Here is a 144179-nt window from a genome sequence, read left to right on the forward strand (position 1 = left end):
ACCTCAGTGAGGAAATCTGGAGGAGACTCAAAGAGTAGTGAGTGGGCCCTCTGAGAGCCGTCTGGATTGGGGTGAACTGGGCTCGGGCTGGCCAGAGCTCTCTGGATGAGGATATGCAGGGGGATAGCTGGATGCTGGCCGGGAGGCTCGGTGGTCGGGCTGGGGGGATCGGTTTGCACAATGGGTACGGGAACAGAGGTGTTGGTGCTGGGTGGCTGGAGCGACTGAACCCTGGGAGGAGATGGAGGGATGTGTGACGGTGGTGAAGGCAGAGACTCGGTGGCGGTTTGTGGAGCAGCTGCATTTGTCTTGTCCTCATTGTTATCTCCTTTAAGGACAGCAGGGGGCATCGGTAGAGGGGCCAAAGCTGGGTCAGTGCTGGGAGACTCTGGGTCCCGACTGGGAGGTGAAGGGTCCACGGAATGGCGCTTGGTGACGGGGGTCATCCTCTTTGGTGGTGTCGGCGGTGAGCGCTTAGCAGGTGCTGGAACTATGATGACACCACTGCCGGGTTGTGAGAGCTCAGCTGTTGAAGAGACACAGCAGAAATCAGTACAATTTATACAGAATAATGCTAATAAACAAGCTGTAGTCAACAAATGAAGCTGCACATTCAGTCTGAAGCAGGGTGAAGTTGTAGCAGGGGGTATGTAAATATGTCAATAACAGCTTTAGTTGGGGTGAAAATATTATCCCGTTACTGCTGAGCTGGTTGTTGAGTCAGTGGAGGGTGACACACACACATTAAGAGAGAGTGTATCAACAGTTTGTAACAGCATCCGGGATCAAACGGGAACAAACGCATTCAATGCACTTCAGCACAATAGATGTCCATTCAATTGCCATGCAACATTTTCTTGGCAGCATTTAGAGTTGAGTTAGAACTGCAGTACACATGCATGCAGTATGGGTGTTAAAACTGAGGTGAGGTATTCCATATGCGATGAGGGGGTGAGTTGATGTGAGCAGTCTGCAGGCTCGTTTAAGATGGATTGAGATCCGGCGCCCCATTGGGTACCTGAGCAGGCCTGGACAGCTCTGTGCCGCAGGTATACAGGTAGAGAAAGGTACAAGCCAAGCTCACTTTGGCGTCTCCAGCTGGTCCAGTAACAGGGCTGCCTGACTTTAGAGCCCCTGTTCAATGAGGAAGCTGGCAAAAATGAGTGGAGATGTCAGGGATAGGGCTGGATTTACATTCCATGCTGGGAGAGAAATACAGGAGGGTGTTTTCGGATTATGTTTATCTTGGTTTGAGGCTGTCCAGAAGCAGAGTATGCATTCATCCCTAGATGTTAAAGAACCTCTGTGGAGAAATAACTCTGAGCACATGATAAGAAATACTTTTGTTCATTACCCTGGCTGCATAAAGTATCACTGCAGTGTCATCTTTCCCATTGATTGATTTTGTTTTAACAGTTTTCTGACATTCCTGATCATTCAAAACCTGTTTTCATCCCTATAGAGATAGACCGATTAATCAGTTGATATCTGCTTATTGCAGATATTTATTTTGGTGGATATGTCAATTGAAAGGTAACATGAAATCACAGTACAGTCTGGAGTAATTTTAATACAGTGTCACTTTTCCAGTGTTTCTTCACCAAGGCGCACTGACCAGCTGATTCTGAATGTCCCGCTCAGTATGTCAGTCGCAAATCCAAGGGATCCATATCAAGATCGTTGCTATTGATCGATACATCCTTATTGGGACATGCATGAGACGTGTGGGTGCCGATGCACATAATTCCAACAGTCCAGTACACTGAAACAGACACTCTTCAATGACAAAGACCAGCATTTGCTGTTCAATACAAAGATTTGACATTTGTTGTTGTTGTTTCGTATCTGGCATTCTAGCAATCCATTGGCATGAGTTTCAGGGATTATTTCAAAGACATTATACAGCCCACTCAGTTTCAAGATGAGCTGGAAATATTTTTCACTTCTAACCGGGTAGCATCCATGCAGTTTGTTCCCCCTCGACGTGGGAGGATCCCCCTGTGGGACCTCTTAACAGGATGCTGTATTTTAGCACTCACTGTACCCTCTCTCACAGGGGGGAAACGTGCTCAGTGCGTACCCTGCGTTGTGGATTTAACTTTTGTTGCCGTGACATCGCCGTTCACATCTGTACAACCAATGTGCTCATGACTAAATTGTTTAGAATAGCACACATTTCTTCCTAGATCTGGCCTCAACTGAAGGGTCACCGCTGGATGATCCGACTCACCAACTTTCAGGGGGCAGCCTTAGTAATATTAGACAGCCAATAAGGCAAGGTACTCTGTACTGACTGTGAATAACGGCGTGTGGAATGAAACGTAGTAGTAGTGGAGTGTCACTGCCACAGACGATGTTTCAAAAAGTCTCATAGGCTGTTACAAAAGCATCTGGAACAAAGAACACGAGACACTAAAAGCCATATCAGTGTCAGCCTCACCTCCAGGGAAGTGCCACTGGCATTGTATCTTAATGATGCAAGGATAAGCCAGTGTGTGTCCCCTCGTGAGAGACTGGTGGATGTAACACAAACAATAAAGTGCACGATAGCAACACACGGGAAAAACACCTAAAACTCCACGTGCTCCAGGCTCACTGTGAAACTGTGCTTGAGATAGATTGTGAAAGGACTCAAGGTAATTATAGTCAATATTGAAAGGCCCTTGAAAATGTTTTAGGCTGCGAGAAAATTCATTCTAGTCACCACAACTCCAAGACAACATCATGGGGTAAGTCAGTAGGATTGGCAGGAAAACAAAACCAACTGACAATTCCCATCTTTCTGCAATAAAAATGATTGAGTGAGATCAACTGAGTGAAAACTGTATGTTGTTAGGTAAAACAGATACCTAGGTAATACATAATTTGCAATTGGGACAAACTGTGATAATATATCGTGGGGCCCAGGAAAGATAATACAATTTGTCAATAATAACAGCCACAGCATAACAGACAAAAACATCTGCATCTTTGAAATAGGTGTGAGCACAGACCTTACACACCCAACATTCCACGTAAATCCCAGCATTAACTGACACCTCACAAATGTTTTTTTCTGTTTGAATGGGAGAGCCTTTGATCAACAAGAATAGTTCACGCTGAAAAAATGACTTCCCTAATCAACACTGCTGTCATACACATGCAGCAGATCGATGTTACGGTGGAGTGTAAAGTCAACTCGAACTTGAATACACAGTTTACCTTGGACATACTAAAACCCTAAAACTTTCATTTGGGAGGTTGTTTTACCGAAAGTATAAAGACAGATACACCACACGTTTCTTATAATACTATAGATGCTGACACACTCACCAAGCAGTGCAGGGTTGCTGAGGCGGTTGCTGGGTTTAGGTGGAGGGACAGGAGGTTGCTTGGCATGGGGAGGCACAGGGGGCGGAGTGTTAGAGTCAGCTGAGGAGGGAGCAGTGACGGAGGGTCGAGGTGGGTCCTCAACTATTAGGGAGACTGTCCTTGGGGGTTTGACCACAGCTACAGCAACAGAGGAGGAGGAGGAGGTGGAAGAGGTGGAGGAGGAAGAGGAGGAGGGGGTTGAACTCCTGCCAGACTCAGTAGAGGGTGCAGTGAGAAACTTAGGGGGAAGCAGAGCCTGCTTGAGTGAGGTAGGTTCCTGCTGAGAATCTTGTGGTGGACGAGGGTCAGGGGCGAAGCGGACAGCAGCGGACTCTACAGAGGGTGCATACAACCAAACATTAAAGGAAACATCAAAACAACACGGTTTATACTGTTGCTCTAATCTACGGAGCCCCAAGAACAAGGGAAACACAATGAGACTAAATCACATACAGCTCAACACTAGAGAAAAATCTATGGTGTTAGTGAACCTTAAGCAGATGTTAATGCAGGATGAGCCGTAACACAAATCAGACGATCGGAGAAAGACACACAGAGGGAACATAATGATAGTCCCCCCTTTCCGTATTCACCTAAATCCATGTATCAAAGGTTTCAGATTTTTGAGGTCAGAATGACAGTTCAATGATTTACCCGTAATGTCTTTACAGCACCATCAGGAGACTTTGGTTTGCACACGTGTCGTTATTTCATCATAGCAAAACGTTCACTGGCTATTTACTAGGAAAATGGTTTGCAGTACCCAAGTACCCTGCATGTTAGCTCAAACGACAACCCGACACAACAAAAGCTAGTGCAAACAAAACTCAAGGCTGGGGCTAATTCATACAAACAAGTATGAAGTATTTAAGGGAGGAGGCTACAGGCAAATACATAGTGTGTCATGCACTGGAACAGTGAGAACAATCTAGTAAGTTTAGAAAATTACAACACGTTACTGTAATACAGTCTTGAAAACCAGGAAAAAATAACATTGAGTCCATATTATGATATGACAAGACAATCTGTAGCCAGAGTCTAAACTTAACACGGAGCTAGCCAGCAGAAATAGCATCATCTGCATGATGAAATATGGAAAAACAATAGGGTTGAGTTTGTGTGCCTCATCCAGTTTAAAAAGTGGGCCGAGAGAATGTGCCTCAACATAACCTTCAACTTTTTTACCAGCAGTTTGTTAATTGTCATTGCACTGTTGAATGCTAGAAGCTGTCAGGCTGAAAAGTCTCAAACCGGTTAGGTAGTGCAATTCAACAACAGAGAAAACATTCTTACCTGAGCGTTCTCTGAACTCTGCAGCCGGGTTGTATCTGGGCAGTGTAGTCCTCTTGTCAGCCTCCGACGCTGGGCGAACCCTCTTGTTGTCCTCTGAGGAGCTCTTCTGTAGAGAAGGCCGCAAGTCCATTTCAGAGACAGGTCTGACGATAGGACGCTCATCCACAGACCGCTGAGGCTCTGGCTTCTCTCGCCTCTCCTTCTCCTCCCTCTTTTCCCGCTCATCCCGTCGCTCTCTTTCATTCCTCTTCTTTTCATCCCATCTGTCCCTATCCTCTCTCCTCTCTCTATCTTCTCGCCTGTCTCTGTCATCTCTCCTTTCCCTGTCATCTCTTTCTCCTCGCATGTCTTTCCTTTCCCTGTCTTCTCGTTCTCTGTCATCTCTGTTCTCTCTCCTTTCCCTCTCAAGCCGCCGATCCCTATCTTTGTCATCCCTCCTGTCTCTATCATCACGCTCCTTGCGTTCCTTCTCATCCCGTTCTCGCCACTCTCTCTCGTCACGATCTCTGCGTTCCCTCTCATCACGATCTTTCCTTTCTCTCTCATCACGATCCTTCCTTTCCTTCTCCTCGCGATCTCTCCTTTCCCTATTGTCTCTCTCTGTTCTTTCATCTCTCCTCTCTCTGTCATCCTTCCATTCACGCCTTTCTCTCCGGTCCACTCCCCCGTCCCTTTCCTTTTCCTCTCGCCAGTCCCTTCTTTCCATGTCTTCCCTGTTCTTCCTTCCTCTGTCATCCCTGTCGTCTTTGCCATCTCTCCTCTCCTCTCTGCGGTATCGATCCTCTTGTGGAGGTCCACGTGATAACGATCCTCCTCTCTTATCAACATCTGATGGTAGACGGCCTCGCTTGTCTAGATCCACAGAAAGCCGTACGTGAGAGTCCACATCCAGAGGTGCCCGGTTACTTCGGGAGGCATCGGACGCTGCTCTGCTTCGACGTTCATCTACTTGGGGCACTCTGAGGGCATTCCCCTTGATGTCAGATTCCCCACGAGACACTCGCACCCCTGTTTCAGACATCTTGTCAATGTCCATTGGCACAGGGTGCCCATTTTTCACTGGTGGAGCTTTTGAGTGGTTAACATCATTGCTCTCTGTCCCATAAATACAAAAGCAGTGAAATACAGTTAGTGTGATCAGAAATGGAGCAAATTCATCTATAGAATATTCTTTAACGAAAACAATTCTAGCTCAAACCTACCATTCTCTGGGATATCCTTTAAAACCCCTCTAGCAATCAGCTCTTGGCGACTTTTTCTAACAGAAATTCTTCTTTCTAAGGCTGAAAAAAAGAAACAAAATGGAGAAAGAAATCAGCATTAAGTAATGAACACCACAGGTAAAAATAAAAAGCACCTGTGCCCATCATACCTATCGATGTTTCGGCAAACTTTTCACTTGGCTTCTTCTTTCTCCATTTCCAGGGCTTGAAGATCCTTCCCATTTTGGAGAACTTGCCTTTGCGCTTGGTTGTAGGCGATCCCCCACCAGAGTTTCCTTCTTCACCGCCTGTTGTGCTGTGTTGCAGGTCAACCTCATCATCTGTGTGAACATGACAAACGACAGATGACTCAGAGTTTGACTGGTGGAAAATAACTACTAATTTGAGGTCTCTATGTTCCCAGGAGGCCAAAGCAATCAATGCTAACAATGTAACACTTAAAGAGATCGATACACACTCCAACAGTTGAAGGTCAGTCACACATTTAAAAGCTGTGACTGAACAACACTTCAGCCTCATATTCTACATTAACTGAACCGAACCCCATTGTATCTGAATGCTACTATGTTTAAGCTACGTTGATAGATCCAGGTATTATTTAAAGCGAGCCACAGAATTTTTGGCACACCTCTAATACAAACCGGGCACAACAGAATTTAATCTTCATCTCACTAAATGCCCACATCCTGATGACAAGTAACTGCTAGCGGCGTATGACTTGAGCAAACACTAAAAATTCAAGAATCTTCTGTTTCCGTGCTGGGTGAGAGACAATGTCGTCATACTGCCCAAAAAAATAAACTGAATGAGACGTACGTTTAAAATGGTTATGGCCATGTTATTTTAAGGACTTTGTTTAGACAACCAATTGAGGATGTTTTTTTTATTAAAAAAAACAAACGACAATATATCATCACATCAGTCAGATATGATGCCATCATGACTGGCTGATATACAGGCCAAACATGATGCATTTGACAACAGTCACATGTTTAGATTCCTGATCGTGCACGCATGTCCAGACACAGGGCTGGGCTCGGCTCGAAGCTGCTGCTTCAATCATCTGTCGTGATAGAAGGTCCAAACATCAAAAAGGGGCCGGTCCAAATCCCACTCCCAGTGCCTCAGCTGTTAGGCAGACAGTATGGGCACAGCTTCTTCTGGTATTATTTACAGGGTGGTGTGAATTAACGTGATATCTGCCATTGTAATGATGCATGTAGATAAGATTATGGATTATCTTCTGCATTTGTCAGGTTCACCATCAATACCAAAAGTTTTCATAGTATTGTTTTAAACCAGAGTAATTATGAAGCAAAGTAAAAACTAAATAACTCTACACACAGCTGTGACAGAAACTATGACTCAAAATTCAAGAGTTGGTCATAAGCTACTGAAAATCCTACAACAGCAATAACTGGGTTTGAAACCACTATTCTTCGGTGTAATAATTCTTAGGTGATGAGTCGCTGTGTAGCATTGCAGGATGCCCCAAAGAAGGCTTATGGTTTATGTGTGGGCTGAACTTAACCACAGGAAAAACGGTGAGCTCATTTCTCACATTAGAGAGAGTATTATATGACAGTATGAATGTGGCACGCATGTTTGGGAGACTCACATTCTGTTATGATGAAAACAGAATGTGTGGAATAGAGTGACAGGACGCTAATTGAATGATTTACTGAGGGGGGATAACTCAAATAATTTAGGGCAAAGTGAAAGTATAAATACACACAAGGTCCGTTGATGTTATGCCTCTTCTAATTGGCACACAGTCATTGACATATAATATAATAAGGACATAGACGCAGCAAAAGTTCCTTAGAAACTCTGACTGCACTAGTGTGCTGATATTAGGGTGTAACTACATTATTTAGTTTGAAATACAAACAATATAATTGCATTATATAATATGAGACATTGGCACTTGACATATTAAAAGTCATAAAAACATCAAACATTACTACCCTGATTACAGTCAGACAGTTGTGGTTAATAGGGTGTAAATTAGAGTGAAATGAACTTAATGGAGACATCTAACAAACAGTCGAGACAAATTGGGTTGGGAGAGGCGAGACATGAGACATAGTTTCTTTCATGTTTCTATTGCGCTGAACAACATCTGACAGAGGAGGGGGGACCTTTCTTACCAAACACCTTATATGCTACAGTACACGTTACATAGAGGGAGTAAAAGTGGATTGTTAGCTTTTACAATGGCTATAAAACTGTGAATGAGTTTTCCAAGGTCAGAGATAAATGTAGCCAGTATGATGAGTCAGAGAGGAAAGCTAGGGACATCAGGCTCCTTGGGAAAATAAACATTTTTATATATTGTACTGAGGTGACTAATGCATGATTCATTAATCAATTGGGAATACACGAGCTGAAAGCTCCTGTAATCATGTTTTATTTTGGGTAGCAGTGGCTCTGCAGCTCTTCATCTAACCAGCTTATTGTAGTAACTGTTTCTTTTACCATTTCTTCTTGTAATATTTCTGACAAAAACAACACTTTTAAATTAAAAACAATAAATACCCTATAATTGAGTTGGGTTCGGTTTAGTAGTGCCATCATGTTCAGTCTAATCTTATTATCCATACTGATTTATAACAACTTTGTTTAGTTATCTTGCTTTTAATTGCCGTTCCACTATTGCCTCTCTCTTCTTTTAGTAAACTCAAAACATTTGTATGCTTAAATTGCACTGGTTTATTTGCACCTGTTAACCTTAACACCTGAAACACGTGAAATTATTTTTCTCAGAAATCTAAAGAATTTTAGTTTGATGTGAACACAAGAAAATCTTGATATGGACCTCAGATTTTGTTTTCTTGATTGTGATAGATGCATGAGACATACTGCAGTAGTGCTGTTGATCTGTGCTATGATCTTTTGTTACTTATTCCCTGACCAGTCCTGAATTATCTACAACTAGGAGGGCAAGAGTGCAGACCTCCGTCAAGGCCATGCCCTATCTTGCCAAAGAAAAGTGAAAATGAATTTGTGACCGCTCCATGATTCGTGATTCGAAACTCCAAAATTGAAATCTTGGCCCATGCTACATCCTTCCACAGGTTTCATGAAAACCAGCCAGTAATTTCTCCACAATCCTGCTGACAAAAATGAAAAACAAACTGAAAACATATCCTCCTTGGCAGAGGAATGGGCCAGTATCTCCCAGGTTCTACAGATTTATCGGTCTTGCTCGATGTGACAACCAGTTTCCAACTAATATTCTGCAACTAAATAGTGTCCACATTCACATTGTATCCCTTCATCTTTAATAAGGCGGCAACTGCTGACCACAATCATCCAAAAAATCTGGATCTGTTTCAGTACCAGTGTAAACATGTTCAGTTCGACTTGCTCCCACTGCAAATGTGGCTAAAGAGCACAACACAATAATGAACTGGAAGATAAGTTACAACTTGTGGTACATTTCGAAACTTTGGCAATGCTTCATTGTGTCATATCACACGTCAGGACAGAAAGATGCGTGCTGTTCTTTGCAATCTTTTAATTGGCCATCTGTATTTACTCTACTGGTAGCTGATAAAAATGCCAAAGTTCAGGAGAGGCAGATCAGATTAGCTTGCATGTCAATGCAATATAGGTTTGATATTCTTTACTCTATGAACATCCATGTTCATCATCTTTAATTTTACCGTGTTGATTCCGTTTGTATGTTTATCTTTTGACCAGATACACCCACAGTTTCGTTATAGATAAAACACATATCGAAGTGCTGGTTATCTGGCATTCAACTGACTAAATGTTGCAACAATGTTTGTTTAAAAACTCCCTCTCTATAAAACTTTATTATATTGTATCTACCCACAGTATGAAGTAAAGCTGGCCATTGCACGTATATGTTAAATCCCACGCTGAAATGTTGGCATACAGAGTTCAGTGAACCCTGTGCAGTGCACGGGCCCTCACAGCTATTCCTGACACATAACTCAGACACCAGTGGGTGTTAAACTGGGAGGGTGGGGTGGCAGTGAACTGGGAGAACACTGCTTTAGTGCAACAGAAGCATTGTGTGATGTGCTGACCTTGTACAGCAGAGCATGCAGTCTGAGATGGCTGCTTTTCACAGAACGGCCAGAGAATTAAAAGGCAGTGACCCCTAACAATGGAGGTTAAACATAGTCAAGAGGAGAAACATCTTTGAAGCTTCAGGTATGCACCGATAAAGTCACAGAAAAGCTTGTTTCAACAAAACCTAAGAAGGTGGTAAGAACACATTGGCTTCTGAAAATGTTTAGTCATCCAAACGCAAAAGGACTACTAACTAAAAGCATGAAAGATGCAGTGACCACCGAGCACTGATGCAATACCATGCAGACCTCCAGTCAAGCTGTCCATATGACTCATGCCAATCACATGACATTTTGACACCAACGACACAGAATAGTACACCAAAGGCAAAAATACATTGTGCATCGACGGTGAATATCTAGTGAAGAGTGTTCTCATGTTACTTGTTTTAATTTAGGCAAGAGTGTTGAGACAAGTGTTTGAACAGAAGCCCTAAGGTAAGCAAATATTACTCCAATTAATTAAATGTCAACAGAATATTGGTTCCTTTTAACGAACAGCAGGCCATGATCACCGGCTTAGTGTCAGCAAATTAAAGGTTGTGATATTATGCAGAATAGAGGTGACAGACCGGAGGTAGCTTGTGTTACATAGCTGCTAGATTCCAATAGCTGTAAAGTGTATTATTAAGAGGACACGTGGGTGTGCAAATAGAAACAGCGAGGATCCTCCTTTAGACAGCAAAAACAGGTTCTGAACTGTTATTAGCATAACCATAGACAGGGGCTTTAGGGTTCCCATCTGATGATGTGTAGACAACAATATGTCTTCAGGAGACATTTCATTAATTTGAATTAAAAAAGAACCCAGCCCCATCCACATGGGGGAGAGCTGGTGTCTGGTCGTGCCTTGTACCCCCACTTCTTATTTTCAGAAACGCCTCCAGAGGAAGATGGAGCGCTGAGTGCAGACAGAGAGAAGTTTGTGTGGCCTCATACATTTCACAATCACCACATTCCATCTGCACACATTCTTCTCTACCTGTCCGTGCCTGCTGCTTTCCAGTTTCTCTGTGCTTTAAAAACACCTGCATACAGTATAATCCTTGTTGGCTTTCCACACACCGGGCTGGGTCTTTTCCCCCCCATCGAAAACCAGCCAACTTGTTCACAGCAGCCACTTAGTGCTGAGCCTCTGGTCTCAGACTCACCCGTGTTGTGTTGGGCTGGTTGCTGGGCCACTGTCTCGCTGCTAGCAGTGTGTCCCATGCTACAGCTCCTGTCCCAGCTGGCCAGCCGGGCCCTGCCTCTACTGAGGCCAGCAGCAGGAGAGGAAAACCTAACGCCACCTCGCTCTTCTCCAACCAGACATAGAGCTCTTGTAACCCAAGACTGTCTTGACTGTTCACTTGCGTCGTTGAGTCTCCCTCGTCTCTATAGACTTGCACTCCCCCTCCCTTCAGCCTGTGTGATTTGGTCTCTCCCTCTCTCCCTCCCTCCTTCTTTTGCTTTAAAACACAAACACTCGCCAATGTCTTAAGTCCCTCCCTTCTGGGAGCTCTGACTTCATAAATAAGGTACGCCAATAAGGTAATGCAGGAGATGCCTTTCATTCCTGAGAGCAGATTTTTCAGGGGCAAAGTTCACAGCAGGCGAGCTTTGAGGTTTGGCCTGTCCAGTCATCAAGCCTAGGGGGATTTGCGATGCAGTGGGCCCCCTGCAAGCACCATTTCACAGACTGACAAAACACTACTCCCTGAAGGGCAAAGGGGCGGGCTCTGCAGGCTGAGGTAATTTGAGAAGTGGAAGGTGAGCCGGGCCAAGGTGGAGCTCAAAGCTAGAGAAGAGGAAGTGACACAGCGGAGGTGTCTCGTGACACTCGAGGGTTTGTCCTTTTAAAACTATGAAACGCATGTGCCAACTGATGACACCTATATTACATATAAGCAACTCGATATGAATGTTTTTAGGATATAATTCACACTGGCTAAAGTAATACGAATTTGGAATTGAGTCTTTGATGGCAAATTCAGAAAATCTTCTCTGGAAACATCTGCTCTTTACTTTGACATACTGTACCTCCTTCTTTTGTGATATAAGTAAGTGTTTCTTCAAGTAAAGTGTCAAACACAAAACACCTGAGCAGACATAAGGCCGAAAGGTTCTCGATCTAGAAAAGAGGTTTGGTAAGTATTAATTCGAATTATCGTAAGAAGCTGACTTTATAACATGCTACATCACTGTTGCTCCCTCTGGAGCCTAATGAAAGCCATTGCATGTGAGCCGAGCCCCTGACACAGGAATGTGTGGAATGCAAAACAACATGCCAGCTTTTTGGTAAAATGACGGTAATTAAGACAATCATCCAGGAATTCATTGGTAAACAGAGAGGGATCACAACCTATGACGTATCCCACATTATGACTCATCATGACGCTGAAATCCTTTTCAGTCTTTCCAAAGAGCATCACCAGATGGAGACAAACACATTTTTTTCCGGTTTGTAAACAATCCATTCTTAACATAGGAACATGATGCTCGGGTGAACAAAACCCAATACTATCATACTGTATCATCAAGAAAACCCACAGCATTCAAATTTGAATAAACACAGGCTAACATGCTAGATGACGCTGGCGTGTTATTATTGCCTAACAGACATGTCTTGTTGTCCGAAAAACATTGCTTTTAAAAAAAAGGCCAAGGAGTATTTTTACTGCTTGGCCACAGGACCAGTCAAGGATGAGTAGATCAGGTTTCCTTAATCTGTTCCTGCCATGTACCAGTGGCCTATAAAACGATCATGGAGCTATGCCCTGTCCTGTCATTTCAACGGACCAAAACAATAACCAATAATTAGATTTAAATATAATCTCATTCTTTTTCTAAATATAATTTCAGCAAATGCTATATTGTTAGTCAAAAAAGAACAGTATGGTTTAAAGGAAACACATTTAACATCCAACAACAAATAAAATGCCGGTTTACTTACAAATATATTCAGACTGAACAGCCATCCTAGGTATTTTCCCGCAGATGTCACAAATAAACCTACTAGAGTTCAGCCTATAGGAACAAAGATCCTCTGGGCTACGGCAGTATGTTGAGGTCTATCAATGACCAAGGTGAAATAGACACACGGCCACGAGTGACAGCAAGAGAAACCGGCAGCTCTGGTAACCCACAGGTGTGTCCTCTGGATGAGAGCCAATCAGATAGCTGCAGTGTCAACAGGACAATGCGTCACAGGGCCAACCCCTTAATGGTCAGCTTCATAACGCTCTTTGTTGACTCACCACTTTCTGCCGTCATGATACTATGGTTCAGTATATTATACAATATATAATATATTATAATATTTGTATTTTTATTTATTTTTTTAATTTGTTGACATTTGCATGAGTTTTCTTACCAGGATTTTCCATCACAGTGTCCAAAACTCAGTAGTCAGCAACTTCTGAAAGAAATACAAGAATAGAAGAAACTGGATCATCATGAAATTCAAAAATAATTCAAACATTTTTGACACAGTATAAAAAAAAAAATGTCCTCTCACATTTCATCATTCTGAAAATGCACAACTAATACAAATCACTGAAAAAAAGATAATTTCATCAGATCTAAAAGTTGAGTGGTTCAGGGACTACGACATCCAAGGACAACCGATATGGAAATTGAACTTTATAAAAATTTACAAACGTTAATCCTATCACTGAAGAGTTTCAGATTTTCATTATTAATCCGTAAATTAATGAATGACTCTCAGGGCAATTCAATATTGGATTGGATTGGATTTTGGATCGGTTCTTCAAGTCACCCAGGACATTAATTATCCCAACTATTATCCCAATTATGAGAAATCTAAATTGACTAATTGTAAGTATATATCTATCTGCTATAAAATCCTATATCATCGCATCCCTAGTGCTTAAGGCATCTAACAGAACAGAAAACTTAAAAAACTAAAACAAAAAAATCAACTTCTAAAATACACAAACATTCTTATTGATTGCCAGGATGCTGTTGGAACATATAAATAAAGAAAATAACAGCATGCAAGAGCAAAGGTATATGAATCAACATAACTGCAAACTCAGCAGAGTAGTGTCCTTCAGCTACTTGAAACCCAAATGTAAACAAATACACTATCAACACATCTATCAACACACCTGAGAAATGACAAATGTCAAAACCAAAAATCCAATGAATAGCAAAAGAGCTCAGAATTGCACAGCGAGTGTGTTCGTTTGAAGCATGTCAGCTTTCAGTCAGAGCAGTTGGACGGGGGGAATGATCCCTGTGTCAAGATCAGGATCACATGCACGGAAAAGCAACAGACATTGACAGACAAAAAAAAATAAAAAAAATTTGCTTCGTCTCAACTTTTCAAAGATGGCACTGCCTGTAATTGGTCAAAGTCAGTAGGTGCGGCTAGATCACAACGCTAACAGGGGAGGGTCCAAACAGCAGTATCAGGCTGCACTTTGGAATGTAAAACGTCAGTTGACAACAAACTGGTAAAACCCAGCCTGTGTGACCGAATAGGCTGCACAGTGTGTACACTGCAGCATAGAAGGGTGAGTGTAGCCTGGTAGGCAAGTATTTGACCTTCTTATCATCACGACTAGGCCAAGTTCGGACTGATAAAGCACAGTTGTGAATGTAATGTCAGTACTGTAGTCATGTACAATAAGCCAAAATGAACTAGTTTAATTAGTTGAAAAAAAATGTTGTTTCGTCGCAACAACTTACTTCTACTGAAGATCATTGATCGTCGATAAAATCTTTCCCAGAAATGTTGCCGTTGAAATTTGGCTGTGACTTCTGGTTCCAGCAGAGGAAGCAACGTGATTATGGCACAACTGTAAAAACAGAGAAGAAAAACACACAGCAAGACTCAGAGTCAATGTCTGTCTTGGTATTGGGCTAAAAACAAAAACATTTAATAAAAAAACCTTAGCCTGAAAACATGTTCACATTATTAGGTAAGGTTTTACTGAGTGCCTTTTTATTTGATTTATGGGATTGTAGCACAGATTGTTTTCTCACCATTGCTAAAAAACATTAAAATATGAGTTCATAACCTCACATGAGAGTCAACTCTCCTTGAACTTTTAAAATCAGCTTGTTTCAGCTTTCTAAAGAGGATACAACCCTCTGCCTGGTCAGCATTGGTTCAGTCCAACTGGTTTGACAAGTCTTGTGCTACAATGTACACACAGCACATGCTCCAACAGCTGCAGGCAAGACTACATGTCTGTACAGTACACCACTTCAAATGATCCATTTAAAACTACGATCCGCTACTTTAGCGTGTGTGTGTGTTCGTATGCGTGTGCGTGTGTGTGTGTGTGTGTGTGTGTGTGTGTGTGCGTGTGTGTGTGCGTGTGTGTGCGTGTGTGCGTGTTGCTGTTAAATATACTTGACTGATCACAGCAGGAACTTTTTTTTTTTTTTTTTAATGTAGTAAATTTACTAGATGTTACAAGATAGCAGACTAGAATACAGAGCACTCTAACGCCAACAAATCATTCACGTACTGGTTTCGCCTGAGAATCAAAACATTAGCATTACTGACGTGATATTTGTCTCGAAATCTGTGGCATTAATTGCTCTAATACATAAAATGTCTGAGCTTTTTAAAAATGACAGACCCAATTGATTTAATTTATTCTACCATTTAAAAAAAACTCATCCATTTATTATTCATTGCTTCCACCCTGCCTGTTAAGATAGAGAAGTCGATACACACTTGAACCCACAAATAATTCACTAGATTAAATGCAGCACCGCTGCAAGGCACTCCTGTTCTCGAATGTCCCCCCAGTGCACTTGGCCGAGGCAACAACAAACTGGCGTAGGCTGGCAGCAAAGCAAATACAGAGGTGAGTTAATGTGCACTGCTTTGTGAGCATACAGGCCAGTAAACTAGAGCAGCTGAGCCAGGAGATGTAATGCTGAAGCCCGATACCACGTGAACATGTACAAACACACACAGATTCACAGCTTGTCTCTTGTCATTATCACTTTACAAAGCATCCAAAAGGGTTGAGGAGGAGAAAAGCGGTTACCTTATGTCGCGTTTCAAGTCATTGCTTCCATGTTGTCTTTATATGAATCAAACTGACGTGGAATATCTCAGCATAAGACAACACTGAGGACAAAAACGTAGGCAAAATGGCTGCCAGATTTTCTGGTTTGGTAACAGGATCTAATGACAGTATTTGAGTATTTTCACATGAGTAGAAGTCTACGCCTTTTTCAGGGATGTCCAAAGAGAACTGGAGACAAAAGCGGTTTCCTGTTTGTCCCCATGAAAGCTGCTCAGTATCACAGGAAGCAAAATTAAAGTTGTAATTACATGGTTTGAGCGTGACATGAATTCACTTCAAAGTCTGATGCTCTTCCTGTGAGCTTGGTTTTGATGCTTTTTATGGAAGTGAGCCCTCATACCTTTTTACACAATTAGATGCAATACCTTGAATCATGAATTAACTTTCATGGACAATTTTTGACTGGCATTTCAGTGTCATTATATTCTGCAGATCTATGTATAAACAGAACAACAACATCGTCCATGCTGATAATGAACAACAGTCTGACAATTACGCATATGATTATATGCATTGATTGTGCAGACAATGCAAATGTAGGCAAACAAATCTGTAAATATTTTCACATTCTGCTTTATATTAATGAATATTTAGGAATCAATGCAAAACAATCTAAATCAGAGCAGATGCTGCGTTTTCTACATTATGCCTCCCATATACCCTATATCCTAGCACCCACTTACAATACAATACAGTCTTTGACCATCATTTCATTTTCTAAATGCATTTGTATTTAACTTCCCCACCATTATTCTTACTTCCCACAGTAATGACTAATATTTTATTCATCAGCACAGAAAGGTTTGACCATCAATAAACTAACTGGCATCATTCTAATTCGATAAGCCCACTGCAAGGCTTGCTGCCATCAATAAAACAAATATAATGCACCTCACCAAGACTGCAACAGCTCACCACAGCCTCTGAACTTACAATGTTTTATTCACATCAATATAAAGCCCACGTCACTTTCCTTTGTTATAATACTAGCAATCCAAACAGTAAACAAACCTTGTTATAATGAAGCCAAAGTACTTTACTATGATAACTGATTACCGTATGTTGTCTAAGCAAAGCAATAAGTCGATTGCTGCATAATACACTTTAGAGGCATATCATTCTCTGGGTGACAATGTTAATGGACAATGATTATTTTGAAGAGTCAATGTTTAAAATCAGCTTGACTCTGTTTGCACTGCACTGGAACTTCATCATTTTTACACAATCCTGTTTGTTCACTGTAAGCTTCCAATTAGCTCATTCAGAACTCCGAGTTCACTGGATAAAAGGACGGAGCTCTGCGGAGCTGCGGGGAGTACAATCAGCCATTGGGCCAAGTCCATTCTGCAGACTTGGCATTCGCTGAATGAAGAACCAAGCTGCGGTGTTTGGGAGCGAGCTGCTTGGACCTCAATGAGCCACTGTTAGCAGCTTGTTGATGATGGCATCTGATTATACAAGTCCCACACAGACCCAGAATATTCAAATGCTCAAACAACTGAAACACATCACAACATCCGTTTTCTAAAGATTCCTATTCTACACACCATAGTAGCTTGTTTTACCAAATGCAGCTATTTCAGATTTTGTTCCCCAACTCAAAATTGCCTAGAAATCCTGGCATACCTCTTCCAAGGCTGCACAATACTGTAAGTTATAGCTTGTGTAAATGTAGAAGATTAAAGACATCATTCCCAGATATGGACTAAAAAGCATTTCCTCTGCAATAGGCCTACCTTTCCAAAACAACCACATTTATAAAAGGTTAAATTTTTTAGAAATTCTCTTCAGTATCAGATAAGGTTATCAGAAGCATTTACCTCTTCGGCAGTTGGAGAGCTGCCATAGAAGGTGTTACTGTGAACAAGATAACAGCTATGTGAGCCATGGTAGGCGTCCCATTTCCCACCATTTGAATCCTCTTAAAACCTATGCCAATCCCATGCAACCTGCCTCATCACCAATACCTCAACCTCAATCCAAAAACGCTACTCACCTTTATGCATCTAGATTGAGATGCAATCTACCAACATCTCTTCTGCTTTGTAAGCGAGGTGTTATGCCCGTCAGATGCAACAGTCCACTATCTGTATACAAAGCACAATGACACGACTGACCCAATTACGACTGTGTCTATCTAGAACAAATACAATAAGCTGCAGCTCCCTTTGTCTTTCCTTTCTTTAGAAGTCTGTGGTGTCCTGAAGGGCGTATTACTGCTTTCAGTCAGTAATGCTAAAAGTACTGGGTGCTTGTTGAAACAAGTAGACAGGCCTGTGAATGGAATGCAGCTGCTCACAGAGTTGTTTCCCTGGAAGCCAAATACTTTACACCTGGGGTGTCCCTCCATGCAAAGGATTGAGGGCTCATATGCAAAGGTAATCAGAAAGTTAGACGACTTACCAAACGGATTTTAAATATTTTAAATCTAGTTAACATGCACAGCGTTGTTTAGTATATTGGGAACAAGAGACAGCCAACCAACAGCCATGATGGTATTATAATTCAGCATCGTCCTGGCCAACGTAACACGTACACCAACAACCTAAGGTCAGACAGGTAACGTCCGTCGATAACACGGTAATAGGGGAACTACTGTAACAGTACGAACACAGTCGTTTACACTGATTTTCGGCCTCCCTGTGCATTTCCCTATCTAATTTGAACGACCAAAGCTAGGTTTGTGAGCTAAAAATAGAGACTAATTACAAAGAGGACTTCCATAATGCTAATCCTTGGCTGCTGCTGCTAGCTAAAGTTAGAGCCCAGCAACAGGTAGCTCCTGCCCCTGCGCTTTAGCATTAGCATTGTGAGCTAACGAACAGTAGCTCATACATGTCGTCTTAGGTCAAAAAGACCTACGTATTATCGCGCACATAGGCTACTCACCTTCTCGTTGTAAGCTGTTAACTTCCGTGGAAGTGTATCGAAAAGGGAGCAGACGCTTTGTTTCCCTGTATCTCGTTATATCCGTCCCTGATTACTTTTGACACTTGTCGCTGCTGTCCATCACAGGGAGTGAGCAAGGCGGAACTAAAGTTAGCTGCACTAACTACCTTTTGACCCAAATAAAGTCACAAAAGTAACTTTCCGGAGAGAGCGAAAAGATAAAGCATAAAAGCATCGCTCGATTTCACACCAAATGCCAAGAGATGTTGTATTCAAATATCCGTCAACACTTGACGCTGTCAAAAGGTGTTGCACGTTAACTCGGTAGGAAGATTAAGTACTGCTGCGCATGCGCACCACTTAGCCGCTGCTCCCCCACCTAGAGTAGGAATCACGTGACCAACTGAGCTCTGAATGCCTAACAAATTACATTTCTTTGTTGAGGCTTATATTGATTATATGTTTGTCAAGGCTTATATTAATTATATTTCCTTAAGGCGTTTATATGCATATATATAAAGAGAGAGAGAGAGATTTGTATGAAAAAGACAGTAGTCAGTTACAGTCAGGCAGTTCCATAAGGCGACAATAAGGTGAGACTCTCACCTGGTTGTGACAGTAGACCATTTAAAATGTTGTTACATTTGAGAGAGAGAGAGAGAGAGAGAGAGAGAATGTAAATAATTAAATTAATTAAAATAATCCAAATAATACAACAATACCACTGACATCTATATTTTGAGTAGTGTTCAACTAACTGAAATTGACCAACATGAAATCTGCTCTGGAGGTCCAGCAATCAAGAGTATGAATACTGTGATCTCTTGTGGTCTTTTGTTGAACTGCGTGGTATGAGTACAGTGCCTGTTTTTGTAAGCCATAATTCAGAGGCATAGATTTGTCTGCCATCTACTGGACAGGCAAAGACTCTGCTGCTAAGAGTCTGGACAAGTCTGTAAACAAACAGTCCAAGAATCATGCGAACAAAGCCACTTGCCTAACCCCACGACTATACAACCAGAGCTGTTGGATGTTTTTTTTTATCATGAGGCCTAGCTGTTGAATTGACATTTCTTCACATTGTCATCAAATCAAACAAAGACAAAATAAAAACATTTATTCAAATTCTTTTCCAGACACTCCTCTAATCCAAGATCAAGGCGCTGATGCCAGATCTGATACTGAAGCAGCATTCATGTAACCCTGCTAAAATGTATGTGCCCTTTGTTTGCCTGCTATTAGGAAGTAAACACACCATACAGCGCTGCCTGCTGTGAGAATAGCTGCCAGCCATTCACAGTCTGGAATTGTGTTTTTTCTACTGAACAGTTCTTCATGAGAGAGACTGTTGGGCATTAAGGAAAAGTTACACAAAAGCAAGCCTGCAGTGACCTTAAGGTGGACCCAGTCTAGTCCTTCTGCCCCACCCTCTTACTGCATTTAATTATAGTAACCCTTTTATTATTTGACCCAAAAGGGGTTTTTGCTGGGTCACTGGTCAAGGCTAGAGGTTTATAACATTGGCACAGATGTCTTTTTGTTAAAGCCCTTGGATATTAACATTCAAGAGAATGGGAATGAGATCCAGTTATCCATCAAATTTAATTAATTTATCATGTCCCAGCTATGCATTTAGTATCAAATATCAAATAACCTCTATTGAGCATTTCCAACATAGTTCATAATAGCTCATTTTAAGATTCTAATAATTTCTTATGAAGCCTTCAATGTTCCATCTGATCTGTTCAGCCTCATGTATGCCAGAGTTATCACGAACCATGATATTATATTCTGGGGAATATAAAAAATCTTCCTTGAGGCGGTGACATTATAAACTCACTGCTCTGCAGAAAGGCATATTACATTAATACTCTGAACACACTTGAGCCTAAATGAAGAACTATCTTTCATGTTTCCTCTAATTTATTATGGATGCAGTCCTTAGTCTTTGTACTTTAAAATATATCACTGTTGTTTTGTTTCCGATGTGATGTGGTTCACTGATGTGGACTGGCATATGAATTTAAGTGACATCCCATTCTTAATCCATAGGGTTTAATATGACGTCGGTCCAGCTATAACAGCTTCAACTCTTCTGGAAGGCTTTCCACAAGGTTTAGGAGTGTGTTTATGGGAATGTTTGACCATTCTTCCAGAAGTGTATTTGTGAGGTCACACACTGATGTTGGAGGGAAGGCCTGGCTCTCAGTCTCCACTCTAATTCATCCCATCAGCTCCTGAAAAACAACCCCACACCATAATCCCCCTCCATCAAACTTTACACGTGGCACAACAAGTACCGTTGTCCTGGCAACCACCAAACCGCGTGATTGGTCACTCCAGAGAACGTCTCCACTGCTCTAGAGTCCAGTGGTGGCGTGCTTTACACCACTACATCCGACACTTTGCATTGCACTTGCTGATGTATGGCTTGGATGCAGCTGATCGCCATGGAAACCCATTCCATGAAGCTCTCTACACTGTTCTTGAGCTAATCTGAAGGCGACATGAAGTTTGGAGGTCTTAGTGATTGACTGTAGAAAGTTGGTGACCTCTGCGCTCTATGTGCCTCAGCATCCGCTCCGTCATTTTACGTGGTCTACCACTTCTTGCCTGAGTTGCTGTCATTCCAATCACTTCCACTTTGTTATAATCCCACTGACAGTTCACTGGAATATTTAGGAGCGAAGAAATTTCACGACTGGACTTGTTGCACAGGTGGCATCCTATCACAGTACCACGCTGGAACTCACTGAGCTCCTGAGAGCGACCCATTCTTTCACAGATGTTTGTAGAAACAGTCTGCATGCCTAGGTGTTCGCTTTTATACACCTGTGGCCATGGAAGTGATTGGAACACCTGATTTCAATTATTTGGATGGGTGAGTGAATACTTCTGGCAATATAATGTGTGTACTGTGTGTGTGTGTATATATACATATATATATATAGCCCCCCCCCCCCCCCCCCCCCCCAACCCCCCGCGACCCCGAGTACAGGATAAGAGGTAGAAAATAGATGGACATTTCTGACCATTTGCACTGCCATTTCCACATCACCTTATATTCACATGTCAAAGAGAGAAATATTATCTTGTTTCTTTCCCCTCTTGTCAGTAAAAAAAACAGAATGCACACCAGCTTATCACATGAGATTCAATGTTATAAAGAGGCCACAATTATCAAAAAAATATGAACATTCAGGGTCCCTCATGTGGCTCAAAAGTGTACTGCAGATATAAATGGTAGATAAAAGACAAGGGAGGAAATCCTCCTCCTGCAACCCACCTGGATGCCATCTCAGTCTTTGGGAATAGCTGCTCAACGTTGACTAAAATTGAAGGAATCCACAGATCCATCCAACGTCTACGGCTTATCCTGTATTCGGGGGGGCTGGAGCCGATCCCTGGACAGGACGCTAGTCTATCTCAGGGCTGACATGTAAAGACACACAACCATTCACACTCACATTCACACCTACGGGACATTTAGAGTCATCAATGAACCTATCCCCATCCTGCATGTCTTTGGACTGTGGGAGGAAGCCGGAGAACCCGGAGAGAACCCACGCTTACACGGGGAGAACATGCAAACTCCACACAGAAGGAACCCAAACCCAAACCGGGAATTGAACCCAGGACCCTCTCGCTGGGAATCCACAGCTGCACATTTAAAAGTACACCAATAAAACCGTAAAAACACAGAGATTTACAGTATTTATAATCATTTTTGAAAATTATAATCACAACCCTACCTGCTATTGATTGACTTTACAGTATAACATCATGGGTACAGTATGTTTCCTCTTAGAAGAATTATTTGCCATTCAGCGTTGGGATCTCGCATCCTTATATTAAACATAGAAACAGTGAACAAACAGAGGAAACCTGAACCCTGAAAAGTCAAACTATAAATATGCTTGATAGTCTGACCATTTCATGGTGAATAGAATCTGCACAATACATGTGCCGTTTCATTAGCTACACCCACGTCTACAAATCTATAATTAGTCAGCAGAATTATATTTTCAGCTTTCGCCGCGTCTCTAGCTGCTCATTTCTCATCACAAAATTAGATCTGACCGTGTGACCTATGGATGAATAAGATGGAAAAGTTGCTGATTCATATCGGCTCTGCTCACTCAACTACTTGAGAGCATTTTACAGACCAAATATATTTGAGGAGTTTAATGCAGCTCTCCACAAAAGGTCATGAATCAGATATAGCTTTTGTAAATGTAATGTTTGCGATACAAAGGATAGTTTATATGTTCTCTCCGATGTCTTTCCGCATTCAAACGACATCAGCTCTGGTGAATCAAAGACTCGTAAACTCATGCATGCAAGCATTAATATGCTTTAATGTGCCCCTTGCCTCAGTATGAGTTAATAAGCTCCATAGTTTGCAGTTTGGACACTGATAATGGCAAGTAGGAAACTTAAAAATCGTATTTCCTCACTTCACTACTTCACTAAGGACCATTACAAATTTATGACTTTCAGACTTACTGGACTGTAAAGTGTTTTGTAGGAAAAGGTTTAAAAACAAAGGGTTCACAATTGACGTTCCTTATCTTGGAAAGAGAACAGGCTGACTAGTAACTAGCTGCAGCTGGCAATCGGCTATTTTGAAGGTCACTTAAGCTAGCAGCTAACCTTCAATAAATAGCACACTTTGGCTATTTTTTGATTACTTCTTCCTTTGTTAGCAACTGCCGTTTATTTCTCTGCAAAAATCTGTGTGTAACTTAAATACAAATCAACCAACATTGATAGTTTTTCAGTCCAACTACTCACATCCTGTACAAAAGTAAATCAACAATGGAAAAATATTCCATCATAAGTCTTGGACTGAGAATATGAAACATATTCTAGTCGTGGGGAGCTATGATTTATCTACTTAGTGTACTGTTGGATGATCAAAAGGCATTGTGTTTTATAAAATGATATTTGATGAAAAAGCTCAATCTGCAAAGCAGTCAGATCAATATAGTGTGATAAAAAAAAAAATACAGTGGCATGTGATACAAGAATAAGGCATGAGGCCCAAACACACAACTGCACAGACTGGAGAGTTAGTGAAGCTTATAATGATCGGAACACGGGAAGGCGGTCAGCGGAGTGGATCAGTCGAAAAAACAGAGGATAAACACTATGAAATACAAAGATACGCTGGAAAGCTTTCTCTCAAGGAACAAAGACAATGTGGCCATTTTTTATTATTATTATTATAGTAATAATAATAATAATAATAATAAGACAGGCACTTACTAGGAGGCGGGGAGACAACAGGTGAGACACATAAGGGTAGATAGGTAATCAACCAGGAGGGAACACCCACACACACACGCACACACACTGCACCCACACACAAGAGGGTGGGCAAGTCAAGACACCTGAAACGAGAGGAGAGGTGAGTACGGGGAACAGGAAGTTACAAGAATAAAACAGGAAATGAAACACAAGAACACAACAACCCAAAATAAGATGACAACGTTTAAGCAGACATGACACAGCAGAAGTATGAAGTACCACAACGTTGTACTAGAGCACACTGCTTGAGTAAATGCACTTGTAAATGTGTTTATTTTATTTTATTTGTGGTTTTGTTTAGTGACGCTCAGATGTCTCCTACAATCTTTGTTCTCTGTATACTGAAGTAGAAATGTAGTAGCAGCATGCCCTTAACTCAAGTAAAATTCTCAATTAATGATTTGACTTGCAGGACCATTCATGGAGTATAGGTATGTCCACCTATTCTGCAGAATGGTAAGATATGCATGTACTAAAATACCATCATGTAACAGATACATATGTTCCATTAGTACAGTGCATTATATAATAAATTAGATGCAACATGATTCAAGCCCAAATGATAGTAGACCAAGGATGGACATCCTTTAGTTGTATTCCTATTGTACCGGAGTCTCTCTCTCTCTCTGTCTCTCTCTCTCTCTCTCTCTCTCTCTCTCTCTCTCTCTCTCTCTCTCTCTCTCTCTCTCTCTCTCTCTCAAGCAACTACAATAGCAACTTACCACCTAAATATAATGGTGGCGGGGAAAAAATGAAACAGCAGAAACACAAATGTGAGTTATATTTGGCAGCAAAGGGTGAAACCACTGTCTCGATAATAGAGCCGCCTACACTTTCCTTTTGCCACCCCGCCGGAAACAGACAGGAAAACAAAACGCTCATCACTGTGGACTCAGGGGCTGATTATACACTACCGTATCATGGTTTCACTCAAACATGAGATAAGCCAATGCCAAACAATCCTGAAAAAATAGATTGTGGGTGACTCATGAATATATCCTTTTTAACAACCTGACAACTGGCACAACAGACACTTGAACACTACCACTTGAATATCAATCACCTACAGGTTCTTTACAAGTTTCACCAAACTAACTTATATTGTCATTATGTGATGAAGTGGAAACTAATGACATCAGAGAAAGCTTGGGTTGATCCTACAGCATATTTGGGTTGTTGCAGCAGAAATGCACATGATGATCTTATAAAATATGATGCATTTCTCAACAGACACAATTAGCTCTACCTGGATCAACTACACAAGTCTCTGGGTTCATCATTTTTGAAACAAGACTTGTTGCGTTTTTTTTACAGTATGACTAACCAAAAGGAGCTGAATACTTCCAACAACTTTGATATAATGAGGATTTCAGGCCACCAAGCAAAGACATAATATAATAAGTGTAATTGAAGGTGTGTTCAAACCAACAGCATGCTGAGGGAAAAGACTACGAAGGAAAATGTGTGTGTAAATAAAAAAAGGAGATAAAGATTAGCCACATGTATACTGTCAATATTGAAATATAAGCACAGCTCTTGTTCTTATCCAAGCCACTGAAGAAAGAAGTGGGGAACATGATGAGTTAAGATAAGGCCCTTAAAGTGATATTTTAATTGACAGGGTGACTGAAGAAACTGCCGAAGCTTGTGTGAGCTTGAAGGCTGGAGTTACAATCTTTGAGAGATCAAAACAATGAGCCAAATCTCACCCAAACTCTGACTTGTCCCACAGTTCTCTTGTCAGTTTGATCTATTGTCTTGTTAGAAGATAGGCTCGGATGTGTTTTAATGTTGCTTTCCAGCGATGTGTGATGATTGACAGGATGATTTGGAAACAAAAAGGAATGTCTGATGGAGCGCTCAGACTTCCAATCAGTTGAAGATGCATCACTTATGTAAAAAAGGCCTTTTTTTTAGGCTTTTTATTACCTGGCAGATCAAACAGATGATAATAAAGAAAGTTACAAAGATAACAGTACATTTTTTAGGAAAATCCCATAACATGTAGAAATTTGGTTAGGAAAAGTACAAAGTCCTTATCTGAAGAAATTTAACAGAAAGGTCACATTTCACAGACGAGGTCAGTGATGACACACCGTCTGCTGATGGACCCACGGACAGGAGAGGCTGAAATGTGACAGAACAAATACGGTTTTATGGGGATTTGTGTTTTACAGTAGTGACAGGGAGCATTACAGTGGCACACATAACACACATATAGGACAATAAAGATGTGGTGAAGTTACCAATTTAAATAAATTGAGCATCAATGATTGATTGAGTGATTGATTATGTCTCCTCTCCTTGTTCCTGTCTAGATTTATGAAAGAGAGTCAGGGACAGGCCCTGAACTTGTTTCCAGTCCAGCATGACATTGACTACAAATCCCCATGAATAATATTAGTGTCAAAAAGATTCATATCAGCATAACCAACTGAGTTGAGTTCCAGTTACCATCCACTATATTTCTGGTTGTCACCTCCATGCATCTCCATTCAGAGAGCATCATCCTTTGTAATACGGTGGCTTGCTTTTGCTAACAAATGTGGCAAAGCATTACAGATGACATCATATCACTATGGACTACTCTGACACACGATGACATAAATACCTGATTGCAACCATTGTGTCAGTCGCCAGCATTTGAAATGGTGTAATTTTGCAGCAATCTTGATTCATTCCAATTGAATAAGAGAAGTTACTGGATTCTCTTGCAGGTAAATCCCCAATATTTTTTATTGTTGAGTTCAATTGACCAATATGAAGCAGTGCTGACTTCTTTTTATGGCTTATTAGCTGTAAAAGTATTAACTTCTCCACAAAAGCGAAACAGTTTGTCTCACCAAGACTCCAAGCCTCATAATCGCACAAATTCATTTTGCTTCTCCACTTCCTGCTGTGACCAGGTCTCATGTGTGCCATTGTCATCCAAAGCTTGATCCACTGCCACCCGCCCTCTCCTGTCATCATGAATAAAGGCCATCATCCTGGGCGTCTTTGCTCGATAAAAAGAAAAAGGATGGGAGTGTACCCACGAGGAGCTGGAGCATCACGGAAACTTGATAAAAAAAGGTTGCTGGAGGGAAAGGTCTTTGTTTTGAAGGGAGATTCCTCAGACTATAATTAGTTACCCAAAGATCTGCAGAGTGTCAGATATATTTAGGCTAGAAAATTAAACAAAGGTGTCTGAAGTTATGGAATTTGCGAGAGAGTAGATTGATAAGATCGAGGTTTGAGCTGGCGTCTGCAATGTTTGTAAGAGAATAAACATTCCCAGCAGGGCATTAGATCAGTTTTCCCCCACATGTACAATAATGACATGTTAGTATCTAGGACTGAGATGGAATTTACCCATTGGATTCTACATTCCTTTGTGAACCGAGTAATTGTAATGGCTTTACCTCCCACATTTTTGGATCAACTACTTGTTAAAACCGAGAAAAATAATCAAACCACGAAGCTGAGAATAAAGGAAGAACCCCGGACAAATTAAACAAGATTAGATGGTAATGTGCTGAGGATCATAGTGCAAATACTACTTAAGATTAGCTGCTTAATTGTATTTACTGTGGTTTGAGCTTTAATCTTCAACAGAAACGTATGTAGTTAAATACATTATTTCTTATTTTTCTAACAACAACAGACTAAAGTTCTGCATGGATGGTCAATAAAGGTCAACCAGGAAGTGAGAGAACCCTTAAAATGCATTATAATAACACACAGAAATGTCAGGAAATGTCAGAGTATTATGGCTTCCTGCAAGGCTTTTTTGGGTTTCAAACTGATTTAAAAGAAATTGCAGTAACACCGATTTGTTTTACTCAGTTTACAACTGAAAGTAAAACTGAACACCTGTAGAAATGATGTCATGCCTCCATGTTTTGTCTCCGCTCTTGCCCGCTTCCCAGAAAACTAAATCTGTGACAAGAAGATCCTTGAAAATTGTGTTTATGTCTATTTTTCCAGTCGCAGTGATGATAGTGTTTGGATCCGGTTTTTACAAAAACTGTCTTCCTTATTCAGCTGTGATGAATTATAAGTTCTGATAAGGTCTTAGAAAATGCACTTTTCATTAATAAATGCTGATGTGTTTGACAAAAAACAACAATTAACTGTATGAAGCATATAACTGTTGTAATGATCATGAACAAATAGAAAATAGGGGGAAAAGAGAGAGAAAAACTGTAAATGTCTTTGTTGACTAAAATAGACCTTTTTGACATCAAACATTTTGACATGTCATAGCAGGGAAAGCACAGGTGTAACTGATATTACAACGATGGCTGCATTCCATTCAGATGAGCCAGTTCAAGGGAGCTGCTATTGTGTATACTCGCTCACTGTAATGCTTTACTAGACCTGCTGACACAGAGCCATAAGAAGAGGTGTATAATCTTCATAGACTATAAAATATATGTTCATCATTCCAGTCATAATTTAAATCTGGTGACTACCAATGTTTCCAAAGTATGATATATATTATTCCTCTGTGCAGTTAAGCCCCACAGTTGTCTATGGGGCTTAATGGTACATGACACACCACACCAATGAACCATTTGGGTGACATGTTCCTCCAAACAACATGTATTGGTCCACTTTTAGCTCCATATCCTAAACCAGTCCAGCATTTAATGAGCTAATCCTTCAGTTTTTGTTAAGCCCTTCTGCAGGATCAGCTCCGTCTCCCTCACTCCGGGGACATCGGCACAAATGTCCAGGTGGACATTGTTTGGATGGACCGATTGCATGTTGGCAGTCTGGCTGGTTTATTTCTTGGTAAAACAGCTGCGGGCTTCTGTAAACCCTGTTGTGTTGCTTTGGCTGCAACTTCCTGAAGAAATATGCATTGAAATTTAAACAATAACAGTGTAATTACAACCTATTTAATGAACGACATCACCAAGACATCCGGGTCCGTGGCCCTTTAAACAGCATTCCTCACAGATAGCAGCGATGAGTTGGTTAAAAGCAGGTTATGGCACATGCGGAAAATCCCATTCTTGCTTGATCACGTCTTAGGCGGCGCTGCCAGGAAGATATTTATTCATATGCGAAACAGAAAAAGTAAAAACAGTTCCCGTCAAACCATCAATGACCGTCGCTTCTGTTTTTGACAGTCACTTCTATTTGACCTTCCGAGAAGGCGAGGCTCTGTACTTGAGTATCAGATCTTCTGGGGAATGTTAATGAAGAAGGTTAATCTTGTTCACTGGGCAAACAAACGCAGCTCTGTTGGATGAGGTGTCAGGCGAAGTCTGCGGAGGTTTGGGTCTGCAGGAGTGTGAGCTTCTCCTGAAAATCAAACAAGCACTGCATGCCTGTTGCCCGTTTCAGCATGATTTATGGAAGGATACACTGCGTTACATTGATCCGCTGCCTATTCGCCCACTCTCTCTCCCTCTGGCTGGAAGCGGTGGGAGAAGGCAGAAGATTTATGGCCCTCATAATGTTAAATGAGGAAGCACTTAATAAACAACTGAGTGGATACCCCACCTGGAGAGGAATGAGGATAGAAATTCTTATCCTGTGACATCCGCCTGTTTGTCTGCGTGTTATTTCCTTTTTTAGAGATCGTCTGTGTAGACGACATTGCCAATACATGAGTCAAACTAAGTCCTATTGTTGTGAATACCAAAGAGCACAAATGCATGACATCGGTGGTGTGGAGTATTAAATATTAATCCACACTTTGCCTCTCCAGCTCCTGTCCTGCGTCCAGAGACGAGTTTGGCCCCCTCTGAACAGGAAGACAGTGTTTGAGTGCCACGCTCAACTCACCTTGGACTATCTAAAAGGGTTTCATAACAGACAGTTGGGGCTGTGCTTTGACTTTGAAAGTGTTCTTGGCCTGAATTTGAATGTTCTCTGATGTCTTCCAAAGCAAGCTGTCGCCGTTTCACAGTTTGTTCCTCACTGACTTCATCGTGAAGCTGCAAACCAGCGTGAGCTGTCACAGCTTTCCAAAGCGCGGATGCATTCAGGCGTGCGTGGAACGGGTGTTTCCTGAGGCCGTTGTTAGTCGTTACGCTCATCATGTTCATGGTGCTATGATCCACCATGACTGATGTGTCTACGCCTTTTCAGTATCGCTTTTCTGTCCTCTGCTGTCAACCGTTCAAGAAAAGTTGAAGTAAGGTATCGAAAACTTTTTAGCATTTAGCATTTTGTGTCTCCAGAGGGAGCTGTGTGATGCCTGATAAATGTCCTCAAGTGATGTCACTTGAGTCAGCCAGGGTTGAGACTGATTACTACAAGTTCGAAAATGAAAACAATCTGAAGTCGGAGAGAAGTGAGCTTATCAGATCTCTGTAACCCGCTCCTCCGCTGCAGACTAGAGGCTCCAGGCTACGTTAGCCACTATTATAATAACACACCCAAATCTCCAACCAAACTGTTGGCTGCCAAGTCTCGTTTTAGGTAACATAGGCGCCAGGTGTCGAAGCGGAATAAGATACAGATCTATCCGCTGCATCGATTTTGATAATTGTTCATCAAGAGCCTTAGCAATGCTAAATCGGTGGCGCAACCTTTTAAGGGTACAGTACCCTGCAGACTAGAGCATTGTGCATATAAATGAGGCCCAACAACTTTCTTTGATGCATCTCCTTCCTCATCAAACTTACACATAATCACAGTTCATCCAGTGGACGTGCATATTAACACTGTCCCTCTGCCCTCGTTGACACTGATCTGTCACAATCCATCACGTATACACCTTCCATACATTCTCAATGTCTGATAGCAGATGGACATCGCCAGGTCTCTGAATGGCGAATTAAGATTCCGATCGGCAGTGTCGCACAGAGGACGGTGGCTGTTTACAGAGTTGCATGCGTTGTTTATATGTTGCAAGGCGAGCCACAGATGCATTGTGGGCGGCTATCTGGCATGTACGTGTGCCCACATACAGATGATGCGATGACAATCTAGACCTTAATGTGAAGAATGCCGTCCAGTACAGGCATGCCGGTGAGTCGTATTAAGAAACACAGATGTCTGTTTCAAGCAGGAGAAGGAATGTCTGGCAGTCTGGGGCCATTTCTGCAAGAAACATTATGGACAGGCCATTTCACAGTCCTGTATACACTGTTCAACTGTTTATATACTGGAAACACTTTGGTCCTTGAATGATTAGGCTGCTGCTTCTTAATGAGGCTCACCTTTGAGCTTGGTGAGGAAGCATCCAGGAATGGCTGCTATTGGAACCTGCTATGTCACTGCTTAATCACTGGACTTTGAGCAAGTCCTTTGAAGTCACGTCACTGAAATGGCTGAAAAGTGACCCATTTATGCAGCCAAACGCCGTCTACTTCTCTATCTGACCGAGCCGGGTTCCTTCCTGCTGGGACGGCTGTTTGGTTATGACTAGACTTCGTGTTTTGGTATCAGCGGGCATGTTCGGACCAGCGGTGCTGATAGGCCGGTCTGTCCCCCGTCTGTCCCCAAGCCATGCCGGGCCCAGCAAACAAAACCAGGAAGAGGAGGAATGTACCGACGCCGGTTTTACTGTAATCGCAACCAGTTTGGACTGGAACTGTACAACATCAATTGAAAAACACAAAAACACTTGATGTGTTACAAAGTTTTACCATGCACATAATGCTATAATCCATATCTTAATATATACTTCTAACACCTAATCTGAGTGATGATGCCAGTGATCCCCTTAAGTCTGAGGGAAGGGTTGTCTTTTTTGGGAGAGAAGGGAAAGCTCCTCAAACGTGTATGTCAGGTGGGTTGTAAAGGTATCTTCTACTATGCAGAGGACTGTCACAGTTTCAGGATTTGTTTTTCCCAGGTGTTATCTCCACCAAAAGTTGTTTTTTCCTACCTTTACTCCCTGCTTTATCACAAAAAGTCATTTAAAGTTGATCTATTATTATTAAAGTGCATTTTGGCATGTTTGCCATGTATTTGGATAATTGGAAATGTCATGTATATTTTGCACTTGTTTAAAATGATTAAGGAAATGTGTATCACTTCGTTGGGGTTGCCACTGTGGTTCAAATATGTCCTCACTTATTGAATGGATTGCAATGGAATTTCCTTTACAGTCATTCATGGTCCCCAGACAATAACCCCTTTTCCACAGGTGCCATGTGACATGTCATAGCAGGTGTAAATACAGGTGTAATTGATCAAATTAATTATGGTCCAATTAGTGTGTTATAGCCATTCCAGTGAACAAGCGTGCATATTATAAGGGCCTCAACTATTATTTACACCTATGTTGACCTACTTGTTTTCTAGTGCCACCAGCAAGTTGACATCTTTGGCTTGAACTATTTGGTGGATTACCCTTAGTTTATCACAACGTGACATCATCAATCTTTCTGACCAAAAATCTGCCTTACTAATGACATTCCCCTCAGCCTCAGTTGCACTGAGTAAACGTCTTAGCATTTAGCTCAAAGCACCACTGTTCCACGCTAAATCTAGCAAAACTCTTCTTTTCTTCTTTTGATGGTGTAATGAGTAGAAAAAAAGTTTATAAAATACATACATTTAATCCCCCCTCTCTGCGCCATTCTTTCTGCAGGCCACAGTTCCTGTGTCAAGTTACTTCATAGCTAAATGTATAGCCAGTTCAATGCCCTGACCCAACACGTGTCTATGCAAAAAACCCAGGCAGGATCACAGTGCGACTTTCACAAACAATTATAATCACACAATCATGATTTACTATCAGCCGGCATGTCGGGGAGCAAAACAATGAGGGCAGCAAAATGGTATAAGGACTAAAACAAGGGCAAACAATGCAACTGCTGTTATGACAACAGCGTGATTAAGGTTGCAATCTCAATCCCCCATCCAGCCCATATCAGTTCCCTGTGCAAACAGTAGACGTGCTCCTGTTTTTCCTTTGTTTTTGTTCCTCTCCCGGTTCTCTCCTGTGCTCAAGGAATTTGGGAGGAATGCAGAAAAAGCATCCTGTTTTCATACTTAGTCAGCTATTCACTCCGCCGTGGCCGCTGGGGTTCTGAGAGTTCTTACTGACGTCAGGGTGAATAACTAGGATGTCACAGCGTGGAGTCATGGACACACAGGTGCATATTGTCACTTCATGGATGAGTCTGTTGTTACATCCTACAGGAGCTCCGCTTCTAGTCTTTTACACACACATGGCAACTGCAAAGTGCATGCAATTTTTAAAATTCATATTAACTTGTGATTGACTTTGAATGGTGCTGAGGTCTCATTTATTGTCCCTATCTGTCATTCCTTAAGCACTTGACCTGTAACCTAGGATGTCCTGCAGATGTTGGGAAGTCTCCGACATCCTCTATAGTAAACACTCTGAGCTCACGTCCCTCTTGCAGGACAGCCTATCTAGAGTAAACATCAGTGCACGAGCAGCATGGGGAGAGACTCAACACCAGGAGGAGATAACCGCTGCAGGTGACATTAAGGACAAAGACATGCTATGTGCAGCGACCACATACTTCAGCGTGTTCACCGCGTGCCTGTTCTAGTTAAGTGTTAAGAGACGACTTCAAAGACGCACCTTTTTTTCTGCACAGTCAGACTGAAGTGAAGGCTTTAGCAGGGTCGAGACTTTCATTGATGGCAACATGCAAGGAGAGCCTATGAACATTTCATCTTTTATTCCAATTTGAATCTTAATTCATTTTAATACTGGCAAATTTACTGGCAAATGTAACTATGTTAAAGTTAGACTTTTATGGCACATTTTTCTCAAATTCACTGAAATCCACGGGCTTTTCTTCGTCAAGTCAATATCAATTTCTTTGTGGATATTTTTACATTATAAACTTCAACCAATGACTAAAGTGTAGAGGAAGCAGATGAATAGAGCGATGCTCTGTTCACACTTCAAACAGAATCACAACAATCTACAAGTCATTTTCAATGGAAGCCAGTGACAAGCTAGCAACAAATTAACACCTGACACATCTGACACATCGTGACACACTTCCAATGAATCTGGTGAATTGAACCAAGCGTGTGTTTTTGTTTCGCCCTGTCATCTTCCATCAAACAAAACTGCTATCTAACAACAAAGGTCAACAAGCGTTTGAGCAACACTTATCGGTGACTCGCCGACACTGAGCTGGCAACACTTGGGCATTTTGAGTATGTTGGCTCATTTGGACCAGCTGTAAACCTGAACCTACAAAGACCAGACAGTTTGGACTACTATCATCATCCTGTATCATCATCACCACCCACATGGGAGGCATTAAAGGAGGTGCGTTCAGTAGTGGTGTCAACAAAAATCGATTTGGCGATGCATCGCAATGCGGGGCATGCACCATTCAGCATCGATGCGGCAACGTGCCATACTCAATTATGTTACTGTTTATTTTCTGGCCTCAAGTGGACAATAAAGTTGTGAAGTTTCAATTACTTCCAGGGGCGGGGAGATGACCGCAATAGAAGGGTAATTAAAGTCGCAGTTGGCAAGTCTGGCAGATCGACTCAGATTTCGAATGTTTACAACTCTCACGCGGAGGAGGGACCTGTGGCATGTGCACAAACGGTGAACTGCGCTGAGTGGACAGGATGATACTCTAGGTGTACGTAGAGGCGTGTTTTTTCTTTCTAAAACCAGATGATTTATGTTGTTCTATCGGAGCATAGTGTCGGCATCAATGAATATGATCAAAAGCAGGGAGAAGAGAAACATTTCTCATTCAAAGCAATGAAAGCAGTGATTTATGTTTTATTTTTCAGGTTTGAAAATGCCATATCCATTAACCTGTACCATTCAATTTTATTTTATTTAATGACATTTATGTTATGAGAGTGATAATACACACATAGCAGCCAATAACATCTGTTGTTCAATATCTGACTGCTTGTTTTGCCTCATGACTGATGAAAAATTTGCCTTGTTGTGTGCAGTAGAATTTTGATGCATCGCAATGCATCGTAGAATCGAATTGAATCGAACCGTTACCTCGTGAATCGAATCGAAGTGTGAGGGCAGTGCCAATGCACACCCCTAGCATTCAGACAGAAAGCAAATTCGCATTATTTCTGTTATTTTCATTCATTCTCTTCTTTTCTCTCACACATCTGTATGCTAATGAATCAGAATCAAGTTGGGAGACTTTCAATCAAATCGATTTGTCACAATTTCCGTTGCCCTGGATCCACAAATAAATGATTATGATTATTGATATTATCAGAATGCAGCTCAACCCCATGCTATGCTATCAAACAGGTAGCGGTGTATTGTGAGATGTCACTCTCATTTTAATGGGATTTAAGGTGTAACTTTTCCTCTGAGTAGTGGAGGCAACATGTTTTTAAATTGGTCCATTACTGAGTGAGAATGGTGCAGTCAGCAGATGCTAAACTAAACTTTGCCACTGACATATTAACTATTATTTAATATTACTACTACTCTTTTTATTACTACTGACAGTAAATGCAGATGGAACCCAAGAGCCTGGTCTGCTCCAGATTTCTGCCAAAAAGAAAATTGACTCATGAGCGTGTTCTAGTCCTGCTCTGTGTAAAGTGTCCTGAGATAACTATTGTTGTGATATGACACTAAAATTGAAATGTATTTGAAAATGTAATATTGGAAAGGACCCTTCAGAGAAATGAAAAAAAAAATCTTTACCTTTCGCTTATCCCACCACTTTTAGTGGAAGTAAAATGACGGTGCAGACGTGCATTCAAGAACATGCTAAAATAGGGTCCAGGTTGAAATACACCATAGTTGCCCTTTATAATGAACTGTGAGAGTAGGATACAACATCCCTACTTCACCTTTAGGTCATTGGATTGTTGGTTTTACTGGCCTTGCTGAAATAATCTGATGTTTGGTATTGTGGAAACAATTGGTCTTCAGTGGAGCTCATTTGCTATATTTTAAAATTTGTACGAGCTGAAAGTAGAAGGAAAGGTACAATATGTGTCGTGTGCACTGGCAAAGAAAAGTAAATATGAACCAGTGGTGAACCCTCTAGCAATATTGCCATCATGTTAGTGCAAAGTTCAAACAATAATTCAGATAATTCAAAGTGTTTGCTGGAATAGCAGCTCAAGATCCAGTGGACGATATAGAAATTAGATATCAAAGTCAAAGAATGTTTAATACAAAATATGCTTTTTATTTTGTCATAAACAATTCAGTGCATCATTCATACAAATATAAATACATCTATGAATAAGTTAGAGAATAAATAAATTGCAAAAAGCCTAAGTGACAGTGAAGGTGTCTGTGAGTTGACGACAACCAAACAGGGCAGATGGAGTGAATGGATTCATGGCAAAGAAAAGATCACGGATGAAGAGCTTTCATAACACACAAATCAAGAGTCATGGTTTCCCAGCAGCTAATTACAGAGGAATTAAGTGAACATTTGTCAGGGGAAAATAACAATTGTTTCACTTTTTTTTGGCACGCCGTGTGCCATTGAAACCTTCTGGCTTATCTTAAATCAAAACATTAAACTGGAGCTATGCAATAAACACTCGAGCCAACACAATAGACCTACTGTTGTTGTTATGCTCGCAGAAATGTGTGTGCAGAGGAGCCGACAATGGACCTTGTATAAAGCTGTTTGTGAGATGAATCCCAAAGAGATGACCTTCATTTTCAGAGGCCGCGTGTGCCAAGAGTGAACAAGCTGCCATTTTCAAGTACTGCCTCATAATTAAAAAGCAATTTGCTCATTTGCCTTAAACACTAGGCAGAACGGCAGATTCCAGCTCTGATACAGAGGAATATTAAGGATTAAGATCAAGGATGATTTAAGTAAACATTGACAAACAATTCCCAACTAAATGCAGAGATGATCCCTGGAATATGTCATGATTGTAATAATCCGCGGTGTAGATGAGTTGTGGATTTAAGACTGTCCATTCAGATGAGTCAAAAGAACCACAGATCAATAGCTGATTGGTTTTTGTAAACTTCCGTGATGCAGTTCTCCCAAAAGGACATTTATTGGATCCTTCCTTGGCATCTGTTGCTAAGTTCAAACAAGTTGAAAGGGAGTTAAATAAAATCACTAAGCGTCTCCACCCAGCATTGTTCCTGCTGTCGGGCTTCTGTCTGGGTGAGCTGGCACTCCTCCGAAGCTGCCTCTTTTGCCATCATTCCACCTTCGCATTCCCAGAGGTTGTAACACTCCTGGCATGTTTTCAAAACCCTGGCGCTGGCACTGAGGTTAGCTGCCCATGGAGGATGAATCCATGGAGGGTTGAACCTTTTCTGGTATTCACTCAGTCCTCTACCTCCTTGTTCTGGTCCTCAGCCTGTTTACTCCACCCGGGTTCTCATTTGATGACCTTTTCACCGTTGCAGTGTTGGACTTGACCACAGATCTGCAGGAGAGGATAAAAAGAAAACAGGTAAGCTTCAAATGTAAAAAAAATCACCATGAAACACAGCACAAAGTGGATTTTAAGGCCGAGCCTTAAATTCATCATCACGTACCTGAAAAGTTCGAGCAATTTGTTGCTGTTCGTGCTGGCAGACCCCGACAGGCTCATGACATTAGTCCTTGGATTCTCTGAGCTGTGGACAGATACAATAACGGCATTAAAACAAGGGCATACAACCCACTCAATGCATCAAGGGATTAAACAGAGGATTTGTCAGGGATTATAACATTAAGTGGTTCAAAGTCAAGTCAGCAATTTCCTTGGAACTCCAAACTAATATATCTAGATGCCTCATGGGCAGGAATGCAAGGTGCGGCTTCTAACTGTTATTCCACCTCGGATAACATCTGGAGACAGCGAAGCCAGAGTGGCCGTTTCATGAACGCTATGACTCAAAGACGGGACAAACATTTCCTTGAGCATATAACCTTTCCAAAAATAGCAGCATTTCTAATAATCCTTTGTGATTTCTGTCAAGGCCTCAAAGGAAATGCGGGCCCGTACGTCTGCTGCCCCTATACTGTAGCAACACTATCACACTCTGAATACTTTTGCCTCAACATACTTCAGGCTCGTCACACATGGATGGCAATCGAAGAAGACACAGAAGCTTATTTGATACTATCGAGGAGGGTGTACGTGATGGGACGGTTTGTATGGAATGAAGTAGGATGGGAAGGGAGGTCACCTTTTATTGCAGAAGCCAGAGCAGGTTTTATCGGCCAGGTTGAGGCATTCGCATCTCTCAGCTGAGCGGCGTCGGCGACGAGACGGGGGACTCCCCAGGCCATAAGGAAGGAGCTTACTGTGAAGGAAAAGAAAAGTGATTAGGACAGTTTTGGTGAAAGCATGTGACAATGCTATTGGGGTTAGAGGGGTTTTCTCCAGCTCCCGGTCTAGTAACAAAGGCAGATCCTTGAGTGCATGTCGGAAGTGTTCGGCAGCCTCACCTTGGCGTGTTGACCCAGATAATATCCAGGTGGCAGAAGTAGATGCATTCTTTATCATCCCAGCTGTTACAGGAGCAGCGCTTGGTCCTGACGCGGTGTTGATGTGGAGCCTGAGCCGGCGGCTCTGCCCGGTCTGATAAGGGGAGTCCACAACCTAGGAAAACACAAAGGATGCCGAGATTAAAAAGCGTCAACTAATCCCTTGCAGCGTGACTGTGCAGTTAGTGGCTATCGCGTGCAAACACAAAGAAATCCACTTGGCGGGTTAACACCCACCCGTGTGGTTTAAAAAATGAGGTTTTGATTAATGGCGGAACCTATTTATTATGTTAAAAAATCAAATTGCCTGATCCAAGTCAAACAACTACGCAAGAAGTGGGTGTATAATAATTGTGTGATAAAAAGTGAGTTAATTATTGAAGTTATTGACCCAGCTCTTGTATTGTACTTTCTGTGGTGACTGGCAAAGAGTCAAAGGCTGCTGTTTGTGTCATACCAGCATCTTCTCCTTTTGCACAACTCATTTTAGATTATTTAACGTTGCTTATTTGTATTATTATGGCACGCTAAAAACCTTTATCTATATAAGCCAAGAAATATCTGGCAAAATAAATTGCATGAACAGCCAAAATGGATGTATAATCAAATAAAAAATATTCATGAAATACTTTTTTTTACTGGATTTCAGCCACAACAATCTACAAAAGTATTTAACAGAAAAAGCTAAAATTCCAAGAAACCAAAGAGAAGATACTCACTCTCTTGCAGAGCCATGCAGACGATGAATAGCGTCAGCATCTTGCACATGAAGGAAGCCATCATCATCACCATCATTCCTGTGTCTGAAGTTCTGGCGTGTAAAAGCAGCAGCAGTCAGTTGACCCACTCCGAGAGGTGGAGACGGTTGTGTGTGTTGAGGCTGGAGAGCAGCAACAGGTGCTTTGTGTTCTCGTTGCTGCCAGGACATCTACTTATACCCCCCTCCGTGGGTGATATCAAGATGGTCCCTCCCACCTCTGTGTGCTCGTCACTCGGAACAGTGTTGTTACACAACACACTCACACTCCACCTGCCCTCCTCACATTCCAGCAGTGACCTCAACCCACAGTCTTGTCAGCGCCCCCAACAGGCCAAGAGGAGCAAGGACAACATGTGAGGGATTTACAAATAGAGCTTAGATTAAACAGCCCAAATACATAATTAGAAGAATTATTAAAACCCAAAAACTTTTTAACCCTCAAAAAAGTGAGTCACTTTGATCATCATTGCACATAAAACATAAAACGAGAATGCCCTTGACAACGAATGAGACTGAGAGATAACTTGAAGTCATCTGTGGTGCATGAGGGTTGGACCAGTGGAGGAACTCAAATGCTTTTACTTAAAAATGCAGAGCGACATATTTGGCGGCGTCTAGTGGTAAGGTGGCAGATTGCAGCCAATTGAACCCAACCCCCCGAAACTCCCTTCTGGGCTACCGTAGAAACTTGGTAGTCCATAAAGAGGACCTGCAATGACTAATATGTCACTAACACATTACTATGTAAAAGATGTCTGGATTCCACTAGATATGGAAACTTCAGGAGATGACTACCTAGAACTACGAGGTATAAACAGCTTGTGAAATCTAAAGTGGAAATCAAGAAATCCCAATCTGTTTGTTCAAACAGCAGCCTGAAGTTTGTCATGCAAAATAATGAGGATACTTTTATTAAGCAGCCAGGATTGAGGGGCAGCAGATGATTATCACAAAGACAGGAGGTTAAATGAGGCCATGACGTGCCTTGTGTTTTAATTTCTTTTTGTGGGGGGGGGGGGGGGGGGGGGACACAGGATGAGGCTGGAGGCAGCAAAGGAAGAGATGAGCTGTGGCAATAGAAACAGTCAGACGGCTTGTATGTGCCACACGGCTGATATGAGGATGATGAAGTCAAGGAGAGCTGTCAGCATCCCCCTCCTCCCGCTGCAGGAAAGGAAGGTGAGGTCATGGCACAATCGTCCCACACGCCCCTATACTGTCACACAAACAATATCTAAGCGTGTAACATGCTTTGACCTTCGCAAAGAGATACGCAGCCGCCTGCCACATCAGCTTTCTATAACCCACACACAAACCGCCATGGCTACACACACACACACACACACACACACCATCTCCCTGTCAGTTTATACTGCATATCTCTTGCCGGGGACAAAAACAGACATCATGAATTTGACCACTGCCAGGTCACCCACGCAGTCTAAACCATTACAGTATGTCATGCAAACACTCTCAGGTTTTCCTTGCATTATTCCGGTTTACAACATTGGAGCAAAATGCCCTGAAATGTCATATATCAAATCAGATATTTGCAGAGCCCCATGCTTTTGAATGAATTGCCATATTATTGGGCATCTAATGGCTCTTTACCAAAATATATGTGGAACCCTTTTTTTGTAAGAGAGATTTTAAAAGAAAAAGTCAGGACAAGCCAGCCAACTCTATTTATTTCCAGAGCTGTTATATTCCCATAAATCCAGCTGACTCACACCATGTTCGGAACTTAATATTATTATTGCAATTGGTGACATGAAAATGAAAATAATGCATCATTTACTGTAATCGTGGTTTCTTGAAAACACTTTGGGGAGTAAGTAAAGAAACTGAAACGGCACCATTTGTTTTCAATGTAGAATTTGTTTCGGATCTCCACTTTGAAACTTGCTTATATAGAAATGCTTATATCATATTTACGTTTATCCTCTTAGTTATTGACCACTACACTGTTTGGCAGCTGTCGTTTTCACAATGTGTCACATTTTATATTTTATTCTACAGACACTCAGGAGGTTATAGTAAACAAAGGATTTCATACATTTCATACAGTCTATGGGGCTCTATATTGTAATTTACCCATATTACCTACATTCCTCTTGTCATTTAAACATCTTATCTCAATATACTACACAATTCCTTATTCGTTATTGTTTCATTATTTGTTGATTGTTAAACATGTCATTTTTGTAAATATATTTGAATTAAATATCATTTTTAACATAATGGTTTCCAAAGAGGACCCATTTTTAAACTTCTACTTTATTTTCATGAAACTGTTGTTACCCTTGTGATCTATATAATAATAATAATAATCATAATCATAATAATAATAACATGCACAGTTGCTTGTGAGAGCAAACCTTCCTGTTGTACATGTTTTAATTATCTAAATATTTTATAATTATGTATTTTTCTGGTATATAAAATAAGGATTGTTTTTTTTTACCATACATGGTTTTATGTCAAACGAAAGGAGAAGCCAGACCTAAAGGGGGAAATTAGAAACAGGAAGCACAGTTGTTCAAGGCCATTCAACTCAAAGATGGAAAATCTTGTAAATGTTGAGGAATTTTTACATCAGAGCTCCAGCAGGAATGCAGAAGTTGGAAAGAGACAACTACAGAAACAGGAAAAAACACCGCTGCAATCTGTGAGTGGTCATGGTTTACGGGGTTAAGTGGCGCGGGGAAATGCCAAAAGGATGTTACAATGGAGAAGGACTGGCATTTCACCAACTATTTGTTACAGTGAAGAAGAACAATACTCATCTAGAGCAAATATTTGTCCAGCGGTGCAGACTGGAATGGGCTCAATCTAAAGGAACCCCCGTGTTCCCTTCCCCTGCTGCTGTCTCCAGACAAGGCAGCAAAGGGACATTTCTCTGCACTCGCAGTGTAAAAGAAAAAAAAGGGCCCTTATCTATTTCCGACTTCCGGCCGCTGCTGTGGAATGTGAGGCAGCGCAATGATACACAAATAGCGGAACCATGATTGCAGAATCCTTTGAAATTCCTCGAGGATGAGGTTAAACATATGAGCTGCGTGACACAATAACACACAAACAAGTCCTCACATTCAGGATGTCGACGAAAACGGTCATTGTGTGGAAATGATGGCATGAAACGGCAAAATATCAGCCCTCTGTTCAAGCAAAGAATAGTGTGTTTATGTGTTCTAACGTCAGCTGCATAGCACGTCTAGCTTCTACCTTCAGACGTAACAAGAGTTAGCATGTCATTAGCTAGCGTGGCTACATTTTGGGGTTCACAATGAGCTTAATTAGCTATCTTGCTAGTTAAGGCTGATAATATACAACAAATTCTTGCCATACAAGAATGAAAAACTTGATTTGAGATGGCCTTGATCCATTTGGGTGGGCCAGGGCCCCGGTGTAGTGCATGCTGTTTCGATGGCTGTGACACACTAAATATAATGTGACTAATTCATTTGATCACCCTGCCGTGACATGACAAAGTGTCCAACCCTGCAAGCCTGCTAGTTTTTTCTGTTATTTCTATAAGAGGGACAGACAATTTAACTTCAACACATTTTCTAAATGAGATCAGCAGGACTCACTCACTCATTTCATATACATTTTTACCAACGAAGAGGAAAATGGCAGACACGTCATTCTTCCTTGCGTAAAAAAACAGGAAGCAAATGAGGCAACTGCAGCTGAAGTCTGAGTTAAGAGACGAGCACGGGACAGTGACTCACGACCCTCATGGGACTGAGGTGAAGAATATGTACCCATATATGAGTGCATGGGGGCCTTCATAGCAGCAATACTACAAAGACCGAAACTAGAAAATGAAATACACGACGGTTTCAGTGTATTTGACATGAGGGATGAGGATGCCTGCAACGACTAGTCATCTGTCAGTACTGATACCAGTGTGACCAATTAAAATAAGAACACAGCGGACAGAAACTCTGAGCCATGTGACATGTTTCAGATAATTAATTGTACCAATACTGTACCATTCATATTCATCCATGTAACACAAACATATTCAGTTTAAATTAAACAATGGAAATGAGCACATTCTCAAATCAAATCTCCATCTCTCTCTCTCTCTATATATATAGTGATAGACTGGTTACCTGTCTGTCTCTACATGTCAGCCCTGTGATAGACTGGTTACCTGTCTGTCTCTACATGTCAGCCCTGTGATAGACTGGTTACCTGTCTGTCTCTACATGTTTCCCTGTGATAGACTGGTTACCTGTCTGTCTCTACATGTCGGCCCTGTGATAGACTGGTTACCTGTCTGTCTCTACATGTCAGCCCTGTGATAGACTGGTTACCTGTCTGTCTCTACATGTTTCCCTGTGATAGACTGGTTACCTGTCTGTCTCTACATGTCGGCCCTGTGATAGACTGGTTACCTGTCTGTCTCTACATGTCAGCCCTGTGATAGACTGGTTACCTGTCTGTCTCTACATGTCGGCCCTGTGATAGACTGGTTACCTGTCTGTCTCTACATGTCAGCCCTGGTTACCTGTCTGTCTCTACATGTCAGCCCTGTGATAGACTGGTTACCTGTCTGTCTCTACATGTCAGCCCTGTGATAGACTGGTTACCTGTCTGTCTCTACATGTCGGCCCTGTGATAGACTGGTTACCTGTCTGTCTCTACATGTCGGCCCTGTGATAGACTGGTTACCTGTCTGTCTCTACATGTCAGCCCTGGTTACCTGTCTGTCTCTACATGTCAGCCCTGTGATAGACTGGTTACCTGTCTGTCTCTCCATGTCGGCCCTGTGATAGACTGGTTACCTGTCTGTCTGTCAGCCCTGTGATAGACTGGCGTCCTGTCCAGGGTGTACCCTGCCTTCACCCAATGATAGCTGGGATCGGCTCCAGCCCCCCCGTGACCCTGAATACAGGATAAGCGGTTGATGATGGATGGATGGACAATTTAATACATTTAAAGTTTTATCAGCAGCACAACTTGAATCCTTGGTTATGTACTTATTTTAAGTTTAAATGTCCACTCAGGACTTAATGTTATTATTGCCACTGTAACATGAAAATGAAAATAATGCATAATTTACTGTAATCATGTTTTCTTGAAAACACTTTTGGGGGTATAGAGAAACCTTCCCATTTCAGGGAACTACCGCAGGTGTGGAGATCAGAAACGGGTGTGGTCCTAACAAGGGTACCAGAACAATCCCCCTACTTTACCCTCCACGCCCGGTTTGTCATTGCTTGTGGTGTGATCCCATCGCAAGGTTGTCTTGAGTTGTTTTTTTTGTCTTTTTACCGTATTTGTTTTTTGAAAATATCATCTTTTGTAATGTTTCATTAAAAAGATGACAATAAGGTTCAAGAATAATTTACTGTCACTACAACACAAAAGGCAGTTGTTGTCCCTTAAGGCTTTTGCGTTAACACAAGTAAAACACAAAAGCTTGAATTCAGAGGCTGTAGATGAGTGTCCAAAATCCTTCTATCAGAGTCAACGAGCAAGGGCCACAAACACCAGGCAGGCAGAAGAAAACTGAATTGATATAGAAAATCTTTAAAACAATAGGCTTATCAGAATTAAGCCAGTAGAGGAACCGTGGATGGCTGGTTCTACTTTAACCAATCTGGCAGAGGGTAAATGAACCTGGGCTGGGATAAGAAAGAGTGGCTGATGAGATCCAGGTGTGGACACTCAGGGGAATGGAATGAGGTGAACTCAAGCAAAAGGCATTATCCAATTGTTTCAATCTCCTCTTCTGGTGAACCTTATCGCACTCCTCCTTCATAGTCATAATCTTCAGTTAATAAGTTATAAGTAATATCTGTAATTATATTATCACTGTGTAAATGACGCCCAATTTCAAGGGCACCTTTGGCTCTTGTTTCTGTTGATGTCGAGCTCCTGGCATCCGACACAGACCGTAGTCTGTCTCGTGCTGCAGGAATAATCATAAAGCAATAAATGCATCATAAAGAAATATCTGTCCGACCCCGATTACTGACTGGGAGGCATGAGAGGTGGATAGTCCAGGTGATTACTTATATGAACAGACTTTTTTTTTTGTATTACAAATGTTCTGAAAGTTATGTTTAAATATGCAAATTAACGATGTGCTAAATGTCATACATATCCAAAAGAGGAATCTGAAGCCATATTCTAAATTCTTGTTTCATTTTGTTGATGTATTAGAGTAAAGGGTTTATGCAGACCTCTTTTATCACAGCCACGAAACCATTTTATTTGCCATGTATTTATAAATAAATTAAATATATTTTCAGAAAATGGCGTTTAAAGACATGTATTGTAAAATCTGAGTCTGGGGAATGCTGGTTGCAGCAAAGAAGAGGCAACAAGGCAGGGAACATGTGCAACAGTGATATAATGAGACGTAATCCAAAGCTAACTAACAGATGCATGTAAATCAAAACACCTATATATATATATATATATATATATATATATATATATATATATATATATATATATATATATATATATATTGATTTTTTTTGGTGATGTCCTTCCTTTCAGGAGCCAAGATGGACTTAAAGTTGCCTTCTCCTGCCACCCAGTGGTTACATGGGACATCTTCACTTCTGGGAAACAAAGACGAGCTGCCTTCACAAAGCACATGAGCACAGAACGGAAAAGGGAAGATCAATGTCAAGCACGACACAATGAAAATAAATCAATCAAGACAGGCTATGACGCTAATTTTTTAGTAAAACTAGTGTTTACATATTGGGAGGTGGAATTTCCACATCAACTACAATCTAACCACAGCCACAGGGTGGAGCCACATTCATCACCACAGGCTCCGGGGAAACTAAATTAGGCCTTTTCAGTGCTTTCTTTTTCAGGAACTGAATTGAATGATAAAGAACAGCAAACACAAAGAAAGGTAACTGGACATTATGAAAGAAAACACTTTATAGCAAGAAAAAAATACAATTCAGTAAAGAGCCCTATAACAGGGAGTGATAACTGTTATTGCAGTGGACGAGCACTGATAAGTAAGCTGTTATCACTTGCTAAAAATCTATTTAAAGCTCTGTATAAGTGTGTTCCACCTGAAAAGACGGTATTGAACAGGCGTTTACTTTGGGTGTTATTCACCCAACAACTAGTACTTTGTGGTGCTGGCAACATTGAAAATCACATTGAAAAAAGGGGTCAAATTAAGTATCATCATTTTTCGACAGAGCATTTCTTAACGTTAGAAACATCCAGTCATGTGAAAGATCAACAGAGCCTGGCGAGTGTTCTTGTCTAGGTACAAAAAAAGGAATGACCTCTGCTGGGATATTCATTCATTGTGCGGTTACACACACAAATCACAGCACTGTTACATAAAGAGGAGCGAGGTAAATAGCTGAACATTTTACAGTTATTTAGTGACATTTAAAGAGAAAAACAAGTGGGGAAAATGTTTCGAACTATGTGGATATGGGTCAGTTATTAGCTTTGTTGAAGAACTTTGTGTTTCAGATTGGTAGATTGATTGAAGGAGGTGTTTAACTACAAATTACATTTTCAGATTCATATTTCTAAATGTGGGCTGCACGGTGGTGTAGTGGGTAGCACTCTCGCCTCACAGCAAGAGGGTCCCGGGTTCGATTCCCGGGTCGGCCCGGGCTCCTTCTGTGTGGAGTTTGCATGTTCTCCCCGTGTAAGCGTGGGTTCTCTCCGGGTTCTCCGGCTTCCTCCCACAGTCCAAAAGACATGCAGGATGGGGATAGGTTCATTGGTGACTCTAAATTGCCCGTAGGTGTGAATGTGAGCGTGAATGGTTGTTTGTCTCTACATGTCGGCCCTGTGATAGACTGGCGTCCTGTCCAGGGTGTACCCTGCCTTCGCCCAATGACAGCTGGGATCGGCTCCAGCCCCCCCGTGACCCTGAATACAGGATAAGCGGTAGACAATGGATGGATGGATATTTCTAAATGTGCCTTTCCTACCTTCCAAGCAGCCATTGATGTCCATTCATTTCTATCGATCAATGAGAATTTTGGAGGGTAAATGTCAGAAAAAAAAGCACACACGGGACACGGTTTTAATATAAATCTGTAAAAATGAGAAGTTTAATGGTAAACGTGAAAATGACAGTGTGATTGTATCATTTATAAAAGCAAAAACACAAAAATACATGTATCTGTTTATGAAAAAAACGGTACCGTAGCTACCATGTACGTGAAACAGGTTTCCTCTGGATATCAAATTATCAATTATTATTGTCAGTGCACACCAAATGTCTTCATCCGAAACTTCTTTTCCCCGAAGACGTTAGAAAAAGGAGGTAACCCTGCTTCTTTGAACACAAACAAAGACGACAACGACAACAAAAAGAAAAACAACAAACAAATCAGAATAATCACAGCCTTTAAGAATGACATTTTCAAACCACAATCTCGACATAAAATTGCACTTCAAAATACTGGTCGGGGTGAATAAATATTTGTGGTACCTTTGTATATCCATTTTGGTAATACAGTACATTAACACAGCAACAGCATATTCGAGCTGTCAAAGGGGTTAATAGGGAAACTGTTTAAAACTTTGTCTATTTTCATTCCAGCTGCTTTTGCATATAGTACAGAATTTGCATAATAGCACATAAATAAATTAACACCGATGACATCAAACGAGAGGGTAAAAAAAGATTTACAAAACATACTGCATATCTAACATAGTGTCTGTATATATATGATTCATATAATTACATATTAGCGTCATTCAGAAGCGGTGCTGAAGTGCTCTTGCCTTTCGCCCTCATCTCCGAACCAGTGCTGTGTTTTTACAACAGACTCTGGTTTTTCAGTCTTTTGCACTGTCCCATCAGACTCTCCCTCCTATCAGAGTTGTGTCTGGGAGGAAGGAGCCTTTTTTTGGCCTTGGGTGGACTCGGGGTAAACACACCTCTCTGTAACATGTGTGTCTGTGTCGACCTCCGGATGCCTCGTCTCTGTCCGGGGACTCGACGGCTGCTGGACGCTGACGCATCCTTGTCTGTTTCTCTGTAATAAAGTGTCCGATCGGCTGCTCCTGGAGATTCCCCCTGATGCCTTGGGGGGCTTCGGGTTGGCTCGGCTGCCGTGCGACGTCTCTTTGAGAGTATCCTGGCGCTGCAGCAGAGGAAACCTCCCCTTGGGAGCGTCGCCTAGTCTCCAGGATGTCCCCGCGGGGCTAGCTGTGGCTGCTATGGGGCTGCTCACCAGGGTGTACAGAGGTAGGGTGGACCTGGGCTGAATCATATGAATCCCCCCGATGGGAATCAGGTGGTTCGGGGCCCTGCTCGGCTGCTGGGAGTGTAGAGGGAGGTGGCTCAGGAGGTTGTTGGCTCCGCGAGGCCGCGTAGGATGTGGGCTGATGTGGGTCTGACCGACCTCGTCCACAGACTACAATAGAACAAGAAGAAATGAAACTTGACTTAAAGATTGGTTATCGAAAAGGAAGGAGCAAAGAAGAGACATAATGTCTATGAGGCAGATTCAAAGGGGCGATAATGTGATCAAAAGCAATGACTCAGCGACTATTTGGGTTTGGGGCTGAGAATACAACTTCTTAAAACAGGGTTGAGGTGCTGCGAGTTAGCGACCAGCAGTGATTCATTTTTAAGCAACACAAGCACATGCTGATTAATTAATAATATCAATACATTTAGCGAGTTAATGTGTTGAATTTGACTTGAGTTCGAACTATATATATATATATATATATATATATATATATATATATAGTAATTAGTTAGAAGGTGCCTCTGTCAGTGTGTATTTAGGATGTATTTCACCGTTTGATTTGAGAATTACACAGTTTCTTTTTGTCTTATACGTGGAGGTTTATTGGCCACAAAAGCCATGCAATCTTTTTGTGAATCACCCCTGAGTGTAATATATTGAACAATGCAGTGTTTTACTGCTTATGAATTTAATTATTTTTGTCTGTAAAAGAAAGAAAGTGTTGTTTCTTCTTTCAAAAGTCTCGCTTTAAAAATAACAAACAGCAATTTTAACATGGCTTGAATATTTTCAGCAGACAGGTATAAGTTAGAGTCCTGATACTGGATTTTTGAGGGCGATAAAGATATGTAGTGTTTAGACATACTAGTAGATGACTATCCATAATGTCACTTAAGTAGCTCAAACACATCTTTGGACTGTTTTTTTATATATACGACAATAAAATTATATCACTAAAGTGTACATTACAGTATTAGAATGGTGTCTAAAATAATATATATTCAATTAATAAAATCTGTAAAAACATGTGTTAAGAAAATCTATACAATAAAAATGATAAAGAATTTGTGGTGTGCCTTTAAGAATATATTCACATATATGTATCCCTCTCATATTTAGGTATATAAAATGGCTCCTCAGGTGTAGATAACATGAACAGAAAGTCTATGTGTTCAGATGTGGAAAAAAAACACACCAAAAAAAAAAAGCCTGCAGAGAATGTGAATTAGTATCTCCTCCCACAAGACCAATATGAGTGTTTGGAGGAAGTGGTGAGGTTACACCACAACATAACCGCAAGTTTGGACTCGACATGTTTTTTTCTTTTATTTCGCTTCGATTTGATATTCACCCACGTTTGTTCCGTCGTCGACATGTGGTTCCAATCTTTGGTATTCAACTTCTCGTTTTATCAGCGGCTGCCCAGGGAAAACATGTTGCGTCTATTTGGGAGCTCTCCTGCATTATTTTAAGGTCTGGAGCTGCAGGCTTGGTTTGAGCGATATAAAACAAGAGAGTTGCCTTTCCTTCCTTTTCCAATAAATGTGTGCGACTTTAAAATAACCCCGTATGTACCAGCCTATCTATATTTGTTCTCCATGTTGACTTACTGGGATTCAACTGAGCCACACAAGATTAGCTTTGTGAGCCAAAAGCTGATGTATTTAAAACTGTCGGCTAAACTAACAGAGATGGATCAGGTCACAGGTGAGTGAAGACCGCGGTTTGAACAAAAGCCACGATTTGACCAGCATTAATTATACACACAAAAACAGAGCATCGTGACAGATTCAGAATAAGAATAAACAATGTCTGAATTAGGTGATACAGTATGTCGAAAAGTATGTCGCCATGTTTTGGATGCAAAAGCTGAATTGGCTCACCAGTCTTGCCGTAGGTCGGTCTCTTGGGGGAAGACAGGCTTGACAGGGAGTAAAAGTGTCTGCCAGGGAGCCTGGAGGCCCAGAGGACTCCAATCCATGGGACTGGACAATAATAGGGGAAAGACCTCTAACTGGGGAGACTGGTCTCAGGGTGGAGTTGGTGCCATGACAACTGGATGGGGAGGGGGAGGAAGGTGAAGTGGGGAACTGGCGCGGTCCAGGCGACGGGCTGTGAGGTGGAGACGGCTCTTTCCGTGGAGTCAGCGGTTGAGCGATCGGAGAATGGGAGCCTCTGGAGGACGCCGATGCTGAGGTGTCAAAGCTTCTGCGGGCAAACAGGGCTCTCCTGGCGCTGGCCGAGCTCTTCTTCGGGGAAAGCGGAACGGATCGGCTGGGTTCGGGCTCCATCGGCCGGCCTCCTGGATGAGGTTTCTCACTATCAGGCGAGGCCGCGTGAGAGCTGTCAGCCACCTTGGACCTGTTGTCTTCATCACATCTGTCATCTTTGTCCCTTGAATCATCCTCTTCAACATGTGGACTTTCCCCCCGATCAGAGCTCTGAGGATCTTTAGGTGTATCCGGGGGAAGTGTACGTTCTTCGCAGGCTCCTAGGACAGAAATCAAAAATCCACATCAAGTGTACCAGGCTGATATTGGTCAGTCATCTAATTAACATATATACAAGACATTTCTTCCAAATATGGAGGATTATCTGGTCAATCACAAAATGATGTTTTAAAAAAAAAAAATTGCTATTTTCTAACTGCACTAATGTGTAGACTTGCTCAGAAAATGGAAGTGTAAAAGTATAAGTGTGCTGTGTTGTGGCCAGTTAGAAACAGCCTCTCTCATGTTCTTCCATCATCCCAAGATCTTGATATCCTGCTAACCAATGTTTACACTTCTCCTCAAACAAATGTGAAATGTTGAAGCTCTATCAAAGTGACAAAGTGCAACAGCCAACATAATTGGTTTCACTATTATAAATAAATACATTCAAACCAATGGCGTGTGGCTCAGGTTAGAGCAGCCATCCTTGTGGGTAGTCACAAATCAAAGGAATGCTTGTGATATTGAATTAAATAAAGCAAATAACTCCATGAGTTTTTCTTATTGCCTGTCATTCCCAACAAAAATCAGCCGGAAATGATTCATGGTTTGCAAAATGCTAAACATTCCCAGCATATTTAAGGCTCAACTAGTCTCACGAGTTCTCTCTTTTTGTGAAGTGAATTTCAGACTTACTTTTTATTAGAAAGGAGGAATAAAATAGGGTTCTTTAGCTTTGCTGAGCTATAAAGGGCATGTATTATCACACGTCCACACTCTAACTTCTGTTATGATATAATATTGATATCAACACATAACAATAACCAACAGTCTGATCAGCACCATGATCACAACAGTAGCATGGCCGCTGACAGCTGATCCTGGTGCTCTGTGGGCAACTGATCTAATTAGTGCTGCTTTGTAAATAGTGGTCAGTGTTTTTCAGACTGCTGTAGAGTCTCTTATGTCTTATGTTCGTCCGTCAGTCAGTCTGAACATTCGATTATAAAACGGCTCAGATGTTTGATCATGTGTCGGTGCAAGGTGAGAACAAAATGACACCGAATTTCTTCCAGTGTTGACGGGGAGTTAAAAGACCAATCAATCGCATCCGTATTGCTAAAACACACAGCGTCAATAAGCTGTTCAGTGTGCTGAAACATTTAACAATTGGCTCATTTGTGTGGTTGCTTCATCCACATAGCAAGATGTAACACAAGACGTGTCCATGCTCATAGATATTAGCCAGAAAGCTATTGTGCTATAAAGCTTATAGGGTTGCTGGTAAACTAACTTATATGGATGATGGGAAACTAATATAGAAAAATCAGCACAAAAAAATAAATAAAAAAATAACAGACCTTGTCATTTCCAAGGAGGCATTGAATCACAAACAAACACATCCAGTTTAATTTCAGTTGGACTTAAAGGTGCGAGATACGAGGACTGCCTTTAAATGGCTCTGAACATAGTGAATAAAGGTTTAAGCATTATTTTATTGTTGTTTTAAGTGTAACATGCTGCCTTTTAAATGACTTTGTTACTATTTAACTGTTTTTATACTGAGATTTTACAGTTTGGCATTCTGTGGACAGCAAACGAAGAACTTCATTGTACAAGGAAAGACGTTTCTTTACTGTGCATACGACAATAAACTCTTTGAATCGAATTGACAAGAACATGACATACCTTTACCTGTGCCATCTGGGTAACAACAGGTTTCTTTTCCGTGCGACTCGGATCTCCTCAGGTGTTCGATGAGGCTTCCTGCAACAGACAAAAGCCAAGCTGAGCTAATAAAGGACGCACAGTGAACACATACTGTACACCGCTAGTAATTTCCTTTACCTTTGGCGTTGGGAGAAGGGTTACAGTGTTCGCAGTTATATGGTGGGGATTCTGTGATGCGATGGGTACACTTTGGCAGCACACTGGTGGCATTCTTAAGGTGGAATCCACAGTCCTCACATTGGCCCTTCCCTGCTCCTCCAGCATGCATGAGCGCATGCTTCTCATTTGATCTGTGAGTGAGAAGACAGCAGGAGGTTTCAGTTTCATCCTCAGAGCTTTTCCCTGTCTGTTGTCTATTGATGCCGCTCCTCTCGGGATGACAGTCACAATCAATATGAGTGTAACTGGAGCCGACACACAGGCTGCAGGCCCTTTAGCACCTGTAAGCAGCCTTTTAGTGGCTGCATTTATCCGGTGTAACTACGCTATCTGTTTGGCCTTTACTACACTGTGAGCTCACACTGTGGCAGCTGGGCCCGGGGTCCACCCCTCCATTTACACTGAGGGTCCCTCAGCGAGGCACCCACTTCAGCTTCAACAGAGCAGCTTTCATAAGCCAAAACCAGACCCCCGCCCCCACCGCCTCCCACTGCCTTATAACCCCATCACAGCTCGCACCACCACCGAGTCCAAACAAGGGGGAGCCTGCGATGTGGCCCAAGGTCCAGGGTTTGCTGCAGCCAGCCAATAAAAACAGGTCAGTGAGGGAGGGAAACCCTGGCCCAGACCAGCTGCTGCTCCAAATAAGCATGAAAAAACACCAAAAATGAAAACACATTCCGACAACAAACAATCGTTCTGATTATAATCGGCTGTTTTTTCTTCTATTTTCACTACAGGCTTCACGGCTGGATAAACTTGACATGTATCATAAATGCTGGGCTTTTACAGTCTTGAAAAAGTTCATGAAAGAGAAACACTTTTCCGTCATGCCGGGCCACTATACTCCTACACTGTAAAGCATCTATATTCATTGGCTTTTCGTGCAACACCTATTCACACCCCAGGTTTCAGCCACGGTGCCTTTGCCTTCCCCCTTTCCCAAAAACAGAAAACGGCAATGGACTACCTTCCTGCCTCGGTTTGGTATTTTTTATCTCTCAGACAGACTGAACAGACAGATGAGGAGAAAGCGAGCAGGCGCGAGGATGACTCACTCTTTTAGGAAGGCTGCGAGGAGCGTCAACATGAGTCACAACAGGGATTTGTTCACAGACACGCTCCCAAACCAAAAAGAGACACACAGATGGCACCTCTCTGCACTCGCCTGCATCACGGCAGCGCTCATTTTTGATGAGTATCAGAAGTACGGAGCTCTCTGGTTTAACATCGCATCGCAAATTCATTTGAAAAGCATCTCTGTGCTGCATTGAAGACAAGTAACAGAACTGTGTCAAAATGAATTCACACTTTACATGTTTGCATACTGCTTTTCACTTTACAAGTTTTAGAGTCAGTCACTGCTTTTCATGTTATCTTTTTGAACAGGAATTAAATTCACTGACCCTGACTATAACCATTTACAATTCAATAACATCAAAAAGAATCACATTATATGCAGCATGTGTATAATGTAACTATGAGCCTGTCTTCTTATACCTCGAGAGGCGATAGTGAGTCACTGTAGTGTCCAGTCAGCCCTCAGTCCAGCATGAGAGGATGTAGAAGCAGAGCTGCCCAGATGGCTTGTCAATCATGCTGACATGTTTTTTTTTTTTTAACTGATGTCTTTTTTCCATCATGTCCTTAGACCCTGGCACTTTAACAGTTTGTCTGTTTTTCCACTCAATCCCATTTGCTATGTATGTACACGTACACACTGTATATTTTCGACTCGGGGTAAGACAATAAAACATACTGCAGCTCCGTGTGAGTGGCTGTGATGGTCGGTGTAAATTAATCTCCGCAGGCGCAAAGGAAGCTAGGTAGTTTCCTGGCTTTGGCCCCTCAACAGACGGGCTCTGTTGGTGCAGACAGCCAACCCTTGGCCTCTCCAACATGGTGGACAGACAACGGTTTCCACAACATACCACAATACGTGACGCAAGCAGCAATGTGGGATTAAACACTGTAAATACAGACAGTATGTCACAAGTAAACCGGACGTTTATTAGCTAATGCTCTTTTGCATCTTACACAGTGCTGAGCTCAGACTCACCCTCTCTCAGAGGTCCGCACTTCAGGTGGTTGTTTATTTCTGGAGCATGACTGCACTTCCTCCCCCTCGTTCTTCTTCTCTTCCTCCCTCGCCTCTTCTCTGTTTGACCTGTCGTCATCCGCCGACTGCTGTGCCTTCCTCGTTCCCTCGCGCTCTCTGCAGTGTGACTGGCTGTTGTAGACCTACACCCGAAAGAGACATGGGCAAATTCACCAACTCTGCTCCAGCATGCCCAGGGAGACAAAAATTGGGAAGTCTCATTGAAAGTTGAAGTTAATAGCATTTGTTAAAACATATTTTTCCCTTTTGGTTGCCATTGTAAAGATTTTTATACACTACAATACGAATTACAGAGATATAAACCACTGGGGCCCCACACTTTGCTGCACCTTTTATACACTGTCCTTGCGAGGATGTAAACCATGCCAAGGAAATCCCTGGACAGTTTAACCTGGATTTAAGGCCTAAAGCTTTGGACACCAATCATCTAAATGTGATATATGGGTTTCAAATGTGCCTCACATATTTTGTTGTTATGTGTTCTGCACTCTGATCAGCCTGACAAATGTGAAATTCACAGATTGTTTACACACAGTGCTATTTGTAATCAGTTTGTAATTACCTCAGCGGAGCATGATCTTTTGTTGTCCTCTTGCTCCATTGACTCAGCTGTCCTGACTGACATGGGGGATATAGTGTAGATGGAGGGACTGAGCCTCTGCTTGCAGTGCAGCAGGGAGAGAGCCGTCTTGCTTGAGAGGCCAGGTGGGTTAGGGTCGTAGCCGCTCGTGGACCACGATGAATACACTGAGGGCTTCTGTTCGTCCAGAGCGGAAGGGTTTGGTTTAATGTAGTTCAAATAGCACCAGCTATTACAGGTGCTGGACAACAGACTGGGGTAGGATGGTCCAGAATGTGCAATGGGAGAACAAACACTTGGTAGACATGTCTGATTTTCCCTTTTGAGTACCTGATTGCATGTGTCCACTGACGCCTTGTTAACACATCCCATTTCCCCCTCCCCTTCTTCCTTTACTCGTTTCTGCTGCTGCTGTGACTCAGGAGAGAACTCTATACTGCTTGAAGGGGAAAGCATGCGCTTGTTGCCCCCTGGGCCTGATATCCTAAGGCCATCGTCCGGCCACAATTGAAGATCTGCGCTTAAGTTCCTATGGTTTCTGTGTTCGGCGGTTGGGGTGCCAATATTGTGTGAGACGGCATCCACCACCTCCTGGGGCCTGGGGGAGGTGGACTGAGAAAACGTGGTGTATATGGCACATGCTAGGGTGAGGGTGTCTGTCTGGAGACGCACCGCCACTGCTGGGGATGTGACTGGCCTCAGTTGTTCCAGACTGGAAGTGATGTGCGGTGCGTGCTGGAGGGCACTTACTCGAACCTCTGAATAATCATCATGTAGTAAGGGAATCTCTAGCTTCAGTCCTGTAGACATGGGGAGGTAGCGAGCTCTGGCTGCCCCTGATGGTGTAGGGTAGGGCTGTGGTGCTTGAGGAGGAGGCTGCTCTGTATGGACGTGTGGAGCCTCTTCCTTTACAGGATCTACAGAAGTGAGCTCTGTGCTGCCTGTCAGCTGAATGTTTTGACTGAGTTTCCACTGAGAGAAGATCTCATTGCTTTGTAGTCTTACAGGATTACGCAAGACTGCGTCCCCCGATAAAGTAGGGGATCTGCTGCAGGACACGGCACTTGGGCTTGCTTGAGAAGATGTGGTGGAGCTGACACGTTCGGGACTATGGCTCGGTTTGGCACACTGCTCCTCCTCCTCCTCATCCGGATCTCTGATAGCGGTGTGTCTCATGAGTAGACATTTTCTCCTTTCCCTCCAGCCGACGGCAGAGCGTTCAGGGGACAGACAGCTGTAGTCAAAAGACTTACTGCGGGTCTCAGCCATGAGGACACTTGGCAGTGGGTCATGAGGCGCCTGCTCAGATGCTGAGCGCCTCATCTCTCGGTGCTGATGCACCCCAGGGACTGTTAGCATGTGTGGAGCTCTTGATCTCCTCAGTGGTGCTGACCCTGGTATCTCCATGTCTGGTCTATTTGACTCTTCAAAGGATGTGGAACGACTGGATGCATAAGATGCACTACTGTCCTGACTGGGGCTGCGGGGCAGGGATATAGAGTCAAAGCTGGATTCCCCAGAGGATTGGGCGGCCTCAGCTAGGCGCAATCGCTTTTTCTTGGGAGGAAGCTTTTCAATGGGCAGCTGGGCCAGAGAAGGGCTTCTCTGTGGCCACTGAAATTCATCATGTTTCTCTGTATGTTTTGCTGTGGTGCTCGGCTCTACTGTTTTCGCCGTGCTCATGTTGGAATCTTCTGTGACCAGTATTTCTGGAACCTGCACATTGTGTTGGCGGACCAGCTTCCGAGCTGGTATTTTTGTCGATGGTTGGGATTGTATCTGAGGCACCAGTTGATGTTCTTCGTGAGGTGGGGAGTTTTTTGCGGCCTCACCGCCTTGACTCTCATTGCACAAAGATTCTTGTTTTTCAAATGACCGAGTGTGTTGAATCACTGAACAGGTTTGTAGCGTAGGTCTTCTGGGCCCCTCGTAAGCCATATTGCTTTCATCTTTACACTGTCCTGACAAGAGGGCAGGTGAGGGTAACGAAGGAGAAGAGGGATCATCAAATTCAAAACTCTCTTCTTTCCTTCTCTTGCGTATTGCTGAAGCTCCCGCTCTAACTGTGTGGTTAATTAGCTGTGAGCACCCCGTTTGACTAATTACCACCTCGTTTCTGGGATGATGTGCTAAGCACAGGCTTTGCTTGTGTTTCTTATAACCTTCCCAATCTTTGCATCCAGTGCCACAGGCCTCACACTCATACGGCTGCGGTTGGCTTTGCTTGTGGTCAGGCACAGTGGTCACGCTGTCGGGGTAAAGTGATTGAGGACCCTCATGTTCCTCTTTCGTCAGTTCAGCACCAAGTGGGATTTCAATAGCAGGCTGCCGTCTTAGCATCCCGTAACGACGGGGTGCTTTTGTTTCTGAACGCTGTCGTTCATCAAAGGACTGACTGAGGCGGAACTTACTGAGGCCACCACTGGAGGCATCGAATGAACTTGCCGCAGATGGCATTGAGTGACTTCTCACCAAAGGGGCGGTGGATGTTTGGCCAGCTGGCTGCTCCACATTAGCTGATGGGTGATGAAATTTTTCACATGGAACTCCCATGGTGATGGAGCCACTGTTTTTATAGCACAGATCTGCCGCTTTAGGGCTGTGAATTAATGTATCTTTCACACACAAACTCTTTTGCGACTCCGAGCTATTCTTTCTGGACAACGAGAATCTCCTCGGTTTCACACTGTCAATTTTACTGGTGTCGACCACCGCCTCATTGATAGTGATGAGTTTGGTGATATGGTCAATGACCTGTTTTTTGGGGACTGTGAATGGGATATTTTTGTCCTCCTGACCAGAGGGCTGCTGGTTGTGCTGCCGAGACATCCTCTGGAGGTGTCCGAGACGTCCATATTTGCCCAGGATGATCTCTGCATAGCTTTTGGCACTTGTGTTCGGGGGGCTGTCCTGTGTCTGCTCAGTGCTTTCAGAGCGAGAGAAATAGCCTGATTCTGTGCTGCCTTTACTCCCTAAAATTAGAGATGAGCTCTTTTCATCAGATGAGTCTCGAGGACCAAGTTTTCCTCTGCTGAGACGCAGGGCCAGCCTCTTCTTCACTGCGTGGGAGTCATCATTTCCTCCAGTGCAATCTTTGGCCATGTCCGTTTCATGACTCTTGATTGAGGCTACACTGCTTTGTCCTTCTGTCACGGAAGATGCTGATACTAGCTGTCTGGTTTCATCTTCGGACTCAGTGACTTGCTCCTCTAAAGATCTCGGCTCCCCAAGTGCCAGACCTGCCTTCACCCTGTGGGTGTGCGATTTGCGGTGTTTGTACAAGTTACTCTTGGTCTTAAAAGAGAAGCCACATGGGGCACAAGGATAGGGTCTTTCACCTGTGTGGGAGCGTATGTGTTTCTGTAGGACACTGGGCTTTGCACATGCACGGCCACAGTAAGTGCAGACATATTTTCCTGGTCTCTGAGGCTTGCGCTCACGTTTCTGTTTTGGGGTGCCCTCCTTGGTTTCCGGTTTAGACTGGGTGGGGCCACCTGCTGAGGAAGGGGAGCCCGGGGACAAATGAGAATCCGTGGTCGCTTTCGTTGCCTCATCCTTGTCTTCAAGCGCTGCATCTGAGTCAACGCTCTGCCGCTGGTGCCGGAGACGTTTGCGTTCAGGATGCTGTCTTCTGGACTGTTTTGGTTGCTGTAGTGTGCCATGGGGTTTCGGGGAGCCGGTTTGTTGTTGCCGCCGGGGCTGGGAGGGAGACTTGGACTGCGGGCCTCGGTGGGGAGACTCTGGTTCACAATGTTCTTGACCTCCGGACTGCTCCCCAGTCGTCAGGCGACTGTGCAAGGCCTCCATAAAATGGAAGGACAGCCTCAGGTAGTCACGTGGGATGCGTCTGCCTGAGCCAGGCTACAGAGTTCGAACCAAATCATTAACTGGATAGTGTGTTTAATGTGAGTGAGAGGCCTATCAAATTGCGTCCACTTTAGTTGCCTTCATAACTCTCACTTGATTTGCTTAAACTTTATTGCTTGGCAGCAGAATGATGCCATCAAATGTAAAACGGCGGCATCAAGGAATGCAGCTGTGATGTTTCATGTGCTGTGGAGGAAGTCCTCTGCCATGCTGACCTCAAGTATCCCATTGTGAAGCACTCAGCCAGTCACACAGTCTGATGCTCGGTTGACTCAGCCAAGTATATGATTCTTCGGTCTTGGCAATATAGAGATCTGTGAAGATAAACAACTTGTTATATAAAATGGTGCGTTCGGTTCTACTTCGAGACACAGACAACCCTCTGACCCTCCACTCGCCAAATATAGATAGTTATGTTTCATGTGATACATTATCACTGTGTCATAACAGTCAGATTTCACTTTCTGGCGGCTGCTGAATACTGTCAAAATTAGAATGGTTTATGTAATGTTGTTTTTTTTTTAATAAAAATATATCAGCAAGCAGCACACAAAAACGAGGATTCTGCTAACAGAGAGCACCGTGTCCAATGACTGTAACAGGAACATTTCAACAACAGCATCATCAGAAATTGTCATGGTCTTCAATGATTTCTAATCAAGCATGCTTATATCAAAAAAATAGACCACAATATGTTTCTGGACAGCTTTGCATATTTCACCCACTCCCATGAAATGGGTTGATGCTGAAAGAGGAAGCAAGGCTTTTTATAAAAAAAAAAAAACATGCCCAATGAAGAGTTTGTCATTTTCAGAAGGGAATTATACAAGATCCTTACTAAGATTACTCTCATTAAAATGTGTTTAATTAATGCTGCATGTGTGACATGCTGCATCATCTACTATCACACCATAGAGTGCTCCCATACAACGCTGCCACATGTGGACACCTTCATCATTTCTTTATGGTTTATTGATCGTTGTATCTGTGATTTCAAATACTAAAAAAAAGTCAAGCCAAATGAAGGTGAGCGATGGCTGTTAGCCCTGAGTTGCATGCACAAGGTGATTCAGTGGAGATACTAAAGAGAACTCCTTAAGTTTGTGCCAGTATACTGAAACAGTAAACAAGGCATCCCACGCACTGACCAGCTGGTTTCTACACCCACGTTCTGGTGGAAGACGGCAAAACTGCTGGATTGGATCCAAATGACTGATAACAGGTTGATAACCAGCGTTGGTTTAACTTGTGGGAAGAGTGTGCACGCCAGTATTGGATGAATATTAAACCTATGTAGATTTTCTCTTTAACAAAATTCCATTCAGATGTCATAGGCCTCCATCTCTTGCAGTGAGACTATAAGTGCTAAATGTAGGTCAGACAGGTAGTGTAACTGGACTAAGAGCTTTTGGAGGAGAGTCAGAAACTCAGCCGTCTTACTGAAAATAACGGCTGTGAGATTCTGCAGGGGGGTGATAATGACTGGAGTGAAATACATTTCAAAGAGAGCACTTGCAGTAAAGCACCTAAAACCAAGTGACATTTATTTATTTTTTTAAACATGCAATGCATTTGCTCATGTATGCCTGCATGTGCCACACTTGTTCTGGAGTTAACTATAGACTGTTCATTTGCACCTCTAAAAAGGTGCAAATGAACCTAGCAGGCAGTTTTTTTTTTCTTCAACCCTTCTCTCCACACGGATCCTGTTTTCTTCCTGTCCTTGGCTCTCAGCCTCGATGATTCTCTCTCGATGAAGGCTCTGCTAGAAAACACACGTCTGCATGTAATGTCCTCAGTGTTAAAAGCCACACACACACGTCCGCTGGGGCAAATAAATACACTTTTAATAAGAACTGAATACCAACATCCTTCTATAGGAACAATCCATAGAAAATAAATACATCTCAACCGATTTGTACGCATCAAAGTTTGCCTGTAAGAGTACTACTGCATAGATGGAACGAGTTGTGTTAAGCCTTCTGTGGCTCTACAACGAGTTGCGTGAAATATGATACTCAAATGACATCACTTGAGTGAGCATTGGTTGGGGATCAAGACTGCAAGGTTGAAAATGAAAAAAACAAATCTGGAGGTGTGAAGTGAGCTCAGACCTCCTCACTTCTGGTTGAGGCTAGCAGCTGGAGGCTACATCAGCTGCTGCTAACACAGCCACATCTTTAACCCAACTGTTGGCACTCAAGTTCCACTCTGGGTTATGTAGGTTTGGGCAAGGAAGATGAATGCATGGAATCAAAAAATACTTTTTTCATGACCGTCCGCCGTGAGTCTGACAATATAAGTGCTCTTTTAATCACTGTCGGACATAGTTTCCAGAGAAACAGCCGGCCTTTTGCTCAGCAGACATTGTGACACATACAGTCCATGGCTTTGTTCCATTTATGGCATCCCAGTAAGGCATACCAGTGAGTCAGGGTGAGTAATTCCAGGTTAATGGAACTGGCGCACCTTGATGCAACACAGCCGTCATTAATGTAACTAATTACTGATGAGAAAAACGCTTCCCGGTTCTCAGAAGGCATGAGGCAGTGTTATGAGCAATGTGCAAAATGAGAAATCCCCCAAATGTGTATGGTCTACTACAGTATACAATGACACATTTCTGATGTATTTGCACTGTGGGGATACAATCTGCAGACTGAGCTCAAAATCTGTACTGAACCAACCAGGTCACCTCGAGTTGAGTTAATAAAAAACAAAAAAGAAATCTTATATAAATGTGTCCTAATGCTGCATCCATTCACACCGCACAGAAAGAGAATATTGTATAAATGGCTTTTTAAAAATCTTGTCAATTTCCTCCTCTCACACTAATGGGCACCCAGCGGTGGTTCCTATGGTAACGGCCCTAAACCATGTGGTAGCAGATGGAAGGAGAGCTGGAGGGCTAAATTTATCTTCCAGCATCCTCACCGACGAGAGAGAGGGAGAGAGCGAGGCAGGCGAAGGTGCCTCCCTCCTCGAAGCTACGGCTTTTTGGAGAGAAAATCAATACTTTGGGAGTCTTGAATTCGTAGTACACTGATACTCCCATTTTTTTAGGAGCAACCAGATAACCGGAAAATGCATGACGGTCTCCATGAAACACTAAACTATAGTATTCTCCACAATTCAACCAAATGAACAATTTTAAACCCTTCTTTTTTCCTATTAAGCTTGACTAAACAGTCAACATTTTAAGAGAATAATGCAGTATTTCAAAAGGTAAATACAACAGATGTATGTGTTAAGATATAGAAATCGACAGCAAAAAAGTAGGCATTTCATTGACAATTTCACGGCAAAACACAATGACAACGGCAAGTTAATTTTAAATTGTTCCACCGTCATGCTTCACCTCGCAGACTCGACGGAACCGAGCAACAAATGCCTTCATCTGCTGTTCCGTTTCCACTACGATGTCAGCTCAGCGTTAGCAACGCCGTCAAATCAAAAAAAGAAATCGCACATTTCCTCAGCAGCCTGCCAGCGGTGCTCTCCAGGGACAGAGGAGATCCCTCGGGGAGAGGATGTGTGTGTGTCTGTGTGTGTGTGTGTGTGTGTGTGTGTGTGTGTGTGCACCTCGGGAGTGCTCCCCAGTCCCCAGGGAGAGGGTGCCGAACATAGGAGGCTGGATGCACAACACAGGGAGCTCATTCACTCCCAGTCTGAGCTGTGAGCTTTAATACATACACAGCCCACGAGCCACTCACTATTATGCACTCTCCCTCTCCTTCATTCACACTCACACACACACACGAGCACAAACACACACACACACGAGCACAAACACCTCACTGCGCTGCCTGCATGTGTTTAAAACAGCAGAAAATATTCAGATCATTTCAAATGTCTGAGTGTGATTCCACACTTTTCACTCGCTGGCTCATTGATGGTGCAGCCTTTTGCAAATAACAAAGACCTGAAAGGATAACACCCACATTACGTCGATCAACATCACCTCACGCACATCACAATCCATGCAGATGACAGAAAGGATGTCATGGCTTTCTTTCTTTTTTTTTACCTGGTAGCAGGTGGTGTTGTCCTCCGCTTGTGAATGACTGGAAACGGAGAGAGCGAGAGCCAGAGGGAGGTGAAGGGAATGGGAGAGAGAGAGGGAGTGAAAAAGGATGAATGAGAGTGACGGTGAAGAGAGAGGGGTAATCGAGTCTCCGCTCTACGTGCACTGGGCTGACAAACAGGTAGCTGAGTATATTATGCGTATGAATGAGGAGGAGGGGACACTCTCTCGCTGTCTATCTCCACCTCTTCCATACCCCCCCACCCCCCCATTAGTGTCTCTCTTTCAGGTCAAAGTGAAGTAGCAGCTCCTTATTTGGAAGTTGACGTAAGCTTGTGTTTCTTTTGGCAGCCGTCTCCGGCTGCACAGCTGGCAAACCGGTGAGAGGTAGAGGGGGGCAGGGTGAGTGGTTGGTGTTTTAATTTGATCGGAAAAGGGGGTGGAGAGGGTTACTTCATATTTTTAAAACACAGTTTCCCCATTCAGGTCTCAATTTCCAGCATAGGTGGAGCGCTATTGGTGCTGCATTCTGAGAAAACCCTGGAAAATTTGAAAACATATAAGGACCCGCATGGAAAAGAAAAAAGGGCACAGGGATCCAGTTTTTTAAGAGCAGCTCTGGAGAATGTCCACACACCACAGCATGGCGTTCATGCTCCTGCCAGGGGTCCGGCTGAAACGAGTCCAGGCAGCTCTGACATCACTCCCCGCTCTTTTATGCCATGGGTTTTCCCCCCTGCTCCAACTGACTTCTTTCAGTGGGCTGAAAGCTTGCAGACATGTGGAGCATTGAGGGAATACCAGCCGGCGGGATGAAGGCAGGCGGTCAGCCGCTCATCTGGAAAAGGGGAAGCTGAGAGGGGAATGGAAGAGAGCCCAGGGTGTCCATCCTCCACCGGCCAACAGAGAGTCCTTGTGAGTGGGGCTCCAAATTTGTATGCAAAGGCCTTGATACTGACATTTCTGGATTAAGGCTGCCTATAGACAATTTTATTGAATTATTATAGACTATTACCTGTCCCTAAAAGTCAAATATTGCCAACATCATATTAATCTACTGGAAATCTACTTCCATCCACCTGTTTTTACATGCAACAAAAACAATGGGGCTGGTACATGTACTGCAGTGCTGAGTGAAAGAGGAGACAGGTGAGCAGGTGTGTGTGTGGGGGGGGGGTTCAAGTGATGGGACAGGTTGAAAATGTCTGAGGGCTTCTGGTGGACAGGTAGTCAATGGCAAATAAAAGGAAGTAGGAATGTGGCTAGAGGGCAGGACAGACGTTTCCCACATTGGGATCAAGTGTCTGAAGAACAGAAATAGATAAACTGAGACTAGAAGAGACAACTAGCATATTGGAGGATGCAATCCCCAACATATTGGTTGGGGATTGCATTTTTAGCTGCTTCTTAATAGGGGTACACCAATCTGACCTTTTCAGTCCAGATATAGAGACCTGGGTTTGGGGTATCGAGTAACAATACCAGTGTATGCCTCTCTGTGTGTAAACATTGCTTTGCTAACTTTGTAAAACCAAATGTAACACCAAATATATATATATATATATATATATATATATATATATATATATATATATATATACACATATATATATATATATGGACTGCATTGTTATTTATTAAAATAATGGTATCCAAAACCGTAACCGATTCCCGATCCAGCGATATGAGTCAGACCAATATGCGATATGAATTATTTGTGCATCTCTAGTTCTTGCTGACGAGCAACATTCTTATTCCACTTACAGAAACCTGAAAATCACTTTTAAATGTTGAATTTGCAATTTTCAGTGAAATGTGCACATATATAAACTTTTACCTGCATATCTATCTATATATTCATAGAGGGTATTTTCGTCTTTGTTTTTTGTTTTTTTCAAATAACATCCTAAACACCTTGCCATTTATGATAAATGACTGTTTGGTCAGGCTTAAATCTGCTGAAAATAAAGGTGTTTTTTGCTTTCAACATATTTTGGTTTGTCATATTATTTGAGCATGACATGAAAACTAATATTGGCTCAGTAAATCGGTCTTACTCCACTTGTCAGCCTTTCTGGAGGTGACAGAGCTGCCAGTGTTGAGCTCTTTCACAGGGGAGGTTTGCCTCCATGCAGCTGGAGCTTGTCTGGATAACCTTGTCACAGTGTGAACATCATACCAAACACATTCCTAACGGGAATATTTATTGTTGTTAGGAATGTAGGGCAACGATGGGATGGAAACAAAAAGATAAGGTCTCATAATGCTGTCCTCTTCTTGCTAATCCGAAGACTTTGAATTTGCACCTCAAGCTGCAGCCAACAATAAATTAACATTTAGCAGTGGAGAGAAATGATGGGCTATTTTTAAAGATGCAGATGTAGATGGTAAACCTGCCTAATTTCAGTTAATCCGCCATTTTATGCTTCTAGAGCTGACATTAACCTGTGGTGGAGGAAAAACTGGTCTTTTAAAAAAAAGGGAAAAAGTACACACAAATAATTTGCTGCAATTTAAAAGTTATGCAACTGTAAAAAGAACCCCTCAATACAATGCTTTAAAGTGAAGCCTTGTGTTTTCATTTTGTCACATCTCATCAATGGTATAAACTCTCACTGGGATCTACATTAGAACAGACTTTAGCAGGACATGGTTACCTTCAGCCTAAAAGAGCGCATGATTCAAGTAAGAGCCTGGAGGTAAATCAGGCTGTCACTGCCTCTGGCTGGATGAAGAAACTAAGGGTGCACTCACACCTGGGCCGCGCTATTTTGAAACGTAACATATGGTCGTAATTCGGTGCTTGACACACGACCTATGTGGTCGTTTTCTCGAGGAGGACAGTCTGGAAACTTACTGACAAGTCCGTCTGCACATATTTCTAGTAAACACTCGGCCTGCATCAGCGCAGGTGAGCCGGAGCGGATTTTGGATGGAGACATACAGCTGCATTTTTATTATAAAAGTACCGGTCCGAATCTGCTCCGGTACCGCTCACACCATGAGTTTGAAGCCCAAGCCCCACCCAGAATCCATCTGTGTCATACAGTCATCAACAGTGTTTTCAGTCATAAATCGGCTCGTTAGCGGGGGGAGATCCAAGTAGAGCACTGAGAGATAATGAGAGGGACGGCCTATAGATTGAAGCCGACATCATGTCCACATTGCTTACCCGTGCATGAATCGTACCGTACTCAAATCCACCTCTTTCAAGCATGCCGGGGCCGAGAAAGCGTGCTGATGGAGAGCACACACTAGTCGAACAATCCCGACTTTAGGCTCAATCGTGCCTAGACGAGGTACGGTTGGTGTAGTGTGAGTAGGGTTGCAAAGGGGCGGAAAATTTAAGGAAAAACTTAAGCTTGGGAATTTTGGAAATATTCCATATTTGGAAATTCTCCATGGGAATAATGGGAATTATGGGAATTAATGAGAATTTAGGGGAGCTAACTGGGAATATATTATATCCAAGCATAAATATGAACAGAAGTCATAAGAAAACATCCATACAAAATGTTTTCAACAGATATTTCAACAGATTTATTTGAAAGTAGAACAGAACATGTTTTAATTAGTTGTTTCATGGGTGAAGTCAAAAACAGGAATGTTAGGTTCAATACTTCCAACCCCACTCATTCAAAAATGGAATGGAATGTTCCCATTCATGTCTATGTAAGAAGCCGTGCAATGCCGTTGCGGAGCGGCGAATTTCGAGAGACGGAGGGCCGCCGCCCGCAAGCTCTCGAAAATCTTTCAAACTGACTGTTGTTGATCTAAAATAAAGACAGATTCAGCAACTGCATAGCTTATTTCTCGCCTAAAATGTTTTCAGAAACACATTTCGTTTAATTATTTTCATAAAATAAGAGGGAGGGGAGAACGATACGAGCTCAGAGGAGCACAGAGGGGAGGGGTGTGTGTGTGTGTGTGGGGGGGGGATCTTTTTTCAAACCTTTGAAATCATAGACTAGAGCTTTAATAAATATATTTCCCCATAATAGCATCAAAACTTACTTCACTTTGTTTAGTCCAGAAGCTTAAATGTGTGCCTTCAATAGTCTTTGTGCTTCAGGCTCAAAAGTGTGGTCCAGTCTTCTAGTGATCTTCTGTACATGTGATGGAGGCATGCACAGAGCCAGTAGGGGGCGTGGTCTCAATAGCCATGCACTAAGCAGTGCTCTGTGCATGTGGTTGAGGAATGGCATGGATATTCAAGTGTATTTGAATGGCATCTGTTTGTTTTAGTCAAGATTATGCTACAAAATAACTTTCCTCAGCTTTATTTAAGTCCCCTTTGAAGAGCCAACCATCAATTTAAAAAAATTCCCTGTTTATTCCTGTTTATTCCCATAAATTCCCATGGAAGGTTTCCACTTTTGAAAATTCCCGGAATTTTGCAACCCTAAGTGTGAGTACGCCCTAAATGCTTATGTATTATTTGTCCTACGACTCATATGTGGCTGCTATATGCTCAAGAAGGCCATCCAGGTTATCATGTTTTAATGGATGACATCACTCGGCTTAGAGACAGCAAATAAAAAAAAGCCGGGGTTACACACTTCACCACACAGATACATTCATGAGAATGGGACAGACATCACAGTGACCTTGCCCTTTGACAACCAAAATCTAATCTGTTCATCTAAGAGTCCAAGTGGATATTTGAGCCAAACTGGAAGAACTTTGCTCAAGGCGTTCTCGAGATATCATGAGAGTTGTATGGATGTGAAGTCACAGTGACCTCCACCTGGTCTAATCAGTTCATCCTTGTGACCAGGTTAGGTCCACCTGAGATGTCACAAGAAAGGGCCAGATGGATGAACGGACACCCTGAAAACAAACTGCCGGTAACGGTAGGTTAGCAGATCTGTTTGGAAGAAGTTTCACTGAGTAAAGTCTCTGCTTGAATGTCTGATTCACGTCTGAGGGGGGCAAACCTCCATCAGATCGGAGGAGGATGACTGGTCAAAATTTGATTTTATCTAAAAGGCCAATATTGGCAAATGCATATACCGGCCCGACCCTGGTTGGTTTGCGGTGGAGCGTCAGCATCCAGGCAGAGGACAGCGCTGGCTCCGTCCTGCGGTGCCACAGAGGGAGTTTCTGGGCCTTGTGCCACCTGTCAGAGGAGAGAAAACACAGGCAGTGTCCTCCTCAGCATCCCGGCTGTCCAGGACTTCACGTATGGCCATTAAACACCACCGAGGCAGCGCCGCTCCCTCCAGCGTGGTCTTTCAGTCTGTCGTGCTTAATGACCTCTAAATGCATTATCACCGTCTGGTGAAAATGTAGGACTGCATGTTTGGTGTAGAATACTGTGGGAATGCATATTGTAGGTTCAGAGTGGAGAAAGCAAAGAAGATGGCCTTCCGCGTTGCACTCTGAGTACCCGGCTATAAAAATAAGAGTGTGTCTGGATCTAGCTGGTATACCTTTTTGAGTGTGTGCATGTGTGTGTGTGTAAACCAATTCAATAACTCCCAACAAATAATCAGAACCACAGGTCCCCTTGCCTCCCTCCAGACGCCCAGCCACAGACAGACCAGAGACCCCCCTCACCCTCCCTCCACCTTACCACCAACCAGAAGGGAACAGATGCCCCTCTCAACCTCAACCTGCCCTGACAGCCACAGAAAACAGCAGAGTGACCAACACACGGCAGGCTGCGCTGCCGCAATTTAAAGAGTCCATGGAGAGAAATAGCCATCTGAGCTCTAAAAAGTATCTGAACAAAAAAAAAGTCTCCGCTTGCTAGACGACCTGACTTCCCAACAGTAGACCACGTTGACAGATGTTGTGCAGAGCTCAGCTGTGGTGGGAGGTGCTGCTTCAAACCCTACTACCAAATGTTCCAATAACATACTTATTCCACGTATGTACAAGTGTACCTTTATGGACCAAAGAGGGCTGTGTGTGTACTCAAGGTGCAATAATTCAGATTTTTTTTTCTGTGCACCATCCCACTGCCTTTACGAGGCACACCCAATCATACCAGGCTTCAAAATACATTTTCACTTGTCAGTTACTAATTATTACTTTTTTTTAATGCTCTTACTTATAGTCACAGCCAGGACATTTAAACCCTTGAGTGTAACCATTGAGACAATGAGTCGAGGCACTTTGGGATGCCACAGCTCTCGTCGAGAAATAGTCTGGCACATAACCCCACAACATTCGTTTTTTGGCTAAACTTGAATAAATAAAGTTCTTTCAAGGAGATGTTTTCAAAGCAATACAAATGAGGTATTAGAGAGGGAATTAATTCACTAACACTAACATTGGCTCTAAGACATAATACATTACTAACACCACTAATGATTAGATTGTTTTTAATCAAAACAAGAATTTGACTTTGCGGCTGACAAGCAGGACACGGGAGCTTAGCTTGCGTCTCCTCACGGGTCTTTAATCGTATTCGCCGACGATTAACTGAACACACACTGCAATGCTGCATTCACAGCTACAACGTTACTGCTGACTTCATATTCACCGTCTCTATCTCTCTCTCTCTCTCTCTCTCTCTCTCTCTCTCGCTGACATTACGCCAGGCTTCCAATACATTTGTGGAAACCCCGACATTTGACGTTGCTGTCGTGGTATCGGTGTGGTTGTATCTGTAGTAGTTATGAGTACGAATATGGTTTCTGTTTCAGTCAATCGTGGCGGGCATACTGATCTGCATTGGGTGGTCCACCCTCGTTTGAGCCCGGAACAACCCTTCTTACAGGCCGCTGGCAGCTGTGCCAGACACTGGCTGATGTTTCTGCAGCTTCTTCGTCAGCATCACAGGCTGATAGAAGCCAATACTTCCTGGCATTCAATTATAAAAAAGGATAGGATAACAAATACTTCTAAATAGTGAGTTCACAATAATCACTGTGAGCAATATTGCAATTAAAGCCAGAGTATAAGAGATTCCTGTTTCTGCTCCGTGTACTTCACCAAACCCAATGTATATTCTAAAAGGGCAAACCCAGGGTAATGACTCTATGTATAAAAAGTGTTATATTGATATTTACGAACTCGCTGACAACAGATTCATTGACGGAAAAGTGTGGGGCGCATATATTTAGAGAGGCAGCAAACCAAATCAGGAACAAGGAGAGAGGCACAAAGACCCATAGAATGGCAGGCATTGTGCAAGCGATGAGAAAACAAGTTGGAAATATCTAGAGGAAATGCTAAATATAGGACAAATGACCAGCACCCGGCTATATTTGTCCCCACATCTAAGTTAAGCTGTGCCTGCGAGCGTTTGTGGTTTCAGGGCGCGAGCCTGGGTTTCGGTAAGGCCGCCGGCCGAAACCGTGACACTGTTTGCATACACTCATCACCGTCATGATGACAAAGGCATACGGCTAAAGGCGACACCTGTAGCCAAATGAATAGCAAACACCCTCCGTAGGACTGTGTGAATCAAGATTTCTGGACTCGATCTACAATTTTCTCCTTAAATGTGATTCATTCAATGACGTGACATTCTTCCCGAGAACCTGACGTGATATCAAAGCAGTTATTGCCTGCTCTAGTTCCTGGCTCCATCGTATCAAACACAATCTGCTTGGATATCTACTTCACCGCCATATCAGAAAACATGTTGCACGTTAATCCACTTTAAAAAAAGGAAATATAGGAACAACAATCAAATAGTTATGATCGAGCTGCAACGATTAATCAGTGAGTCTATCCATAGAAAATGTGTCTACAACTATTTTCTCATCACTTTAGTCATTTTTCAAGAAGTGCCAAACATTTAGTAGTTCCAATTCTTCAAACGTATGTATTTGCTTTTCATAAAACAGTTGTTAATGCATCTCTGTGGGAAATTACAAGAAGAAGCTTTTCATTTATTCAGACATTTTATAGACCCATAAGCAGCAGCGCTAAACCATGATACTGAAAGTCTAACAAAAGTGGTTCCTGCAGGATGTGACCCAAGGGGATACTGGGAGATTATAAAAGTTGTGATACCTATGGCTATGAATAAATCACATTTATTTTATACTAGAGAATACCATTTCTCTGTCTTGGTTCTGATTTGATTCCTTATTTCACAAAAAGACAAACATGGACGGTATCTCTACAAAACCCTTTTTAATTTAATGTTCATCTTTTCGCCTGAGCATTCGACTGCACCTCATACTCATAAGCTATCATAAAGATGGTGGGGATAAAAACCCCAAGATGAAGCGGTGGTGGTACCATCCGGATCATACGTGCAAGTTTGCATGCAGTGTTTCCTGTAATCACCTGCAAGTTTAGTTTGTCCCGCATGCATTGATGTGTTCCCCCTACTGGGGGGTCAATGGGAGCCAAAATCCTCTAGGAAACACTGCAACAGATCCAAGAACAAGAACTGAGCAAACTGCATCTGCTGATGAAGACCAGGTAATGCTGGATGAGAGCTTGGTGTGGGATTTTTTTCCTCAAACAAAAGTTCAAAATTGTACTTTCATTCTCAAAAGTTGCTGTTTTAAATCAGGAACTATATGATTCGAGAATAAAGATTTTGTGACTTACCATTCAGTTCTATAATTCAGAACGACAGTGGTTTGACCTCAGTAAGAAGAGACGGCGGCTGAGGTTAAGAGGCCATCGAGATGTTTCAAACCAAATCACTACCGATATGGCAGCGGTGAGAGAGCAGCGGTTCATGAAAGGAGCCGGGAGAGATGGGAAATGAGGACGCTAATGGAAACCAGTGAATAGCTGATAACAACCACATGCAAACTCTCCACAGGAGCATCAACAACTCTGCATGATAACTTTGACGGATCGATACTAACACTGTTGGGCCTGATGCATCTGGCTGTGTGCTGTGTTAAGCAGGTTACAGAGTAAAAAAAAATGCTACATCCCAACATGCAACTTTCATTTTCATTTTTAAAAAAGGCATGCCGATTTCTGTGGAAAACACAGCTTGGATAAGAGCCATCCAAATACAATGGGCGTTTTTTTTCTCCCCCTCTTGAGCGGGGCTGTACATGCAAACCAATCTGCTTGGATATGAAGGTGATGTAATGCAGGGAGAGAGCAGCCATATGCTTTCTCATTTCAACAGTGAATCAACAGACAGGGAAGGAGGCAGCGTGCCAAAGAGGACGTGTGTCCGAGGAATCTATACCCTCCACACAGAGAGACAGGGAGAAGCTGTAGGCAGCGGCAATATTTTGACACACACTCCCGATGCGAAGCAGTAATTGGGGATGTGGCTGCCAATGATCCCGAGGTCTACCTGTAGGTGCCAGCTGAGTCAGCGGCTATGCAAGAAGCCGGGCTACCTAGCGGTGCTGCGGTCTCTATCTCAGGGGGATCATGGACAGCAGACCCACTTTGGGACAAATCCAGAAAAATAGACACAGCCGCGGTTACATAACACAATAAAAAAGGGAAAAAAAGCCTGCGGTCTCGCACCACATAGCCCTCTGTGCTCGGAGAGAAGCCAACCTTGATCGACGATGACATTGTCCACGGAAGTATAAGCAGAGGACAGGACAGAGGATGGGAGGGGACACGCAGTGTGATGTGGAGGTCAGTGTGTTGCTTCTCTGCACTCTAAAACACTTTCTCTGTAAATGCGTTGTTGAATGCGCCCCCACTACATTAAAGCTGATGTAATCAATATTTCTATTCAATTATGTCATACCCCGAAGCTTTACGGAGCTTTTACGAGCATATTTCCCATAGATGCAGCCTGTGGTCGCCATGGTTCAGGCCTAACAGATTTGAAAAAAATATCGAATTGCGATTATTTTTGCCGGTTTTGCAATGCGATATGGGAATTATTATTTTGGCATCAATTGACAAACATATTGAAATGAATCTAGTCCAGGTTGTGTAGTGCAGGACAGCTCTGCAGCAGGACAATATTTAATTTAAAATAGTATTTTGAAACCCATTTCTCCTTTAACCATATTAATAGCTATAAGAAGAATACGTAGGAACAATAACAACACATTTGAGTACAATCTCACTATAGAATGGAGCTTGACCGATATATCGGCAGGCCGATATTATCGGCCAATATTAGGCATTTTCCAAACTATCAGTATCTGCATTTATAATGGCTGATAAATGAATATTTTAAAAATAAAATAAAAACGGACGAAACACCCTTATAGAACTTAACAGAATTTGTCTCCAGTCTTGTTGGAAGTTATATTTATGAAGCTTACCAAGTCTTTTAATACTGGTAACTTTGTGTTTGGTTGTTGTTGTTATTGTGTTTTTGTTCAAAAGGACTTTAAGTTGTATATCTTAAGTTTGTATTTTTATACATGTTATTTATCAGAACTTTAATATATTTTGATGTTCCTCTGTTCCGTTGTGACAATAAAATAAACAAGCTTATTTTTAAACTGCATTATCATATTATTTTAGTGAAGACTCATAAATAACTACAAATAACTAATGTTATGGAAATCTGTTAATGTTTTGTTACGCGTTTCTGAAAAAAAAATATCGGCCGATATATCGGAATATCGGATTTTTAAATCACAAACATTTGTATCGGTATCGGCCTTCAAAATCCTTTATCGGTCGGGCTCTACTATAGAACGCTGGCTTTGTAATAATTATTCAAATACTATGTTTTGGGGGAGCAAGGGGCCATGTTGGACATGCATGTGGGTACATTTTGAGAGTTTATAAGTGCGTGTGTGTGTGTGTGTGTGTGTCCACTAGGTGATTTGTGAATGAGAACTGCAGCTGACAGGCCTTCTGCCTGACAGCCTGCTCTCTCCACGGGGGTCGCAGAAACCAGAGGACCTTCCACCTCGCGGTGCAACCCAAGCTGGGTCCATACGCTCGCCTCCAGGGTCACTGACGGCATCCAAGCCCTTCCAGCAGAGGGCTGCAGCTCAGCCACGGGCCAAACAACCCGCAGCGAGTGAAACACATGCTCTGATTCCCATGCACCTCCACACACACACACACACACACACACACTGCATGTTAACGTGACGCTTAACACCCGAGCATACGCCGTCCACAAAGCACACATGCACGCTTTACTGCCAAACACGTGTGCCTGTGCACGGGCACATGGGCAAGCGAACGCGTAGTCAAGGATGTAAACACACACGCAGGCGAGAGTATCTGTTCATTAACAAGGACGAGAGTCAGTTTCCGCTCCCGCCGTCTTCAGTCGCCGGCGGAGGAAGAAATCTGCTCACCTACAGCAGTTTTGACATTAAAGCTTGTGTCTCTGCTGCCGGGGGAAGTCCTAGTGATTGATGACCAGAGCCACCCAAGGGTCCACCGCTGCATCACTAGCTGGGATGTTGTCACCCTTATCTACAAGTGGAAGAGCGTACGTGTGTGTGTGTGTGTGTGTGTACTACACATCCTTACTTTCATGCGAGTGCCGGTTACATGAGGCATCTTATATCATGGACACACGGTTCTGGGCATGTGATTTATCACCGCTGGAGTCGCTTACAGTTTTTTTTTAAAAATGGTATTTTCCAGGTTGGAAGGAGTTTGATGATATATTGCATGGGGGAGAGATTTGTTCCAATCAGAGTAATGCAAGTTCAGCACTATGTACAGTAACAGCTGTAGGAAATGGTGAATGGTCATTTCCTACTTCCTATTTAAACTGTGGTGGATGGTCAGAACGGGCCGGCTTCTTAAAAGGCACCTTTGGTAATTTTCACCCCCTTTCCCCCATGTATTTGTGTCTAAGTGACTGATGGGATAAATACCTTTTGAAATTGGTCCAGTATTGAGTGAGAGCGCTGCAGCCATCAGCCGCTAAACAGGCTGTGATGTAATCGCTCTGAGTCTCCTCACTGAGTTGCCCTATGAGGGACACAGATTTGATTTGTTTACCGATATCAATATTGGAACACATTAGAGTTTTCAGTATACGTTAACAAATGCTGTATTGAACTCCAATAATTATTTAGTGCCGACCAACCATATTTGTCCAAGAAGAGCTGAAGTAGATAAAATATAACCTGCAACATATTTGATAATCGATTAATTTCATTAAGGCAAAATGTTATCCAGATTAGTATTTTCAGATTTATCATTAATAGTAAAATGTATTTGAGTTTTTTGATTAAAAAAAAAGAAAAGAAAAACAAAGTTAAATATTTGAATCTGGACTCCTAATGAAATCCTAACGGCCATTTGTCATTTGAATTCAAGTTTTACTCAGCAAAGTATTCAAGACAACGAAGGAAAACCTGCTTCTTTGAACGGGTCCCTGGCCAGACTATTCATGTTTACTTATTCTGTGATCACATAGTTTGCCTTTAATTAAAATGTTTTACCAATTTCAGACTTTTCTATTTAGACACAGTGCTGTATAGCTGTGAGTCTTTAGACCAACTTTTAGCATTTGAGAACTTTGGCTTCTTTTTTTGAATGAAAGAAAAAAAACATGCCCAAAATAAAGGCCATGGTTTGCTTCAAACGAAGCGGCTCGTTCAACATGTCGACCGACCACATCTGAAGGCAAAGTGTCCTCAGCGGCCACACCGAGCCGGGCTGAAAAGCTTGTTGACATATGTGATATTTATATATGCGTTTAAATATCTTAAACTTTCTGACGGCCTCGTCTTAGACAAGGCATTCGCACACATGCCTGCCGACTCTATAAAGCCATCATCAATGGAGCTCCGATACTACGATTCACCATGGCAACGGGGAGAGCGTCATTAGATATTACTGAGTGTTTATGTAGAAAATAAGCTCATCCTGAGAAAGCGGAGCAACTTAACTGCAGCAAAGTAGCGATAGTTAGCGTGGCAGACAATTACTGCCCGATCTAATGTGTATAACTGAATGAAACAGTCGATTGATCTAAAGGTAATAACTCTTTATTTTCAGCCTTGAACAGCGACACTGTGGTGTAATGGTTAGCAATGCCGCCCACGGTGCAGGCAACAGGGGTTCAACTCCCATAGTTCACAAAGTAGCGCATCAAACAAATTATCATTTTCATTGGGTGTAATCCCAATCCCAGTTGAAAATTAAGCATAAGAATATTGCGCAAATACGTTGACTAAGGCATATGATTTTAATCATATTTCACATATTAAACAGTAAACATAAGCAGGTATGTCAACACAGAAATGTACTTAAACATTTCATAAATCTCCCGTTTGCAAAAACGCTAGCTCCGCAAAGAATCTGGTTGCGGATTATGTCCGCGATATGAAATGTTGAAAATGTCGGAGAATATTGTTTAGATAATATCTAATGTGATTGGAAGGAAAGGTAATCAAAATTGTCTCCCAACCCAAAGCTGCTAGAATCACTTTTATTTCCATATCGATTAGGTTGACGATGAAAGGACGGCACATTTTTTCTGAGTTGGTTCAGATTCCGGAAAAAGGCGGAGACATGTAGGGAGAAACTCAGGGTTTGTTGAAGCAAACCTGCTAGCGAGCAGGTTAGGTTCACGGAGTATGTTACCCGGGTAACTGACTCAGATTTATGCTGAACTGGCTTTATGAAACCGAAAAACCAGAGTTTCCCTCATCTCAGGGTTAACTAACTCAAGGTTTTCACTAAACCAGCTTTGTGAAACGGACCCCTGCACTTCATTTAAAACGGAACGACTCCTTAAAGTATTGCAACATATGCAATGTTTGGTGTCGCACTGAAGCTAAAATATTGTAACACAAAACGTAGAACGGAGGAAACCCGGCCATACAAATGTATAATAAAGTGGAACCACGTTTTTCTTACGTATCTCCTGTCATCAGTACATCCACTTTGGCACAGATGAAGGATGACTCCACAGTTTCTCCTCCTCTAATCTGGAAGCCTGAATAAAAAGGCATGTTGTCCCTCCACCGAGCCTGGATCAGTGCTATGGACGACATCATCAAAGCTGTAGAAGGACCACATCTCACCTGCTACCAAGGACACCGCCATGACATTTGAGGGATGAGGCGCCCGCTGTGACTCCATGAGAACGAGCTGCATGAATATCAATGTTGTCCTCTCTGCTGCCCTTGGCCGAACAGAGGGACCTTTGACAGGGCCGTAGCGAAAAACCCAGACTGTACGCCATTTCATAATGCAACGGCACGCCGTGGGACGTTCGGACACGCTCCGAGACTCCGCACACCGCATGAATGTTTACCGTACCACCGCTGTATGTGTTGCCGGGCAGGGTTAACTCAGAGCCGTGCTGCTCCGGTCCCGTGTCAAGAAACCACACGCACCATTCTGGCTCCGGGGGAAAACACCGTGAAAGCTGTTGGGCTCCGGGCCTATCGGTGCCACAAGAAGCCCCCTATGTTCCCACTTTACACCCATGAAACGTCAGGCTCGATAGAGACAACGCCAACCTACGGTGATCCATAAGAAACCAACAGGAACGTCAATAACGATGACTCTTTTTCTTACGTTTGAAACACTGAAGATGTTCTGGATGGGTAAACACGTTACAGCCGACGGCGACAATATATCTATATTTTTTTGCAAATTAAATTGTCCCTTTTCTACTTTTCATCACTAATTGATGGAAAACACTAATGATGCAACCTGTATACAGAGGGATAGTGTGATGGCCATTTTTCACTGTTTTTCTGTTATTATTAATGTATATTATAGTTATGCAATAATAGCACATTATTCCATTCCATCACTCATTGATATAAAACAATAATGATGTAACTTATATCCAGTTCCTAATGGCTGTGATAAACGCTTGTATGGGAAAACACCTACCAACATGGCTGTACAGAGACAAATACACACCATCAGACAGAGAGGAACTTCAGCGACATAAAATCCAGGTGGTCTCTGGGAAATAGGTGAAAAACTAAAGAGTGATTATGGGGTGGGGGAATTAATGAGAATAATACCTTCTACTATAAAACTAAGAGGCACTGGGATGGATCGGAGCACCCTCGGTTAAAATCAGCGCAGCATTTGTTGAAATACGCTGACCTCTCCCTAGGGGTCAAGCAGAGAGTTACTTAGATCTAGTGATGCACCTGAACACATCTTCAGCGACAGTACCTGGGGTCAACTTCCTACAGCCACACCCAGACGACCCGCCCACGAGTCATCAGTTCCTGGCTGTGTCCGAGAGGATTCATGCATGGGCTTGTCCTGATCCAAAGCTAAAAAAGCAGACAAAGTATTGGATTCTACAATTCCCACAATGCAGCTAAATGGCATCCTTTGTCAGACCCTCCCTGATGACATCAGTGTTGTTTTTTTTCCCAGACATTGAAAAGCTTCCTTTGGAGCCACAGAAGACATTATACAAGAGAGTTTTTTTTTTCAGGTCAAGACTTAACTCTCACTGATCGGAATGTGTAAAAATGGGTGGAGTTTAAATATGTGCAAGGTAAACATGAATGGCACAAAGAATATATTCCGTCATTTGAAAAGACGCATGAGGTCAACGTCGCCCTGCCACCAGCCCACAACAACAGACGAGAGGCGGCGCCCCCTGTTCATCATCTGGGTGAATGATTGATGCAGGTGCACGGCATCCAACCTGAACGCCGTAACGTAAGAGTCGTGGATTGTTATGTCCCCTGTGCATCCTTACTGAGGTGAAGGACAACTCCGGGTTACAAAAAAATGATAATAAACAACTGCAGTCGCCGCCGCCGGCTTTTCTATGGAGCCTTTGAGGAAAGAAAACTCCCAGTCTGACAAAAGAATGTCAAAAATCTAAGCCATTCACTATGGAGTCAGACAGGACGAGACTGAGAGGAAGCCTTGGGTTCTAGTTAAAGGAGGGGGTGGGGTGGGGTGATCAATAGATTAATCTAACTACAATAATCATAATTTGCAGACCAATGTCCCCTCCCTCCTAAGCCGCCGTTATAATAGACAATTTATCATACGGGTATAACCGCAAAGATGTTTCTCTGCTTTGTGCCCAGAAATGTGAGCCTTTGGGGAATTAGCTTATTCTAAATCTTGTGATAAACCAATCGCAATCACATGGAGGAAATGAAAGGGAGAAAAGCCTCGTAGTATCAAGTGTTTTTTGCAGCAGAGCAATGTTGGAAACCACAGCTGTCCTCAGATGCCCTCTAATCCAAGCAGGCGTCATCGCAACGAGGAGTATTTTAGGGCTGCAGGCTTGATCCTGTACAGTAGGTCACTTTCTTGCTCTCTGCAGCCACACAGTCGTATTTGTTCTTTTTTATTATTATTTCACAAAAAAATAAAATAAAATAAAAAAAATACCTTAAGCGCTGCCGAAATCCGCTGTAACATGGGACGTTTAAAACTAATCCACTTGGCAACCAAATCAGCCCACCAATTTAAGCTCAGTTGTGATTATATAATGTTATCGGCGATGTGATCCCGCAGCCACACACACACACACACACACACACACACACACACACACACACAAACAACAAGCAAATAAATAAATAAATACGGGCACTGTCTCTCACGCATGATGATGTCATGTTGGATTCTTTGCAAGCAGGTTATGCAGAAACGTCCGAGCGGCAGGAAGGCATTACGCAGCCGATGCTGGAGCCGATAGGTTTCGTTTTCTGTTGCATGTGGGGGGGGGGGGGGGGGGGGGACGGCGAGGCCAAGTTGCGTTCAATAAATCACGCGTTTAAGACTAAACGCCAGTTTCGACAAGATGCATACATATTAAAATAACACGGATGATTGTTATACATCCTGAGGGTCTGTTTGATCATTCGGCAGTCATAACAACAATGAATGTGGACATTTGCCACTGGTTCTCACTCTTTATGAAAATGATCTTATACCAAAGAAACTGGAGCATGGGGATGAAATAGGTTGAGTTGGTTGATGGTAGATGTGCCTTTAGTTTATCAAATCGCCATGTTCTGAATGGGCATGCGCGTTTACAGGCGAATTAATTAAATATATTAAAGTGCCAGATATTTTTGAATGGAGGTTGATTTGCTACAAACGGGTGTTGTAGCCCGATGCAACACAACACGCTGCCGATTCAAATAGCCAATAACCAAAAGCCGTGCCCAAACACGACACACCTGTGTAAACCAGTATGGTTTGGGGGGTTAGAATGGTGTAATCGGATAACGGGCGGTAGCTGCAATTATTCGAGACACAAAATACCTGCGCCCGTGTGTTAAAGGCAGTGGCGGTGCCACTTGCACAACGTAGAGGGAGGCGTTGCTCCAGTTTCCCCCTAACATAGTAGACCACCTCAGACTGAACCATGCAGTTCTGTCACTACAATCAACGTCAAGCTAACGAGAATAACTAAGCCTTCGATTCAAGTATTTTCAAAATGAAACTGCATCACAATCCGAGCAATTCTACCCACGCCAGCGTTTTCTCACCAGGTCCGCTCGGTGGTGTAACACGACTATTTTAACGTCGACTCGTCTAGTTTTAAGCGAACGACCGCACGCTGTGCGGGTTTAAATGCGCGAGGCACATTCGAGACGTTTATTTTGAACGTGAAATCGCTCCACTTCCGGTCTCGTTATGTCCCATTCGAGCGGACTTGCCGCAGCTCCCCACCTCCTCCTCCCTCTCCCAGACAATGAATGAAGAGGTTTGGGGGGTAACGGGCAAGCCCAGGACCAGTTCAGGTAGCTTTAACGCCCTAACGTGTCAGCCAAAAAAACATAACAGAAAGAGGACATCACTCTCTCTTAGCTCTGGTTGCGCTGCCCATATCAACGTTAGCTACCATTATTCTACCATTCCGAAGAAATCGCGACAAGAAAACACGCTGAATAATAATGCCCGTCCTGACACACACCACGTTAAACGTTACAATAATACAAAGAGACAAAACACATGGTAACATCTCCAACAACGCCCCACTGACACCACGTATGAGCTTACATTACCTGCAGGATGCTCAACTTCACTTCTCTGCGGTGCGACCACGGCTTCGCAAGCTGCGTCAAGTCAGACGAGGTTTCGTCAAGAAGAGACAGGAAATCTATTGTTGTGCCTTTCAAAGTAAAAGCGGAAAAATACGAGTCTTGGGGCGTTGACAACAAAAAGCGCAAAGCTAAGTGGAGCTCAGTGTTGAAGCAGTGAATGCCTGTAATTCAAGCTATATGCAAACGTGTACGTACCTATGAATTATATTGTATTTACAACCACATTCAACTGTTGTCGGTCAGCGCTTCACTCGGTGCGTTGTGTTTCGAAAGCTATAGGTTACAGTTCACACCGGAAGTAACATTTCCTTTAGCTAGCTTGATAGTACAACGCTACCGACATCTTCAGCAACACCTCATTCAGTGCCACAGACCAAATTATGCAAATTTACCATAACGCATGCGGCTGCTGATATCTGGCTCCATAACCTGTCAACGCATCTGTCTCACGCTTTAGTTTTACGCTTCGTGTGTCTGGTTTAGCCTAGGTGTTCCCGGCTAACGTCAGCGGTCCAGTCCAGATGATGGATGTGCAAGGAGAACATGGTCCAGATGCTGGACTGGTGGTAGCGGGACGGAAAGTTGATGCTGCAATTTACCACCGCGCCAGCATCATCATCGTCAATGGAAGGTAAACAGAAAGCATTTCCGGGCACAACTTTTCAACCAAAAGCAGTTTGCGTCGCTACGTATTTCTGTTCAATAAAACAATGTCATTCACTGCCATTATTCTGAAAGTGAAATCGCCTAAATTCCGGTTTGTACGTGTCTTATTAAGAATAGCTCGACACTGGCCAACATCCCGCCACAGCTGGAGCGCAAGACAGACACGCTGCTGCCTGAACCCACGCGCACCACCGCGATGCCCCGCCCCCTTATATTAACATTAGAAATAAAAGGAAAAACTTAAGATATTTGCGCAAATGTAATAATTTATAATCGTATTTGCTTATGTCACTCCAATGTATCACCATGACTATAATTAATATTAGTCTTTCACACATAAGTACATTTTTTAATTACTTATATTTTAAAATGGAAAACCTTAGATAGTACCTTCTCATGCCTAATCACATCCACATCATATTCCAGGATAATATGATGTACTCACATTATTTGTCCTCACAAAACCTGTAATAACAAGTGTGAGAAGAACACCAGCCGTCTAATGAAGACTGTCGGGGCTACCGATAAACAAAGCTCCGTGTGTCAGGGCTCCATTTAGCTTGTTTTTCTACCTGGTTGCCAGGTGCTTCGAACACTCCAAGGAGAAGTGGTACAGTCACTGGTAATGATGGTGAAGGGCCCCCGGGGCAGGGCCCAGAATACCTAACAACAACAGGCTGAGGAGCGTGGTGAGCCCCCCAATGAGAGCAGCATCCTATAACTGGCTTATGCAAGCCATATCAGCGCCTCACTCAACATTATGTAACAGCATTAGGTCAGCCTGCTGCTCACAGCTGGGCCAGGGACTACCGCTGCCACCCATAACAATGTGGGCCAAATCACAAATGCATCACACGCACTGCATCTTGTTTATGTCGTCTTAGTGTTCGAAGAGAGTGTCAGGGTGTCTTTCCACACTAAATGTCATATTCGCGAGCAGCCTGGAATTCCGGAGATAAATTGGAGATTTTGAGATTACTGATTTAACAGGTCAGTGTGCTGAAGTAGCCAGCTTAATGTCCTGTATGCCAACATTCAGCTTAGGGGGAACACTAGCTCTGATTGGTTCATGATGTCACCTTTTTGCTTCATCTCTCCACTACGATACAACAACAGAAACAGAAAGCCAATGTTTCTGCTTTAAATTGTTTTCTATTTCAATCTCTCTCGTGAGTCTCCTAACTGGAACGCATCACTGTGGTTTATGGAGTGCATTCAAAAGGACTGCAAACGCATTGTATTCATCAGACCACGGCCACGCCAATCACTGCAAAAACATATCTGCTGCATGTGCTGTCAGGTGATCAGTGCTTCTTAGAGGACTTTAATCTGACTGTCCTCTAACAGTTCATAATATGCTAATGTAATATTGTATCATGCAAATAAGAAAATGGAAAAACAAGCATGGCGAGTCATAGAGGGAGTCCAGAGTCTATGAGCATCATATTAGGACTGTGTGGGCAGACATGTTGCAGGTATTACACCGGAGATTTGTTACCAGATGTCCAAGCACCACGTCAGAGGCCGGCCTTTTGTTGTCCTCTCCCAACACGAGTCTCTATCAGTATAAAGAAGAGCTCAGCACCCCCCCCCCCCCCCCCTGCTCATGCTAATCTTGTGATAGAGAAGAAACACTCCCTCTACATTACTTGCCAGAAGTGAGTGTGTGTGTGTGTGTGTGTGTGTGTGTGTGTGTGTGTGTGTGTGTGTGTGTGTGTGTGTGTGTGTGTGTATATGGCATTGGGGAATCGTGCATCCAAGGAACACAATAAATCACATTTTAGCAGGATCATATGATTAATGGCAGCAGGGCAGTGAGGCACTTGGAATTCCCTGCAGCGGACTTGATGACATTGTGTTTGCCATTTCTGAACAGAACACGGACCAACTCAAGAAGCAGAATGTGTAAATCTTACAAAAGCTACGTCAAAACAGATTCTACATAGAGAAATCTGGCTGACATAGAAAGTGTAGTTCGATGGACAACAGCCCCACCTACAGGACAGAAATGCTGCGTACACTCTGATTAAACACGAACAGAATGTCAACTTTATTGATTATAATGAAAAGTGAAGATACAGTATATTGAGCAAATTAGTTTACATCTAAGACTGACTTTCCTAAAACATCTGGAGATATCAAAAATGGTCCCTCTGTTTAACTTGTGTGCAACATATAATAAGGCACTCTTCTTATAAAATTGGGCAATAGCACAAAGCTGTTTCATTAAATAAAAAAGTATAACTAACATGTAAACCCCTTTCCATGAAACCAATCCAATTTAAACAGAATGATGGAAAAAAGGTTCAAACAACAAACAAAAGTCGTGAAAGAAAGCGGAAACATGAATTTCATTTGGTGGTGTCCTATATTAAAGGCATTGTGCTCCGACTGAATATTTGTAACAAATAACCTGAGATGATTAAAGCTGAACTCTTATGATCCTATAAAACTGAGATTTAAACTCCTGCCACAAAATGCAACATTTAGGTAACGCATGCGGTGGCTTCAGGTCAGAGCTTATAACCATGTTCATTCTCAATGTGGAGTTGCGAGCCAATCAAACAATCAATGTGTAGCTAAAGCTATATTTCTTTAAAGAGGTGCAAATAGCCACAGGCTGCCAGTCTCATGCTGACGGAGTTCACCGTTTTAGCTGAAGTCTCTGTTGGAGAGCACCAGCGGGGCCACCAGGGTCCAGAGGAAGATCGCCAAGCCGAGCCAGCTGGAGCTGATCTTCACCCACACGGCCGGCATGGTGCTCTGCATGGCCTGGTAGTCGGCGTCGGGCCTGACGAGGCCGGAACAACATCGGAGAGAAGTCAGTGTTGCAACAAGTCAACCTCTCTGATGGAGGAGGAGGAAGAAAAACGGATACTTACATGTACCAGTTGGTGAGAGTCATCATGATGTAGAGGGAGGCCAGACAGAGGCTGAAGTGGAAGAAGGAGTAGCTGTAGGTGACTGCCTCCTCTTCGTTGTCCACGGCCCGTCGGGCTCCGTCGTCTGACGTGGACTCATAGTGGGTCAGACCCTGGCCCTCTTCAGTCTGCATCAGCTTGTTAACCTGCGTGTTGTTGGAGGAGCGGATGCTGCAACGGGCGAGAGAGCACAAGATGTCAGCTTTTGCTTCTGCAGGCTGATAATTGCGTCTTAATGAAAAACACTATTTCCATGTTGAACTTGATCTATTCATGGACCTTCTTTATGATGTAGGAGGATTGATTTGATGCATTTATGTGTACCCCTGAATTCTTGTGCTAAAAACAGGTGTGTATCATTTTAGACAAAGTCATGACATGAATTAAAGGATAAATTTGGCACCTTCTTGTGGACCTTCAATCAGTGTTGAAAATGTAGTCTGTCTTATTCACTCGTGTTACAAACCGCCGAAAAGGTATCCCATAATATGAGTGCAGAGGATGTTATGGGCGATTATACATCCATTTGAGATATTGATCATATCGAGGCGACGTTGGACAGAAGCTTGCGTGCAATGCATACTGGTACGTAACCACTAGCAACACGGCTATATATGTGTATAACTTTAGAGATTTCAGTTATTTTTAAAACTGTCCTTTTGCAAAAGCAAACATGTGAAAACATGAAACCTAAAACAGGAGCAGTTTCAGTGAAATACCTGGCGTAAAGAGTGCAGAACAAGAAAATTATCAATCCCACGATGCCCTGAGCATCCCACCACTGGACGTTCCCAGGGCCCCGGGTAGGAGCAGGTCCTGGTGCTGGAGTTGGACTGCTGGGCTGAACCAAACTCAACAGACTGGGGTTACACTGACGGTCTGAGGGGGGAAAACAAGAAAACAACAGCTACAGGGGCGTTTTTGTTCTTTTCTCCTTCCCAAAGTCAGTTATCTTGGTTTTTAAGTTGTGACTTACTGGGGTTGTTGCTCATGGCTGACCAGGTCACATACATAGTGTACAGGGAGATGAAGGAGGCCTGGAGCAGGCCTGAGCTGGGCTGAGCGTCCTGTGGCAACATAGCATAGGATGAGTCAGAAAATTAATCATTACGCCAGTGAAACATAATAACGGCCGTCTTCCTTACCTGAACTTTGGGCAGAATGGCAACAATGGACACAATGATGCAGAATATGAAGTTGAGGCTGATGAAGACCTTGTGCTCGGTGCAGTCGTCAGGTTTGGTATAAAACACATAGAAAAGCACGACGGCAGTGAAAGCCAACACGTAGAATGTGATGGTGAAGGTCAGCAAAGCTGTGAGAAAAACATGAGCGAAGAATAACTTTATTAGCACTCTCTTTGAAGAATTAGATCCATGAGTTACATTCATTCAAGAAAGGTGGCTTAATTAGGAAAATACTAATATTTTTCATCTGATTAATCATTTTATTCAAATAGAGGATTTTGTTCCAAGTCTTTTGTTGAATTAAAAACACGACAGGCATTCAAAACCATAATAGAAGCTTTGAATGTAAATAAATGAGTCGCTACAGCCCTGCTACTACTTGACTTGACTTGTTTCAATTCTGACCTTTCCACCCTGCAGTCCGTGAGATGTTGTATGGAATTAACTTTTTAATAAACAGTCAGAAAAAAGAATCACAAATGAATACATGAAATCCTAATATGCAGGTATTGCTCTTGATAATCCTATTGGTGACATGTAAATATGTAACTTAGCAAGTAACGGTTTATTGGGATGAATGGAGGATGTGTTGCCTTTCTACCTGCAAACCAGCCCTTGGCGTTTCCGTTTTCTGCCCTCTCCAGCCAGGACTGGCTCCAGGAGTGGGCAAAGTCCACTAGCAGGATGAGCTGGATGATGATGAAGAAGAAAGAGCCCACCACGCCAAAGTAATACCACACTGAGACCAGACAGGAAAGAAGACATTTGTTAGAATGTTATTAGCTGTGCAATGACAGACGTATTCGTTTACAGTATTAAACCAGAAAGCAGAAGTAGCAGAACAGAATGTGACATTGTAGGTCAACATTTATCAGTTCTGGTTGTTATATAAACTGATGTTTAAGCAGTGTAGTATCTTATTAGTCAGAAGGTGTGTGAGCTGCTGGACGCTTCATACCTGTATTAAAGATGCCATCAGGAATGAAGAAGGCTCCCACGGTTATGCCAACCAACGCCAGGAACTTGAAGAACCAGAAACTGAGGAGAAAGTAAGGAAACAGAAGACCTGTGGTATTACAATCCGAGAGTTGCAGTCTCCATGTTTGGCCAGCAGAGTGCAGCATGCCTTCATCATGCGGGACTGTGGAAATGAGGCTGCAGTGCACAGTACCAACCCATTTTGGATGGCGGCTCTGGGGTCCTTGCTGCTGCGCACTCGGATCATGATGATGGAGAAGAGGAAGAAGAAGCAGGCCATGGCGAAGCACATGCGATACACCGACTTGTAGCCGACGATGATGTCACAGTTCACCTTGTTTTCTATGCCAGGTATGGATGTGCCACCGAGACAGAAACCTGGAATCTGACAGTTTTCAAAGAAAAGAACGTGTGGTTTAATGTGAGGATTAATCTGGGTCAACTGGGATGCTTTTTGATATCGGACGGTCTTTAAAAAATGTCACTTCTTCTGAGACAACAGAAAAAAAATATTACAAACACATACTCCAAGCATCCTGTCCAGCTGCTCTACACAGTACCACTGTTGCTGGGTGACAGTCTTATGAAAGACATTTTCATTTTTTTCTTTAATTGGAAATGACATGTGGGTTGAGAAAATTCAAAGATACCTGGGCCTTATGTAATTATTAAAAGGTCCATTATGCCGCAGCCAAGTGTGGACCATTACATTTGATATAGTCGTATATAATGTACCTTTTTAAGATGTTCCTCCATTCCTGGGAGAATCATGATGACAGACACCAGAGTCCCGAGCAGCAGCAAGAAGGAGAAGGCCAGTCGGCTCACGGTGGAGTTGACCGCTGACGGGCAGCATGATGACAGGAGGCAGGAGGCTGAGCCACACAAACAAGACGCCTGGAGAAGAGACAAAGTAGCTGGGCATTCATGTAGAGTCATATTTTATGAAAATCAGGAACAGGGCTCTGGGGTGTGGGATAATCAGGGTAATGCATGTACTGCAACAACGGCGGTTGGGAGAAGAAGAAACAAAACAAATGACACTGTGTCTGCAGTCAGAGCCACCGTCTTTCTCCTTCTACTGCCCACAGGAGCAGAGACAGAGGATGATTTACAGAGGCAGTAATCAGGCCTGTGATTAGAGCTGCCAACAAATCAATAACAAATCTCTCCGATTGTCATCCAGCGCTATGAATGGGATCACTGAGGATTCCTGCATGATTCAGATGCAGACTGCTGAGAGGTGTGATAAGCACTGAGGCGGAGACTGTAGCCGAGATCAGCCATCCTTCACTAAATATGAGTATGCACCAGAGTACACAGGCATTTTGTAAACATTGCAGCCGTGACAAGAAGAACCCAGTTTCCACGGTTCGGGCTGGCCGTGCTGCATTGGCAACAAACAACATACAAATAACTCTAAAACCAGAGAGTGAATACATAAATCCCAAAACAAAATGACTTCCCTAAGATTCAATCACAGCATATGTGAAGGGGATAAACAGAAAAAAGTCCAAATGAAAACAAACCTCTAGAAATTGCTCTAAAATAGCTCAGCCTGCTTTGGGCAAATTAATAACTGTGCCAATTTGATTAGTGACCTTAATTAACTGAGTAGTGGTTAGTGTCTTCCCCTGTTCGGTACCATGTTGTGGATTTGTGTGGAATGGGCCTTGAAGTTGACTCAGTAGATATAGGATGTTCCAGATGTGAGTGTATTTGACTGAAAATTACTTGTCACACAACATATGCAAAAAGATGATCTCCATTAAAATGATTTCCAAACTTTAAACAATAACCTGCTTACAGCCTGTAAATATTTGTCATTCCACAAAACGTGAAAAGCCCCATGCAATGTTCAACAGAGAATTAAAAACAAATCAAAGCAGGAACAAGGAAACGCAAGGAAGCCAAAACAGTGACGCCCTCTTCCACTGGGGATGGCATGAGAGCCTGAGAAAAACCCGGAAATTGCGCATTTCCAGAAAACCCATTGCAGACAGCGTATATTTGTTCATATTACTCATTGAATACAGCCATTCGGACACATTAACATACATTAGGCTACACTATGAGGTTAACGGTGAATAAAGTCAAAGGGGCAACAAAGATGAACCTGCTCTCAAACAACCCCCCCCCCCCCCCCCCCCCACGATTAAAAACAAGTCTGTCTTGAAGTTAGCGTTACTTTAAATAGGGTATAATGTTCTACTTTACAAAGACACACACGTTTACAACTTTTAATATTTTGGTCGCTCATTTTCACGACTCCACCAATGGAGGACACATAAAAAACCTAACTAAATATCTTAGGTTACCTGTTTTGTTTGTAAATCTAATTTCCTCAAACAGTTAACTCGTATTCAACAATTCAGAACCAATTTCACGTTACATGATACCTATCTGGTGACCGGCAGCAGTTGATAACACATTTAATAGCTAACGTTAGTGGGCGACGACGTTGTGTCGATGCCATAACGTAACGTTTTCTTGGCTAAACAACAGCTTAATTAATCAAGATATTGTATGAAATACATATCATGTCACAACTTTACAACCAATTGTTGTTTACTTACACAACTGGCAAGGGAGCCCACTGCCAAACAAGCACCCATGTTGGTTTAGTTCACAATATTCCGACGAAAGTAGTAAAATCTTGAAAAGTTCAGGAAGAAACTGGGACAAAATGGCGTCATCAAGTACTTTGAAAACAACAGAAGGAAATCCGTTATTCCCTTCAAAATAAAAGCATGATGTCATTTACATTTAGGGCATATACGTAAGTTAATGTGTACATTAACGGGATATTATACGATTTATTTTTTTGAATGAATTTCGAGGGCAACTATCCACGTGGAACACAGTGAATCCACAGAGTGCGATGAAATGTAGTATTGCTGTAGCATGATGGCGTTCTCGGTTTTATTTTTAACGGCATACGCTCTCCCTTCTTGTACTTCCGTCGTTGTTTTTCAGGAGTTTAAAAAAAATTATTTACTTTGCAAAGGGCGTTGTAAACATGTTTTTTTTCTTGTTAATCCAACACCCAGTCTGTGAGTGACCTCGTGAGTCGTCGCTCCAAAGATTTGACCAAATGGTTGGAGGTTAAAGGTAAAATCATGCCTTTATTATTATTATTATTATTTTATTATTATTATTATTATTATTATTATTATTATTATTATTATTATTATTACTATTACTATTACTATTATTATTATTATTATTATTATTATTATTATTATTATTATTATTGTTGTTGTTGTTGTTGTTATTATTATCCTATCTATCCAGAATGACAATGTCAGGTTGACAATATATACAGGAGTTGCTCTACGATTTTTTTCTTCACTTTAACTACTTTAACTATTATATTATTCCATGAAAGAAAGTTTATAGATAATTATATTGTTGTATTTATGAAGATATTCACATTGAACTTTATACATCAGCACATTATTGCATCTATTGTAAAGTCACACATTTTCACTGCACACACATGTGAAGAGAGTGAAGTAAACTTATATAAGAGTAGCTCGCACACGTCTGAGAGACTAAAGAAATATGTTCAATGCATTATAACTGTTTATATTTTTCATACTAAAAGGGAAATCATAGGGGAAATAACTAGCCCACATGTACAATAAGGCCATTGCAAAGGCACTGGAATTATATGGCCTTATCTTAAAATGGATCACCAGAAGTAGCACACAGTGAGGTAATCACAATGAGTTTAAAGCAAGATACAGTGAAGGTGTTCACCTGTGAATAATCTTAAACCTTAACACTTCACCACTCCTTTTTTTCAGTCGAAATATTAACAGCCTTAATATCAAAAGAATCATAGTTTACATCAACCCGCATGGTAAGTGAGCAATTCATTTGATGTTAATCTGATCATCTTTATTAGGCTCTAACAACCCTCCTCGCCACTGTTGACTTCCTTATCGTTGATATTTTCATATTAATCCCAGGACCTTATGTGTCTGATTATGATGTTTACCATCACTACTGTGTTCCATTTTCACTGCCCTGCTTTGTCTCATTGAACTTTGTGACATTTTTTACAGGTTTATTGGGTTAATGATACACTGAATTGTGATCCTCATTTCAGATAAACGAAACAAAATACTGAGAATGTAAAAAAGAAACCTGTTGACTGAAACCATAACAGCCTTTGGGGACAAAACAGTTGTCTTTGCATTCACTGGACCACTGTTTTTCTGTTTCTGATTATTAAGGTGGTCGTATCTGATATACAAGTGCATAAGTTTCATTATCTCTGCAATAAGAATGAAATGATGAAAGATTCAATAAACTATCCACGGGCCAATAATTTGGGACTGAGGACAAATTACTGGATTCTATTAAAAAACAAAATTCCATTTCTTAATATTAGAATGTTTAGATACGGCGCACCCCTTACTAAAAAGACAATGGTACAAACCTTTGAGCAGCAGCGACAAGACAAGTCCTCGACAAAACAGCACGAGTTACACCGGAAACTGTACTACTGTGACTTCAAAATAAAACAAAATATTTGATAACGTAGCCATATCACGCACACTCACTACAACAATTTATACTACTAATAACAATGCTAATAATAAAACATACAAATTGTAAGCCGGCCATTCAATGGACTACAGAAATTATATTTTGAATAACTGTATTGGTGAAACTAAAATAAGTAATTGTTTATTGTAGGCCTATACCATTTTCTGAAATGTGGATATCGTTCAAGTAGCCTAGTGCTTTTACTTTGAAGGCCAAATCCTTTCACTTCCTGTATCCTCCGGGCTAAGTGCGAACAACACGGCGAAGTGCTCGGCTGTGTCCATCCTTGTGCTGCTGCTGTCAGCGCCGTGTATAATCCACTCGTACGCCGGTGTGGACCCGCCGTGTGAGCTGTGATGAAGCCGTTTGATGTGTCGCCCCGGACGGACACCCTGACACTGCGCACGTACTCCTCTTCGTCCCTCCAGAAGATGGTGGCCGGCGGCTAGTCACAACTTCGGACTGCGTGGTTTTGTTCCTCGGCGACGCGCGCTGAAATCAGTCGGTGAGTGACCCGTCGATGCGCACATAACGCTCCAGTCACCTGTTCTGCTCCACAGGTAGGACAACGGACCGGCTTCTGCTTCTTCATAATAAAAACATCTGCGCTCCTGCAAAAACACATCGGCACAAACCTGCAGAAGAGACTCAGGGAATGAATGACTGCTGGGGAAGAAGCTGCTGGTTACAGTAGAATATAGGCGTGCATGGGTGGGGGAGTTTCACCGGGGCTGGAGCCATTACCTGGCCCGAAACCGGCACATAAAAGCTCCAACAACACCAGCCGAGACGACAAATCCTAATGTGGCCAATTTATCTGCCAGCAGCAATCATCTGGTGACATTTAAACACAATAGCAAAACAGGCCGCCAATCAACTCCAACAGCTACCTGTCACCTCCATATGGCCTCAAAGCGTCGTGAGCATCAGCTGTTCAAATGAAAAGGCCACTGGCTCCCAACAGAGATCGGATTATCTTTTGGTTTATTGAAAAGGCGCAGGTGATGTGAAGTGAAATAATGGGAAGGATTCTTTAAAAACCAGAAAAGCATGCTTTTTTGGGGGTTATGAACCCACTCAGCCCCCATATGACTTGTCAGTCTGCATCAGTTGTTGAAGGCCACATCTAATTTCCAGTGGACAGTAAGTGACCATTGTGCATTGCTAAAAATAGACACTGCCACTTGACCATGGGATGCTAAAAAAACTGCTACGTGGATGTCATCTTTTCTAACTCTTACTGCTTTTATATATATATATATATATATATATATATATATATATATATATATATATATATATATATATATATATATATATATATATATATATATATATATATATATATATATATATAAATATATTATTATGTAATTTTATGTTATTATGCACAACCCCTTGAATCTGTTCTTAAGGAAACTCCTTGAAATTAAAAAAGAAAGTCGTGTGGGTCGCAGTTCCACGTGTGAACAAGCCTCAGTCTTTTAGCAGAAGATGTTTTCCCAAAAAGCAAGAAATTAAAATATGGTTCGGGGCGTCTGCCTTTGTGTAGCCATTATAATCCTGGTCTTCTTGAATGTGGCTTTCAGTGAATCATCTAGGTGTCAAATAAGGGAGATGAAGTCTGGGCCACCGGCGGCTCCTCCCTTTTTGTAATAGCCACTTTAGCTCCATGGCACTTCTTTTAATTTTATGATTTCACCCTGCGTTAATTCCTTACATATCCACGAGGTCATTTATGAGTCAGTCTCATTTCTTGGCTTCCTGCTTCATTGGCTGCCTGCTGTGGTGTTTCTGCTCGGCGAACTCTACTTATTTTGAATTTTCCTTTTCTAAAACTAAATAGAGTCTCAGAGTTCTACATTTACAAATAATTCATTTTTTACCAACTGGGGTCTTAAAATAACATAACTTCTTGTGATTCATTTCTGAGGAAATACCAACAAATAAAGTAAATACAAACCAGTTATAGTCGTACAAAAGTTAGATGCAGAGTACGATCATTTAATGTAATGAAAATGTATCAAACAGAGGCTTATTTACATATACAGAAGGACAGTAATCTAATAGTCATACTTTATACTCTGTTTTGGTCTCCACCAGGAATTCATGTTTTCCCCCCAAAAAATAGCCTTTTTGCATCCCGGGATTTTTTTGGTAGTGATATTTTGTGTGTATCGGATTTCTCTGGAAACGGTTAATAGAGAGCAATCTTCCAGGATTAAACCCTCGTCTCCACCAACCTCTGAGGAAAATAGATGGCTCTCTAGCAGCTGAATGCTAACTCCGTCTCCTGTTCGAGTCTGGACACATGTGCAGTGTCAGAGCTTTTTTTTTTCCTCTCCTGAGAACAGCTTCCTGTTGCAGCAGGAAACGAGGCTAACCAAAGCAGTGGACGTAAACCAAAACAGTACTTCCAAAGAGGCTAAATCGGAGCCTGAGGAATGGTGGAGTTTGAAGATTGCTTTTTCTGTCACTTTGAGCATCACCTTTCACATTACCTGTGATACTTCAATCCGTGGTTCACACAACAAGTTGACCTACGACGTAATATGAATGAATATAAGAAGTTTATATAGAGTGAACCAAATAGCTCTGAGGTCTGGAAAAAAACGATCGTTGTTGAAAGGGAGAAATGGGAATACACTTCAGTTCTAGTCATATTTAAACTCGCTGCTCTGTTCTCACTGCCGGGTGAATCATCTGACTTCCTATCATCTGTTCCCCTTCCACATCGTGCTCTTTCTTAGAAATCCCGCCTTGTGTCGGCGTGCGTTAACTCAAAGGCGATGGCAGACACGTGATGACATTGCGGCGGGTGTGATCTGAGCCTTTATCGTTAACCTCCTGAGTATCCTCGGTTAGCCTTACCACTTTGTCTTTTACTGGGAACAAAGGCCGCCACCGCAATCAGTAAACGGGTAACTGCTTTACCTATAAAACCGCTTTGATCTCCGTTGGCATCAACGCGACTGAGCAGCTTATCTTCTTCATCCCCCAGCCGACACTTTCCCTCATTAAAAAGCCAAGGTGGACGGATAACTGTGCTTGGCTAATTTGTGATACAGATATTTGTGGACTGAAGTTGTAAAGGATGTGTCGATATCGATGCTGCTCTTATAACTTTTGGATTGTGCAGGTTTATTCAGACAAAACACAGATTGAAACTTGGCTTTGCTCTATTAGCATGTAAATTAGCTGCAGAATTGTTTGTCTGTTTATTCATCCCAAATAGACGATTTATGGTTGTTTACTGATGTGCGGAGGTTTGCCGTAGCTAGCTAACTGTTTGTTTGTGTTTGACTCACGCACCAGAAACTTCAGTTCTTTCTCCTAATTGTTGACAGACCTTTTTCCTGTTCTCCTTGTCCTCAAGTCCTACAGCATTGGGACTAGCACATTTATTTATTTTTCCGCTAAAGGAAATATATTTTCAACACATCCAAATGACTTTTCCAGAAACTGCATCAAAGAACAAAATGAAGTCAAAGTCAAACAAAAGATTTTCACACTGTACAGATCCTAGTAAATTAAAAAATAGTGTGCCAGAGCCAGAAAAATAGCCACGAAAATGGGGGTGTGCCTGGATGAGGCTTACCCTACAGGTTGTTGAAAGTCAACTCAATAGAACGAACCGCTCCTAGAACCAGGTTTGATACGTTACTGCTGATTGGTCAGGACAAATAACAACCCCTCTAAAACCTGAAACAACTGACCACATAGAAGTGAACATATATAGTCTGGTTACCGGGCCACGGTTTTGCAGCTTTAAGACTGAATGTACAGCAGCTTTTTTTTTAAATGGGGTTATATCTTTCAAAGTAGGATATCAAACACGGTGGCAGAACAGCCCAGTGTTTGATATGACACCTTTCTCTTTTACATGCTGCCTGCTGTAAATTTGCTATTGAAGGAGAGAAAAGTGTTCTTCACATTGGCACCATGTCTCTTTGCATTGCAGCGAGATGAACAACAGTAAGTGTTGCCTGTCACTTACAATTTTACCACCCGGCGCCAAATTTAATTCTCATTGATTGCAGGGCCTCTCCACTCCAAGGATGGAGAAGTAATTTGCCGGGCTAAATTCTAGTCATTCATTATTCCTATGTATTGACCGGTGACCTATAAGGGTTTAGTCCGAGCCGCTGCTTCTGTACAGCCCATTGCCCTTTACTGTGACCACTGGCTGGCTGCCATTTGGCTACGGCTACTTTTATCTTTCTGCCATTAAAACACGTCAGTCGGTTCTCTCCCCCACCTGGGTCTAGAGGACGTACAAGACAGCGGACATGTTTGTGCAGAGATGTAGAGGACGCAGGATGATAATAGGAACAGAGGCGACCTGGTTTCTGGAAGCTGTCTTAGCGTGCTCTGACCTCAACCTCTCCATGCCCGATTTCCCAGCAGCCCGACCTGGCGAGGGGCGGCAGTATAACTCAATAGACCTCTCCCAGCATGCTTCTGCTCGGCTCTGTGGGAAAGGACTCTGGTTTGTCAATGTCATCTCTCCTGCTGCCAACCTCTCCATACTGATTAGATGGGAAAGGAACAGTAGGTGAGATGGGATGGTCTCTCGGCGGAGACAAAGGGTTTATTGTAATTCTCAAGGCATCCATTCAGTCCACAGATCAGTGACCTTTTTCAGCGTATCAGATCACACAATAGAATCAGCGGCTTTGTTTCCCCCCTTGCAATTACCGCGTGGAATTCCGTCTGCCCTACTAAGAGGCACGGCATCAAAAACTGCTTGTCACACGTTAGCCGTCTGAAGAGCGCCTTCTGTAGATTGGCCAACGGAGAGGCTGCGAGAGGGCGAGAGGTGCAGTCGCTGCTTTCAAAGGTCTCTCAGTGGGCACCATCAAAAGCAGTTTTCATGGGAGACGCCTCTCTACAGCTGCGCCTGGAAGCTTTGCACATTTGCATTTTCAAATGGCAGCAAGAGGGAAATATTTGAACTTTGCACTACCTGTTCAGCACCGAACAGCAGACAGACACAGCTAGCAACACAGTGGAGCATTTAACAGGCAGATATGGATGCAGCTTTAAAAGGGCGCTACTTGGCTATTCTGCATGATTGTTAGATATCATAAATATTCACCTGTTACAAGCAGTTTTGAGGATTTGCCACTTTTTTTGTGTTATGTCATGAATAAATGTAATATCTTAAGTCTTGAAGTGACTTATTGGGTGGAAAGGAAGGAAATTGTGACAATTGGTTAATCAAGAAAATAATCTGCAGATGAATCCACAATGGAAGTATTTGTTGCAGCCCCAGATCTGATGACTTTAGATACAGGCAGAAAATCTGATGTTTGCAGGATTAGTCCCAGAGGTGGGAGGTACGACCTGTACGTTCTGGGAACACCTTGGGATTTTGTGCGATTGGTAAACAGATGTTAGTCCTTCTCTGTCTGGCTTGAACCTGTATATACAGTATGTGGGGAAATGGCAGAATGTAATGATGAGTTGAAATCTCAGGGTTTCCACTGCTGCAGACGAAATCCTCATCTGTTGAAGCTCCTCCTTTATCCCTTTTGCTGAGTGGAGTTTTAATCACAAACACTAACACAACACAAGAGCTTGACACTTGTGCTGATGCAGGGTGGCAGTGTGTGTGCTGCCTTCATAGCGTTTGATTATATGTGTGTGTGTGTCTCGGCTGATGCCTCAGTTGCCAGGGTTGTTGTCGGAGAGTGCTAGAGGCCCATGGGTGGCAGCCAGCGTGCAGGAGGAGCACGTGCAGCCGCACAGCCACCCAGGCCTCATCGCTGTTGCCACCATGGTCTAGTTCGGTGAGTGCCGGGGGTGGAGGACGGCCTCGGTTACTCTCTTCCAAACAACAGGCTTTGTGCTGAAATATTGATGTGACGGCAGCACACACTGTCCTCCCAGTGTCACACGTATCGGACATGTGTAGATTTATTCCCCCAGCCCGACCTCGGCTGCTAGACTGCAACTGATATATAGATCCTGAAACCTGATACTTCTTCTACAGGATGTTTGCTGAAACATGTAGTCGCTCAAAGGAAGTCTATATGACAGAACCTTTGATATATAAAAAAAGAAAACAGCATCTCAAATGTAAATATTTATGCTTTGCTGTTTTACATCAGGGATGGGTCATAACTTTCAAATATTCATGAAATTATGAAAAATTCATTCAGTTTGTCCCTTTTCTTTTCTTATTTGCGCGGTGGCTTCACATTGCCGATGCGTTCGAGCAGCAATGCATCAAACGACACTTCAGTCAAACTCGACAGAATCAGAATAAAAGTTACCAAAACAGAAAACTCTTAAATTCTCTCTTAAACCCCCCCCCCCGTTGAGCACAGCTTGAAATGCCCATCCCTATTTTCTATCAAGGTGAATTTGAGGTTGTGTTTCTGTTTGTCAGACAAACACAGACACTTCAAAGATGTCACCTTGGGCTCTGGGAAACTTTGATTGGATTGAATCTTATTTTCACTTAAAACATTTCAGATTTTTTTTTTAAAGAGACAGTGTGTAGGAATTACTCCCATCTAGTGGTGAAATTGTATTTTGCATTCAGACGAATAGTGCCGTAGCCGTCATGTACCAAGAATCTATGACAACATGTCATCCAACACCACTTCACCAGTTTTCTTTCAGGTGATGAGGTTTCAAACAAACGTGTGTGAGCATGTAGAAGTCATTACTCCTCCAGCAATATAGTGATTATTTTACCATGTTTTTATTGGTTTATTTTTGGTAGCCTTCCATTACGATGCCGTAGCCTATAGCATCAGCTAACAACTAGACACACAACAAACACAAACAGATGTGACTAAAATGCTTATATTGCTCTAGAGGTCGTGTCCGAGACGTCCACCACGGGCGGATAACAAAGCTCGGTAAAAGTCGCTCTCCGGGGGGACAGCGGGACGTGAACGTACCGGTCCCCGGGACTAGTGCATCACGGGCGGATGAAAATGTAGTCTTCAAAACGACATAGAAGCCTCCTGAGGACCCTTCCAATGTAAATACAAATAGGAAATTCTTTGCTGTATTGATTTTATCTAAATAAAATGTAACACACTGTCCCTTTTAAGGCTTGCTTGTGTCATGACAACAAGATTCAGACTAAGCTCTTATATTTGTATAGGAATGTCTAATCTAATAAAGTATTAGTTCCTTAGTATCTAAATTTAAGTATCATATTTGCACGTGGCAAGTGTCCCAAAATTAGATTTGAGTGTTTCCTCGAACAATCAAAACTCTCCCACCTCTGGTCTGTGACTCCTAATAATAATAATAGTGATATTACAGGTTCCTCGTTTGATTGTGTGAACCGTCGTGAAGAACTGCAATCAATGTATGTTACATGCCTCCATATAAGTAACTAATGGATTGATTAGAAAATAGAAACAGTATGGAAAGACACAAAAACACAGTCTAATACTTCCATTTTTACAAGAGTTATATAACTGTGTCTCAACTCACTAATAAATCACCCTTTGCAAAATTAAATGTGCATTCTAAATGATTGATAGACGGCATTGCTCTGCTATTAAAAGAGTGCTCCAGTGATTTAGGATAGCACTTTCACAAAGTTGGGGTACTCGCGAGAGACAGATTAAATAATAATGGACGAACTCGATGCAGCAAAGGCAGAGATATCCTGACTGTTAGTTCCTGTTGTGGGTCAAGCTCCAATAATGCTGGATCCTACACGTCCCATAATGCAGCTCAACGGTGGCATCGGGTCACTGCTTGTTAAACAGCCTTGCTGACAACATGGGGGGCTATTTTACAAGACTTACAGCTCCTGCAGTGTCCAACCGGAGTTCCCCTGTAAAGTACCAAAATCAGAGCTCACAAACATATTCTCACTTTCACTTTCTGTAATAAGACTGTGAGTAGAGATACATTCACAATGTGAATTTTCTTATGTTGACTTTTCCCATGGAGCAAAGCGGAGGGCCATTTGGTGCTCACGATTCACTGATCATCTGTCGAATCAGAACAAAAGATGTAAAAATCGTGCATCCTCCAAAACAGTGTGTTCCTGCTGGACGTGATCCGCTCCTCAGATGATCCCTGAGGCCGCTGGCGGCGGTGCCTGGCAGCCATTCTCTACAACTCTCCGTCAAGTGTGCTAATTGCTGTAAATAGCCGGGTGCTCCGTTGTTGTGATTGACCCTCATGAAACCCGCTCAATCTGTCTCATATTTGGCAACGTGGAGGGCACATTGTCAGCCTCATTTCATATAATTGCGTGTTGTTATTGCACATTAAACACCGTTAATTACAAAGAGGGCGGATTGCTTTTAGGTGCTATTTGAAGGTCCTCTAAACATCGTAGCTCAGCGGTATCGACGGGGGCGTGTAACAGTTTCTTAGTGTTGGGGGTTGTTTGTGAAAGTGCTGAAAACTGGCATTGTGGTGGAAGTTCCACGCCAGCTAACTTATTATTTAGTTACTTACGACATTACTGCCTCGCCACTCACCACTGTTGTTTAGCTGATTTGTAAAAGTCTAGTTTCTCCACCAAGAATATTGCCAAAGAACCACTTTAGATCTTGTGTTTAGCAGAGATGTGTCAGTAATTTGCATTTCACTGTGATATTCTGGTAAGGGATTGCTTATTTGAAAACTAAATAACTGGTTACTTGAATAGCCAACTACCAGCTAGCCAAGGTACAACAAAACAACAAAAAATCCACCTGAATAATCTAGCGCATTGCTTTGCAATGCACCGATTGTGATATTGATTGTATTTGTTATTCAATTTTAGAGAGAAAACATAACTCACCCATCACTAAAGCCTGCACCTGTAACGCACGTCAAACTTTTCAATCTAGCACGGCACATTCCAATGATAACAGTGGCAGATTTACCACCTGAAATTCATTGCAATTTATGAAGCAATACATCTTATAGTGTCACCCAGACGTAGACAAAAGCAAGCTTCTCCTTTCTCGCCCTTGACCATCGATTCTGTCGTCTGAAACGACAACTGTTGCTGGCAGAGTTAATTAGCTTAAATGGTAACTCCATGAGTTGGCTGAAAATGTGTCTCCAGCTGATTTTTTTTTTTTTAACGATTCATGCTGATTCAGAGCAAGGAACATAAGACCCTGTTCTCTTTTTGCTTTAGCAACACTAAAGACATGCTCACGCTTTAAACAAGCGGTGTTCAGAGCGTTGCTAACTGACCACCGGACACTAAAAGTAATAACATTGTAATAATAATAATAAGAAAACACACATCCATCATCCTCTTTGAGAAATGGGTGATTTTGACTGGTTGAGTTCAAATAAAAGGCCGGGAAAAATCTTTCATTGTCAGTTACTGTAATTACACAGACCATGGCGATCTCTCTCTCTCTCTCTCTCTCTCTCTCAAACCTCCACCCACCCTAGCAATTTATCTACAAACTAAAAGGCTGTGCCCATGTGTTTTTGTCCCTGATTCCTGGCTTCTGAAACATGAAAGCAGGCAGCCATAACGAGAAAAAGGGCTGCGCAGATCAGTGGAAAAGACGAGAGGATCTGCCCAGGATGTTTGCAAGATCTGAAGAGAGGCTGTGATCACGCTGTCTCATTAGATCAGTCTCAGCTCTCTGCTTCTCTCTCTCTGCCTCCCTCTCTCCGCCCGCTGAGGGGGGGGAAAACAGCTTTTTGTGAAAATCAACACCAAGATCCTTCCAGCTTTTGTGCATATGTATGACCTTCTGTGCACCTGTTAATGTGAATATGATGAGCAGAGCCGATTGCCTTTCTTCACATTTTTTCCCTCATTTTGCTGCGTTTTGCATTTAACCTAATAGTTGTGCACTGTATAGTTTGGTCTGCTCTAATAACGAGGAATAATTATGCATCCCCACGTACAGTTCTTATGCTATTGCTATATTAGATTCATAGCTCATACCTGCAGCAACAAATCCAACATAATCATAACAACAAAAACATCTCAATGAGCACAAAAAAACAAAACAATGCTGTATGATGTCAGTTTCTTCCTTGGCTCCCCTCTTCCACTATGTAGCTGCCTTTTTCTAACGGTGCCGTTTCCATGGTAGCTAGAGCACGCTAAGCTTTAGGATAACAGTAAAAAAAAAAAAAAAAAGTGGGGAGAAGGACAGGGAATAATCACAGGGTATGAGGGACTAAAAATAGCGAGGGACTTAATCCCAGGCATTATTTATTCATCTCAAACGTCTCGTGTCTGCGCCGGCTGTGTAAACATAATTTCTTCTGCAGTTCCTCGTTAAGCGGCCATACTTTCTGACCTAAACCCCCCACAGTCCTACAAAATGACTAATGCCATGACTACAGGGAGAGGGGAGGTACAGTCGCAACACAAAGAAAACACTCTCTCGGTGGACACATGGGTCGGATTTGCTGCGGCGAGGCCGTCTGATGAGGGGAACCATTTCAGGATTATTGCAGTCAATCTGTTACTACCCCTACTTCCTTATTATTAGACAGAGCATTAGAACAAGACTGTGTAATAGAGAGCGACACCAGCACGACTGCTTTGTTACTGTAAAATAACATCCACAGTGACAATTTGTAATTGAACATCTCTCTCAATGAAAATCCAATCATGTTTAACATGATGATGGTCGGCGGTTCGTGTGTCCTACGCAGCGATACGTAATGTTCAGACTGTAGTGGAGCTGTAGTGTGTGCAGTGACTGTGGCTGTCACACAGGCGAGGGTGATGAGAAGCAGAATAGAGGTCAGCCTCAGGCAGCAGGCAGGGCCAGGCTGCTTGGCTCGGAGAGCTGATATATAGCATTGTCTCCTGTGTGGAGATTTGAAGCTTTGACTGATATGGCCAATACCAGCAGACATTTTTTTTTACGGAAGATTCCAATAGCTTGTATTTTGTGCTAGTTTTTTATATGAATAAAGAGATATATTATTAAAATAGCCACTAAAGCAACGATAATGCTAAAAGCTATACGACTCTGTCATTTCAGAACCGTTTTACTAATATTTTGGGATAGATTTCCTGGAAAGAACAATATTATTTGGAGCAAATCACAGAGAGACAGCGTTCATGTAGCACACTTAATTAATTATTATAGTAGCCTGAAGAGTCTTTTAGTCAGTGTGGAGGAGAGTTCGACTGATAAACAGCCGGGGCTGATATATTGGTTGATATTTGCTTTTTGCAGATAAAAGGTAACCCTGTGTATGCTGGAAGATAACTAACAAGAAATTGCAGTACAGAAATGCCAATAGAGGTCTGAGGTTATATGAAACAATGTCACCATATAGTGCTGCCGGGATGACATATTTTTGTCGGCCAACCCCCCAGAAGTTAGTTAAAGTGCTTTTATAGTCATTATACAACAAACTGCACTGGCTCCCCCGACAAAAAGCTGGGATTTTGAATTATTGCAGAAAATAAACTCAGTGGCAATGCATGTTTATGATACTTGATACAGCAAGATAATGAAGTGTGAATGAAACCAGCAGAAAAAAACCCAAATGAATGAAAGAAACCACAACACGATGGCATGTGGGTGTGTATACGCAACACGGCTGTAAAGGCAGACCAGTCAGCGTGATGCCGTTTGATTGTTTATATTTCTGATTATTACTATCGGCCAATGCATGGGAACAACACACTCACATATTGGTATTGTGAATAGAGTAATCAACAGAAAGTGAGAGTGTGAGATAATATTCTGCACTCAAGGTTTTCTCACTCGTTTGGATTTCTCTCTGAAACATTTGACCATGAATGGAACCTGCTTGGGTGTCATCGAGTCACGCAAGTACAGCTTTTCAGCCTGCAAGTGCTTTTACATGGGAGTCCACGCAAGTTGAGCTGAAGTCAATGAGATAGAGTTGAACGCTTTTGTTAAAAAACAAAAAAAAGAAATGTTGAACCATTGAATTGTTGTTAGTGGGTCATGCTATGTAGAGTCCAGGTGAAGTCTGAACAGGTGAGTCTTGGAGTCCAGCCAGGAGAGAGTTGCAGTAGTGAGATGATGATGATAATAAAATATGCAAAGGAAGGTAATTTTCACAAACTGTTTCCACGCAGCTCTCGTCAGTGATGTTCACACCAAACTCAGGTGTAAAAGCTCCACAGTGTTCATGGTTTGATGCAATATGTTTCACTCATGTCACAATCTAGTACATTCTCAAATCCAGCAAGAGTGTCTGAGACTTCACTTCCATTTTCAAGTCATTGCCGTATTCGGCTTGATGAAAATGTAATAAAATGGAGTTTTGCTGACCCATTTAGTGAGTGTTTTTCTTTTCTCCAGTGCTGTGTCCTGGTTTATTACTAAACAACATCATTTCAAACAGTCTGCAATCGCTCAAGGAGATGAGAATGTAGGAAACATGTCGCATATTATCCAGACATAACCACATTTCATCCACCTTCGTTCTGGCATATTTGTGTACAGCAGGTGGACATTATTACATTATTATACCTGATGGCTGATGATATCTTTTTCTAGCCTGAAACCACGAAGCTGACCAGTATTTTCAAAGTCATTTTTGTTATGTACAAATCCGCTTTAAAATGTAGCAATTGTTCAATTAAGCAAGTGTTAACGCTGCTCTATATTTTTGTGAAAGAGGTCGCTCAATTTTACAGAGAATTACAGAGCTTTTATTAGCTGTTTTTCAGCTAATTGTTTGTTTTAAATCTAAAATGACTCCACATTTTTGGAAAACAGCAGGGACATTCTCCAGACCAGAAAATCCTGTGGTAGTGACCTGTCAATTACAAGTTAACCACGCCCCAAAGCATACCTCGCTTTATCCTCTAATTTACTCTCAGTGGTGCCTTAATTTACAAAATGGACATCATGCTGTATTGAAAATTCCTGGAACCAACGGCTGAGACCATAAACTCACGTTTACAATGTTTACTGAGGTCATAAATCAAGTGAGAAGTAGGCTCACTTTCTCATAGACTTCCATGCAATCGGACTTCTTTTGGCAATCAGATGATTCTTCGCTATTAGAAAGAATGTTAATTTAAGGCTCTTGAGCATTGGCTTCACTCCTCAGAAGGTTGTATACTGGATTGAATCGTGGATTCTGACTGTTTCTCCAGTCATTTCATTTGTTGATACCAAGGGAATATTGGCCATATTCTTGCATAAAGATTGGTTTTGACATTCTCTCCACACTGAAGAGGCAAGTTATCGAGCTCTCAGCATCTCTTTCTGTTTTCTTGCTCTGTCCGTGGTGCTGAAAGCTTCCATTCACCGTCTGAGAAAAATGTATGTTGAGACGAGCTTTCTTTCTTGGCAACCTTGGACTTGTATTTCCATTTAACAAAAGCAGGCGCTCTCTCTCCAAGAGCCTGCGAGGCTTCGTCTGAATAGAGCCGCACTCGACGGCGTTGAAAGCACCGCGGGGTTGGATTGGGGGCGATGCCTTGCTCCGCTGCCGTCACAGTTACCCTTCAACATTGAATGTGAAGGGCTGTGCAAGTTAGAACACTGCTCTGCTAAACACATAGAAGAACACGCGCGTGAACAAGTTTTTTTTTTTTGTCCTAACTGACGAGGTATGAGAGGACAATTTTAGTTTGCATGATTATTTACACAGTCGCCCTGCGATGCAGAGGATCATTGAAGTCTGTAGTGTATAATTTGTTGCCAAATTATAGACGTCACTGTGTGTAGAATAGCGCGTGTAGCAATTTGCAGCATTAATGAGCTCTTATTTAATTGAAGAGCTGTAAAAAGTTTGCAGTTTTAAAGACGAAAAGATGGCCCTTTTTGTCCTCTCCTTTTTGACTCCCTCTCCTTACACAACCCTTGACCTCTGCCAGCTCTTCAATCAGAAGGCTTTTATAACTCTACCTCGTTGCGTAACATACCTGCGGCTTGTTCTCTGAGCCGAAGAGGACATCATAGTATCTAGGTCAGTTTTCTTGACAAGATAATCCTATCTAAACTGTTGTTGGATTATCATCTAAAATAAACCTGTTCAGATGATGGGTCACTGCCTGTTCAATGTTTAATCTGCCGGCTTAATGAAAGTTACTAAACAGATGTTCTAATTCGGACTGGTGTTGGCTATTATTGGCACTTGTAGATAAGCTACTGGAAGACAATGCTTTGAACTTGTATTCATTTGTTAATATTTACTCATAAAATGAATAAGAGGGAAAACTTCTGAACTATTTAAATCATCATTGGATGCTCAAACAAAGCTAATGGTATTTTCTTAATTAGGGAAACAGCTTCTTAAGGCCAGTATCAGATGAATATAGACCTGACATTATAACAAGCCGTCTAGTTTTAATTGTACAGATTAACTGGTAAATCCTACTTTTGATAATCAGCTGTTAGCTTGACAAGCCTGTCGGATCGACCGGAGCAGGAAGGCGAGAGAATCTGTGTGAAGGGTTCTTCCTGCTGCTCGGACCTGATTAGACTCGTGTTATCGGACTTTCAGTTCAACTGTGACCCGATCAGAGACGGCACAAGAGCAGCTTTGACACTTGAGGGCCGGCGAAGGAAAACTGGAACAATGTTCTGGCTTCCTGGGACGCCTACATTAAGATCCAACTGAAAGGCCACGTTATACTGCAGCTGCATTATGGCTCACTGGAGAGCACTTCAATTCAGAGACCTGGAATTAAAGTGGTCACGGCGATCATTGACAACACTGGTGTGATGTCCTATCTCTATGTTAATTCGGGGAGCTAAGAAACGTGGTGATGAAAAGAACTTGATTTAAAAAAAATAATAATAATAATGGGTTGATATCCATATGGTGGATATTTTATAAGCAAAATGCATTTAAGTGTGATGACTTTTATAACAACAAGATAATACATTAATAAAGGCTATTTGAACAGTTAAATAAATCAATAAAATATATCCAAAATAATTGCACACAAAGATTCTGAAGGGTTGGAGGACACATGACCTCAGTATTTGAATTCCTGCTATACGGCCCTGATCGCATTATTGCAAGGGTGTTGACAGTCATGACATTAAATGTGCAACAGCATTTGATATCAATAAATAATTACTGCATTAATTATTAGTATCCCGCTGTATGTTTACCCTGCAGAGTAAAGCCAAAGATGCTGTGCACCGAGGGAGTAGGTAGACATTCTTGGTAATGTGTGTTCACATTTCAAAACACATTATTTCTGCTGTTGAATAAAGGCTTTCAATCATGTATGGCAATTTAAGGTAGCACACTTAATTTCATGATTACATGCTGATGCTCACATGCTACCCGTGTCACCTCAAGTCAATCAAAGCAAGGCAAAAGCTAACAATTTGATTGTGTGTACATTGCATGTGCAGATTCCAACATGTCGCTGTGATTATGTGAAGGAAATATGGTACTCACAGAATTAGACTACCATTTACTACTGTGTCTTATATGAGCTCAATGACTATTAGCACTTGAGGCTAACAGATGGCCAACCTGTGGCCCTTTTTTCTGGAGGGTGTGTGTGTGTGTGTGTGTGTGTGTGTGTGTGTGTGTGTGTGTGTGTGTGTGTGTGTGTGTGTGTGTGTGTGTGTGTGTGTGTGTGTGTGTGTGTGTGTGTGTGTGTGTGTGTGTGTGTGTTTGTGTGTGTGTGTGTGTGTGTGTGCATTAACTTGCATGTCATTCCTTTGTTGAAAGAGCCATGTGAAATGGGATTTTGCTCAACAGAATGGTATGGTTATTTACAGCGAGGCAACACAACAAAAGAGGCAGACTGGGGAGAGAAAGTGAGATAGTGAGAGAATGGATTTCATATGTTTACCTTCCAATGGTGCGGTTTTTTTTCCGTGTTGTTGCCATAGCGACAGTGGCTCGCTGTATCTGCGTGTGTGTCTGTGTGTGCGTGCGTGTGACAAGGGATGTAATTCTGCCTGTCACCAGTGTAGCCTAGAGCTGACTCCCCAGCTGCTGGTTGCCATGAGACCAGACAGACACATCCTCCGCTTCAGTGATGAATCTCTTCTCTTGATGCTCAAATCACTTAACAGATAAACTGCTTTTTGTTTCCTGAGATATGTTAAGATAAATGGCCACAGCTGTGCTCTGCATTGCTCATAATGTAACATATCAGTCATGGCATGACGGTGTCATTTAATTATACAGATGTTCTAGGCTTGGGCGGAAATAACTGGCTAACCCATCTTTTAAAATGTTCTGGGACTGAACCTTGTGTCATTTATGTCAGTCTGTTATAAAACTATGCAACATCACAACAATTCGGCTTGCTTTGATATTAGATATTAGTCATTTTGGGCAAACAAAGAAAGCAATCCATGTAACTAGTCAGCTATTGTTAATTAAGCTAAAACTGTAACCAAAACTGTAAAATAGTGTTAAGTTAATCTTGATGTTGCTGTTACTTGTTAATGACGACACAAGGGTTTACCCATGCATGCCAGCGATCCTTCTTCTTCTGGGATTGCCCTGCCTCTGATTGGCTTACCCTGATATTCTTAACCTCAACCCAATCTCACTTCTCATGCCTTAATCCAACCGACGAAGTTGTAGCCAATCAGAGGCAGAGCTGGCAGAACAAAGCTGTACTGGACATATCAGAAATAACTGGAATTTACATTGAGATATAGTTATATTTGCACAGAAAGATATACAGAATATATTGTGACACATGTTTTTTGTAGACACAACACTTTTTATATGGTAACAAACCAGGTGGTTCCTGAGTTCTTCCTATTACCGAACTTCAAAGTGTCTTTTCACAGACAGGCATTAATCTAATATTGTATTCGGCCTGTCTTTTATCACAGAGGGGTCCTGAGATGACGGAAGTAGAGCCAGTGTTGGACTTTGCCTCCTCTGGGCGCTCAGGGAGGAGAAATGCCCTGCCCGACATCCTGGGCTCGCCGGCAGGCGTCAACCCTGGCGACCTGCCCCTGAAGCTGGCTGAGTTGTCCCTCAAAGGTAAAGCACGTTTTCACTTTCATCGTGGCAATATTCAACACAATGCAAACTCAAAACTGTAAGCAACTTGTGAAGTGAAGAAATGAAAGGCCATGATGTCATGCACAGTCAGCCGTCTTTCAGTCTTGATAGTTTCTGAGTAATTTAGTCTGTGAAAGTTTGCCTGACATGGATTTTGGTCTGAAAAATCATATCTGGTCGTGGGATACATAAAAGATTAAAGTTGGGCTGAAACGTCGTTTCAAGAGCATCTAGCTTCCATGACGTGTTTCTGAGTGAAACAGGACAGGCAGGCAGCGCATAATGTTGGGAGGAATTCGATCATTCAGAAGATTAGCCAAAGTAGCAGATTGATTGATGAATTACTGCAACATATTGGTGGTGATGGTGTCTATTTTTTGGGTTTGTGCGCAGATGGTCCGGGGGGGGCCCAGTCACCCACAGCGGAGGGGCCTCCAGCGCCGCCGGAGAGCTCAGAAGGGAAAGAGGGATCGTAAGGACTTGTTTATTTGCCTCCCCGGAGACCTGCAATGATAACCTGAGCGACGGGACGAGGAAGGAGTTGGAGGGAGACCTGCGGGAGAAGGAGTGATGATCTGTGGAGACTCAGGCTGTTTGTGAAGCAGCTGAGCCACGGAGGGACTGACGGACTGATTCCCCCAAGGACTGGAGCAAGGCACTCAGCAGCACTATCTGAAAAGAGTCAGTCGTCACTTAGTTATGAACCAGAGTGTGTGTGTGTGTGTGTGTGTGTTATAAATGTGTGTGTGTGTGTGTGTGTTACACACTTACCACAGAAACTACGCTGAGAATTAAAGGGACCATTGACAGAGTGTATACTGTACACTACTATTTTTGTATGCTTTATTTAAAGGTATAGAAAAACAGGAACCGGTGAGTCTAACTGTAATGTGTTCCATGTCCTGCTGATTTTTATCTGAAAGTGATGTGTGTTATTTCACATGGACAACAGTAGGAGGGGCTTTGACAGCAGCCTCTAGTGGCTTGAAGCTTCTTAATCCGGCTGGATGCAAAATCGCACTCGCGACAGTGAAAACAGTACATTTAAGAACATTGGGAAGTCTGTGTGTCGTGTTCTGCTTTGACACTAAATGTGTATGGTCTACTGTATGTTTTCAAATGGGAGGCTGTTGTACAGTATATCTGCATTGTAAATATACGGTTTTTAACCCCTCATTGCAGACTGTTTCGATCCTGGCAACAGCCAAGGATTTGATCCATTTTTTTAGGTGTCCATGTGGTGCAAGGTGATAAAAACCGTCTATCTTGAGACATTCCTTTAGAGAATAGTGTCCCACTGCCAGCAATGTACACACTGCTTTATTATTTTTAATAATACTCAGACTAGTCAGAGATTTTGTTGATTTCCTTTTGTTTCTTGTTCAAGGCTGCTTTAAAAACATGACTCTTCTCTTTCCAAAACGTTGAAAATGTGCCTAGTGGCAGCTCACAACCCCAGATATGTGTCGTGTTCTTTCTCTGTGAAGTACTGTTATCGACAATTTTGGGGCTGCTGATATTTCCTCGGTTTTAATAGGAGGTATCATAACACATCTTTACAGTTTGAACTTTGACTGAAAGATAAACGCTTTTGTAGACTTGCATCTTGCAGGTCCTCCACTCCATCGGGACAAGCGTTGGGGTTTTTGCATAAAACTTGGGCTCCTCGCACGTGCTTCGTATTGCAACAGCAGCATATGCCCACTGCCTGGGAAACGGGGAGCGAGCAGCACCACCGCCACGACGTGTTTCGTTTGCCGAAAATTGCAGCACACTCGCCTTCTGCCTCTCCGCACGGAGAAAAGTCTGCTCATCAACACATAAGCGGAGCTGTGAATGCAAGGCGAAGAGCGGCGAGAGAGAGGGATTGTCAGCTCTCCAGTCACTGCTACTGTGTATATACAGTATACCGTATTGTAGTATAACCCATGTTTATGTGTGTCATACATTGCTGCCTGTATGATGACCAGACTTTATTCATACCGTACCCACATAGGAAGTGATGTTGTAATTGTCTCTCTTTGAAGATGTTTGCCGGTGGCTGTGTCTTTGTGTGGATGTTTCACAAATGCAACAAGGAGAGCTGTGTGTGCTGCTGCCCAGCCACTGTTTTTGAAGCTGTACTCCGTGTTCGTGGTCTACACGAGCTGTGTGATCAACACTGGGTTGGGGGGGGGTCGATGAATCAGAGGTGTGTTTTGTAGTGTCCTGATCTCTAAGTGGTGCATATATTTTACTTAGCTGGATTGAATCCCACATGTTGATTCTATCTGGTGGTGAAAATTGCCATATTAAACCCACGAGCTTTACATATACAACCGTGTGCTGAATATTTTCTTTTTCTATGCCAGGCCCTCGTGGTGGTGCTTGATCTTCACCTGTTAGCACACGCAGGATGTGTTAAAAATAATCAGGATCATATTTAAATGCTATACTTTTAGCAGCAGGGCTCTGTGTGGTGGGAACGGTTACAGTCGGTACACCATTTTTGTCCAAACTGAAAAAGCTAAACAGCTACTGAATGGATTGCCATGGAAACGTGTACGGATATTAATGTTCCCTACTGGCATAATTGATCCTATGATTTTTCATCTAGGCCTGTTTGTCCAATGATTTAATTTACTAAATACCTGCAAAACAAATTGTCACTGCTGTTAAAAGTGCTTTTAAGCAATTAGATTATCATAATAATGTTCAAGCACATTATATTAGCAGTAATAAAGTGAATATCATTAAATATGAAATCAAGCTGAGCACACAAGAATAGCCAAACACATTGGAATATTAAATGGAATATTGGTATATGAAATGGGAGTTTATTATGATGTAGCTATAGGTAATAGCTGTACATTGATAAGCTTTCAGCAAATAAAATAACACATCAAAGTATAAACTTTTCTACTTATTTTACTACAGTACTACATACTTTGCCGGCACCATTTCTGATGAAAGGCTCTTGATGTGATTTTTTTTATAATCATTACAGCATCTGAAGTGTCAAGTAAAAGCATATAAAAGTGTACTTTAAGGCTGCATAAGGCAGGATATGCACTTTTTTCCGTTCCTTCCAGAATATCCATGTTTGAACACTCCTCTTACATAATGCAGCAGTTCCTGCGGGTGTGCAGCAGATGGAGACATTCACTAAATTATCATTCACCCCACATCATGCTTCCACACCAGACGGATATCTTTGTTGTGTCTGGTACAAAGAAAATGGCTGAAATGCAATACTTACAACAATATTTACACGAGAACCTGAAGTCACATAAATATAGTGACTACAAATCATGATTCGGAGGTTGTGGCTTCACATTCAAACACATGCTTCGGTTTGAAACCCTGTAAGCGGTTTGACTCGGACACACCCAGTGTTGTCTCGACGCTCATGCAGCATTGGGGAGTGATTTGACGAAAACTGACACATTTTGGATTCGTTTTGTTTAAATGCTGCTCCTAACCTGTGGAGGTTGTTAATGAAGGGTGTGTGTGTGTGAGCAGGGCGTGTTTGGAAGCCAGCAGTGAATCTTTGTCATGGTGCAGACTGGCTGTCTGGCTGCGTCCCAGCATCCCTGCTGACAGGAGATGAGACCATGCTTGCACACACCCAAATACTCTTTGTCTCTCTGCAGATACAACCACAGTAAAGCACGTGGGCAACACGCTATGCTTGTTAGCTAATGCTGTAGCTTGATTATGTAACAGAAACGTGATTTATAAAATACACATCAACAGCGTCACTGCATGCAGTAAATGTACGTATTTAAATTGGCCATTTGTTCAAGCAAAACAGAAATGTGTCATCCATTTCAGAGCCATTGTTTTTGCTAAACTATCCCAGTTAGTCTCCACCTCCATTCTCGGGCAGCCTCCTCTCCTCTGAGGTAGCTCCCTCGCCCCAGACTGGGTCTACGTAACTTGTTGCTAGGGTAACCTAGCCTTCAGAGAAGCTTGGGCCTTGTTGCATTGTATGCAGTCATGCTTTTCTGGAGCATGAGGGAAGGTGTATAATTGATTTGAAGGCTTTGGCTGCAATGAGGACAAGGGGCATACGCGTGATGTCAACTGGGTATGGCAAGGCGTGGGGGCCCGTTCGCCTCAAATGAATACATATTTGACCTTGTAGTTTTTCATAATTATCATAAAATATAAAAGCCAAAATGACGTTGATGACGAAGTTGATGTAGAAGCAGTATCTAAACTAGCTTTGGTTGTATAGAAAATGCCCTAAATGCTATTATCTTATATTGTGAATTTGACCGTGCACACTTACACATCTAAAATAACAAGACAGGGTGTTTCCAATTCCAAATAACAGAAAAGCAGAGCTGGGAAAAGCTCTCTATCTTCTTTCATAATTGAATAGCATGGTGTATTAGCGGTTAGCTATTGGCTTCCCTCAAGGAAATCATCGAGTAATTGCCTCACAGAAATGCACTGTGGTTCTTCTCACAGACAGGTTATTGCCAAATGCGCTGTTATCAGTCGAAGCTAAGTGAATGAACAGCAGCAGCAGCAGCCTTTAGGTACTCCAACACTCACATTTTCAATATCTGTCTCTCTCTGTCTCTCACCCCTCCTGGCCAGGCCTGTGTGTGAGTGTGTGTGTGTGTGTGTGTGTGTGTGTGTGTGTGTGTGTGTGTGTGTGTGTGTGTGTGTGTGTGTGTGTGTGTGTGTGTGTGTGTGTGTGTGTGCGTCTGTGTGTGTGTGTGTGTGTGTGTGATCAAGCTGTTGTGGAGGAGACAACGAGTGGTGGCGTATAAAGAAAGACAGCGATGGAGGAATGGAGGGTGAATGATAAGACTGCCTCTGTGGGTTGCAGAGAGGATGCCAGCCAGGCAGGCAGGCAGGCAGGCAGGCAGGCAGGCAAGCAGGCCAGCAAATAGAAAAGCCTTCACGTGGTCGTCAACGTGCCATTTCCGACACACAGCGGCCTCAGGAGAAAAGATGGAGAGAAGAGGTAGAGATGTAAGACATGCGAGTGAGAGAAAAGAAACACAAGCTGTAAGATCTGCCTAAGCCGCGGCAACGTGGCTGCCATTTATTATCATTCACCACCAAAATATCCACTTGTTCTGCTCACATCAAACAGAATCTATTTCTTAATGCTTTTTTTATCCTGCATGTCTGTGGCACTCAGCCACAAGCCCATGATATTATGTCTGTTAAAAACTCCAGTGTTAAGCTGTTTTAGGGAATTACTGAGCCGCTCTTTAATGGAACAATAGATATGTGCCTTTGGCGTCATGGAAGAGTGATCTCTGGGCTTAAAGGAAAGTCACACATTACAGACAGTACAGACAAATATACAATCATTTTGTGATGATCGGCTGTAAGGTGGAAAGCAATCAAATTAAAGACCTTTTCTGCTGCCTGTGTAATCTATGAACCGACTGCTGAGTGGAAGCCAAGAATCAGTCAAGTTAAGTTAGTGGAACCAAAGAAATCATTCTAATCATCTGTCCTCATTTATGGACGATACAAATGAAGGGTAGCTGATTTCCCCGTGAGTTTTTCCCCCCAAAATGTCCCCATCTTTCTTCCTTCCTGGCAGGGATTTCATTCTTTGTCCAGCAATAGATCACAAGGCTGTAAACACAGACACACTCATACAGACATATGACATCATCCAAGCAGTGATGGGGCGGAGACTGGCAGCGTAAGCTTGGCAACACACACACACACACACACACACACTCACAGTGGGAAAGCACAACTCCACTCCCTCCATAAGCGCTCTGTCAGACAGCTCAGCTTGGCATCGCTCTCTCCCAATAAGATGAAACGAGCATTAGCCTGACCCCCTTCTCACAGGCCAAACTGCTTTGCACAAACATTGCGTGGTTTTATCACCGCGGTCTGGTCTTTCTGATAGCCCGACTTCCTCCTCATCTACAGCATGTTCTTGATGAAAAAACATACTCGAATGAAAAGGGGCAGACTCCCCCCTCCCAAACAATGACCTCTCCTTTATCATTCAGCTCAAGTCTGTTCTTAATTGGTCTTCTTGAGAGACGACTGCTGCTGTCCCTGCTCCATCTCATCAATATTCCTTGTGCACAGTAATAGGTCAGTGGATTCTGTTTGCTATACGCTGCAGAATGCCTTTTATAGACTTTTAGTTGATGGAGCACACTGAAGCAGTAGCACATATTCTTGTATTTTATGTCTTCCAACTGTCTGCAGTTCCCTCTCAAAGGAACTACAAACATGCCAGGCATCATGTCAAACACCCTCCAGGAGCTATTTTGGGATCTTGGAATTCAATTTCCTCTTGACTTGTGTCGCCTATCTGTGTCGCCCAGATAACATTCCTGAACACACGTGCACATGTCAGACAGGAGTTAGATAGATAGATAGATAGATAGATAGATATACTTTATTGATCCCAAGCTGGGAAATTAAAGAAGAGTTCCTGGATGTAATAATAGTTGGCTGCATCTCATGAATTTAACTTTGTATGAAATTATGAAATGAGTCAAGATCCATTGTAACAGCACTGGAAACACGCCTTTCCTTTAGACTTACATTAGACTGATATTTACAGAGGAAATATAAAAATGCTTGGTGTGATGGGCTGTTCCTCATCCTCTCGCTTTTGAGCGTGCCTTATGAGGCCTACAGGCAAAAAGACATGAGGCATGAGCAGGAAGAGCGGGAAAACACTAAGTTTGCCTAATATTGCAGCAAGTGTGCAGCAAGCATTTTATTCACGAGTAAATCAATGTTAATTTTGTACATTTTTCATACATGACAACATATGAAACAGTGTAAACTACAGTAATTCTATGTTCTTACCTCACTGCCATCACACTACCTGCAGTAACCAGTCATTGTAATCATGACGGGAAAAAGAAAGTAATTTTCTTCGTGAAAATCATACTCTTCTTGTCTTCTTGAAGCTTGTGACAAACTGCCAAAAAAAAACAACCCAGCCAACAAGAGCAGAACCTGGTGTTCCTCAGGCTACCGTGTGTATTCTACTCAAACAAGGAGGAACAGTAATGGCTTCTGCTAATGGAGAGCTCCTGTGGTTCAGGCTGCCTTGTCAAGTTCATTGAAAACGTCTAGTCATTTAATTCCCCCTTGAGCGACCTTTGGTGAGAAAAATGGGTGGATGAATTGGCAGCGAGCCTGGGAGAGGACATTTTCAAATTTCCATCGACTGGTCTGAGCGATTTTAAAGGAGAGAGAAGATTGTGTTTAAGGAACTGCATGGGGAGGCTGCTGAGGATGACAAGGTGTCACGCAATGAACGGCTTGAGGTCCAGCGTGAGAAAAATATATATTTTGATTAAATAATCATTCGCTTACGGCGATCAATTTTACTCAAATACTTATTTACATAATTCAGCTTGGACCAAAGTGCTAGAATGACCATGCAATGTATACATTGCAAATGTTATATGATATATAGAAACTTTCCAGAACACAGATGTGGTACTCATTATACCGCTGGTATAATATAGTGTTTTTCGATGGTGTATCTCAAAATGTACTAATACATACATTTTTGTCATTTTTATGCTACCTCTGTTTGGTTATTCAAATTAAAGCTAGCTATCCTAATCTGCTGCATGTGGCAGAGACTCGGAGGATCAGAAGTAGATTGTAAGCGCTCATATAGCAGCGGTCAGTTACCTCGAAGGCCAGGTGGTTCCTCCTTCCACACCTTTATTGGTTCCAGTTACAGACGGCTAAATGGGATGTCACGCCGTGGCTAAAGAGATCAGCGTCACGTCTGAGCTGAGAGCTGCCGGCGACTAACAGCGCTCGGACGGTCCGAGATAATACTGAGCCTCTCGTGCAGACATCTGGCTTGTATTGGTGGATGTTGGTATGATTATATCGGGATAACACTAATCGCCCAGATTGGGATTATGATTATCACTCGCCAGGACACAAACAGAGTTCCCTCCATACCTCGCAAACTTATCGAAACATGTCACTTTCCAAGCAGTCCAATTTGGGCCAATCAACAGCAAGTCAAATCAGAAGACATCAATAACAAGTATCATTCAAATTATAAAACTAATTTCATCACGGAGGACAAAAATTGAATTTGCAGCTCTCTAATAGATCTCATTGACGTCCAGTGTTTGCCTGCGGCTTTCATCAGCCATCTGTGGATCATCTCCGCAGGTCTTCTTTGTCAATCCCCCATGTGGTTTCCCCCTCTCCACCTCCGCCTCCCTCTCACCCTCCTCATCCCTTTGTTTGCCTCCCCTCCTCTCTCCATCCCGGGGCTGACATCATAGTCCCAGAGGAGCCCTGTGATGGTAACAAGCCCTGATTCAGCACCAAGTAGTCCCATCTATGCCCCCACCCGTATACATCACTTTTCAGGCAGTGGTTGCTCCCTATCTTTATTGCAACCCTTGCTTCATCTTTCTTTTTATCCTCCTAACCCTCCACCCTACCACATGCCAACCGCTCCCATCACCCCACCCGGCCTTCAGCAGGCTCCGGGGCTCAGACTGCTTTTACTGTGCTGAAAACAAGCTCTCCCAAGTGGGCAGGGCTCTTATTTCACCAGGCTGCAGCCTGGGACGTCTGCGCCTGGGACAGCTGCAGTGCATCACTGGAAAACATCAGGGCAACACCAAAATGAAATATTTATCTAAAGCATGAATATAGAGGAGGACATGAAAGTATTACCTTACATTTCACCTTGGTTTCAGACTAGATTGTTTCCTATTTTCAAGACAGAGCATTTGTGTCTCACTTGCAGCATAGAAATGTCAGCCAGACTCTGGGTTGAGGGCTTGAGTTGAATTTTTAAAAATGTTGCTTAAAAGCACCATCAAAACGGGAAAGAATCCTCCACACCGGCCAGAAAATGTATCCATGTGGCAAACATGCACGGATTCAGAGTATCAGTCGACCAGAAAACTGCATTGTGTTGTTATGTTACTGTAATTCTTAATTAATTAACATTATACACAGACTTAGTTTAACATTTTGGGAATACGTTTATATGTTATATTAAATACGATGCCTGAGCCTGGAGGTGATTAGCCTAGCCTAGGCTAGCGTAAAGACTCTAAAGCTGGATTTGTAGTCGAAGCAAGCGGTTAATAGGAATCCTGTCGTTGATACTTTCCGCATTAGTTTTCATTAATAGTCGGATTTCAGCAGTTGATATGGCTACAGCATTAGTTAAAGCATTACCTTGGAGCCTAGCATGTAGCTGTACATTATGTCCCATTAATACAGACGTACGTGGAAACTAGCTATTTAAAAACTCAAATTTGTTTGTCAAATATCCAAAATGTATCTCATAATCACAAATTGTCATTACATATCTCGACAACCAAGATAAAATGTTTTAATTAGTCAGATTTAATTGAAGCATTTTTTTTTATAACTCGGGAGAGAGCTGTTTTCTCCTGCTTCGTGGCGTCACTTTTTGCAATTAATGCCATGCTAAACTAGGTTAATCACCCTCAGCTCTAGCTCTGTAATTAGTGCGTGAACATGAGAGTGATAAAAAAGTAAACTAAATTCAAAGGTATAACAATTTCCTAAAAAAAACCTGTGTATAGACTCAGTGTTCTGAGGCTTACAGGCCTGACACAGACAGAGAGAGCAGACAGGCCACAGTAGGATGAAACATGCACATTTTTGAGGAGATAGTGAATGTGTTTATTTGTGCTTCACAACATAACCGCCATAAAAAAATATTAGTGTTTTATTCTTCTGATTGATGATTTTGTTCTCAGCGCTCTCTGAGTGCCCTTCTTATATAAAGTGTGTTTTTTAGGGTAGACTAAATATTAGAAACAACCCCCACTCCAATACAGCACAGTTGAACCACAATATAAACTAAAACTCTCAATTAAGTTGAATCAACCATTATACCCTTTATGAAGGTAGGATTTGTTACAGGATCAGAATGCATTACTGTGAGTGTAGAACGGCAAATTGTGTGTACTTTAAACTTGAATGTTCATCATAAATGGGATGATATTCCACAACTCACGATGGATAACAGTCATTAGTTCTCTTAAGGTGAGATTTGTTGTATTAAGACATGAATGTACTGTCAAAAATTGCTGATGAGGCAAAAAAAAACTACACAGTCGTCATCCTCCATGCTGCTAGCATGCATTATTAATCATATTAGTCATTTAAAGCTATATCAACCACTGCTCAGTGTTTTGTTTCTCCTCTCTTACGATAGCTGCACAGATTACTGTTGAGTGACATGCACTGCTGCAACAGAATGGTTTACCGCTCTGTTCCAGCGGATGTGAGACCCATCTGTTGAGCGTCATTAGGGAGAAAACCCCAACACCGGACTATTGTGTGAAGACTGAGGCGACAGGACAATGGGAGGTTGACAGCGAGGTGGAGGGTGGGTGGGGCTGGAGGGGTATTACAGGAGGAGTAATGCAGAGACATTATAAGCTAATGGGACTGCTTAAAGCAAGCCAATAAAGGATGAGGTTGGGGATCGAAACCATGATGGGGGCAATTGCTTTGACCTCAAAAGGTCAATGGGTGTCTTCCACCTTACTTTGCATCTTAAAGATCTAAGGAAAGCAGCACTGAGACAGTCCTCTTTACCCAGTCAGAATGAACATCTGCTTTTCATATCCATTGTCGGCTTACTATTTGATTTCTTGGTTCTCCAAAGAGGAGACCAAACCTACCGCCATGCCAGGAACAGTATTAGGAAAAGACCACATTACCCATGATCTGCATGATCCCTTATATGATCACCTTAAATGTATAGCAGCTGTTCGGTGTGGTCTTTCTGATTTCATTGCACATATTTTGATATTAAAAACATTGAAAAAGTGTAAGATCAAGACTGATCAATAGTATTATTAAGTAGGTCACACATGTTGGCCATCGTTATATTTTCAATGATTTTTTCCCTCCACTTTTCACTTTTCAGAGTTAACAACACAACATATTTCTATAGGCTACATCACACACACACACACACACACACACACACACACACACACACACACACACACACACAAAGCAAATGGGGGGTGGGGGCACTAATGCTGAAACCACTTCTAGACAGGCTGCAGCCTCCCAGAGAGGAGAGCAGCTGAGTTGGTGATTATGTAACCCACGGTTACATAAAAGTTACCATCACTACTCTTAAATATGACTACCCTGTAGATTCAGGGTCATGGTAACAGAAGACATACCGTATCGTCTTGCATGCAATATTTACAAAAAAGGGCTTTCGTGTTCCTCATGAATCTGTGTTCGACCACAATGGGATATGTGTAACTTCTGTTATGACTACCTGCACATGTGACAGCCAGAGAGAAACATTAAGCCTGCCAGGCTCCATATCTGGTCTATTACAGAACAAAGTGATAAGAGGGGCAGCCTGGAAACACGGAGGACTCACTGCCCCCTGTTCCCTGATCTGCTCACTATTGGATCCCACTGTCTCTGATACGGGGAGGCGGGGAGGCTGCCTGCACTGTGTTTCCATGGACTAAAAATGGGTCAGGCTTCCAGCTCCAACCAGCAAACACCAGCAGCTGAGTGCTTCTGAAAGGAGGGTCACATTTCTTCCTTGTCTTGGGAGAAAAGCTTCCTGTGGATGGGCTGCTCAGGTATGTGAACCCTGGCGTGAGACACAGTGGCAGCCCAATAGGAGATGCATAGATTTATATTAACCCCCGTGTTTCCCATCATGCAACCGCTTGTTCTCTCCTTGATCGCACATCGTTGCACCATTTGTTGGACAGCATCTTCAGCATGAACGTGTTTTCCAATACGTTCACAATGCAGGGGACGAATGTTTGAAGAGACAGAGTGAATACTAAGCTAAACTTCTTGTAAACACATAAATTAGTATTTGGGGAAAATAAATGATGAACAAGCAGATTTGACTTCCCTGTAATCAAATTGGACCATAAATCATTTCTGCAGAATTGAAAAGAAAAGTGATGCAGAGAAAATGTTTGGGTTTTGTTGTTGCAAATGAAAAATGGTAATGAGTAAGCACATTTCCTAAATCAAAGCAATGACCTGAATACCAAAACTGACTTTTTTTTTCAATCTTAGCCACAAGGCTGAATGTATGAAAAGATAATCAGCAACACAGATACACACAAAAACAATGTCTAGAATCCTGCTCCCCCAGAAACCTGATACTCTACCGAGATCGTCTTCCGCTCACACACACCTGCACATTTTGGCTGGTGCTGCCACCGGGCCTTGCTGACAGACAGCCCTCCTGTGCCTCCCTCTCGGGCTCTCATCTGGCCCGTCTTTGTCCTGTGAAGCACCACAGATCCCGTTAGTGGCAAAGACCGATGCTGGCAGGCCGTGAACACCATCTGCTCCTCTTCACCAGGACAGAGCAGCTCAACCACACCGAACTGACTGGGACTGAGCTCACAGGACACCACAGACTATTCGATTGATAGGGGGAAAATGCTATGCAACACCAGCATTGTATTGGGAGTAGTTCTGCATAACAGTATCGTCAGGCTTGTCTCAGTGAGCAAGCAATCATGCTGGAAGAATGCAACAGGAATGATATTTTCAAAAACAAATTTGCTCTTTTGCCGAGAGTCTTGACAGTAAATCCAGAGCTGCAGGCAGTTAGCCGAGCATGGAAACAGCTAAAGGCTCTGTCCAATAACAAAATCTGTTGAGTTCCTCCAAAGCTCACTGCTTATTCTTTTTGAAAACAAAAAGGAGCGTTTTAAATTCCTGGATTATCTACATCTCCCCCTCCAAATTCCACTTTGTGCTAAGCTAATAACACTTTCACCACTGTTAAAAATATATTGATGTGGTTAGACTACAAGTGATATTGGGTGCAAGATTGGTGACATGCAAGAGATTTTTCAGTGAAAGCAGCTTTGATTGCTGTCGCAGGATTTGAAATGTGATAGTTCACCAATCAAAGACAAGGGGTTTAATTTACCCTAACCCAAAGTCTTACAACCAAACAATAAATCTCGCTCCTGCTGGAGCTATTTCATTAAAACCCAAAACTACTTAAGCCGAGTTGATTTTATCGGTTCCGAATACAACAAAAGTTCCCCCAGAAGAGCTCAGGGGAAAGCGCCTGAAAGCTCTTCAATCTCAGCACGCGTCATCTCTCTGACTGTCCTTTATTCTCCCCTGATGAGGAGATCAGCTCCCAAAATGAGAGTGGGTGGATCCACCTGTGTGGATGTCTCTGATTGGCCTTCCCCTCAGCCCCTCACATTACATAAACAAGCTCATCCATCCATCGTCTACCATTTATGCTGTATTCAGGGGGGCTGGAGCCGATCCTACATTGGGTGAAGGCAGGGTTCACCCTGGACAGGTAACCAGTCTATCAAAGGGCTGACTTGTAGAGACAGACAGGTAACCAGTCTATCACAGGGCTGACATGTAGAGACAGACAGGTAACCAGTCTATCACAGGGCCGACATGTAGAGACAGACAGGTAACCAGTCTATCACAGGGCCGACATTTAGAGACAGACAGGTAACACGTCTATCACAGGGCCGACATGTAGAGACAGACAGGTAACCAGTCTATCACAGGGCTGACATGTAGAGACAGACAGGTAACCAGTCTATCACAGGGCCGAAATGTAGAGACAGACAGGTAACCAGTCTATCACAGGGCCGACATGGAGAGACAGACAGGTAACCAGTCTATCACAGGGCTGACATGTAGAGACAGACAGGTAACCAGTCTATCACAGGGCTGACATGTAGAGACAGACATGTAACCAGTCTATCACAGGGCCGACATGGAGAGACAGACAGGTAACCAGTCTATCACAGGGCTGACATGTAGAGACAGACAGGTAACCAGTCTATCACAGGGCTGAGAGACAGACAGGTAACCAGTCTATCACAGGGCTGACATATAGAGACAGACAGGTAACCAGTCTATCACAGGGCTGACATGTAGAGACAGACAGGTAACCAGTCTATCACAGGGCTGACATGTAGAGACAGACAGGTAACCAGTCTATCAAAGGGCTGACATGTAGAGACAGACAGGTAACCAGTCTATCACAGGGCCGACATGTAGAGACAGACAGGTAACCAGTCTATCACAGGGCTGACATGTGGAGACAGACAGGTAACACGTCTATCACAGGGCTGACATGTAGAGACAGACAGGTAACCAGTCTATCAAAGGGCTGACATGTAGAGACAGACATTTAACCAGTCTATCACAGGGCTGACATGTAGAGACAGACAGGTAACCAGTCTATCACAGGGCTGACATGTAGAGACAGACAGGTAACCAGTCTATCACAGGGCCGACATTTAGAGACAGACAGGTAACACGTCTATCACAGGGCTGACATGTAGAGACAGACAGGTAACCAGTCTATCACAGGGCTGACATGTAGAGACAGACAGGTAACCAGTCTATCACAGGGCCGACATTTAGAGACAGACAGGTAACACGTCTATCACAGGGCTGACATGTAGAGACAGACAGGTAACCAGTCTATCACAGGGCTGAGAGACAGACAGGTAACCAGTCTATCACAGGGCTGACATGAGGAGACAGACAGGTAACCAGTCTATCACAGGGCTGACATGTAGAGACAGACAGGTAACCAGTCTGTCACAGGGCTGACATGTAGAGACAGACAGGTAACCAGTCTATCAAAGGGCTGACATAAAGAGACAGACAGGTAACCAGTCTATCACAGGGCTGACATGTAGAGACAGACAGGTAACCAGTCTATCACAGGGCTGACATGTAGAGACAGACAGGTAACCAGTCTATCACAGGGCCGACATGTAGAGACAGACAGGTAACGCGTCTATCACAGGGCTGACATGTAGAGACAGACAGGTAACACGTCTATCACAGGGCTGACATGTAGAGACAGACAGGTAACCAGTCTATCAAAGGGCTGACATGTAGAGACAGACAGGTAACCAGTCTATCACAGGGCTGACATGTAGAGACAGACAGGTAACCAGTCTATCACAGGGCCGACATTTAGAGACAGACAGGTAACACGTCTATCACAGGGCCGACATTTAGAGACAGACAGGTAACACGTCTATCACAGGGCTGACATGGAGAGACAGACAGGTAACACGTCTATCACAGGGCCGACATGGAGAGACAGACAGGTAACCAGTCTATCACAGGGCTGACATGTAGAGACAGACAGGTAACCAGTCTATCACAGGGCCGACATGTAGAGACAGACAGGTAACCAGTCTATCACAGGGCTGAGAGACAGACAGATAACCAGTCTATCACAGGGCTGACATGAGGAGACAGACAGGTAACCAGTCTATCACAGGGCTGACATGTAGAGACAGACAGGTAACCAGTCTATCACAGGGCTGACATGTAGAGACAGACAGATAACCAGTCTATCACAGGGCCGACATGGAGAGACAGACAGGTAACCAGTCTATCACAGGGCTGACATGAGGAGACAGACAGGTAACCAGTCTATCACAGGGCTGACATGTAGAGACAGACATGTAACCAGTCTATCACAGGTCTGACATGTAGAGACAGACAGGTAACCAGTCTATCACAGGGCCGACATGGAGAGACACCTGTCTATCACAGGGCCGACATGTAGAGACAGACAGGTAACCAGTCTATCACAGGGCTGACATGTAGAGACAGACAGGTAACCAGTCTATCACAGGGCTGACATGTAGAGACAGACAGGTAACCAGTCTATCACAGGGCCGACATGTAGAGACAGACAGGTAACCAGTCTATCACAGGGCTGACATGTAGAGACAGACAGGTAACCAGTCTATCACAGGGCCGACATGTAGAGACAGACAGGTAACGCGTCTATCACAGGGCTGACATGTAGAGACAGACAGGTAACACGTCTATCACAGGGCTGACATGTAGAGACAGACAGGTAACCAGTCTATCAAAGGGCTGACATGTAGAGACAGACAGGTAACCAGTCTATCACAGGGCTGACATGTAGAGACAGACAGGTAACCAGTCTATCACAGGGCCGACATTTAGAGACAGACAGGTAACACGTCTATCACAGGGCCGACATTTAGAGACAGACAGGTAACACGTCTATCACAGGGCTGACATGGAGAGACAGACAGGTAACACGTCTATCACAGGGCCGACATGGAGAGACAGACAGGTAACCAGTCTATCACAGGGCTGACATGTAGAGACAGACAGGTAACCAGTCTATCACAGGGCCGACATGTAGAGACAGACAGGTAACCAGTCTATCACAGGGCTGAGAGACAGACAGATAACCAGTCTATCACAGGGCTGACATGAGGAGACAGACAGGTAACCAGTCTATCACAGGGCTGACATGTAGAGACAGACAGGTAACCAGTCTATCACAGGGCTGACATGTAGAGACAGACAGATAACCAGTCTATCACAGGGCCGACATGGAGAGACAGACAGGTAACCAGTCTATCACAGGGCTGACATGAGGAGACAGACAGGTAACCAGTCTATCACAGGGCTGACATGTAGAGACAGACAGGTAACCAGTCTATCACAGGGCTGACATGTAGAGACAGACAGGTAACCAGTCTATCACAGGGCCGACATGGAGAGACACCAGTCTATCACAGGGCCGACATGTAGAGACAGACAGGTAACCAGTCTATCACAGGGCTGACATGTAGAGACAGACAGGTAACCAGTCTATCACAGGGCTGACATGTAGAGACAGACAGGTAACCAGTCTATCACAGGGCTGACATGTAGAGACAGACAGGTCCATCCTGCATGTCTTTGGACTCTGGCAGGAAGCCGGAGAATAAACAAGCTACTGTTTGTTTAATTTCATACATTGCATGTTCAAATAAGAAATTGTGATTTAAACAGCTTCAACATCACTTATTTGATGTCTTTGCACAAACTATACAGTATTTGGTTTTGGCCTTTTTTAGTGTACAATGTTGTATTTTTTTGTGTCCGTATATGCAACTTCATCATTAGATTGTGATAATTATATCAACAGAATATAATGGCTTCTAAATATCGTCTAAAATAATTATTTAATTATATATCAAGAATAAGAAGAGAAGAAAACGTGCCACTTGTATCTGATAATGAGTTATCTATAAGGCAGGAATAGGCAGACTTGAGGGTCCAAACATTGTTTCATCTCTCATCGTTGACCACCACCAGGTCCTGCACTAACAATAAGCAGCGGCGTCTCAAAGGCACCTTGTCCCTTATGGGAGCATGTTATTTTCATGTTATTTTTTCAATTTTCCCACCCAGACCCTGGGGATTTGTACCAGTGACCTTTGGGAAATGAAGAATTGTGTCTGAATGCTGATGTGAGTAATTATGTTTCTTCTCCAACATCGAAACCAACGTGGCCCTGTTGGCTGCTGAGACTGAATCAGGCTGGCTGGAGCCATCTGATGAGTCCGGCCAGCGCTCCACTCCGTGACCTGATGGAGGAGAGGATGCTGTACATGCTTCCAGTGTGCAGCCATTTCTCTCGTTCTCTTTCTGCACCGAAACATCCCACTAAAAGGGCCTTCAGAAAAATTATAAATCAGTGGCCTAAATCACAACATGAAATGACATCCACACGGCAACAGTAAAAATAGATCAGACTGTAGGCTACGTGGTTGCAAATATTTCTAGTACAGCATCACTCTGATTGAACCATCACTGCTCCTCCTGTTGTCAGAATGATGTTCGGGCTAAAAATAGTCTGAAATCAAATAGTCTGTGTCGATTGAAGCTGAATTCAGTCCCAGCATTACCATTTGCATAACGCCCGGAGAGTTTTATTGGAGAGCTGTATGAAACTGTGGAAGAAGAGCCACGGAGAGTCTGTGATAAAATATGCAGAACGTTAAGAAGTATGCAACAGCAGGCGAGGTACTTCTGGGAAACATGGATGAACAATGATGATTAATCGCATTAAAAGGGGCAGAACATTTCATCTAAGGGGGACCAAGATCAGGGTTTCTTGCAACAAAACTGGTGCTGAATCCTGCTAATGACCAATTATTTGTTAGAATATAGAAAAATTAAAGAAAGGGATGATAGCAGGAATAACAAAAGCTGTTTTTGTGTCATCTCATTTTTGAGACGCTATTACATTGTCAGGGGGGTAGCAAGGATTTAAAAGGGATAAAAAGGCATTTTTTATTTGTGACAGACTAAGTTGTACAACTTCTCCTCTTTTCTGCCCAGCATGTTGCAGCGGTGCAGCCCTTACACCATGCACCAGTGGTTATTGCTAATTCAGCTTTGTTAACGTACACTCTAACGGTGTGTGCACTGATATCAGCAGAATAGGAAGGCTGGGCTGCAGCAGACCCAATCAATTCCTGTAGGACAGTTTGCTATGAGGCCTTCTTCTGTCTGCACTTCTCAACACATGTATCTTATTTTATTTTCAGTTTTGAGGCCCTTTCTTCCTCCTTTTCAGTGGGGGTCAGAGGTCACATCCAGAACTGGTCGGGATCAAAGACACTTTACGTTTCTTGATAAAAGTGCTTGGACCTGCATGATACATTTCAAGAGCGGCCTCTTTCAGTCTTGAACTCTCTTCAGTGATGTCTGCACCTTCTAAAACCACTGGATTATTTACTAGAGGGAAAGATCTCAAATACCAAATGTATCAATCAATATCATGTTTTTTTGTTCAGCTATTATGGCGACTATGATTACATTTTCCAGAACTAGTTTTGAAAGACTGAGCAGATAAAGTAGTGGATACAGAATGTTATGAGTGTATTTAAAAGCGTGGTCATTTGGAAGCTTTGGAAGACCGTTTGTGGATGGGAACATTGTGCCTGTTTATATTTAATTCATCACTTTGAAGCTCTTGTGTATGTGAATGCTATCCTATGATTTTACTTGTACACTAAAATTATGTTACGTTTTACTTGCTGCAATGTTACTTTTAAGATCATGTTTTCAGACATAGGTGGAGCAATAAACCCAAATCACTGTATGAGGGAATGATCCAATTGCCAGTGATATTTTCTATAAACTGCTTTCCAACATGTTACTATGAAAGCTGCCTCACCCAGTTTTCTATTCATTGTAATATTTAATCCATTTTGACTCGTGGGATAATTAAAGCTCATTGTCTCGACGTAAAGTCACCGCAAAACGACAATTCCCAGAAGCCCCTGAGAGCCAGGAGAAAACCAATGATTGGCAGAGAGGAGCGTGACGCCACTCGCTTTGCTCCATTTATGAGCGCGCGTGTGGCGCGCTCGAGCACAGGGCTCGCGGTGAAATCTTTGAGAGAGGAGCGCAGCATCCAGGGCTCGTTGAAGGTGGGTGTGACACAGCAGCTGTTTAACCGTGTAGGGATTATCTGTTTCCACCTGTAAGTAAAAAGCTTGTTGAACTCGACGCGGTGCACGCGAGGCACGTTTGATGTTTTTAATAACGTTCGCATTTATTGTTTTACATGGTGTTCAATTCTGCTGAAACTTGTCTTTTTTAAGTTTTTTTTGTTTGGTGAATGGTGTGTGTCGCTTTTGTTTGCGTATCACGTGCACAATTTCAAAACCACGACAGACATGTGTCCGTGTATTCTTTCTTAAATCTCGTCAGCCACTTTAAAAAATACGTTGTGGGGTTATTTCAACGACAAAAAACGAGACTGAATCGTCGGTTGGTGGTTGACTTTATGTGGGTGGGCGGTCAGTTGTTAGCCTATTGTGTGATGGGAGACGCTGGCACAGTTGGCACCGACGGAGACAGAGGGGGGGTGGAGGGTGGATTTTGAAGACTTGGCTCATGTCTGTGAATGTGTAGGAAGCAGGAAAGTAACGTTTTTATTCACCCCTCAACAGCTCCAGCGTGTGTTTTTTTTTCCTGGACATTTTCCTGTGGAAGCAACCAGCCCGTCTTTGTGTGCAGCTGCTCTCACGTTGCTGTCAAACGCGCCTTTGTTTGCTCGAGCTAATGACACCACAAATCTCCCAGTAAACCCAATCCAAAATGAGACTGTGTGGAGATCATTGTGTGAAGCCTATCTGCACTCCACTGAAATCTAAAATGCCATATTTGGTATTTGCAAAGTCTGGGAATTTACTAAATATCGTTTTAAAGTAATCGGCATTAGCTTTTTTTTCTTTTTTTTTACATGGAAAGCAAAGACAACGCAGACTTGTAGCTAGTTGGGAGCCTTTTATGAACAATTAGGGGAGTGGTCTTTTCACTCACTAACCCCATGTTCGGTGATGTTTATGACTAACACCAACTATTTAACTACGACATGACGGCTTATTGTCGTTGCTCTAACGATTCTCAAGATCTAAGTCGATATAAATTTTTCAATTGATATTTTCTGACATTACATTTGAGCACAATGATCCAGCAATTCCGAGGTCGCCTTGCATGTAGTCCCCCTCCCCTCCCCTCCCTCCTCCTGCGGCTCAAACACATGGTGCAAGGAACAGGTGCTTTCTGCTGGATTTACCCCCATCTCTCCCGGATATGCTCAGTGCTCACTAATCTCATTTCAGATGGTGCATTTTGGCTTCTCTCTTTTTTTTTTTCAGTAGGCAGACTGCAGGCCTGTCTGCAGCTGGCACTGCCACCCTGACCAGCCTTTTGTTTCAACAAAACGCGACTTGTGTCGTTATGGCGGCGGTTGGTTGGCTTTTTGAAAAGCGGAAATATGCCCACGCCTCTCCTATCGACATATAAAGCGGCCTCGGTTGCGCACGATGGATTTGAATGTCGCTGCGGCCGCAAGTTGGGAGATAAACAATGGTGTGTAACATGCGGCCGTTGGGGCGGATTGATGGGCGGTGGTTGCTTGCAGTTCCGAGGGCGGCCACGAGGTGTTGCCACAGCTTTGATTTTTAGCTTGGCTTATTTAGACGGAGGTTGCATTGGAAATGGTGTAAAACATCCGCTAGGGGTCACCAACATTTAGAGCCATCGCCTAATATTTCATGAGCTGGTTAATCACATTCTGACCTTTTTTCTCTTCTATTTCCCCTTCAGGCATTTTGACCTGAAGCACACTCTTAAGATGGACGGCCCTAAAGGTGAATTATAACACTAAGATTTGACAACAGAGTACTGCTTGATGAAGGTTCACTGTGCCTAAATGCCTTGTTTTTACTTACCTTTTTTAAATGTTTTGTCCCTTCAGATATCCTGGTCAAGGAGCTTGACAAGCGGGCCTCTGGTCAAGCCTTTGAGGTCATCCTGGGTGATCCTGCCCCGGATGCCAAGGGTGATTTTCCCCTGTCTCCTCCCAAGAAGAAGGATGTCTCGCTGGAGGAAATTCAGAGGAAGCTGGATGCCGCAGAAGAGAGACGCAAGGTAAAATAGATGCATTGTAATGTAAATTGAGCATCATAGTGTCCTACAAACCTAAACATGCATTTTTTGTAAACCGTTAAACACTGAAACCCTTTAGTCTTTTGCACATTGTGGTCACCAGCATTTGAATTCTTGTGGTGCATGTTGGGTTGAGGGAAAAAATCGCAATGGGCTTAACCTAACTTTTTTTTATGTATTTTTTTTTTTTTTCCCCAGAACCATGAAGCAGAGGTTCTGAAGCACTTGGCTGAGAAGCGTGAGCATGAAAAGGAAGTGCTACAGAAAGCTATGGAGGAGAACAACAACTTCAGTAAGATGGCTGAGGAGAAGCTCAATCTGAAGATGGAAGCCAACAAAGAGAACCGCACAGCACTTATGGCAGCCATGAACGAGAAGTTCAAGGAGAAGGTCAGTGTTAATGTTGTATGGATGAAGTTGCATGATTGATTTATTTTTCAACAGGATGTTGGAACCTAACCTTTTTCCTGTTCTCTTTTATTCCTCTTCTTTTTCTAATAGGACAAGAAGTTGGAAGAGGTGCGAAAGAACAAGGAAACCAAAGACGGCACTGAAGCCTGAAAGTTGCAAATGGGGGATTGTATAGGGTTTTTTACGTATCCAAAGATTGATTTATTTTTTGTTCGGCCAGTATTTTTGTTGTGTTCACTACCCACCTTTTTTGAAATAAATCCAAGTTCTACTTAGTGAGTTTTTTTTCCTCCAATTTTCCTGCTATAAGTGTACTTGCGCTGGTTTTACATGTGGATTATTTCCCCCACTTGTCGAGTCTATTCCATTTGATATGTAGCTTGTCAGTGCAGCTTCTGCCCTTTTTGAAAAATTTGCAGTGTGTACTTTATCCTTTTTGAGGAAGCATGTTTCTATGCATAGGTATTTTATCCCTGCCTATCTCATAGTGCGTTTTGAAATGTGTCCCTGTGAACCACACCTGTTCTTGGCACTTACTGTATATGATAAGGAAAAAAAGTAGCACACGGTTTGATCACGACTTCAGCTGTTATACATGCAGGTGTTTAGTGCAGCTTTGCTACCCAGATTCTGCTAAGTTTGTTCTTGCAGGTAATGTTTTTGTGCCACTGCTGATAATTCGCTTTTGTAAAAATATGGGGTTGTCTTCGAAGCACATAACGTCTTGCTGTGAATTAACATGCCGGACATGGGAACGGATGCCATGTTTAACATCACTGAATAGGGGGTCTACACACGGAATGCAAACGAGCAATACACTTGGGCATCTCAATACATACAGTAGATAGTTGACTTGAACTGTTGTACTAAAACGAATAAAAAAAACATATAAATGCACAGTTTGTTGTTGAAGTCATTGGTGTCTTGCCGTGTAGTATATGCTTGATATTCTACTGTGGCAGGTTTGGTAACGGCTAACTTATCAATTTCCTCAATAGTTTGGATCATACAAATTATGAAGCTTCAGTGAGACTGCATGTGAGGTTTTGATTTCTCAATTGGCTTCAATAATGCAAAACTGCCAAAATATCCCATATTTTTTATAATGTCACCCTGTAGTGGAGTTGCAGGTTCGTAATTGGACATAACTCTCACAAGGCTGTAGTACAGACTGTTATGTAAGGGTGATCAGATGTGTTGCTCCCTGCTGGTGGAGAGGTGGAAAAACTGTTCCTCACAAGTCGTCCAACTAATCAGCCGTGTAAAACAGTGGATCATCATCACATCTGCAGTGAATTAATATTTAATGACGATGGTTTTGTCCAACATTTTGAAATGGACGACCCAAGTTGACGATGTACTGTAGATGTGACATCACCAGTGTGGATCAGCTTCTTAAAAACTGCAGTCTTTGTCTCCCTCTGCAGGCGGTTTGATAAAAGCTTGGGTAACAAGTTGGAATTCTAAAAGGTGGAAACTAAGTGATTTGATTATTGTATTTTCGTGTTCTAGCTAAAACATGTTAAGCAACTCAAGTTTAATATTGCTACGACAAAGTCCGATTTAAAAAATAAAATATCAGAAACACTTCCAACTACAATGATGTTTAGACAAGCATCGAGTTGCACATAGTGTTATAAATGGATGTTTTTAATGCTCAAGCTGGTTTCTATGGAACTATAATATACAGATTCAATGTTTTCTTACTAAAGTAAAGGCCATATTAATATTCAATATTAATGGTCTTGCATGATTATACAATCTGTACTTGGCACACACTATCCGTTAACCTTTCACTTGGAAAAGGAACCCCCCAGATGTATTTATAAAATCTCACTAATGAGAGCAGCTCCTCTCATTGATCGAAGGAGAAAAGTATTCAGAACATTTCAATCTTGAACTAATAAAATACCAAAGTAAACAAATTCCACAAGTAAAAAGCCCTGTGTTCAAACCGTAATAAACTAAAGTATTAAATGTAAAAGTACACCAAGCAATACTTTAATGTTGACGTTGAGTTAATTCTAACTTGTTTGAGATCCTGCTGGGTAATTAAATCTATACTGCATCATAATTAACTAATCCTGTGTTTTGTATACAAAATCTTAATTTGAAAAGGTAATTTAAATACTCAAGTAAAGTATATAAAACCCAACATTGTAGTCTTAAAGTATTTCATTAAACTTAACACAACATTTCACCTTTGCATTGCAGAAGGGCACACTGTCTTCATAGACATTAACAGGAAAATCTAAATGGTTTCGGTTTATTTTTATTCATAGGAAGATCACGTTTTATTCTTATGTCACACCTCAGAGTTCTGTTTTCACATGTTCTTCTTTAGTAACCCGTTCAACAGACCAATAGAGGGCAATGTTGTTCTTTACTTCCTCTCTCTGCCTCTTACAGCCTCTCATCAGTCGTATCAATTGAAATGAATACTACCTTCAACATCTTGGATTAAAGCCATCTCTTTTGCAGATTGCAGAGAGGTATTCCTCGCCTTGCTAAACTGCCAGTACTACTTAGTTGCATCACTTGCAAACTTTGGATGAGTCAGTGACTGTGGATTCCTGCATCTGGAACAACCGACGTTGTTGATTTAGTGCTGAACATGCTGAATACGGTGGAGAAAGTATTCATGTGTTTTAGTTCTGCAAATAAAAATAAATACAAATAATAAATACAACAATTGGAGACTCAATAAATTAATCAATAAATATTTTATTCTATTTAAGCAAAACATTGCAAAGCCCAAAAGTATTTGCCATATACATATTTAATGCATATCATCGTTTTTTATTACAATAACATGTCAGCATAATTTTATTGTTGGAGTCCAAAACAAACCCCAAAGCAATGGGACAACTCAACCACATCCAACAGGCTTTTTCAGTGGATGGAGTTTGCACAGTTGTCATGGAGATAGCTCAGCTGTCCTCACAAAGCCAGTAGAATACATCCTCTTGGGATCATGGATATTTGTACAAATAGCCATCTCAACCTTTTCCTCTAGTTGCTGAGACGTTTCAGTCTGGATGGGAGAGAAGACTGAACATTTCCATGGCGAAAATACGCTCTATTATAAAATGATGTTTTAAGATCTTAAACTGCAAGACAACTACTAACTCTAGCTGTGAATTTCTCTCTGAAAGACTTCTCGCTGAACTGTAGTGGATAGGAAAAAAAAGTAGTAATAGTAATAGTAAAAAGTATAAAATGAAGTACTTGATATTGTACTTCAGTATAAGACTTGACAGAATTTGTTCCTGTCTAATGACGTGACACAAAGTGATTCACATTAGAGCGTGAACTACAAATGAACTATTCCTCACTACTACCACCATCAAGAACCTCTGGGAGGTCCAGCTAGGAAGCTTCTGTCTGAGCTTTTCTTCAAAATGCCATTTTAATCCTCCTGTCAAGCCTTATAAGCCCATGAAAGAGCTCCACGCAGAAAGCACCTGGCTGAACACACGCTGTGTGTAACGCAGACGACAATCATGGTGTCACTGGGAAGCCTGGCAATTGTCGGGAAATTTGCAACAACCGTTCTGAGACAAAAAAAGTGACAAAAGAAAAATCACGTCTGTTAAAGTCCTTGTCGGAGGACTCATTCTCCATGCCTGATTTGCTCTGCTGTTCTCGAACAGGAGTGAATAATTAAGAACAATCCAATGAGACTCGGCACCGTCGCAAGAAAGGAGGAGGTGTGGGTTACAAAGTGAAACGGGCTGTCAGCGTCTCTTATGGAATGAGTGGAAATGGGGCACATATCCCGTGATAACCCTCTGTGATTTTTGTTGCAACGCCGGACGTGACTTAAGACAACCTTCTCAGTGACAGCTCGATAATGCTCTGTATGCGCCGCGGCCTGATGGTCTCTGATACACACGGCGCAGAAAGGACTGCTGCTGCTCTTGTTAAATGCACATGGTGTTAGCTCCACAAGGGTTCATGTCAAATGAGCTTTAATTGGCACAAAACGACTTGAATGATTCCACTCAACGCAGCCTTGACAGTACATTATGAATCACTGCTTCCATTACTACGTTTGCTGCGATCAATCTTTGTTTGACCTGACTGTGGTTGTCTTGAAAGGAAAGGCAGAGTTATTCACCCTCTGAAGTGGAGACTTCATTGTAACTTGCTTCTGCTGCACGACCAGCAGATGCCTGCCGGGCTTTATTCAAATGCTACGTGACTCGTACCATCACAAGGGGCTGCACGGTCCTTTCTTTTTGTGCTCTTTTTGAACAATCCCTGATTATGAGCATTCATTTTCCATACTAGCTGAAGTATATTAACATGAAAATGAGAGTTGCTCGTGTCACAGACTACCCTATGATTAACACCTGTTTTGTATCGAAGGTAATGTGTCCGCTCAGAGTTGCCATAATGCTAATGTTTAATTATAATGTACATCACTTAATCATATCTCAGCTAAGTTTCTCTTGTATTCATTTTATTTATTTAAAGTGCCATGTGCAGCCTGGTCCGATCGCAACGAAGAAGAGAGACGTCCTGGACTGTATCTCCGTGAGTAAACATAATGCAGAATGAGCCGAGTTTATCCTGACACCATCTTAATGAAAACGTCCGTGGGGGAAAGGACAAATAGGGCCTGGCTGAAGCCAGGACTACAGGTAGTGTAGACCGTGTGCAGATAGGGGCGAGGAGGGATGAGGCATGCGGAGCCGAGCAGCACATTAAGGCTGAGAAACGCAGATCAACAGACACAACGAGTGAGAGTGAGATGAAGCCAGGATCGGGAGTTAGGCAGGAGGAATGATGATCTTGCATGTGAAGGCACTATTACAGGGATGACTGAGCTTCTAATGTTGCAAAGAGACGTGCTGTTTGTATTAGCAGGAGCAGGTGGTCGAACGTCTGCACTGATAATGTGCTGCTCGGTGATATCAGCTGAGGATTGACCAACGCTGGCTGTTTAAGACAGATACTAATGCAGAGCATGGGATATTTTCTGTTTTAATCTAGCATCTAGAAATGTATTGTTTCCCGAGAGTTTATTTGTTTTACGAGTACCAGCGGTGTAGCTTTCTGAAGAAATATGGGTAAATGTAATGTAAGTTTTTGGTAAATAAGTTCACATGGCAGCATTAATCTGCCAAGCTGTCATGAAGCAGTGAGCAACAATTTAATCATTACCATGAAACCTGATATCATTTACATGTCCCTCATAGTTTGGATGTGGAAAAGATCTGACTGCACTGAGCTCCTGCTTTGTAGGCTCATGAGAGGTCAGGGAATATAGGCCCCTAAACAATCCAAAAATCCAAAATCCAATCATCTTTTCATCCTGTCAAACTCAATATGACGTGTCCTTATGTATACTGGCACCAAGTTTGACCAATAATACCATGACAACCTTCCATCAATCAATACGTCAGTGCTTCCCACTCATTTCAGTACAGTACAATAATCACACTGCAGAGAACATGATCAGTAATTTACAGAAAGGAACTTTTGCTAGGAACAGCATCTGCAGCTGCCTGTATCGAGAAAAATATCTTCAAAATGAAACCGACTTGCAATTTAGCTGTTTGACAGCAAATAAATAAAACGTTATGTTTGCTGTTATTTGATTTTCATACTGAATTGAGTTGAAATTAAACAAGTGGAACAAGAAAATAGGAAAAACATGCTGGTCTGTTTTTGAGTTCTTACATGGATATCTCACAATGTGCTGCTGTGAGCGCAAACTCCCCCACCAGGGTCACGGTAGGTTACGAGGAGACTCTTTAGATAGATACACTCACCTCTCGCCTACAGCAACAGGTAATACGTGAGAGCCGATCTAGAGCCTTTCTGTCTCAACCATCAACCCCTCTGTCTAACCACAGCCACATAACTGTGTGTCTGAGACAAACATGCCTCTAAAACCCACTGGCTGGTTAATCCCAGCCTGTTCTTATGGTCGGTTTACATTATTTAAAGCCCGACCATGAGGTGTTCCCTAAAGCCAAGCAAGTGGTTTCATCACGTAAACCTAAGCAGGAGCTTTTGTTTGATTTCACCATGTTAACCATGTTGTTGTTATTGTGCTCCAGTCAGTGTGCTACCCAGTTAGGGACGTCTGACAAAGTGCCAGAATGTGATGAGTAGGGATGCGAATGTTTTGCTACTCCATATGATTATGATTATTTATTTGAATATAGCATTACACTTTTCCCCCCACTTGCATCCCTCCATAGATAAATATATTGAAGCAATAGTGTTGTGGAGTTAGATTACATGCTGGATGAAGCACCATGTTTATTGTGACTGGCCTTTTTAACTGCCCCCGTTTAAAGCATGTGTAAATCACAATTATTTGAAGTCCAAGTGCCCATTTGTGCATCGGGTAGTGTTCGCATCTTCAGACAAGTTGCAAAAGTGGATAGGATCACTTTGCAGTTAAAAGGTTTGGTCGAACCATCTTTTGGACTAAGGAAGAAGGTTTTATAATGGTACATCAGACACTGGATTGATCAGAATAGCTTTCTGAAAAATAAGAAATCTCGATCAGCTTATTCGTAGAAATATATTAAATTAGAATAATCAAAGAAAGACATTTGAATACCTCATATTTTCGGGGTCTTTTTTATTGAAATACATTCAAGGATAATTGTAGGGGTCAATGTTAAATGCAAAAAAAGAAAATTTAACACATTATAAAAACTTTTGTTCACCCTGAAAAGTAGTGTTCTGACATCAAAGCTGCAGCCGTTATCTTTCTGCTAAATATCTTTGAAGCTGATCTTTTCTTGTCAAAAGTTTCAAGTATTTCTCCCACAATTTCAGGACTGAAAAACCTTTAAACCATAGCCTGAAGTCTCCGCTGACAGCTAAAGGAATTCTTCAGTCAACTGTCCTTGATGGGTAAATCAGGACTAAACCACAAAGGACTGCTGCTGCTCTCTGTGGGCAGAAACTCATTAGACATGCTGCACTTGTGGCTCCACCCCACTCAGCAATGCCATCACAGACATTTCCAAACAGCTGTTGAGGCCGTGACACCTGCTGGGATGTCACCGATTGGGGTGTGACCACAAATCAGACACATTTGAAAATCCTTTTGGACATATAGAGCATCGAAAGTTTTCAAAACAGCCTGGCATGGACACTTTTTAGTTAGAAATCTGAGGCGGCAAGAAAAAATATGTCAGCCTGTGTTGTAAGTCTTGTTAGTGTTTTAGGGGAGTTTACAGTGTACTGGCAACACACAGTTGTTATCACTGATCCCAGTAAAGATTCAGGATATTAACATTTTAATACAACTAAAATAAATAAATTAAGATGATTGACTCCTGATTTTGGAATAAATCATGTGTTCAGTAACGGTAAAACATCCCTTTTGGGTATGTATGGGGACTTGTACTTTAGTATTCTTAAAATATTGGCTACGGCCCTCATCTCCTTAAAGCTCTGCTGCCAGAACAGAGCCACTTTGCTAGTGATTTATTGGCAAAGGGATAAGTGTTTGGAACATACTGATTCATTGGCATGCCTTTTTGCCAAACAAATAGTCCCTAATAAAGCTGCCCATAGTGAGATGTGTGGATCACCCAAAGAAATTAGGATGTATTTTCTGGAAAGAAATGTTGCTGTTTAGTATTTTTATTACTTCTATAAATTCTTATATTTTACTGCTGAACCAAATTAAAGTCTAACCACCTTTATTGTTCCGTGGCCTCCCAAATTCCAGAGGCAGATATTAAAAAAAGCCCAACACATAAAACCAAACTGTCTGCATACTTTGATACCACATGTAGTAAATGTGGACATTTTGCTTCTAACCAGTGTGGCTTGAAATACAGTCAGCACACCCGAAAATGAAGTCAGGCTCAAGTCAATGAAATGCTAATGAGAAGAGGTGGGTCTGTGATTTAAAGGTTTATACGTTCTCAGCAGTTTTTATATGAATCCGTAGGCTGTTTCCAGAGAACAGGGTCGGCCACTGCAGGTTCAGTTTTCACTGGGTTTGTGTCTGGTTCTGGGGACGTCCAGGAGCATCTGATTGGTCGACCTTGGTGCTCTAGCTGGCGTATGGAGATGCAATAGTTCTGCTAGATAAGGTGGTGCCCAAGTCCATTCGAAACCTGAAAAAACAAGCAACAAAATCTTAAAATCGATCCTGAAACGGGCAGGAAGCCAGTGAAGGGAGACCGGTACTGGTGATATGTGATCCCGTTCGTTTTCCCAGTCGGAAGACGTGCAGCCGGTTAGGAGCTAAGCCACAGCTACATCCTTGCTTTCTGCACCACATGTACAAATCCATTTACTTCTGCTGTTTTGGGGCGACAGCCACAACTTCTGAAAGTAGGTCTCAACTCCTCTGCACATAAAAGCAAAGCTATCTGCAGGAGCTATATTTACCCATTGTGAGAAAAGTGACATTTTTTCCCCGTGGTTAGGTTACTTTCACCAATCAGTAAACAGGGAATAAAGTGTGCAGCCTGACTATTGTTGCTCTCGCTACTATTGGTTACCTGCTGGATAATGGACCCACATGCCCACCTCACTTTAACCACGCAATCATACACTGTGATGAAACTTAGCACAAATGACAAATATCTGCAAAACAACACTTTCATCCCTCAAAAAGCCTCTCACGCTGTCCACGCTGTCCACGCTTCACCGGAGCCGCTGGGCAAAGTGTTGATGTAATAAATGTTAAATAAGTGATGTCAAGCGGAGGAGGATGTTTTAGTGTCACGTCTCTGTGAGGCATTGGTTTTTGTGTAGGTGTCAGTAAGCCAAGCATCTCTTCACTTCAACCTGCATCACGCATATTGATCAACAGTGCTGTGTATCCAAAGAGGCCTACTAGAGTGTGTGTGTGTGTGTGTGTGTGTCACGCATACTTTTGACATGTAGCAGTTCTACAATACAGCAGTGTGGGAGTAGCTAAACCAAAACGGTGCTTATAGGAGATGACCCGTGAGCAGCCAACATCTCACCCACCGTTCAGGCACAGTGTGCTGTTAGGTTAGGAGTTTCTCCCACTATTGTGAAGAATTAAAACTGATTGTTGGGTTTTATCACGATTCAGCCCCCATGATGCCCCCTTCCCTCCCTCCCTCTTCTTTAGGGATCACTTCCAAAGTTGATTTATGCAAAGCCACTGTGGAAAAGTCGACTAAATCCTGACTGGTGAATACGCGGTTTGTTTTTCTAAGAGGTGAGGCTCATTCCTGGAAGCGGTGTCAAGTCGCTGCGACTCTGAGCGGCAATGATAGAGGGAGACTGTAATGAAGAGGAGATAAACAGAAATGTGAATGGGAAGAAGAACTTTTACATGCAGCAACATCGCTTGATGTTTCTGCCTGAAAATGTTGTGGCTTTCAAAACAGTGAGGGAGTGTGTGTGTGTGTTTGTGTGTGTGTGTGTGTGTGTGTGTGTTTGTCTGGTGTTGGGGGTGACTTGATTAAACTGGAAGAATGCCGAATTACCTCAAACACAGCTTGCATGGATTTGTGTATCCAAATACACCGAGGCTACATCTGCCAGCGTTAGATAAAGATTTATCTGAAGAAATATGAAAAAGTAAATGTGATTCCAATTACCATCCGGTAAGTGCGATTCTCGTACTTTTTGGACACTGTTGTTGTGCCATGTTGTGATACAGTAAATTCAGTGTTCCCAGACGGACCGTGTCTTGCAGTACGGCGTTTGAAGATTTTTTTTCAGGGACTGTTCGTTATTTATCTTAAGACCCATTTTCGGACCTCTGATCACTTTATGCATAACGCCCCCACCCCCCGGGGATATCATTTATTTTAACATAACCCTGCAAAACATGGCAGAATTAAGCCCTCTGTTAAAGCATGCTGTCCCTCTCTCTCGCCCCTTTCACTCTCACTCTGTCCGCCCGCCAAAAAAGGCCAAAAATATAAATTGAAACAAATGAATGTGTTGCTAAGATGTATTTTTTATACTATATTTGAAATGTTGGTGTTTTCATGACAAAAGCTGAGGACAACACACACACACAGCTACATCCAAATTTAATTCACTTTATACAAAAAGTGTCTGTTGCTGCTTTTCCCTCCCATAATAGCGTTTCAAACTCCATGCAGTGACTGTATAGTACTGCTATGAAAAGACATGATCTCAGGAAAAAGGTCAGAAACTTCACTATTTGCCGCTACAGGCTACAATGGTTATTGAGAAAATGTGCGATGATCTGTAAAAATAAAAAAAACACCAGAAAGTAGAACAGCATGTATAAAAGTCAGGAAGGTCAACAAAGACGATTCACCCTCTGAAGACCCTGAATGATATCTCTGCAATCTGGCAGATAGATTTTGGTATCAAAATCAGGTCATGTCTGCTATTCAAATGACAAAAATGTGTCAGAGAAATTTGTTTCGGTTAATTTGCTGCCGCTGGTGCAGCTGAAGAAAATCTTTGTTAAAATATATACATAAGTGTGACATGCAAATTCATGCAGTCGACCGACAGAGAACAGCCTTAGCAGCGCAACGAGGGCTGTAAAGTCTTAGAGAAAGGAAGCTGTCGTGGCTTAGTTGTGTTGCACAGTCCACCAGTGGCAGCTGGTGATTATTTACCTTGGTGGGGCTACAGGCACTGAGGGCTAACGCTGCTGTCTGGCTTGGTGCACTCAGCTTTGACTCCAAATAACACTGTTGCAATATACTCAACAATTGAATCAGAAAAGCAAACACTCCATCCAACAGCTCAGATTTGCAGCTCAATCTGTCTCTTTTCTAACTATGCAGAAGCATCTTCGAGAAAACAAGAAGATTTCAAAAATACAAGCTGGATGCACTTTTACAAGGACGTTTGGAGCCAATTTCTTGTGACCGGGGCTTCAAGCAAACATTAAGATCGAGCACCTTCCTCAGCTACGTTTGTTTAAAAAGGAGAAAGAACCCAAAGACTTTTCCTCGAAGATAATATACTCAAGATTACGTCACCAATGGTTAGAAAAATCATCTTTGGTGCTGTCTGAAAATGCAGAATAATATAAAGGCTAATGCCTACATTACTAAATCACATCACCAGTTATTTGCGATATCTTGCATGCAGGGAGGGTGTACACATCATACTTTGTCAGTGCTGTCCTCTGGCAAGAGATTACTGCAGGGTCCCGGAGAAAATCAAGGGTCACAGCTGCTCCACCGAATGGATTTCCCCGGTTATTATCTGTGTTTGCATTCATTCTTGTAGAGATTCAAGGTCTTAAATTCCAACAGACACAGAGTCCGTACCAGGAGAGAGAGAGAGAGAGAGAGACAGAGAAAACATGTTTTTTCATCACAAATCATGTTTTTGATGCCTCATATCATGTTCCTTGTTATTCCTGGTTAGAAACTCCATGAAGAGAGTTGATCTGCCCGGATCTGAGTGCAGAAGATTAAGGAGGAAAATAAATAAAAAAAATCGGTAAGGAGGTGAAAGGGAGAGGTTGAGGAGGGGATACATTTAGGAGGACTAAGGGAGCATATTGTCTTACAAAATGGAAAGCTGTGAAACAATTTACCCCTGAAATGGATTTGGTGCCGGTTAGTCACTGATACTGCTGCGGCTCCAAAGAGATACAATTGGCGGAAGCAGACACTTTCTATATATTACTGTATCTTTTCTCACTTTTTTGGGGTGGAAAATGTGGGAAATTGAAAATGAAGTTAAGATGTCACAGATCACCAAGTGTGGCACGGCCAGCTGAACGGGCCTGCACATACTGATAGCTTGCCAGACAGCCATTCCAATTTCATGAAAGCTAAGAAGTAGAACAGAAGTATAAAGATTAACCTTCAAGAGCCATCACACATCTTTTCTCTGTAATGACAAGGAAAGGTCGGATGAGACCACAGCTCTTACCAGAGATGCTGATTTTAGGATTAGCTGTTGAAAACCTGCCAAATGGCATGCTGGGTACAGCTCTCCTTCGAAGTCCACCTGAGCTTTTGCACCCATACCCAATATGCCACGGCAGGTGTATTGCTCAGGACACAACCATGTGTTAAGTGTGACATTGCGTTGACTGTCGCCTTTAGGTGCATTAGTTTTAGGTTGATGGTTTAAATGAGTTTCTGTGGTGACGCAAAACCATGCTTCAAATATCCCTTGAACCTTCAAGTCTGTGGGTCGGTGTCCAAAGCTGCCAAAATTAGAGTTGAAAAATAGGTGGGATCAATACTGCCACTCAAATGTTGCAGGGAGGCCTGCCAAGGACAGAGAGACCTCTTCTCTCGCTTGCAGGTACAACACTCACACTGGAAATGAAGAGGTGTCAACTCAACGGTTGAAATCCACTTCCTACACAGTCTGCTCCTCTTTCTCTGAGGCTAATGTACAAGCTGCAACTCACAGAGAAAAATCGGGATTTTACCTCAGAGAGAATATAAACTGTAGGCTAGGTTTTTCCTGATGCTATATCCACTGAGTTATCATCCACAGCCATCAGCACAGATGTTTCATTAACTAGGCGCTCTGCACACCATAAAGAAAAATATCCACTTTACAAGAGCAAGCTGTATGATCTGCTAACGTATGCCATGAAACATATGGCGCGTCAGGCATTCCAGCACCTTCTACTTCACTCTGCCGGCTCTCTGGCTGCACATTTGGCTTTAAATCACCCAGCAGCCCTTCTCCCTATTCCCTTTTCCTTTTTTGACTCTGAACTTTTGGGTTGTGATAAATTGATGGGGTTGCAGTGAAAGGCTTTCACAATGCTATAAGTTACGGCGGGCGAAGGCCTTAAAACAATAGGCTATTAGCATTTCCCCCCCTCCCCCCATCCATCAGAAGGCAGTGCCAGCCCCTGGCAGCCATTCATCACACCCGTACTGCCGAGCGAGCCGGCCTCGGGCCCACACTGCTTATAAAGAGATGTATGAATACAACACGAACACGGTGGCCTAAAATAAAGACTAATATAGCCCAATTCAACTGTGACCGCGAAGATGAATGTGTTCAAGGGAAACAATGACAACATGACTGATAGTTTTAATACGGGCGGTGAATAAGCAGTCTGTGTTGAGGTTAGCTTCGCCTGTTTGTTGTCGTGAAGTGTGACTATAATATGGTGCACTGTAAAAAGCCACTAAAAGTGACGCCGTGCCTTCCCCAGGGTGCAAAGTCTTAGGAGGCTCCTTCAGACGGCTTTCATGCACACTGTTTGATGCAGATTAAGTTCCTCACACAGCCGTGTGTTTGCATCAGAGCTCAGTTTAGTCTGGGACTCTGAGCCAGCGGCTGCTAGAGCGCCTGTCCATTAAGCTAGCTCTGGGGAGAGACTCAAAATTAACCTTAATGGACACTTCTCCCTTTGAATACCAACAAGGGGTGTGTTACTAAGTACCACTGTGTCTCTCCCACCGTGTTTGGCCATTCTTATTTATTTATTTGGCCACGGAGGACTTAATGGATGACAGCGACCGAGCTGACGGACTTCCGCGGGTGTAGCAACGCGCTAACCCGCCTGTCCTCGCCGTCCCTCCTTAACACCGAGCAAATCTCCATAAATGCCAATTAGCAAAAAATGTAAAACCAATTAGAGCGGCTTTGTGCCCAGTAAATCTGATTATTAAAAGCCATGTACATCTTCTGTGCAATCAGCAGCCGATGCTGTGCTGCAGACAGACTCCCCATGCCAAACCCATCAGTCTGCTATCCAAGCCAGTGACTGCTTCACTACCCTCGGTCCCCCTCGCCTTCTAATCTGACTATAATGACATTTGCGTAAGGCAATGAGCATGTTGTGCCGCACTTTTTTTTCTCGGGACTCCGCCACCCACCACACACATCAAAGACATTTTTATGACTCCTGGGTGTAATATTTCCTTCATTTGCATAATGATGTCCCCTGTTTATTATAAACCTGTGCATCCATCTCACTAAGGCCCATTGAACAAGCAGTGGATTTGTACAAAATTAGAATGCAAATGGAATGTAATACTGTTACCAGTGATGGCCAATAAACTGG

General features: G+C 42.5%; 6 protein-coding genes across 13 annotated transcripts in view; 2 read left to right on the plus strand and 4 right to left on the minus strand.

Moving 5' to 3' along the window:
- Positions 1–19236, minus strand: part of phactr4a (phosphatase and actin regulator 4a) — a 26071-nt gene extending 6835 nt beyond the window's left edge. The window contains exons 1-9 of one of the 6 annotated variants that reach the window (XM_084032731.1): positions 18913–19236; positions 14663–14772; positions 13323–13367; positions 6017–6187; positions 5847–5927; positions 4645–5739; positions 3313–3684; positions 1019–1150; positions 1–526 (exon numbers count right to left, since the gene is read on the minus strand). The exon at positions 1–526 is cut by the window's left edge and continues 51 nt beyond it. In XM_084032731.1, the coding sequence (XP_083888857.1) occupies positions 1–526; positions 1019–1150; positions 3313–3684; positions 4645–5739; positions 5847–5927; positions 6017–6187; positions 13323–13335 (2390 nt within the window). In that variant the 5' untranslated portion in view covers positions 13336–13367; positions 14663–14772; positions 18913–19236. Of the gene's footprint in view, positions 527–1018; positions 1151–3312; positions 3685–4644; positions 5740–5846; positions 5928–6016; positions 6188–11121; positions 11416–12902; positions 13049–13322; positions 13368–14662; positions 14773–18140; positions 18160–18912 lie in introns of those variants that run through there. The other 5 variants (XM_084032732.1, XM_084032733.1, XM_084032730.1 and 2 more) reach the window with 5 other exon arrangements.
- Positions 19237–36283: 17047 nt separating this feature from the next.
- Positions 36284–39469, minus strand: edn2 (endothelin 2). Its single transcript, XM_084031904.1, has 5 exons — positions 39296–39469; positions 38538–38691; positions 38276–38392; positions 37640–37720; positions 36284–37527 (listed from the first exon to the last, which is right to left on the minus strand). Exons 1-5 carry the CDS (start codon positions 39369–39371, stop codon positions 37434–37436), a joined length of 522 nt encoding a protein of 173 aa, XP_083888030.1. The 5' UTR covers positions 39372–39469; the 3' UTR covers positions 36284–37433.
- Positions 39470–47384: 7915 nt separating this feature from the next.
- On the minus strand, positions 47385–81360 carry hivep3a (HIVEP zinc finger 3a). Of its 3 annotated transcripts, none has more exons than XM_084032194.1 (7): positions 81280–81360; positions 55567–59765; positions 54945–55126; positions 52844–53016; positions 52691–52762; positions 50447–51054; positions 47385–48722 (listed from the first exon to the last, which is right to left on the minus strand). In XM_084032194.1, the coding sequence occupies exons 2-7, from the start codon at positions 59389–59391 to the stop codon at positions 48180–48182; spliced, it is 5403 nt and encodes a 1800-aa protein (XP_083888320.1). In that variant the 5' UTR covers positions 59392–59765; positions 81280–81360; the 3' UTR covers positions 47385–48179. The 3 variants fall into 3 exon arrangements, with proteins under 3 accessions (XP_083888320.1, XP_083888318.1, XP_083888319.1); XM_084032192.1 differs by having other exon boundaries at positions 52685–52762; XM_084032193.1 differs by lacking the exon at positions 81280–81360 and having other exon boundaries at positions 52685–52762; positions 55567–59780.
- A 2650-nt stretch (positions 81361–84010) lies between these two features.
- serinc2 (serine incorporator 2) lies at positions 84011–89793 on the minus strand. The gene is made up of 10 exons (XM_084032363.1): positions 89647–89793; positions 87806–87967; positions 87268–87455; positions 87051–87130; positions 86694–86831; positions 86051–86220; positions 85882–85972; positions 85625–85784; positions 84867–85076; positions 84011–84775 (listed from the first exon to the last, which is right to left on the minus strand). The coding sequence occupies exons 1-10, from the start codon at positions 89683–89685 to the stop codon at positions 84637–84639; spliced, it is 1377 nt and encodes a 458-aa protein (XP_083888489.1). The 5' UTR covers positions 89686–89793; the 3' UTR covers positions 84011–84636.
- Positions 89794–91870: 2077 nt separating this feature from the next.
- Positions 91871–110867, plus strand: pkib (protein kinase (cAMP-dependent, catalytic) inhibitor beta). Its single transcript, XM_084032364.1, has 3 exons — positions 91871–92132; positions 108355–108508; positions 108923–110867. The coding sequence occupies exons 2-3, from the start codon at positions 108367–108369 to the stop codon at positions 109003–109005; spliced, it is 225 nt and encodes a 74-aa protein (XP_083888490.1). The 5' UTR covers positions 91871–92132; positions 108355–108366; the 3' UTR covers positions 109006–110867.
- A 16825-nt stretch (positions 110868–127692) lies between these two features.
- LOC311028335 (stathmin-like) lies at positions 127693–131108 on the plus strand. The gene is made up of 5 exons (XM_084032815.1): positions 127693–127779; positions 129467–129510; positions 129618–129790; positions 130007–130198; positions 130310–131108. Exons 2-5 carry the CDS (start codon positions 129495–129497, stop codon positions 130367–130369), a joined length of 441 nt encoding a protein of 146 aa, XP_083888941.1. The 5' UTR covers positions 127693–127779; positions 129467–129494; the 3' UTR covers positions 130370–131108.
- The last annotated feature ends 13071 nt before the right edge of the window (positions 131109–144179 follow it).

Source organism: Eutrigla gurnardus (assembly GCF_963514095.1).
Source record: "Eutrigla gurnardus genome assembly, chromosome: 17".
Lineage (NCBI taxonomy): Eukaryota > Metazoa > Chordata > Actinopteri > Perciformes > Triglidae > Eutrigla > Eutrigla gurnardus.

What these genes read in the sequence shown, in the direction of transcription:
- edn2 (XM_084031904.1), bottom strand. Translation starts at nt 39,371, where the DNA reads ATGATGGTGATGATGATGGCTTCCTTCATGTGCAAGATGCTGACGCTA. An exon ending in ATCTGGGTCAACACGCCAAG is followed by an intron (nt 38,393 to 38,537) that starts GTGAGGCTGCCG and finishes TTTCCTTCACAG; the next exon opens with TAAGCTCCTTCCTTATGGCC. An exon ending in TCTGGCTTCTGCAATAAAAG is followed by an intron (nt 37,721 to 38,275) that starts GTGACCTCCCTT and finishes ATCTGTCCACAG; the next exon opens with CTCAGAGAATCCAAGGACTA.
- pkib (XM_084032364.1), top strand. Translation starts at nt 108,367, where the DNA reads ATGACGGAAGTAGAGCCAGTGTTGGACTTTGCCTCCTCTGGGCGCTCA. An exon ending in GGCTGAGTTGTCCCTCAAAG is followed by an intron (nt 108,509 to 108,922) that starts GTAAAGCACGTT and finishes GTTTGTGCGCAG; the next exon opens with ATGGTCCGGGGGGGGCCCAG.
- LOC311028335 (XM_084032815.1), top strand. An exon ending in CCGCAGAAGAGAGACGCAAG is followed by an intron (nt 129,791 to 130,006) that starts GTAAAATAGATG and finishes TTTTTTCCCCAG; the next exon opens with AACCATGAAGCAGAGGTTCT. An exon ending in ACGAGAAGTTCAAGGAGAAG is followed by an intron (nt 130,199 to 130,309) that starts GTCAGTGTTAAT and finishes TTTTTCTAATAG; the next exon opens with GACAAGAAGTTGGAAGAGGT.
- hivep3a (XM_084032192.1), bottom strand. Translation starts at nt 59,391, where the DNA reads ATGGAGGCCTTGCACAGTCGCCTGACGACTGGGGAGCAGTCCGGAGGT. An exon ending in GTGCGGACCTCTGAGAGAGG is followed by an intron (nt 53,017 to 54,944) that starts GTGAGTCTGAGC and finishes TCTCACTCACAG; the next exon opens with ATCAAATGAGAAGCATGCGC. An exon ending in ACCGACCTACGGCAAGACTG is followed by an intron (nt 48,723 to 50,446) that starts GTGAGCCAATTC and finishes GTTCTATTGTAG; the next exon opens with TCTGTGGACGAGGTCGGTCA.
- serinc2 (XM_084032363.1), bottom strand. Translation starts at nt 89,685, where the DNA reads ATGGGTGCTTGTTTGGCAGTGGGCTCCCTTGCCAGTTGT. An exon ending in AGAGCCGCCATCCAAAATGG is followed by an intron (nt 87,131 to 87,267) that starts GTTGGTACTGTG and finishes CTTTCTCCTCAG; the next exon opens with TTTCTGGTTCTTCAAGTTCC. An exon ending in AGCCATGAGCAACAACCCCA is followed by an intron (nt 85,785 to 85,881) that starts GTAAGTCACAAC and finishes TTCCCCCCTCAG; the next exon opens with ACCGTCAGTGTAACCCCAGT.